At 42.3% G+C, this 144,179-nt stretch overlaps 3 protein-coding genes and 2 long non-coding RNA genes across 9 annotated transcripts; 3 read left to right on the top strand and 2 right to left on the bottom strand.

Annotated features, from left to right (window-relative positions):
* Positions 1-19,004: 19,004 nt before the first annotated feature.
* Positions 19,005-23,084, top strand: LOC121856820. Its single transcript, XM_042352546.1, has 9 exons — positions 19,005-19,078; positions 19,795-20,028; positions 20,189-20,288; positions 20,628-20,723; positions 21,064-21,127; positions 21,500-21,599; positions 22,165-22,328; positions 22,690-22,748; positions 22,859-23,084. Exons 2-9 carry the CDS (start codon positions 19,818-19,820, stop codon positions 23,082-23,084), a joined length of 1,020 nt encoding a protein of 339 aa, XP_042208480.1. The 5' UTR covers positions 19,005-19,078; positions 19,795-19,817.
* Positions 23,085-23,229: 145 nt separating this feature from the next.
* On the top strand, positions 23,230-27,001 carry LOC121856807 (complement factor H-related protein 4-like). The gene is made up of 8 exons (XM_042352525.1): positions 23,230-23,305; positions 23,519-23,637; positions 23,915-24,118; positions 24,492-24,674; positions 24,981-25,105; positions 25,305-25,395; positions 25,842-25,921; positions 26,132-27,001. Exons 1-8 carry the CDS (start codon positions 23,244-23,246, stop codon positions 26,264-26,266), a joined length of 999 nt encoding a protein of 332 aa, XP_042208459.1. The 5' UTR covers positions 23,230-23,243; the 3' UTR covers positions 26,267-27,001.
* An 80-nt stretch (positions 27,002-27,081) lies between these two features.
* LOC121856808 lies at positions 27,082-28,344 on the top strand. The gene is made up of 3 exons (XR_006087058.1): positions 27,082-27,578; positions 27,707-27,898; positions 28,032-28,344. It is a non-coding gene; the product is annotated as an uncharacterized LOC121856808 (long non-coding RNA).
* Positions 28,345-59,430: 31,086 nt separating this feature from the next.
* LOC121856790 lies at positions 59,431-60,564 on the bottom strand. Its single transcript, XR_006087054.1, has 2 exons — positions 59,757-60,564; positions 59,431-59,725 (listed from the first exon to the last, which is right to left on the bottom strand). It is a non-coding gene; the product is annotated as an uncharacterized LOC121856790 (long non-coding RNA).
* Positions 60,565-63,544: 2,980 nt separating this feature from the next.
* On the bottom strand, positions 63,545-122,128 carry LOC121856789 (dopamine receptor 4-like). 5 transcript variants are annotated; one of them, XM_042352489.1, is made up of 5 exons: positions 122,045-122,098; positions 121,524-121,682; positions 95,813-96,853; positions 67,073-67,311; positions 63,545-66,137 (listed from the first exon to the last, which is right to left on the bottom strand). In XM_042352489.1, the coding sequence occupies exons 3-5, from the start codon at positions 96,692-96,694 to the stop codon at positions 65,015-65,017; spliced, it is 2,244 nt and encodes a 747-aa protein (XP_042208423.1). In that variant the 5' UTR covers positions 96,695-96,853; positions 121,524-121,682; positions 122,045-122,098; the 3' UTR covers positions 63,545-65,014. The 5 variants fall into 5 exon arrangements, with proteins under 5 accessions (XP_042208423.1, XP_042208419.1, XP_042208420.1 ...); XM_042352485.1 differs by having other exon boundaries at positions 121,524-122,128; XM_042352486.1 differs by having other exon boundaries at positions 121,474-122,126.
* Between the last annotated feature and the right edge of the window lie 22,051 nt (positions 122,129-144,179).

The raw sequence follows: 144,179 nt of genomic DNA, 5'->3' as shown, positions 1-144,179 counted from the left end.
TCTTGCTGAAATTATTAGTTGTTTAAAACTTGGCAAATGTTGAACCAGAATGTTTAAAATACTTGCTTTTCTCTCAGGTGTTTGGAGAGTGTAACGGACGGAGGCCTTGAAGGAGCACTGACCTGACATATTGGTGACCTCCAGTAGTGACCTGAGCTCTAGACCATTATACAGTGGCCTGCAGCAGTGTCCTGACCTTCAGCAGAATGTTTACCTCTCCAGCTAACATATTTCATGTACTTGTTACTTGGTGTAATAATAATGTTAACCTGTCCACCAGTTTTCATTACTCCCTGGACACTTCGTCTCTGATAGAAACTGTCGGGTAACCCCTGGTTAGTTTGATCAGTTGTTCTGACCTTGCTAGAGGGAAGGTCACGGCTGATTTAGCTCCCGGGATTGTCAGTAGTGGCTAGTGTTAGTTGTGAGCAGATGTGTTCCCTTCTGAGGGCAGAGTTAGTGAAGGTAAAGGAAGAAAACTTGGAAATTAAGGCAAGTGATTGTGAGGCGGAAGACAGACAAGGTAAGCCCGTGTCTGACGAAGACACAGGCGAATGGTTGGCTGTGAGGAGAGGAACGCCCAAACTGATGGCAAGACACAAAGGAAACCACAACAGCTAAGTGCACTAACTGTCATTTTAGAGACTAATTGGACGGTAACAGTCAGGGACAGAGCTGACAAGGAAGGTAAAAAAAAACCCTTAACTGTTGATTCCCAGGTACGGGACCTGGATAGAGCTTTTTGTGCTGAAAATGGAAATAGGATGTGAAGTGTTTGCCAGGAGCTGAGGTGGGGCATATAGTTGACAGGATGGACTATATCTTGTCTGGTAATGGGACTAAATCCATTATCTGCCTCAGTGCAGGAGGCAATAATATTCAAGACCGTTATCGAACGTATTAGGATTGAAGGGAGAATAAACGGTGTAATTTTACTCCTTGAGATTATTATAAGGTATTGGCCAGTAGGATTAAGACCGAGAGACTCGTTTTTGGTGGACTCCGCCTCAGGTAAACACGTGTGTCTTGAAGATGAACACACACTTGAGCTTCCTTATGTGAGAGAATTACCTCGCTCTCTCTTCCTCCCCCGGCTGGTAGCGCGGTGACTCATTGTTTATATATCTCAAAACTGATGAAGAATTGAGGTGTTTCAGAGGTGAAATAGGGATATATATTTACCATATCCGCTGCCATGATGAGAAATGAAGTCATTAGCTGAGAAATATATCTTATCACGTGAGATATAGTGAAGTCTGGGTGTAGTGGCTTCATGTGTTGTTAAAGGTCAGGACACATGGTAATATAGGGTGTCTACAGGCTCTACAGGCATAATGAGTGTACCAAAAAGAACTTTCCAGGAACACATTTGGTACATTTGTTGCCTGAACATCACAAGGAACCTAATCTAACTCACTGACTCACTGCCTGACTCACTCACTGACCCCTCTCTCTCTCTCTCAAATCTCCAATAGTTTAAGAGGACCATTTGAAGTGATCGATAGTGTTGAGTAAAGCCCCTCAGATTTAAATCGGTCATAAACGCCAGATTTATCCCCGCCTTCACCACAGATAACCTCCCTCCTCGGGATATCAACAAGAAATAGTAACTGAATGGCTAATAAATGGCAAACAGACAGAGAGACTGAGTGAGTGAGTGAGTCAGACAGATCGAGAGAGAAAATGAGAAACAGAGAAAGGGGAGACAGACAAACAAACCGACAGACACTAAGACAGACAGATACACACACACACACGCACACACACACACACACACACACACACACACGCACACACAGGTAGGCCTTACTTCACTTTAAGGATTACCTGAAATGGGTTTTAAGGAAATCCCCAACAATATTTATAAGTTAATATCCCCAGAGTATCAATAACATCCACATTGGTACTTGTTTATTAGGATCGTGATGCTCTTTTGTTTTTTACGACTATTAGGGCGAAAGTATATATTATCTACCCCGTAAAGATGGTGTTTATTTGACTCAGTCCTTATCGTCTATGACCTAATCTTGCTAAACCCTTTTGAGTGTTGTTGTTACGTTATACGATACAGTCAATCGGCTCTATTGCTTAGGTGTTGTATACAGGGTGTAAGGAAGGTCATTTTAACTTTCTCCTTCTCCTCCTCCTCCTCCTGTTTCTCCTCTTCTTCCTGCTTCTCCTCTTTCTCCTCCTTCTCTACCTTTTCTCCCTTCTTCGCTTCCTCCTCCTCGTACGATACTTTAACATGAGTCTAATATCTCCTCCGTCCATCTTATTGTTATTGTTTATATGTCAAGTTGCAATATTAACAAGTTCTTGCAAAAAATGCTAGAAATGTTGCAATATTTTACAATCTTGGCAAAAATTGAGAGAGATGTTGCAAAGTTTGATTATTTTTGTAGATATGTAAAGAAAATAATACTCGTGTCTCTTGTGATTATAAGAAAAGCACATCATTTTAATTATTGTTGATGAGGAATTGAAAGTAATATTATTATGTGTTGAAGGATTTTAGTTGCTGAAGTGCAATAACGTTATAACAACAACAACAGTATACAAATGATATTGAATGGGAGTATTTATATAGCAATAGGATATAATACTAATAAATAGATAATTATTCTGTCATTGTCAGTAATTGCATCGTATTTCATATCTTGTCCTAACCAATAAATTACAATGATAATGTTAAATTTCACGTAAAAAACTTTCTATGTTAAATTCTGATCGTTAGCAACAGAGTCGATAGTGAACAGAAATCTTATCATTGTTTGCGTATTAATGTCGTGACCCGGAGTTAACGTCACGCCATATACCAATACCTTCACTCGTGCAGTTAATTCTCGTATTTTTATTTTTGGTGGAATGAACGAATAAAGCTTTACGATAACTTACCATTTTGTTTGAGAATATTAATAATACTTAGCTAATCATCTCCCGGTGTTTCGTCCACTGCTTAGCCAATCGTACCCTTGTCCCTCGTAGCACCGAAATATTGAATCATGTAATGCTTGGCCAATCTTCTCATATATTCCAGTGCTTGTGACGATCCCGTATAAAATAACGTTTGGCCAATCTTCTTTCATGTGGCCTCCAATCCCCGTAAGTCTCGTTGGCTGAACAAGATTCTCTATTGAAACACCTCCATAATTTTCACAAGTAGGATATTGGCTACTCAACCCACGAGTTATCAGATGGTGAAAACTACCTCCTGCTCTTTCATGCCTCGTCATCCTTTCATATGTTCCAGCAGTAAGTTGTAAAAGTTTGTTGAGACTAAAAATATAAAAATACATAGTGATTGAAAAAAACTTCCTCTGCAACATCAATAATTAGTACGTTAGTTATCCCTTGTTATATGTATAATATTATCTACTTTGTTCTGTTTATAGTATGTAAGAGAAATAATATTCACTTCCAATATTTACTGTGACCATTTCCAATACTTTTTGTTAGTAGAATAAGATCGATAATGTCTTAGGGTTAATATTTTATAGCCATTACAGGGACTTTTCGATCACTCTCTATGATGATTGTGTCATGAGTGTTGAATCAATTGTTTGTTTGGCAGACTAACTAACTAAATATAAAGTCCACACTAAAAATATCTTCATTATCCGTCCGTCCATCCGTCCGTCCGTCCATCCGTCCGTCCGTCCGTCCGTTAATCCGTCCGGCAAATACTGTCCACGCAATAACTGAAGTTTTATTCAGTGCACGACAATCTAACTTTTTTCCCTGGGTTTGTTATTCACAGTTGATGAAACCTATTGATTTTTGTTTTAGTCGAGGGAGAGGAAGGGAGGGGGGAGGGGAGGGGAGGGGGGTGGAGGGGAGGGGAGGGGGAGGTGGAGGGGGGAGTCGCCATTTTAATGATGCTTCCAGTGTCGTTAGTACTCGGGAACCCAGATTTCATATATTTGAGGACAAGATTCATGAACCAAACCTAGTTGAGTACAAGTCATGAACCTGATCTGAGTACAATATAGATGAACCAGACTTACGTTAACTGAGAACTAGTCATGCACCATACCTCATGACAGCTGAGTACAAATAGCACACAACGTTAATTAATGTAACGTTTTTAAACCACAACTTCTTAAATCATGGATCAAAATTATTGATCATGTCTCAGAATAGATCGTTCAAGATTGATCAATTATCGTATCATTATACACCACACATCACCACCACCACAAACATCACCACCACTGCAAACATCACACCACCACAAACATCACCACCACCACAAACATCACCACCACCACAAACATCACCACCACCACCAAAACATCACCACCACCACCACAAACATCACCACCACCACCACAAACATCACCACCACCACAAACATCACCACCACAAACATCAACAGAGTCAGGAGAGTAACAAAGACCTTCAGTAAGCAGGTTCTCGTCTGCCCACTAAGAGGTTCAACACAGAAGCTCCATCTCACAATATATGGCCCGCCCCAGTGATCCTCTTATTTACGGTCCACAGGCGTTGCTAGAAGACCCTGCTGTAGTGGTGGTGGCGGTGGTGGTGGTGGTGGTGGTGGTGGTGGTGGTGATGGTGGTGGTGGTGATGGTGGTGGTGGTGATGGTGGTGGTGACTAAGGTTAAGGATCTGTGGTCGAAATATTGAAATTTTGATAATTAATTTTGATTAAGTATCCTTATGTGAATTAGGATAACTAATTATCAATACTTCAAACTGTGTGGTTCTATTAACACAATTAATTCTTAAAATTCCAACATTTCGACCACAGATCCTTGATGTAGGTTGTGGCGGACGAGTGGATACGGCTCTCAACTCCCGTCCTTAGGGTCGCTTGTTCGATCCCGGGGCTCTTCCACTCCACTTTGCTCTAAATCCGCACCTAACGTTACATGTTGAGGAAGAGGAGATGGTTAGGTACAGTCCTGGCCACGCTGCCTTGATGTATACCGAATATTTATAATACAATGTGTGTGTCCACGCTAATGGCCGTCACTCTCAAGGACCCAACTCTCACAAGCACAATACACTGGATGATGAGATACAGACCCAGAGTTCGCCTCCTGAGGAAGATTTTGTTGAGACACATCCCCATAATATCTTACAGGTTTCCTGGGTGTCGCTTAAGAGAAGATATACACGAGATGGTTCTCCCCGTGTCTCAAACAAATTGGCATGATATATTTTTCTGGGGAGTTTAACTGAGAGACATTGGTTTGGGACCGTTCTCTGGGGAGTCTAACTGAGAGACATTAATACTGGAGTGTCAAACAATGGCAGGCACCTGAGTTAGATCTTCTCTGTCTCCAAACATTCTCAAGTATCCTCCGATGAATCACCAGCGCAAATTATACAAGGACAAAAAACCTCAATGAGTGCTTGAGTCAGTCAGAGAAGATTGGTATTTATGGAGCTGTCTGAAGCACTTTAAGACACCCAAGGACGTTCATGAAGACAGCAAAACATTGTCAGTCGTCCAGCAGAAGTTCCCCTGCCACATATATCAGGGTTGTCTCTCTGGGGAAAAATTCACCCAATATTTCAAGATTATGTCCCGGATCCGACGTCTTGCAAGATGCGACCCGCGTGGAGCTCAACCCAGGCCACCACAGTCATCAGTACAGGTCATCTGGCCACCACAGTCATCAGTACAGGTCATCTGGCCACCACAGTCATCAGTACAGGTCATCTGGCCACCACAGTCATCAGTACAGGTCATCTGGCCACAGTACAGGTCAGTCATCAGTACAGGTCATCGGCCACCACAGTCATCAGTACAGGTCATCTGGCCACCACAGTCATCAGTAGGTCAGGGCCACTCACAGGTCATCTGGCCACCACAGTCATCAGTACAGGTCATCTGGCCACCACAGTCATCAGTACAGGTCATCTGGCCACCACAGTCATCAGTACAGGTCATATAACCTTAATAATAAACGAGTAATTTATTTAAAGCTCTTGTTTAATTTGGTGAATAATGCAATAGATTATATTATTTATTAACCATATCAAGCTATTATTAGTGAGTCACAGTATAAGATTTAACTCATTCTGGAAAAGAAAAGAATTAGTCCAGTAATTCCTGGTCTTTGCTGACGTCATCACGGTCTCATGTTTTATTCAGGCGTTAATATATATTTTAATTAGTTTGAAAAAAGTGTTAATGAATTTAATAATTTATCTTGAGTGTTAATACATGAGTACTGTCAGTTGTTTAACCTCGGGGAATCACTTTGTAAATAAAGTTTACCTTTAGGTCTTGTTTATATACAGTAGAGTAACACATCACATAGCTCATATAATAGGGGTTTACTGTGCCTCTCGTGACGTCACCATCCACCTGGGTATGATAGATATATAATGCGGAAGTTATAAAAGGTTTTAATATAATTTTGAAAATCTCTTGTTAGTTTTACGATTCATTAAATCTTTTATTTATGAGTGAGATAATGTCATTAATATCAGGCCTGAGGGAAAATTAACGAGTTATATTAAAAACTAGTTTCCATGTGGCGCCGTTCCCTCATGGCGACCACATACAGCCCTCGCATGGTTATATCTCCTATATTTCACCACACTATCCACACTACCCTGACCTATGATTGCTGTAGTGGTGATGAACGGCGGCTAACAGAGGGTCTTTATGGCCATATTACCGCTATTATGAACCTGCCAAGTGCCTCACACCTGACCAAGTGCCAATGATTCTTCATGATAATATTACTACTATTAAGGAACTGACTTAAGTGCCTCTCACCCTAAGAATTTCCTGCCAGTACGTGTGTCAGGCTCCGAGGAATGAGACGTACACACGACCCAACGCGTTGAAGAAATCTAGTTGAAAGTGGCTGACATTTTCTAGGTTTTGGTAACACTGACAGGTGAACGATTTAGATTTTTTTCGACTTTTTTTATTCGTTTTCTGTCTTGAGAGTAGATGTTTGGTGTTCAGAGCACCCCTAGTCGACCCTGTTGGTGTTCAGAGCACCCCTAGTCGACCCTGTTGGTGTTCAGAGCACCCCTAGTCGACCCTGTTGGTGTTCAGAGCACCCCTAGTCGACCCTGTTGGTGTTCAGAGCACCCCTAGTCGACCCTGTTGGTGTTCAGAGCACCCCTAGTCGACCCTGTTGGTGTTCAAACACCCCTATCGACCCTGTTGGTGTTCAGAGCACCCCAGTCGACCCTCTTGGTGTTCAGAGCACCCCTAGTCGACCCTCTTGGTGTTCAGAGCACCCCTAGTCGACCCTCTTGGTGTTCAGAGCACCCCTAGTCGACCCTCTTGGTGTTCAGAGGTGTTCAGAGCACCCCTAGTCGACCCTGTTGGTGTTCAGAGCACCTCTAGTCGACCCTCTTGGTGTTCAGAGCACCCCTAGTCGACCCTGTTGGTGTTCAGAGCACCCCTAGTCGACCCTGTTGGTGTTCAGAGCACCCCTAGTCGACCCTGTTGGTGTTCAGAGCACCTCTAGTCGACCCTCTTGGTGTTCAGAGCACCCCTAGTCGACCCTGTTGGTGTTCAGAGCACCCCTAGTCGACCCTGTATGTAGCAAGAGTTTTGTTTTCCTGGCGTTAGGTTAGTGAGGTCACACACACACACCAAACACTGGAAAGGTTTGGCAGTGGACTACTGCACCACCCTCACCATCGCCACCTCCTGCCACCTGCAGCCCCCCACCCAACTCGCGCGGTCAGCCACTACAACAAAATTCAGCCCATAAGAGCCCGCACCGATAGATTTAAGAACAGCACCTTCCCATCTATTGTTAAAATAATAAACAACTCCTGATTTATGTACTGTACAGCCCTGTAAATGTATTCAATGCATATTATATCATTATGTCTAAATCAAATGTAAGTCTGTATATTTTCAGCCACCGGCTGCAACTCTATTAGTAAACCGTTTATTATTATTATTATTACACACAAAGTGTTTATCACAGCGATCAAGTTTTTTCCCGTAAGTAAAATAACACAACAAAATATTATTAATATTAACTGATATAACAACAGTTAAAATAAAATGTTTTCTAAATATATCATAGAGTTTTGTGAAGGTGAGAAACAAATATTAACTTTAGTGTTATTATCTTAAGTTGCAGTAGTAGTTAGGTTAATGTCGTGCTATTATTAGACGAATGTTGAGCATATATCTCCTGTTATTGTAATTAAAAGAGAAGGTGGACACATTTAATCAATTCGTTCCCACTTAATGCGTCATGAAAATAAAACAAAATCTTGTATATGATAAACTTACCAACGTTAACTGTATATAAATAACACGAGGCAAAAATATTACCACCAGGAAACCAAGACAAACAGTGAACAAATTTGGTTTCTTTGTGTGGGAGAATTTATACAATGCATAAAAATGTTTCCCGAATGAATAATCAAAAGTATAACTAGAAATAGGAAGCCATTTTCTATTGTTGTTTTTATGTTAATAAATTATATCATCCACAGCTAGTAAATGGTTGGGCTACAGGTGTTTCCACCCAATTGGCCTATTTTCCTTGGTGTAATTTTGTTTGGTATATGTTAACTATTTACGTGTGTTAATTGGTGTAAATACCTTTTTTATAAACACCGAAAGTCATAAAAAATGGTGAAAATATATAGAAAACGGCGAAAAGATAATAAAACCGAAGTGATATGAGCTATGGTTGCCAATACTCATAGTCATCAGCAAGAAACTCGATAAGGGGGGCACTTCTCTATACGGGCTGATGACACACACGACATCTGACAAACCACATAACCTAACCCACATTAACTTAGCCTTTACGTGTTCACCCAGAACGTTCATCAGTTATTTACAAGACTACGTGAATAAACTCTATCGGATGATGCCATTTGTTGATGCCCTCGGGTATAAAAAGATGTCATTTATCGTGTTATTGTTGTTGATGTGAGCGTTCAATCCCCACCTCTTCCTAACTGGTGATTATTTTTACTGTAGGTGTTTATGATATTGGAACTATCACTCTTGGTTGAGGTAGTATAGGGAACATTGTCTTGTTTACATTTGAGCTAATTAACGACGAGAGAATAACTTAGAAATAATCATAATAAAGATATTAAACTCCACGTGATATAACCTCTGATGTTTGTTTCATAATTCATACGTACTCAAAAAATTCCCTTGACTTTCCCCTTTGTGTGTAAATTCTCCCTAGAAAATGTATTGCTATTATCATAAATTACCACGAGCTATAATCATACCTACTGTCCTTCATAGCACAAGAAATATTACTGTTATTATCATGAAATATAGTGAGGGTTCTGTTATTTGGAGTTAATATATAGATATAAATAGGTTCTTACTGTATTCCTATGTATTCGTGTGAGTTAGTCGTTCCTTACTGTAACTAGCAGGTGGGTTGGAATACAAGAATTACTTTCCTGTATTTACGATAAGTTATGACTCTCAAATGACAAGCTCAACTTATTCATTTTACACTTAAGAGGTCAGTTAAATCAAGTTTGTTTAACAGTAAAAAATGGCAGTGTATGTGATTTGATTTAAAGGGTGGGTGTATAGTGTGTGTGACTTGTTATAGAGTGTGTATATAACAGGGTGTATGAGTGTTATAGAGTGTGTATATAACAGGGTGTATGAGTGTTATAGAGTGTGTATATAACAGGGTGTATGAGTGTTATAGAGTGTGTATATAACAGGGTGTATGAGTGTTATAGAGTGTGTATATAACAGCAAGTATAACTATTGTAAGAGGTCATACATAACACTCCAAACGATGACTCCAGGAATAACAGTCATGTATACCTATGTACCTGTGTCGATATTGCTGGATTCACACCTGTCCTGATCTTTACAACGCAATACATAACAATTCACTAACTGAAATCCCCATCTATTTACCTGAGATAAGTTACCTAACTCTTTCAATTTCCAGTAGTGAGTATTAGTTTTCAAGCGTTTAGGCAGTGCGATACACCTTGTTATTCTGACTACACCTGTGTTAATGAGTCCAGGTGAGACAGACTTATTCCTATGATTTTTTCCACCTATATAAACTTAATTTTTTTTAGTATTCTATGTTGAGTATATCACCTGATGATAGGCGGTCTAGTTTATATCACCAGAATGTTAAACTATCATAGGGTAGGTTAGGTTAGGGTCGGTTTAGCTTGGTTAGGTTAGGTTCAGTTTAGGTTAGGTAAAGTCTTAATAAAACCCCCCCCCACTGTATTAGCTTATGGCAGTTGTAGTAGGTGACATGCGTAGTGTGGGTGGTCTAGTACGTGGCAGGGGGTTGGGCCAGTACCATGAACCGATAGTTGCAGAGGTTTGCTGGCTGCCGTGACGGGATGATCTCACCACCTAACACGCTGCTCGCCCTGTGGTTCCTCCTTACCGGTATGTCAACTTCTCTCAATAACAAAGATTTTTTATTGAGTATTTAAAGGTTTCAAGAATTACTGTACGTTAATCTTTATCCTGAGAGTAAAGGTAGTAGTTTAAGGTGAGTGTTTTAAGATGACTTTCTGGCACGTAGATTTTGATGTACTCGTAGGTTCGTAGTAGGGAAGGTAGTTTATGTAGAGGTAATTGAAGAAACCTTTTATGTGTGTTAATAATAGTGATGAAAAGCACCTATACATGTAGGTATAATTAGTAAGGTATTAATTGAGTTACCTGAGTAGAGGCAAGGGGGATAGTGCATCACCCATAGGTTATAAGCTTCTCCCTATTATATTTTATATCTCACACACACACACACACACACACACACACACGCACACGCACACGCACACACACACGCACACACACACACGGTATTTAGGACATACGCTTCATAAATTTAGTGGGTCGAAATGTGGTATAAGCAGCAGAGTGTAAATGAACCTTCCGGCATTACAAGTACAATTTATCTACTGTACAATCATACGCAATTTTTGTATGAATTTTGTAGTAAATAATCAAAGTTATAACGAGGCTGTAGGAATATAGAAGGAATATTTTTTAAGAGCGATCGACGAACACAAAACTAAACTAAAATAACGATATGTGATTTATGTCTTTGTTGTTGTTGTCAGAAGATGGATTGTGAGTTTGATGGTGATTTATTGTTATTAATATTAACCTTTTACGAGTCATTTAATATTGATTTTACTTTATGGTCACTGAAGAAGTTTTCCCAATAGTCATCGTAATATAGAAGAGTAATTCTCTATGTCTATCACTGACGGCCAAGACCCGTTGTATATATATATAAACTAAAAAAAATAAATAAATAGAAGTAACATCCAGTGAAAGTTTATTCGAAGCAAAATTCATATAAAAAATATCTAACGTTTCATTTTCTTTATAATATTAGATCATAAAATCGTAAGTCTTTCTTGTTGTGTATGGTTGTCATGTCTCTGTAACAGGATATGACCACGTGACATGACAAATTTAACATTCATGTATAACCAGTAAAAAATTGTTCTCAGTAAAATATTATGTGTGGTCATGGTTATTATTGCATATGTATATTATGAAAAAAAATATTAATATATATAACAGATTGCAAACTCATATAATTGTTTATCCTAAATATTATACAATGGTTCAAAAATAAGCAATTATCTACAACAAACTGATGCATGAAATGAATAATTAATGTTTTAGAGCTTCATCAGAATACAACTATGTACTGTAGGGAGCACAATGTGATGACAACATTACTACTGTATGATACACTACGTGGGCAGGTGCTGAGAGCGGTGACTCCACTCTATACATCACACTAATATACCATTCACAACTGGGACAACTTTTACGGCAGAAGGGACCTTTATGCTAGGGATGGGGTGGCAACACTACTAGGTAAACATTGGCTTGGAAATAGAGTAGTGAATGAGTAGAATATGTAACAAAACATCATTAACTAATACGCATTTTCCTTCATTCTTTTGTTCTTAAGGCAACTGAAAACGCCTGTTGTTATTTGACCTTCATAGGAGGTAAGGGCCACGCTTTACCTGCATTCTGGTGATGATTATATTTAAATTTTAATATCTGTCAGGTCAACAAATGGTAGTGACTATTCCGGGAGGTTTTTAAGGCTATGATAAATTGATCTTTTTAATGATTAACTGCCATATATCATTCTTTATTATCGTACTTTCTTTCTTATTGTGTCCTTTTATTTCATTTTTTATATAGAAACACACACACACACACACACACAAACACACACACACACACACACACACACACACACACACACACACACACACAGTTTGTGATCAATGTCTCCAAGGTGTAAGGCAAACTATCGAGCCTCACAGTACACAAGACTTAGTAATATATAACGCACAATACACATGACTCAATACATCTGGCTCTGGTAGTGTTGGCTGGGTAAGGATAGTGGTGGTGGTAGTGTTGGCTGGAGTGGGATAGTGGTGTGGTTGCTGGGTGCTGGGTAAGTGGTATAGTGCTGGGTATAGATAGTAGTGTAGTGTTGGCTGGGTAAGGATAGTGCTGGCATTAGTGCAGGCTGGGTAGTAAGTGTTGGCTGGGTAAGGATAGTGGTGTGGTAGTGTTGGCTGGGTAAGGATAGTGGTGGTGGTTGTGTTGGCTGGGTAAGGATAGTGGCTGGGTGGATAGTGGCTGGGTAGGATAGAGTGTTGGCTGGGTGGGATAGTGGTGGTGGTAGTGTTGGCTGGTAGGGATAGTGGTGGTGGTTGTGTTGGCTGGGTAGGATAGTGGTGGTGGTAGTGTTGGCTGGGTAAGGATAGTGGTGGTGGTTGTTGGCTGGGTAAGGATGTGGTGGCTGGGTAAGGATAATTAGTGGGTGGTAGTGTTGGCTGGGTGATAGTGGTGGTGGTTTTGTTGGCTGGGTAAGGATAGTGGTGGTGGTTGTGTTGGCATAGTGGTGGTGGTTGTGTTGGCTGGGTAGTGATAGTGGTGGTGGTAGTGTTGGCTGGGTTGGTGGTGGTTGTGTGGCTGGGTAAGGATAGTGGTGGTGGTACTGGGTAAGGATAGTGGTGGTGGTTGTGTTGGCTGGGTAAGGATAGTGGTGGTGGTTGTGTTGGCTGGGTAAGGATAGTGGTGGTGGTAGTGTTGGCTGGGTAAAGGATAGTGGTGGTGGTTGTGTTGGCTGGGTATAGTGGTGGTGGTTGTGTTGGCTGGGTATGATAGTGGTGGTGGTAGTGTTGGCTGGAGTAAGGATGGTGGTGGTGGTAGTGTTGGCTGGGTAAGGATAGTGGTGGTGGTAGTGTTGGCTGGGTAAGGATAGTGGTGGTGGTAGTGTTGGCTGGGTAAGGATAGTGGTGGTGGTAGTGTTGGCTGGGTAAGGATAGTGGTGGCTGGGTAGTGTTGGTGGTTGTGGCTGGGGCTGGGTAAGGATAGTGGTGGTGGTAGTGTTGGCTGGGTAAGGATAGTGGTGGTGGTAGTGTTGGCTGGGTAAGGATAGTGGTGGTGGTGGTAGTGTTGGCTGGGCTGGGTAAGGATAGTGGTGGTGGTAGTAGTGGTGGTGGTTGTGTTGGCTGGGTAAGTAGTGGTGGTGGTAGTGTGTGTGGCTGGGGCTGCCTGAAGGTAATCACACATTACCAGCAGTCTGTCTACCAACTCATCTGTCAGGTGTCAAGAAATGTGGACAAAATTAACTTCCCTTGATGTGCCTCTCACCTGTGCCTCTCACCTATTAACTCTCACCTGTGCCTCTCACCTGTGCCTGTGCCTCTCACCTGTCTCACCTTTAACCTCACCCTCACCTCTCACCTGTGCCTCTCTCCCTACTCTCACCTGTGCCTCTCACCTGTGCCTCTCACCCATTAACCTCACCTGTGCCTCTCCCCTGCCTCTGTGCCTCTCACCTGTGCCTACCTCACCCCTCACCTACTCTCACCTGTGCCCACCTGTGCCTCTCACCTGTGCCTCTCACCTATTAACTCTCACCTGTGCCTCTCACCTGTGCCTCTCACCTGTGCCTCTCACCTACTAACTCTCACCTGTGCCTCTCACCTGTGCCTCTCACCTGTGCCTCTCACCTATTAACTCTCACCTGTGCCTTATAAATTAGTATTAAGTATAATTAAGGAGTTCTTGGTGCATATTTACCTTTGCTTATTATACTTCGCCTTAATTATACCTTTACGAGTTTAATATTAAACCTTTAACTAACGGTCTACGCCTCATTCGTCAAACCTCTTCGTGACACTATGAATATGTATATACGTATATATGTATATGTATATTTAGGTTAGGAATTCTGTTGCATTATAGTTAATATTTTCTATCAACCAACCAATCAAAATGTATCGCAAATTAACACAAAATTACCTGTCAACCGTATCTCACCTGCAAGGGGGGTAATGCCCTAGGGTGGTTGTATAGCATAGTCTTATGTCCGTTCTTACCCTGTTTGTGATAGATGCCTTCAATGCCCCGTTGTTCACTCAGTAGAAGACCCGTGTATGCCCTTAATCAGTGATGGTAAGAATAACCCTTTATCACCATACCACTTACCTTGATGTATGACCACCCAGTCCTAGTTAACTACAGTATGCTTTTAAATTAGGTTAGGTCACGTTAAGTTAATTTAACGTAGGTTAGATTAAGTTTGGTTAGCTCAGGTTTATATTAAGTTAGGTTAGATTAGGTTAGGTCAAATTATGTTAAGTTAAAGTTAGGTTAGGTAAGGTTACGTTAGGTTAGATTAGGTCAATTTAGGTTAAGTTAGTTTTAGTTAGATTAGGTTAGATTAAATTAAGCCGGGGATGTCGCTTCGATCCTTGGTACCTAAAAGTGTACACTACACTTAAGTTATCACGTCAGTAATCAAAGTGACAGATGTGTAAAGCAAAGTGAATATATCACTTAAATTACTAGGTGTTGACGGTGGCGCGTGTGGTGGGGCGGGGACGGGCGGGGCGGGGCGGGACGGGGCGGGGACGGGCGGGGCGGGTAGAAAAGTGACCTATAATAATAAAGGATTTCTCTTTACACGTCAAGGATTTTGTTCCAGATTTCATATTGAATTTAGAAAGTGGAAAATATACAGCATACTCGCTATGGTGACGGCTACAACAATATACACCATACACACTATACAATATACACCATACACACTACACAACATACACCATACACACTACACAACATACACCATACACACTACACAACATACACCATACACACTACACAACATACACCATACAGCCACCACAAAGGTGTAATATGGGACACCCCCCCCCCCCACACACACCTTCATTTTCTAATCAATGACTGGAAAAATGTCTCTCAGTCTTAATGTACATGAATCCTAAGGACGAAGGGTCATTTAACGTTCCTTGGACATGCTAACCTAACCTAACCTAACCTAACCTAACCTGTGTTAAGACTTTGGTTCCTCCACAGTGACGTCCAGTGATGCATTGTGTCCAGGACGTCACCCATCCTCAGAGGGGGTGACAGATCTACCTGGTGACATCAAAGGTCTCACGTGTAATGCCAGCCTGACGTCTACCTGGGACGGGGGTGAACGTGTCCTATTGGCTCGCTGTGAAGGTGACCAATGGCAACACTCCACCACCTCCTGCCAGCCAATCACAGGTGAAATAAGACTATAACACCTGTCCACATTTCTCTCTCTGTTGCTTCTTGATATCTTGTGTCGTCACGTCAACTCATAACCTAACTCTCACCTAACCTAACCTACAGGTAAATTTATTCCGTGGTAATTTAATTTGACTTGGTATTTAAACTCAACAAATGAATAACAAGTAAAAAGTTTGCTGTCAGTTGTACACGTTGTTCATTAACTCGACAAAGTGAGTGTGGAATGAATTAACATGCAGAGTTAAGAACGAGCCTACCTACTTTTATTGCCTTTGTTGTATATAAAAGTTATAGTTATTTTATGTGTTATTTTCACTAACCAGATATCATAGAGTTATCTTACATGTCTAGATAACCAAATTGTATGACATTGGAATTAAATATATCTGTTGTAATTTCTGTGTTGCAGCTAAGACAGAGGTGACGGTATGTGACCAAATGTCAATACCGGTGCCTCCAAATACCACCGTCTATCTCACCTTCAAAGACGTCAAGGATCAGGTCTTTGGGGTGTACTATGTGTGTGAGGAGGGGATGGCCTGGCTGTCTCGGGAGGAAGGAAGACTCACTCATTGTGTCGACGGCAGCTGGACGCCCATACTGGATATGTGTAGTGGAGGTAGGGAGTTAAGACTCATCAACTCCTCAAACTCCTTATCCTCCTTTTCTTCATCCTCATCCTCCTCATCCTCCCCCTCGTCCTCCTCCTCTTCAGCCTCCTTTCCTTCAAACATCTAGAATGTGTGTGTGTGTGTGTGTGTGTGTGTGTGTGCGTGTGTAGCTCTGTGGCTCAATTAACAGAGTGTCAGCTTTGTATACGAATGGTCGTGGGATCGATTCCAGACCGTTGTGAAGGGGTTTGGATCCCTCTTTGTGCCCTGAGAAGTAGACTAACCTAACCTAATTCTAGAGGCGAGTTAACACAATAGTTACTGTATGTATGTTGTTATGCCGTCTCTTAATTTACTTTAATATCCAGGTTCTCGGCGTAACCAAACAAAAAAAGTGAAGTAAATCAAAAGGGAATAAAAATAAATAAAGTAAACCTTTCAGAATTTAATTAAATTAAATATTAACACAATAAAGAGCCTCGTAGGCTGTCACAACAAATTGATTCACTATCGAAGCTTTTAAGACACAAATGATACTAAACATCGAAACATCAAAGGAACTGCTTAAATATAAAGAATATAAATAAAGCACTGGATTACGTTAACACTGCATAAACATATAAAAACTAACACTGAAATTAACTAACGTGAAGCAACACTGAATTACTTAAATGTAACTAAGCAAACACTGATGGACACAAAAGAGACATAAATAGGTACTCACATAGATATACCACATTGGTGGCGACAGGAACAACACAGAAATAAAATAAAGTATAAGTAACAGGTGACGGGTGTCACTCAAAAGAACGTGAACTGAATGACAAAGAGGACTGGACTGAACTTCGTCTGCTGGTGGGGTACTATATATAGGGTCGGCTGGCGCCAGTGCGACATGCCTGTGAAACATGGGTCGTTTAACGATGCAGATGGTCGTTAGAGAAACAAAGAATGCTTGTTACAATACTAAATAAAGATATAAGATGGGTTTGAACAAATAATAACAGTTAAAACCTTAACAGCACAGGGTGAGGTGACTAGATTATATAAAAGTAAATATAACACATCATTACAGGAATAATATGGAATAATATGGAACAACATGGAAGCATAATATAAAAAATAATAGAAAAATACGACACGGTCGTAACAATGTAATGTATGTAGTGCAGTGTTTAACTTAGTGGTGGTATTTCAGGGTGCGAGTCCCCGCGAGACTGCAGTGATATAGCCAAGATGGGTTTTAACCAGTCTGGCGTCTACATCGTCATCCCTTCCGGTTACCTGCACGACACTTCTCTACAGGTGTGTGTGTGTACATTAGATTTCATGCATTCTCTTATAAATTATTCAACTAACCTCAACTAACCTAAACCAAACTGTTAATACAGGTGTAATATTACCAGACACTTAATTAACAACAGATATTTGTATAGGTGTGGTGTGACCTGGAGGACAGTACTGTAGCGGGAGACACAGGGTGGACAACTGTTCTCAGGAATTACTATATGAAATATACCTTCAAGTCACTTACTTATGAGCAACACTTAACTCCATTAGGTGAAGTGAATCTTGGTGGACCGAACGACAAACCCAGTTATTTTGTAGGTAAGATGTGTGTGTGTGTGTGTGTAGGTTTGTGTATGTAGATGTGTGTATGAGTGTATTTTTGTTTGTGATGTATATGAGTTTATGAATGTATATATGTATAAGTAACCTTCATGACTACAATACTCCCACCCTGACACACCTGCCTCTTGGGTTAGTGTGCAAGTCATTAACACCTGTGTGACCCTTACCTTCACCTGCGCACACCTGGTTCACTGTATCTCCTTCCCTTACCTGCAGGACTGAAAGCTCTGTCTGCCTGGAACTGGGAGAGCAATGGTACTACTCGACCATTGATTGTAGAGGTATTGTATGGTCTAGGGGTCACTCTGTTGGAGTCATTGCTGGGTTCTTTGTTGGGGTCATTGCTGAGGTCACATCTGGGGTGGGGGTCATCTCTGGGGTCACATCTGGGGGTCATTACTGGGGTCACTATATTCACTAACACGTCACATTGGCTGGCAGAAGACAAATATATCCACTACTCGTCTCCACATATAAAACTACAAATAAAACTCAATAATTCTTCATTCACTTCCATACGAGTTCCCCCCCCCCCAGTACTCGTCAACCAGAATAAAACACGTACTGTCTCGCTTACAGGTCTTGATAGGGAAGCCAGATGGTCAACTACTACGAGCCAGTTACGACACCTTTCAGATCCAGCAAGATGACCTGTATACGCTCCTGATGCTTGGCAATTACTACGGTGATGCTGGTAAGATGATGATGATGATGATGATGATGATGATGATGATTGATGATTGATGATGATGATGATGATGGTGATGACACATTAAAAACTCTCTCTCAACAGGACAATTTCTGGAACTGAACGTAGGAAACAACTTCACTGAACAAGGCATGAAGTACTGGTGGTTGCCTTCTGACTCTAGCCTCTACAAAACTCTCTACACAGAGTATGGACTGGTACGTTCACTACCCTGAGGGAGGCCAGATCACTTAGCACTGGGGATGGTCTCCTTTGAAGTGTATTGAATGTCTTATTTTAATCATATATTTAACCCTATTCTTGCTCATATACATACACATACACCACACATACATGCACATACATATACACATACATACACATACACCACACATACATGCATATACATATACACAGACGAAACTCTCCCTCTTAACACAAGGTTTTAAGGTCCGGTGGTCAAGGATTAAATCATTCTCTCTCTCTCTCCTCAGCCGTTCCCCACAGCTCTTGGTATACAGTGGAACAGGACGCAGGTGGACAGTATAGTGATAAGAACACGCCCACTGGCCTATGACACAGGTAAGAACAGGTGATGGTGCTTGTTAATAGAAACAGGTACGCGTAGAAGAGAGAGAGAGAGAGAGAGATTGCAATAACAAAGGAAATTATTTCTTTTTTCTTAATTTTCTCTACATTTTCGTATTTTAATCGATTTTTCATTAGTTTTCTTCTTTAAACTTTTCTTATTTCCTCATTTTCATTTTCTCTTCTACAGTTTTCCATTACTCTCTCTCCAACACCCATACTCTCTCTCCAACACTCCTACTCTCTCTTCAGCACCCCTACCCTCTCTCTCCAACACCCATACTCTCTCCCCAACACTCCTACTCTCTCTCCAACGCTCATACTCTCTCTCCAACACTCCTACTCTCTCTCCAACACTCCTACTCTCTCTCCAACACTCCTACTCTCTCTCCAACACCCATATCTCTCTCTCTCAACACTCCTACTCTCTCTCCAACACCCTACTCTCTCTCCAACACTCCTACTCTCTCCCAACACCCATACTCTCTCTCCAACACTCCCTACTCTCTCTCCAGCACCCCTACCCTCTCTCTCCAACACCCATACTCCCTCTCCAACACTCCTACTCTCTCTCCAGCACCCCAACCCTCTTTCTCCAGCACCCCTACTCTCTTTCTCCAACACTCCTACTCTCTCTCCAGCACCCCTACTCACCAACACTCCTCTCTCCACTACCCTCTCTCACCTACACTCATCTCTCTCCCTATCAGAGGTCGCTTGTCCAATTATCCCCATGAAAGACTGGTGGAGTACTACCTACCTGGAGGTGGTAGCGGACCGTAGACCAGGCGCCCTTGTACACTATCGCTGTATTGGTGATAACATGCTGGAGGGGCAGCCTGACGGAGAACTGACCAAAAGTGGAGTGGTAGAATGCCTCGAGGGTGACCCCATTCAAGGAGGGTCACCAAGATGGAATTATACACTTACTCTGCCTTGTAAACGTGAGTGATGTTAATTCATTCGTTATCAGGTGTGTTAAATGTTATTTTCATTCAGGTGTGTTTAAAGTTATTCTCATCCACTCGTCAGCAGAACAAAGAACACAATTTATACCAGAACAATGAACAAATTTGTGCTTATAACACCTCCCCCCCCCTTCAGCTAACTGCCCACTTGGCTTTGTGCTGAATAATGACAGTACAACCTGCTTCAGTTTCTCTGACTCACCGACTGAATTCGGTCTTGCTGGAGCTGCCCAGAAGTAAGTGCCCTGCTGACTGAATTGACTGAGTTTTATGGCAAGAAGTAGGAATCCATTTGACCTTTTTGACTGAATATTGTGTCGTAATTTTGTGTTATAATTTCACATAAATATTATTGTTATTTGAGTTGTATATAGGTGTTACTGCAGTCAGATATTTAGATAGTAACATGTTCAGACAGTCAGATGTTCAGATAGTCATAACTTAGTGTTAAATAGGATTTTTTTATAGTACTGATTGTCTTTGTGTTGACGTGTGTGTGTATGTATGTTTGTATGTATCTATGTATCAATGTATGTATCTATGTATCAATGTATGTATCTATGTATGTGTGACAGGTGTGGTCAGGTAGGAGCGTCTCTGGCCGTGTTGAGAGAGCCATCTGACCTCGCCTTTGCCCTTCAAGGTAACTTCTACTATACAGCGCACACCAGGTATGTTAATTTCTCCTGTCTAAATACCCCCTTGTATCTCCTAGTAGAAACGTGGCTAGTAGGCAAGTATTATATAGCTCAGTTGCTAGTGTAAACCTTGCTTGTTATATATTATGATTCTATAGAAGTTAGTTGCTAGTATCAGGTTATCAAATATGTTAATCTTTTAATTTATCACATAGGGATCTTGCTAGCAAAAAAAATCTTCTATTAGAATTATATAATCTAGTAGCTGGTACATCTTACGTCTAGTTGCTCGTGCTAGGAAACGTCAAGTTAACCCACGATCTATTTGCTAGTGCCAGGCTCGTTCTAGTAACCACACACTGTTGTCACACAGGCGAGGTAACACCACTGTGATCCCTAAGCTGCCTGACACCATCACCTGCAACACTGACTGTGACGTAAGTACTATCTGACACCTTCCTGACACCCTCCTGACATCCTCCAGACACCCCCCCCCCTGACCCCCTCCTGACACACTGCAGATACCCTTCTGATAATTTTCTGACACCCTTCTGATACTCTCCTGACACCCTCCTGACATCCTTCTGACACTTTCTCTACGTCCTTTTGACACCCTCCTGACACCCTCCTGACACATTCCTGACATCCTCCTAACCGAACCTAACCTAACCTAACCTAATCCCACAGGTAGGATTAAGGCATTTTAATCATTAGGTGAAATAAACTATGGGATTGGAGATTAATCTACAGGTAAACCTTTCAAATTATTTACCTGTGAATTAGTATTGACCTGTATCTTATAATTACAGGTGAGGGACGAGGCTGAGTGTGTGACTGTGGGGAAAAATATCTTGTTCAGAGCTCAGGACTGTGAAGACCCGACCACCCATTACATGTGTATGGTGCCACGTAAGTTAATCTCCCCCTTGAGTACGATAAGTTAACCCTTTGAGTACATTGAGCTAACCCCCCCCTGAGTACGATAAACTAACCCCCTTGAGTATTATAAGTTAACCTCGTTGAGTACGATAAACTAACCCGCTGTATTTAGTGAGTAAATAATGACGAGAGACAAAGTACCCCTAATGAATCAGAGTTAAAACAGTATTTATTATCACACTAAGACATCAACACCCCCTTAAGACATCAACACCCCTTAAGACATCAACACCCCCTTAAGACATCAACACCCCTTTAAGACATCAACACCCCTTAAGACATCAACACCCTTAAGACATCAACACCCCTTAAGACATCAACATCCCTTTAAGACATCAACACCCCTTTAAGACATCAACACCCCTTTGAACATCAACATTTAAGACATCAACACCCCTTAAGACATCAACACCCCTTTAAGACATCAACACCCCTTTAAGACATCAACACTCCCTTAAGACATCAACACCCCTTTAAGACATCAACACCCCTTAAGACATCAACACCCCTTTAAGACATCAACATCCCCTAACAGAGTGGTGCCCCGAGGACTACAGACGCCACAAGGGCTTCTGCTACAGGTTGGTGAATCACGTCAATAACTTCACCGAGGCTCTGGCCCTGTGTGAGAACGATGGGGCAGCTCTGACTTATCCTGAGACCTTGGACGCCTTGATGTTCCTCACTAATATGATCATGGTGAGATGGAAGTCACTTTGAGGATTTTCTTTCATTTGTGTGATATTCCAGGTTTATAGTGCACCTGTCGCAGTGCTTACCTGTTAGTTATAAGTTTTCTGGGTTGTATGATTGTCTGTGTGTCATTTAACGTATTGGTTCTTGAATTTATGAGGAAAAATAGTTATTTTTTATAGTTTTAAGTATAGGACAATAGTTATTTTACGTTCAGGTTGACATAAGGGGATAATAGTGATATCTTATCTCATTTTTAGTTAAGTTTGGCTGTCATGTGAGTCTCAGTAATTCAGGCTGTCAGGAGAGTGTCTGGGAGAGGAGGAGGAGGTGTTATTGTCCCTCTCTTCTCTTTTATCTTCTACAGGAGGAAGTCATCGACGTCAACACCAATCAAAAGACGGCTATGATTGGTCTAAATGACGCGTGAGTGTAGTTACCTGTGTAGTTACCTGTCTCTTCTTCTGTGTTAATTAACTTAGGTGTTTGATTAGTGAGTCCTTAAAGCTCTCATACACACACTTTCATCACTACAGGACTGGTGAGTGGACACGCGGGGGCCTTTATGCTCCTGACGCAGAGGTGCTCCAGATAGCGGACACATCCCCTCCTGACACACACTGGAGGCTCCTCACCGTCGACGTCTCCACTAGCAGCTACAACCTCACCCCCGCTACTCTCGCTGGGGGAGGAGCCACCTGGGCCATCTGTCAGCTACATGGTCCTCTGGGTGAGTGTCTGTCTGTCAAACTCACTCCTTAAAAAATTATTCAAATAAACACAAAATTATCCTAACATCATCAACATAACAATAAAATATAAACACCATAAATTAATAAACCTCAGTCGTTTAGATATTACCAACCAGGTGTGGTGACTCAGGTGTGTCTTTCAGGGTGTACAGGTGACCCCCCGCAGGAGATGGATAACATGACTCGTATATGGGACAATAACACCGCCTTGGCCTCCGTCGTTAATTACAGGTGACTCATTACCTATATAACAACAATAAACATTACGAACCACGTATATGTAAACACTACTCTTAAAATGTTACAGAATATAAACTTTTTAACTACAAATAAATAAACAATATCCTCGCGTTATGTTACGTTATTGATACTTGTTACAGATGTTTACTCATTTACAAACGTTACTGTGGAAGTGTTACTGTGTTATTTACGTGTTGTTTACAGGTGTTATCCGGGTTACTTCATGGAGGGGAACGTGAGCCTAGGGGAGGAGAAGGTGGAGTGTATCGGGGTCCTGGGTGGATGGTATCCCAGCCAGGTGTCTAGCTGTCTACCTGTTGATGGTCAGTGTCTGTCTGTCTCTACTCTCCATAAATGTCTACAAAGACCTTGGGGCCCTTTTAAATCGAGCCTCAATATTAATGGCTCATTTAGAACAAGTTGGGGGCCATTGGGACTAACCTAACCTAACTTAACCTAACCTAACCTAACTTAACCTAACCTAACCTAACTTAACCTAACTTAACCTAACTTAACCTAACCTAACTTAACCTAACATAACCTAACCTAACCTAACATAAAGACTCATAAACAAAGCAACTTTCTGGCTTCCTCCAACAGTATGTGAGGGAGATGTACCTAAACCACCTTCCTCCCTCATCACCAACACCTCCGCCGTTCACCTCCATCACCTGAACGGCACCGTCAACTTCACCTGTCCGACCTTGATGACCACACTAGACGGGAACACCACTCAGATGATTACCTGTCAATATAATGGAACAGGTTATGGATTTTACCCCATGGAGATACTACCTTGTGATGGTAAGCTGAGGATGTTAATGTTTGTCTGTTTGTCTGTCTGTCTGTCTGTCTGTCTGTCTGTCTGTCTGTCTGTCTGTCTCTAGGCTATCTCTCCTAATATAGTGTGTATATGTGTGTGTGTGTGTGTGTGTGTGTGTGTGTGTGTGTGTGTATGTGTGTGTGTGTGTGTGTGTGTGTGTGTGTGTGTGTGTATGTATGTGTGTGTGTGTGTGTGTGTGTGTGTGTGTGTATGTGTGTGTATGTGTGTGTGTGTGTGTGTGTGTGTGTGTGTGTGTGTGTGAAGTGAGAATTATAAATGATATGAATATATTATATTATTATAATGACAACTGATATAGATACCTACCTGTCTACCTGTCTGTCTACCTGTCAGTGTGTGTCGGGCAGCCTGGAGTAAACAACAGCGTGACAGACTGGATCAACACCACCTCCTGGACGGTAAACATGACAGTGACTGCTACCTGTTTCGACCGTCACGTGTTTAACCTGTCTGCCACTAACTACACCCTCACCTGTACTAATCAAGGCTGGCAGACACCTGAACCGTGTTATCCAGGTGAGATGGTCATAATATTTGTCTTTGTTATGTACTTGTATAAATATTTCATACCTTTACGTATTGACTAATGAGACAAATTTGATCACCTGAAGTTTAGACACCTGGATGGGTTAGGTTAGGTTAGGTTACAGTACATTAATATTAGGGTTGTTAATAATCAGGTATAATAAACTAGGGTGCCTATTCTTCATGTGGTCCAATATAAATAGCGATTAAAAAAATCGACCAAATACCTCCATATTATCACTTAACAAACTATAACCCGGAAATATAATAGAGGAAATCAAGTCTCGTTTCTTCCAGGTTGTGTAGATGACCTTCTCCAACCCCCCGTTACTAACATGACCCGGGATGACCTGATCTGGAATGGTGTTGGGGTAGAGGTCAACTACACTTGCCTACCCGGGTTGTTTATACCGACATCTGAGGTGAGATAATATTGTACACTCTCTCACTAACTCACATTAGCTCTCATTATCTTATTTTATTAAATATTATACCTATATTATCCTCTTGACTGTAAACACTCAACAGAAACACTCAATAGAAACACTCAACAACAGAAACACTCAACAGGACAACAGAAACAGTAGATATAACTCACCTAATTATCTTATCTTCTAACAGGTGTACCCGGAGGTGATTAACCTGACGAAGGTGAGGTGTAGCGAGAACTCTACCTGGGAACTAATTGGCCCACCGCTAATGTGTGTCCAGTGTGAGTATTGTGTCTCAGGTGTATACGGAACATTACTACTGTTACTGCTTCTTCATCTCTGTCTCTCTCTCTAGTGGAACACGGAACACTGTGTTATTAGTATCGGGTTATTATATGTAGATTATAGGTCTAAAATACATATAGGAATTATAGTATTAGTAATTATATCCGTATAATTGGTTAAGAGGTATCAAGAGCATTGTTTTTGTGTCTAGTTATATAACCTTCAGCCTTATATACCTATAATATTAAGGATATATAATTATACTTCTATTACCTGTATTTATCAATAATCCTATAATAAAACGTTGTTATAACCCCCATCACTTTCTTCATCACAAGAGTTTAGTTATTTCTTGTAGTCAGGATACTACGATGAGGAGTGTAGGAACCACAGAAGTAGGAGTATCAGGAGTGTCTATGTGTGTGTGTGTCTGGGTCCTCAGTGTGTGTGGAGGATCCCATGATGGTAGAGGCGCCACTCAACTCCTCCTGGGACGGCTTCAACAGGACCCTCGGGACGCAGGTGAGTGATGGGGACTCACCTGTACCTTGGTATACTAATCTGTCTTGCTTCGTCTCATTGGCTGCTGTAAAGTAAATCAAATGGTATATTTTGCTATACACTTATATTTACGATACTTATAGACTTTTCATAAGGATATAGTCACTTAATATACCTCAGGTAGATATAAGGAAAGAAGGTGGATCCCTATAAGGTGAATCGCATTTACAGGTAGAGTTGGCGTGTCCAGCTGGCCAGGTGTTACCAGACCTCAACACCTCCACCACCATCACCTGTGTTAATGGCGGCGTCTGGACCACCGTCTCCCAAGACTATCTGTTATGTAGGACACGTGAGTCACTATGAGTCACTGTGAGTCACTGTATACCTTCTCGCACGCTTGATAATTGTGATGATAACTGCTTGTAATTGAGAAAGTGGCACCAAGGTGTTGTTATGTAAGACAAGTAGAGGAGTGAGCACTGTAGACTCCAAGTGTCACCATAATAATAATATACCACACGTGTAAACAAGCTTCTACCAATCACGTGCTTAATGGCGTAAATAAACTACAAAATCAGTCATCTTATCTTTATATATTATCGTATAGTCTCTCTCTATCTCTCTGTCTCTCCAAGCTGCACCTATGGACCCCCCAGCTGTCCCTGAGGGCGCCTTCATAGCTGGCCCTGAGCCTCCTTACTGGGTGGGGACGACCATCACCTACACGTGTACTCCGCCTCTCAACTCACCGACTGGCAACACCAGCACCTCTATCACCTGTCAGGAGGGCGGCTGGCCACCCCTCGACCCAGCCTACGCCTGTGTTAACGGTGAGTGTTGGCCAGTCAGTAATACTCGGAACGTAACTCATATAACTTACATGATCTTTTAACGTAACTAATTAACTTATCTAATATAACTTACTTTACCCTTTATTTAACTTACCCTTTCGTTAATGTACCTTTGAGTCCGATTACTGAACCTCTAAAGTTCGATGACTTAACCCCTCGAGTACGATGACTTAACCTCTCGATTACGATGACTTAACTCCTAAGATATTCTCAATTATTTAAGTTATTATGCTTCTAATCCTAACCATACAACGATACAATCAAGCTTTCTATATTTATTTGTCATTAATCATACTTAATATACACGTGGTCTTGTATTTTCATTTCTATACACTATATTATGTTACCAAGGCATCCTAATATATCAGCAACTTTACCATGGGACGCGATATGTGTTTGTTTCACAGGATGTCAGTCGGATCCCATGATAGTGCCAGCGCCACTCAACACCTCCTGGGACGGTGATAACAGGGCCTTCGGTACACAGGTCAGTGAGAGAAGTTGTTGTTGTCTCAGTGATTGGTGACCTGAGGGGTAATTATGGTAAGAATATGAAGAATTACGGCACCTTAGTGTATCGATGAGTAAGTGAAGGTGATCGAGTGTAGTGCCAGAGTTTATTGTCTTCACAGTTTTACTTCCTGGACAAACTGATCCCTTGTTATATTCAGGGATAATCTCCGAGGCATCACTCTCACTCTAGGTGGAGTTGTCGTGTCCAGCTGGCCAGGTGTTGCCGGACCTCAACGCCTCCGCCACCATCACCTGTGGGGAGGACGGCGCCTGGACCAACGTCTCCCAGGACTACCTATTATGTAGGACAGGTGAGTCACTCTACCTGAGGAAACAAGAAGGTACCTCATGAGTAAACAGCTGGGTTAGATAAACTCATGTCCAGGTTATGAGTGATAGTTTCTTATTCATCTGTTCACTCTCTTCTATTTTACTCTAGTTGCCCCGACTCCCTCACCACCTCCTGAGGGCGCCTTCATTGAGGGCCCCGACCCGCCCTACTGGGTGGGGACGACCCTTACCTATACATGTACGCCACCGAGGATGTCACCGACGGGCGCCACCAACATCTCCATCACCTGTCAGGAGGACGGCTGGCCATCCCTCGACCCAGCCTTCACCTGTCTCAAAGGTGACCATCTCTCAGTAGTGTCTCATCACCAGCACCGTTAGTTTAAGTTTTCTCACTCATAATTTGGTTTAATTTTTAGGTATGACCAATAGACTAACAGCTATGACGTTACACAACAACCCCCTCCTCACAGTGTGCAGCTCAGAGCCCCCCGCAGCACCGCCGAGTTCGAGCAGCAACTACAGCGGGCGCCTGGTGGAGTGGGGGCAGGTGGTCGAGTACACCTGTGACGGTAACGGCACCTTCCTCAGCTTCGGCCCCTCCATCACCACCACCTGTGTCTCTGGCAGCTGGTCATTAAAGTACCTTCCCATCTGTCAAGGTGAGACACACACACCTATGTATATATGAGATATTGAGAAATAAATAGATTAATGAGGAATGCATTAGTGAATATATGAAATTAATTGCATATAAATATATTATAATCAATACACAAGCTTCTCTTTTCAGATTATATTATATAGATGCTCTTTCTGTAATATTACACACACACACACACACACACACACACACACACACACACCACAACAACCTCTTTCTCCCTCACTGAGTCTCTCTCTTACCTTAAAGTTTACAAGATATTATAATGTGTTTACCTGTAATTAATAATTGGTCTTTTGTATGAAGTATCGAGCCATTTCTCTGTGTTGGTGCACTGTGTGTGTGTGTGTGTGTGTGTGTGTGTGTGTGTGTAATATGGTGCGTCAGTATTGCTCTGTGATATTCTTCCATTATCCCTATATGTGACGTCATCACCCGGGGTTAAAGGCCCCTTCTGATTGGGTTTAATCAGTTGGTGCCTCTGACGTCATTAGTAAATAGATTATGTTATCACAATTAATATTATGTTTTCATAAATATTTGTATATAAACATAACGTAACATCATAAACATCTGTAAATAAAGTTTATATTTGTATATTTCTTATCCCTGATTATTATTCACCATATATAAATAATTTATAGCTTAACATTTTAATAATTATGCTGTAGTTATCTTGTCTCAGCTTAATGTTAGTAACTATTTCTGTATGAATAAATGTTATCAATATTAAAATCATCTTTATTTTCCTGGGTTTATTCTTATTGTTAAAGACAGTAGACGGTGACCACCTGAAGGTTACGTTACTAAAGGAAAATATTCATTATATAGATATTATTACAAACGTTAAAACAAACATTAAAATTACAACACAAGTATAAAATAACGACTATTTTACCTTCATATCTTATAATAAAAAAGAATCATTGCACCAGCTTCAGTCTCAACATACTGTATGTCCTAAACAATACTCGCTTCACAGTGCTGAGACGACTGCCACTATACACCCGGCCTCTTCCTTCTGTCACTACCAAGGCCGCTGTCGTCACGTTCACAGGCTTCTTGGTGATTGATGACATGGCCACACACTTTGGTGATTGATGAATTCTCTAATGAAGCGTTACTGAGTTGTAAAAAACACTATTGGCAGCAAACTAACAGTCTCGACATTGTTTTCATTGTCGTGAAGTGTTACGAAGTGCCACAAAGTGATCCAGTAAGTAGAATAAAGACACCGTAATAAGGTTAAGTGAAGGATAACTACTCCTTGTGGGGGGGGGGGGGCAATAACACACCTAGGCCTCAGGTAACTCGATTTAGAAAGTATCTATACAAACTAGTGTGAGACAATATGAAACAACGGTCGAAAGATTTTGACAATACTACAGAGAGTAAAGGTGTTCAATTTGAAATTCATGGAACTCCTCAGTATTGGCTTTTTTTTGGAGCGAGTTGCGACATAGTTTTGGAGTCTTGTTTGTTTATGTTAGTCTTATAAGCGGATGTTAGTTACTCCTGACTTTGAGTACGCTTGGCGCCTTTATTATGTCACCGTTATTATCGATACAGGAACCTCTAAATATTCCTCTACCTGATCACACGGACGCTGTTGCCGCTAAATTGTGCATGAGTTAGAGCCCTCCTTTCTCCAACCGCTATATTCGGTGTGTTTATATTGATGCTCCCTCGACTTTGACGTCTTTTACGTAAACAATAGAATTCTCTTTCTCTTACCCTGGGTGAAAAGTTCCAATGAATTATTTTAACTAAAAATATTTATTAGATATTCGTATCGTGATTATTTATAATGATTTGGCTTGAAATAGTGTTGTTAATATTATTTTTGATCTGGAATATAAACAAGGTAGATCCTGAGATCACGCCTTGTGGTACTCCTCTCAAGAATTTTTTTTCAAGTCGAATGTTACATTATTTCGACCCGTTGTGTGGCTCTTCTTCCCCCGGCAGTGTTAGTATATTCGTGCTTATGTGGTTCTTGCTTGTGTGCCTTAGAACAATCCATTTACTCTCACAACACACGAACTGGACGACCCTGATTCATATAGTCATTAGTTGGTCACTGTTTCTAATACGATAACAAGTTACTCTGAATGTATGTTGTAAGGCCTCTTGATGAGTCTGTGATGTGATATAGGACACGTTCCATGGATTTCTCTCTCATGGCTATCTGATATGAGTGACACCACAGCTACAAAGACTGGGTGAGATTTTCTTAATTTCAAACCAAATACGAGTGTTTACCCATGATCCAGGGATTATATAGAACAATACCTTTAGTGGACTCTATATCTTCCTATCTCTTGAACCATTAGCTAACTCCCAGAGCAATGAATTTAAAGTTAGTTTTTACATTTTTCTTTTTGTCTTCTTTCATTCCACATTCCTACATCACCTCACTGCCAGGTTAACTTTCCAGTGCATTCGTAAAGTTAGTTAAATTTTTTGTTCATATTTATCAGCCAGTTTCCTCGAGGAATCTTGTTTTTCGCTAATGTAATTTACTGAGTGACCTGAGGGCCCGAGAGCTACCTTGTAAGCTTCCACCTTCAGGATAATCTTCAGTATTTTGGTACAGTTTCTCAGTGCTTATGTTACCTCTCTTCATGGACCACTTGCTTATGGTTTCTTTTAATGGACCACTTAACTAAATGAGTCATATACCATTTCATTCTGTGAAAGTGGGTTTGGTTCCCAAGTTTCTGGGGTGAGAACTCTAATGTGTGAATGTTACTTAGGATTTTTTTTTATCCTTTAGAGTTATTTTTTAACTGTTATCACGTCAGATGTTAATATGGTTTAGTAGTAGTAGTAGTAGTAGTAGTAGTAGTAGTAGTAGTAGTAGTAGTAGTAATAGCGGTGGTGGTAGTTATTATTATAAACTCATAAGAGCACCAAGTTAGTCTATACGATAGTGTAGCGACGAGAAGACAGAGAGCGCTGCAGCGAACGGCCGGGAAGGCGTAAAAGTCTACGGTGAATGCCACCCACGTTTCACTTACTCTTACATTATTATTATTATTATTATTATTATTATTATTATTATTACTATTATTATTACTATTATTATTATTATTATTATTATTATTATTATTATTATTATTATTATTATTATTATTATTATTATTATTATTATTATTATTATTATTATTATTATTATTATTATTACTATTATTATTATTATTATTTTTATTATTATTATTATTATTATTATTATTATTATTATTATTGTTATTATTATTATTATCATTATTATTATTATTATTATCATTATTATTCTCTCCCTTCTCTAAACGTTTACACTTCTACACAATATCAAAATTTCACTCAAGACTAAAACTGCCACTGCATCAAACTGTCCAGAAAACTGACTGCACTATAGACTCTGGCTCGGGGCGTCCCCTACATAATATACGGCCGTCGGATACCTTACTTACAACTACACTCTGTATGTAAATAAGAACAGTTCCCTCGCAGTTTCTTCCTCGTTGTGAGATGTGACCACAGACGCTACTTTGATGAGATAGGTGTAAAGTTGGTGGTGGTGATGGTGGTGATGGTGGTGATGGTGGTGATGGTGGTGATGGTAATGGGGAAGAGGCAGGAATAATACACAGTACCTCAGGACATTGACTAATAACCCAAGTCACTGAACCAATATTGTACAGACGTCAGTTTACACACGACCATATTGCCGTGTTGTGCTGGAGGAGAGAGAGAGAGAGAAAGAGAGAGAGAGAGAGCAAGGCATCCTATCTAGGTGGCCTTGGAAAGGGAGTGAAAGCGATGAGAGAGTGAGAGTAAGGGTGGTGATGATAAACGACAAGAACAAGGAAGAAAAATAAAGATAATATGTAAATCCTATCCATAATCCATATCAGTAACCCGTATCCTTAAACCCATATCATTAACCCTATATACATAAAGGGGGGTTAAAGCCAGGTCATCTACTGGGGTAATCACCATAGTTAAGGCCGCTGGATTGGACTACCAGATTACGGTCCCGTGTGTACTAATAATAACCTTCCTTCTCGCCTCAGTATTAATCATGGTGCCAATTATATTCGGTGATAATTGCCTTATGAGTCATTAATCATGGTGTGTGATTAGGTGTTACTGGGGTGTGAGGGAACAAGGGTGCAATGGTGTGGTGACAGTAATAGTAGGATGAGGAGGACAGATTGTAAGGTAGATGTTGAGGATGGTGTTGGAGGAACTAGACAGACAGAGAGACAGAGAGGACACACACACACACACACACACACACACACACACATACATACACACACACACATCTTGTTACCTAGGCGATACAGCAGAGAAAGAAACAAACAACCAGCCAGACACAAACAACCAGCCAGACACAAACAACCAACCAGACACAAACAACCAACCAGACAGACAGACAGGCAGCCATAAGGTGAAGGTTAGCAGCGCCCCCTAGTGGATCATTATCATATTAATGGTTGTTTATCGTCGAGGCATAATGTTAATGTGAATCAAACGACGCTCAGTAGTGGTCGAGGAGAGCAGGTGAGCACTTGAGTACCTCAGCTGCATCACCTCACCTGGCAAAGCATATTAAGGCGATTTATCCAACCCGGCAAAGTAAATATTCAACATCAGTACTGTCCTCACAAGGCTCCCAATGTTACGTCAAGAGACCAGACCAGACCAGAAAGTGTGAGGAGCATCACTACTGGTCTAGACTTTATTCATCGTGACCCAGAAACACCTCAAAGCCACGACCTAGTCTGGTGCAGGTAAAGGCAGGTAGGGAGGGTACCTTTCCTGTCCTCTGCCACGGGTCATGAAGCTGTCATGACCCGCCACCAGCACTACCACTACCACCACACACTCACACACTACCACTACTACTACCACCACTACCACACACCACCACCAGCCCACTCTACCTGTTCCTAAAACCACAATCTTTCCCACCACCACACACCATCACCACTCCCACCACCACACACCACTATCCCCACACGCCACCACCACTACCACCACCACCACACACACACACGTCAGGTCCAATAGCTGCCGTTATGCCCTTAAAGGTTTGTGACCTTCTCTTATGCCTCCCTGATCCCCTTAATACTTCTTCCTCCCCTTAGGGCTTTTCTACCCCTTCGTGTAATATAATTTTCCTATATATTTTGCTCCGTATGGCTCTATATGTCTCACACCTGTCCTTATATATGATCACACCTGGGCCTGGCCTATATATATATATATATATATATATATATATATATATATATATATATATATATATATATATATATATATATATATATATATATATATATATATATATATATATATATATATTGACGGCAGTGTGGTCAGGGGTTAAGGTGATGTGTGTGTGTGTATGTGTGTGTGTGTGTGTGTATGTGTGTGTGTGTGTGTGTGTGTGTGTGTGTGTGTGTGTGTGTGTGTGTGTGTGTGTGTGTGTGTGTGTGTGTGTGTGTGTGTGTGTAATGGAAGGTGTCATTGATGTTTGTGTAATGGAGGAATACCTACACTACCCCCTTCCCTCCTGACATGATGGAAATGTCTTGTTACAGGGGCTGTATCCCCTTACACTAGTGCTGTAATGCCAGGAGTTGCACTCTGTATTAATGCACTTTCCTCGTTGACCTGGGATAAGGAACCCCCTAAGATTTATTACGTAAGGGAGGTCCTCAGGTTATTATGGGGGTCTGTTAGGTTAGGTTAGGTTAGGTTAGGTAACTTTACCGCCCTTCTCCAACACCCCTCTTCCTCCCACAACACCCTCCAACATCCCCCCTTCCACATCATTTCTCCAACACCCTTCCTCCTACCACAACACCCCTCCAACACCTCTCTCCCACAACACTCCTCTCCCTCCAACAACATCCCTCACTCTCCCTCCAACAACATCCCTCACTCTCTCCTCCTACAACACTCCTCTCCCTCCAACAACATCCCTCACTCTCCCTCCAACAACATCCCTCACTCTCTCCTCCCACAACACTCCTCTCCCTCCAACAACATCCCTCACTCTCTCCTCCTACAACACGGTGTTAGTGACTCCCTCCTAACGGATAGATCGACCCTGCAGTAACTTTGTCCCGGTACTCTGAGGGACTTTTGGTAGGGTGTGTTGTTTACAGTGTGTTGTTTACAGTGTGTTGTTTACAGTGTGTTGTTTACGGTGTGTTGTTTACGGTGTGTTGTTTACAGTGTGTTTCAGTAGACTAATCCCTGAGATACTGAACCCTAGTGGTGTGATACTGTCAGTGTTATTTTGGGTCAGTGTGTTTGTGTGTGTGTGTGGAGAGAGAGAGAGAGAGTGTGTGTGTGTAGGTACTGGGGTGACGTGAGTTAGGTTTGTAGTAGTTGAATAAGGGTGCGCCAAGTCCGTAGACTTGCAAGTGATAGTTCGACTATAACTCAAATTCAGTTCTGATCTGTACATAGCATGACCTGAGCGTAGTGCGTTCCATGAGGCTGGCGTGGGGCCGGGTAGGCGTGGGTGATTCTTGGTCGCTGGCGTGGTAAGGGATGATGGAGGCGTGGGGTTAGGTCAATAAAGGGGTGAGTCATAGCTTCTTGATCTATAGTACTGTTCGCCACCGGGAGGAGCCCCACCTATCACTAACATGCCCCTTCAGGAGTGACGAGTAAATGAGTCACCAAGGACGTTGACCTCTCTGTGACTCTCCGGCGTGAGCAGTGAGAGAGGAACGTCCTGGCTACTAGCGGACAGAAGAAGGAATTCAGAATATAGAATATGTTCCTTCTCCGCCACCATCATCAGACAGACTGACCGGAGGGGAGGCGCCATTGCCAAGATCTTCCTTCTCTCGGGTCCGTCTACTGTGGTTGTGAGAGAGAGACGGGAGTGACGCCTGGCTCCTTCATCCGGCAAGACTGAGCTGTGTGTGTGGCTCTCACTGGCTTATGTACCGGCCAGTGTCACTTCACATGCGTACACCACCACCAGCAGTGCCACCACCTTCCTCCTACACCCATTCATGTCTCCCCATGGTCATGTTACACCGCCACTACCACAAACACCACTACCACCACCACCACCACCACCACCCTCCGCCCACACCTATCCACAACTCAGCAGACCAAGACAGACTTCAGTTCTGGTTTCCACGTCCCCGAGGCAGGGAGAGTAACCTACAGCAGCACCCTGACGTCTTCCCAACACACATCTTCCTCTCCTCCACGTCTATGGTAATGCTGGAATACTTGGCTTGGCTTCCTGCTCTCTGTTGTCGCTCGTCCCTACAGCTCGAGTGATGCCTTCTCTCTTACCTCTGTTATTATTATTTACAGGAAGGTTTTCTGCCATAAGCACCCTCAGTCCTGCTCTTAATTCGCAATATTACTGCCATGGTGCCAAGTCCCGCACGAATTATGGACCTGATTTTTCATTTGCTATTTTTCTCACACGAGCCAACTCTCCCTCTTCTGCTGCCTCTTCTGCTGCCTCTTCTGCTGCCTCTTCTGCTGCCTCGCCTTTCTTGAGTAACCTTGAGTAAGTTTCCAGTGTATAGGTTATTTTGGACGCTGATTTATACCTTCCTCTTCGTCTTGCAAAATAAGAAATTTGGTTAGGTTAGGTTAGGTTAGGTGAGATGTTATATTCAGGTATAAAGTTTGATCAACACCTATGGTTAAGTTTTGGAGTCAATGTAAACACACGAAAGGAAGGCGAAGGAGGAGGGTCAAGGTGGAGGGTCACACACACACACACACACTCACTTGCCATATCTCATGTCGTCCTCAGATGATAAACTCTGACCAGAATCTCGACCTTCTTGAGGCTAAACATTGATATTTTTTAATGAGTTCATAAAGAATCAGACATTCAACTCCTTCTTTTTCACTTGAGATTATACAGATGAACATTAAGTTATTAAAAATTCTTATTCTGATGACTGGAGTGCACTTGCTGGATACGAACGAGCAGTGCACTTGTTGGATACGAACGAGCAGTGCACTTGCTGGACTTGTTGGATACGAACGACCTCACTATAAATTGAATATAGGGGGAGAGATTGAATTGCTGTCAGGAACGCGAGTATCTGTTTCTGAAATTGGAAATTCCTATTTGATGGATGATGTAGCTCTGGGGGTCAGGGATGGAAGGAGGGAAGGTGAGATGGTTAAGAAGGATGGGAAGAAGGAGATGGGGGAGAAGGCTATCAAGATAATGAGGTAAGGAGGTGAAATGGGAGAGGAGGAGGAGGGATGGGAGGGGAAGGAGGAAGGGAAGAGGAGAGGACGAATAGAAGAAGAAAAGGAGGAGGGGGAGGCGATGGTGGACCAGGAGGAGTGAGAAGGAGGAAGAAGGGAAAGGAGGAGAAGGAAGAAGATGAGATACGAGTGGGACGATCAGATTAGGAACAAATTGACCTAAGTGGAGGAGACGTTTTATTCATCCGAAATTCTATCTCTGCCCACCTTATCGTTCAGGCTCTAATTCCTGCGAGCAAAAATATCCTTCACCTAGAGTCCTGGGGGATGGAGAGAGGGAGGGGGAGCTGAGAGGGGGAGTCTAGAAGGGAGGGGGAGGTGCTGAGGGGGCTGAAGGGGGATAGGGAGAGTACAAGGGGTAGAAGAGAGGGAAATGAGTTCGAGGAGCTGAGAGGAGGGAGAGGGAGTTGATGTGGGAAACAAGGGGGAATTGAAGGTGAAAGAGGGGCGTAGAAAACAATCAACTTCATCCTTTTCTATCAATTCTATCCATTTACACATATTTTGTTATTGTTTTGCTTCCACTTCCAAAACTCCTTCAGGTTTCCCATATTTGTTTACAAAATGAGATCACGTCTCTCATTGGTTAGCGAACGAACCAATCACATCCCGGAGTTACCCTTCGAGTACAAAACATTTATCGACTCAATTTCATCTTTGTGCGTCAAGGTAAACACGTCTATATTTTGTTGATATTTTTCTATGAATAATAAATACGAAAACAAAAAAATAACATAAAAAGATTAACTAAACTTTTTTTTTTAAGATTAACTTTGATCTGGTGTTAGCGTTTGATCCAAGAATTAAAAGTCGATTATTCACATTTATGCTTCACTCATTACCTAAGCTGGATGATGAGTTGAGGGATGAGGTGAGTTTTCGATTGATTACATCCAAGACCCATCAATACGTCGCTGTGGGTCCGGCTACTGGGTGTGGGTCCGGCTACTGGGTGTGGGTCCGGCTACTGGGTGTGGGTCCGGCGACTGGCTGTGGGTCCGGCGACTGGCTGTGGGGCCGGCTACTGGTTGTGGGGGCTTGGCTGTGGGGCCGGCTACTGGCTGTAGGTCCGGCTACTGGCTGTGGGTCCGGCGACTGGCTGTGGGTCCGGCTGGTTGTGGGTCAGCTACTGGCTGTGGGGCCGGCTACTGGGTGTGGGTCCGGCTACTGGGTGTGGGTCCGGCGACTGGCTGTGGGTCCGGCGACTGGCTGTGGGGCCGGCTGGGGGTGTAGGGGGGAGTTACTGCCTATTACTCGACACTAAAGTTATTCCATGACTTAACCCCTTGAGTACGATGACTTAACCCCTTGAGTACGATGGCTTAACCCCTTGAGTACGATGGCTTAACCCCTTGAGTACGATGACTTAACCCCTTGAGTACGATGACTTAACCCCTTGAGTACAATGCCAGCCCTCTGAGTATGGTGAATTAGTTCCATTGTTTAAAATCACTTAATCCCATGAGTACGAGACCCATAAGTCATGTGTGTGTGTGTGTGTGTGTGTGTGTGTGTGTGTGTGTGTGTTTAAGGATTATACATATATACTCCAACATTATTCTTCTTCACTATTTCCTAAAGCACGGGCAGTTCCCTCTGATATATATTCAGGCCGGTTTAGACGTGTACATATATATATATTGTTAGGTGAACTGATCGCTGAGGCAATTTGCAATCACCATTTTATTTTCACCAGCCTTTGCCCTAGAAGGTAATCTCACCTCACCTCACCTCACCTCACCTCACCTCACCCTACAGAGTAATAGAATTTTTGTTTATAATGTTAGAGAAAATTTAAGTGTGTCGAGGACTTGATGGGTTAGGTTAGGTTCGGTTTGGTTGGTAGACTAAATAGAAATAAGCATATCTCTCTCTCTCTCTCTCTCTCTCTCTCTCTCTCTCTCTCTCTCTCTCTCTCTTTCTCTCTCTCTCTCTCTCTCTCACCGCATTATAGGTAAAACATAAACTTTACCTCTCCCAAACACATAACTCCTACACCCCACCTCAAAAAAAATTACCTTTATACATACCTGTTAAATTATTATACCAATTATGCAGGTGACCCTATATCATCAGGTGTGTGCTTTACCTGTGATCATTTGGGGGGATATTTACACAGTATGTCTTGTTGAGTAAGTGTTGTAGACTACCAGGTGAGCTTGCTACTTGTAACGTGGATATTATTGTGGCTACTGAAATGGTTTACCTGGGTACTGTGTTGTATGTAGCGTTAGAGGTAGATGTTTGGTTTAAGTCCTTCCTTCCTTCCTTCCTTCCTTCATTCCTTCTTATTTCCTCCAGGTTTCTCTTCTTTATTCTTTCTTCTTTCCTCCAGGTTAGGCCTTTTAAACCTCACTTAACCTGCGTAGGATTTCTTTCTTTTTTCCCCTTCGCAAAGATAAGATGTTTTGGGTGGTTCTCCCTCTTGGTTATGAACATATTGTCACTGGGTAAACCTGTTGGAGTCATTATAGCACTGGGGGGAGAGGCCGGGGAGAGGGCTAGGGGGAGAGGCCGGGGAGAGGGCTGGGGGGAGAGGCCGGGGAGAGGGCTGGGGAGACAGGCCGGTGGGGACAGGGGGAGTTGACTATAGCGGAAGTGTTCGTGGTGATGGTTGGTGTTGTATTGAAGGAACCTTAGGTGTGTGTGTGTGTGTGTCTCTCTTAATGTGTTGTGTTGGTCTGTCTGGATAAATGTTTGTGTATGTATTTTCTCATAAACTGTGGATGGTAATATTTTTCTGCTCTCTCTCTCTCTCTCTCTCTCTCTCTCTCTCTCTCTCTCTCTCTCTCTCTCTCTGAGCATTTTATTTGTAATAGATAAAAGTGGTAAATGTTTGTGGTAGTTATTCGAATCAAATACTTTCTCTGGGGTAGATACTAACCACGTCTGAAATCAAGGGCCAAATTACCCTCCAGAATTTTTGGACTAACTTCCCCCACAGCTCACCATCGTACTTGGCCCCCATAAATCATTGGCTCGGGGAAGGGAAGGAATTTATGCGCATTTTTACGAGGACTTTTAATCAATCATATATTTTACCTCTAAAAAAAATCCAAATAGTGAGTTTTTGATTTTTTGCAGAAATACTGGAAATATTTTGTGGTTTCTGTGATTTTCTCTGTCTGTCCGTATGTCTGTCTGTCTGTCTCTTAATTACGGTTCAAATGACCAATGAGCCATAATTTATTATGCATTACCTGTGTTGCTTCATTATGGTGCAGGTGTTAACAGATGATCTCCTAAAGGTTAACAACACTATCTGAGAAGGTCTTTGATATCTCAGGCACCACTCTCATGCTGTCACTCTGGCACTTAACTCTGTCACTCTGGCACTTAACTCTGTCACTCTGGCACTTAACTCTGTCACTCTGGCACTTAACTCTGTCACTCTGGCACTTAACTCTGTCACTCTGGCACTTAACTCTGTCACTCTGGCACTTAACTCTGTCACTCTGGCACTTAACTCTGGCACTCTGGCACTTAACTCTGGCACTCTGGCACTTAACTCTGGCACTCTGGCACTGTGTAGAATAATAAGATTGTAACTATCTCGCTAAACTTTCTGTAATATTTCATCAATTCTCATTACTGTAGTGTTCCCAAGGGAGGAGTTTTGTACCTGCGGTGTGCAATAATTTAATTAAAAGGGTGTGAGAGAGTTTTTTATGAGTTGTTGGCAGCTTCAAACGTTATATTTTTCATAGCTAACCTAACCTAACCTTAAGAGGATAACGTAAGCCATCCCAGGGATATTCTCATCAAAATTGCATTGAGTCTTGTGTCGTAACTAGAAGAATTCCCTCGTCACTTTCCACACACACGCACACACACACACACACACACACACACACCTTCCCCCCACATCCACCCACACACCCACCCACACACCCACGCATCCACTCACACACCCACCCACACACCCACACACCCACCCACACACCCACCCACACACTTACAGAGAAATAAATGACCATGCCAAGCTTTTAGACTTAAGTTGTCGGTAAGATGTTGCGTCGCCCACTCCTCGTAAAAATGTCTTAGCTCTGGCATACACGAAAATATTTCCTGAAACTCTCTCGGTGCTCCAACCTTCAACGGCTTTGTTCCATTTGTAATTTTCTGACAGTTTGTTGAACACTTCCGGCGGCTTCTTTTCATTAACTTTAACGAAGAGAGAAGTGCTGTCTCTCTCTCTCTCTGTTATAACTCTGTCTCTATCTCTCTCTCTCTGTTATAACTCTGTCTCTATCTCTCTCTCTCACACACACACACACACACACACAATAGAAAGAGGATGATTACAGAGAGAAATGTGATTGGAAAAAGTTCAAAACGGGTGATATATGAGACAGAAGCAAGAACGGGGATGATTGAAAAACTAGAGATAAAAAGATAATTAGAGATAAATAGATGGATTAAATAAAAATATATATACGAGTATAAACTCTACAGTACAGTCATAGAGTCTGTGTGATTAGAGGCTTCCGAGCAATGTTACCCGACCTGTTTCTGAACGGTTGGTAGTTCTACATCCGCGACCTTTGAGCATGAATGAGTAAAAACGTTTCCGAGCGATACATTAATAGAAGGTTAATGGATGTCATGATATGCTTGAAGTATCTAGTATGCTGTACAGGGATGACTCCTTCCACCATGTCATAACATTTCGTCTCGAGTTTCAATTTGTGGCGACGTTAAGTGTGACGAGACTGTCTTCGGGGGCCAGTGCATCATACAAGATGGGCGTTTGGTTCACCTTACTCATCTTAAAAGGTGAGTTCCAAACAAAACTACACACAATAACTGCCACCACGAAGAGGATGAGACATATGATACAAAACCAAAATATTCTTGGGCGTCGTAGATAAATTTCTTTAAACCAATTTAGCATTTTTTTAAAGAACGACTTCCTGTCACTCTCCTCACAGGTACTTCTCTTCTCGTCCAGTTGTTTACTCTCGCCAGAGGAGTCGCGAGGAGACAGGAGGACTGTGGGGTGTTCCTGAGGATCGGTTTATTCATAAGTCTCATCATAACTACAGGTCATTGGCGTACAGGATGTTTCTTCCTTCATCGAAGGTTTTACTGTAGGCTGACCAGAGCTCTGAGGGTGTTCCTGAGGATCGGTTTATTCATAAGTCTCACCATAACTACAGGTCATTGGTGGACCGGATGTTTCTTCCTTCATCGAGGGTTTTACTGTAGGCTGACCAGAGCTCTGAGGGTGTTCCTGAGGATCGGTTTATTCATAAGTCTCACCATAACTACAGGTCATTGGTGGACCGGATGTTTCTTCCTTCATCGAGGGTTTTACTGTAGGCTGACCAGAGCTCTGGGGGTGTTCCTGAGGATCGGTCTCACTAAAACCACTGGTCACTTATGTCTCTGGTGCTTCTTCCGTTGTCGAGTGAGTTACTTTTACTATGACCTTGCCAGCGCCCTCAGGCAAGACACATTTATGAGTTCCTAAAGTGACCTTTGAGCGGTTAGTGATATATATTTCTACCACTTGAGGCTCAGGCTCCTGTGGGAGAGTGTCTATTTGTTATGCGATATCAATGGGAGGAACTGCGTCGAAACCCATGACGAGAGGAGGGGGGGACCTGAGACAACCATTCTCCATTAAACAGGAGAAGTAGAATTCTCTTTCTAAGGCATTCTCGCCTTGAAATTATATTTTGCTCTTAAGAATATATTTTTTATCGTAACATCTAAATTGACCAGTTCTAGTAAGTTAATAGAGGAAATCGTCCAGCTCAACACGCTGTTTATATAAAGTTCTTATATAACCGTACCATTTAAGTTGTACCCATTTATATGATGCCATCTCCTCCTTGGACGGGACGTTGGCAGCTCCAACTGGGTGGTATACTCCTTATACCATGCCATTACCGAGCGGAAAATAGTCTTTCTTTTTCAGGCAAGACCGAAACATGGTCAGACGTTTAGTGCCCAATCCGCAACTAGATGGTTTACAAAGCTCGATTACAAGAGTCTTAGGGCGCGGGTGGTCCTCGAATAGTGTGACTTTACCGCCACTCAACTCAAAATCATACTTTGACATATTGATCACATTTCTCCAATACAGCCGACTTGTAAGTAGGCCGCCAGAAAAGACACTGAGTTTTCGTACACAGGTAAGAACAATGGCAACACAAGTACTAGTGTTGTAGCGAACATGTAGTACTAGTGTTGTAGTGAACATGTAGTACTAGTGTTGTAGCGAACATGTAGTACTAGTGTTGTAGTGAACATGTAGTACTAGTGTTGTAGTGAACATGTAGTACTAGTGTTGTAGTGAACATGTAGTACTAGTGTTGTAGTGAACATGTAGTGTGTGTGTAGTGAACATGTAGTACTAGTACTAGTGTTGTAGTGAACATGTAGTACTAGTGTTGTAGTGAACATGTAGTACTAGTGTTGTAGGAACATGTAGTACTAGTGTTGTAGTGAACATGTAGTACTAGTGTTGTAGTGAACATGTAGTACTAGTGTTGTAGTGAACATGTGCTACTAGTGTTGTAGTGAACATGTAGTACTAGTGTTGTAGTGAACATGTAGTACTAGTGTTGTAGTGAACATGTAATTACTAGTGTTGTAGTGAACATGTAGTACTAGTGTTGTAGTGAACATGTAGTTCTAATGTTGTAGTGAACATGTATTACTAGTGTTGTAGTGAACATGTAGTACTAGTGTTGTAGTGAACATGTAGTAGTGTTGTAGTGTAGTACTAGTGTTGTAGTGAACATGTAGTACTAGTGTTGTAGTGAACATGTAGTACTAGTGTTGTAGTGAACATGTAGTACTAGTGTTGTAGTGAGCATGTGTACTAGTGTTGTAGTGAACATGTAGTACTAGTGTTGTAGTGAAACATGTAGTACTAGTGTTGTAGTGAACATGTGATTAGGTGTTGTAGTGAACATGTGTAGTGAACATGTAGTACTAGTGTTGTAGTGATTAGTGTAGTATTAGTGTTGTAGTGAACATGTAGTACTAGTGTTGTAGTGAACATGAAGTACTAGTGTTGTAGTGAACATGTAGTACTAGTGTTGTAGTGAACATGTAGTACTAGTGTTGTAGTGAACATGTAGTGTTACTTTTGTAGTGAACATGTAGTACTAGTGTTGTAGTGAACATGTAGTGTTACTGTTGTAGTGAACATGTAGTGTTACTGTTGTAGTGAACATGTAGTACTAGTGTTGTAGTGAACATGTAGTGTTACTGTTGTAGTGAACATGTAGTACTAGTGTGTAATATTAACCCACACCCTCCCCCACCTTTTCTCCCTCACCCTTTCTCCCCCACCCTCCCTCACCCTTTCTCCCCCACCCTCCCTCACCCTTTCTCCCCCACCCTCCCTCACTCTTTCTCCCTCACCCTAATTCACTTGCTATTCATGAAAGTCATTTTCAGCTCATGGTCAGATTCACCTTCAGTCGTAATTACATTTTCTATCTTTATAAGTCTGTGTAATTGAAAGAAGTTGGGAAAATTGAAAGAAGTTGGGAAAATTGAAAGAAGTTGGGAAATAAGTGCAAATAGGAATTGGAAGAAATTTTTTTTTTGGTCCTGTTCAGCTCCATGGTTTTTGGATCCTAACTGACTAACTGACTGACTGACTGACTGACTGACTCACTCACTCACTCAACAGAGAACCCCATTAAAGAACTAACTCACTGTAAAAATTCCTCATTAAAAACAGAGAACTAATTTATTTTAGCTCATCTGTTCTTGCTTTAAAAGATGAATTAAACACACAATTTCCTGAATATTTTTTTAAGTATTTTTCGTTTCATTGGTTCTTTTAGTTTCTTTTTTATCATTCTATTGTTGATTTTTTCCTGTTTTATCATTCATTTATTAAGTACAATAGAACAAACAGACAGACAGACAGACAGACAGACAGGTAAATGAAAATATGCCAAGTCTTAAAAAGATCAAATGACGAATTTTATTACACACATATAAAAATATTGTATGCAAACTGTATTTAGTTATAAAAATGACTTTAACACAAACTCTTAATAACACTTGCAAAAGCATTTCAAAATTTTTATATTCCTGGCAAAAATAAATGAGAAAATGATTATATATCCGGATTACAAAAATGAGAAAATACACATGTTACAAGGTTACAGAAATGAGAAAATACCAATGTTACCAGGTTGCAAAAATAAGAAAATAATTATAAAAACGAGTTATGAAAAAGAGAAAATATTTTCCCCAAAGTGAATGGATCATTAACATCATCCATTATGCTTTCCTAATACGAATATATCCAGATTAATTACATAAATTCAATGGGTTATAAAAACGTAAACATCAATCCACCGTAAAGTTAAAAAAAAAACAATAACAAACACTCAAGTACTTTTTCTTTAGACCAAAATGATGAAACAAAATCATTAAATTCCCCCAAAATAACGAAAAAGAGAAAAATAATTATGAGGAAAAAATCCGTGAATTGGTAACATTTTCCAGTTTGTGGAGTTGGTGGAGGAGCCAAGAGCGTAATTAGGGACATTCTCTCCCAGTAAGTGGCAAAGTTTATAACTTGGTAAATCCAGGAATTAGGAGGTTCACGGCTGGCGGGAAACAGCGTCCCTGCCTGGCCCACCACCACGAAATTAATACCAATAATTTCTATATAAAACATCATTGCTCTTGTAAATTAAACAGCTTAACTTATGGGTGTAAAAAATGTAATTCCTTTATTTCGTTTCATTCATACGTGGTTTTAAAAATTACGTATGTGTTAACTTGTAATAATAACCAGGACAGTAGCCTTAACTACACCTAAACTTTGGCTACTCGTGTCACAATAACAATATATTACTCCACTTTTCATTCATTATTAAGCTTTTAAGTTTATTTTAATAATAATCCGACCAGGAGGTAAAGTTCCCAAAGAAAATTATTTAAAAAAGCGCGCGAAGATATGAGTTTTTGTTTACATTCATTCATTCGCCAGTAGGTAAAAAAAACCCAAAAGATAGCTCTCTCTCTCTCTCTCTCTCTCTCTCTCTCTCTCTCTCTCTCTCTCTCAGACTTGCCCCCGTCCCGTCGTTTAACAAGGCTTTGAGTCCTCCTCAGTAAGCCTCGAGTTTAGGGATAAGCTTGTGGTTTTTGAGCGCCTGGGATCCTTTTGGGGGGAGGTGGTGATAATGGCGGATTATAGTACCTGGTTCTATTGAGTAAAAAAAAAAACAATCTTTAATTTATATTATGTTCTGAAAAGCTTGATGTGAATGACTATGATAATGACCCTAACTTACACCCAGTTATCACCTGTAACACCTTCCCATCTACACCCACTTCCCACCATTGACATCTCCCCACCTACAGATGTAAGAGAGACAATTTTATTACAGTCTCCCTAGTAGAGATTTACTCCTATACACTCAAGTGACTGGGAGAGAACACACACACACACACACACACACACACACACCTACAGTTGTATGTGTAAAGGTTGTTTCAGGTCTCGGGTTCCTCACTACACCTCCTGATGGTCACTTGAGAAACTACTGACGAGTGTTGAAGTATTGGTCAGCTCCGGCACCACAGGTCTCACGTTCACCCTGAAGGCCCAATACTCTATCAGGAACAACCAGAGAATAGCTACTGTAAGCCTGAGTTAGTTGTAGTGATGAAGTGTGTGTGTGTGTGTGTGTGTGTGTGTGTGTGTGTGTGTGTGTGTGTGTGTGTGTGTGTGTGTGTGTGTGTGTGTGTGTGTGTGTGTGTGTGTGTGTGTGTGTGTGTGTGTGTGCTGTGTGTGTGTGTGTGTGTGTGTGTGTGTGTGTGTGTGTGTCTGTGTGTGTGTGTGTGTGTGTGTGTGTCTGTGTGTGTGTGTGTGTGTATTCCTCCCCACCTACACCCACCAAATATGACAAAAGTTAATTGTTAAATATTATTATTATAAACTATTAATTAATTATGTAGAAGAAGAAATAATAAACAAAATATTAAAAAGACAGAAACACGTGGTAATTAACCCCTCAAATTGATGACGTCACAGGAAGGGCGTGGCAACAGGGTTAATAGATATGAATGACGACTTTCTCCTCATAACAGACAGACGGAAATTACTTTGTCTGTGTTGAATTATGGCGCCATATTGAGCCTTCCGTTGCTATGATTATCACAAAATATTCCTCTGGTCAAACTCCATTATAAACAAGGATTATCATTTGTTATTTATTAAGCCAAATGACCCGTTATTATTCTGAGTATTTGTGGAATGGTTTGATAAATGTATGTATGTATGTATGTATGTATGTATGTATGTATGTATGTATGTATGTATGTATGTATGTCCGTGTTAACAGATGACCCGGTTTATTGATGGTTAAAATTCTCATGTTGCTGGATCGTTCACAAGGTGGGAAAATTATCGTTTTATATATTCACGTAAGTCTACTTTGTGCTTAAAGGCTAAAGGTAGTGTGTTCTGCTCCCCCCACCCCTCTCCCGCCCCTCCCCCTACCCCTCCCCTAACCCTCCCCCACCCCTCCCCCGCCCCTCCCCCGACCTCCCCCCACCCCTCCCGCCCTTCTATTGTATGTACAGGCGATGTGGGAAGCCTGGTGACCTCAGGATATGTGAGGTCAATGAGGAGGGAGGGGGGAAGGGACTGGGGGACGGGGGAGGGGAAAGAGGGGGATGGGGGAGGGGAGGGAGGAGGGGGTGATATGATAGATAAATCCTCCGACCATGAGACAACTTAGATGGTGATATGACTCCTCCTCACCCCCACCCCCCCACCCACACGGGTGAGTGGAGGGAGGGGGTGGAAGGGGGAATGGGGGGAGGGGTGAAAGGCAATTCTTCAGGCAAAATTCCGACGAGCTTAAGTCATTAAAGCCATCGTCTCCTTAGTATGGATGACGTAGTTAGTTGACTTACACCACTTTCACCAGTTACACCACTTACACCAGTTACACCACTTACACCAGTCACACCACTTGCACCACTTATACTACCATCCCCCATGTCAGCCTGCCTCTGAAAATTTGTCAGGGTGAGGCGAAAGCATTTCTCTCCTGGGTCGTGAGATATTTTCCAGGTGTAGAAGGTCTTTAGGTCTTTTAGTTCAGCTGGAATATATCTCTCCCCCTCCCCCCCCTCCCCCTCACCTCCCCCTTCCCTATACCTCCTCCCAGCCACCCCTGAAAATGGTTGCCATCAATATTTCACCCAAGTTTTATTTTATTTTATTACTGAAGGGGTGAAGAGGTGAAGAGGTCAGGGGTGAAGAGGTCAGAGGTCAGAGGTGAAGAGGTCAGAAAAGCTAAAGTTTCCCTACATTATATGGTGTTTGAATGTCATGTTTATCAGCTCCATATAGGTAGTGTAACAACATAAATATATTTTGGCAAAGATAATCACCATGGCAACCTCTACAGCCCCTTCAACCCTTACATGCATATTATATTTCTTTAGGATGGAAAGGTCGAGACATAGATTTATAGGCTAAAGATCCATAAAAGTAAGATTAGTTCAGTCTACGGTCTATTAATTCCCGTTTTCTTTTTAATGGGAAACTGGTGGAGAAGGGTTAGTCCAGGAGCACAGTGTGATCCTTTATTGTGACCATTTAAGAGTTAACCCATGGTGAAAGTTTCTGTACGTGGGTCAGGCGTCTCTTCAGCTGTGTGGGCCCGGGTGAAGTTATGTGGGCTGGCATTCTATATCACACAGCACTTCCCCCAAGACACTTTACAGCACCTAGCACTTCCCTCAAGGCACTTTACAGCACCCAACACTTCTCCCAAGGCACTTTGCAGCACCTAGTACTTCCCTCAAGGTACTTTACAGCACCCAACACTTCTCCCAAGGCACTTTACAGCACCCAACACTTCTCCCAAGGCACTTTGCAGCACCCAACACTTCCCCCAAGGCACTTTGCAGCACCTAGCACTTCCCCCAAGGCACTTTACAGCACCTAGCACTTCCCCCAAGGCACTTTACAGCAAGCAGCCAACTCATGAGACCCTTAACAGGGCCTCACTAACTTCCGGGACATCATGGCGGCTATTTAATTAAGTCTCCCGACGCGAAGGGGGAAATTTTCCAGAGCGTTTTAATGACTTTCCAGTTCACTGGTTGTGTTCAAAAGCATTTGGAAGAACGCGCGAAAATCCTTGAGAGACGAAGGCACTCAGCGAGGTGCCTCAGGTTGTCAAGTGTTAGTGGGTGGGCGAGGGAAGTCAGGGATTTTTCGTCTGGGACTTTTATTTTATTTTCTTAAAGTTTCCAGAAGTGATTCTAAACTATTTTTGGAATTAATTCACCCACAGGAATATATTTTCTGGATGATTTTCAAATGAATAATAACCACAAAAAAATTATTTAAAAAGATATATTTTGACGTGAAAAGAATATAAATCACCCAAAGAAAATATTGGCACCTCAGAAATGTAAACAACTCTCCATTACAATTTCTGGACGGGTGATTCCTTTGTTTACATTACGAAAACTTGAGGCAGTAGAACTTTAGTGCCATTATCCCGACACACGCCGCTCCTGGGAGACATAAGCCGCGTCTGTTTCATGATCATGTAAGATTTTGCTCAGTGGATCGTGAGTGTTTAAGCTACCAAATGGTTGGATTTTTGAATAGGTAATGCGGGGGTAGATACTCTCTCTCTCTCTCTCTCTCTCTCTCTCTCTCTCTCTCTCTCTCTTAAGGTCCTTTTTGAGGTCTGTTTTGGTTTTTGTGTTTTCTTAAGGTTTCGTAAGGTCTCTTTAGGTCTCTTTTGGTCTCTTGAGGTCTCTTGAGATCTCTTTTGGTGTCTTATTATCTCGAGGTCTCTTGTGGTCTCTTTATGGTCCTTCTCACACACACACAGAGGTCACCAAGTTGCCTCAGTAAACCTTAAGTGGTGACGACAAACACTGCAGTACTTTCCAGCAATTGTTTTTCTTCCTCACCACAAAGATTTACAACTTGACCCTTTGAGGACGATGGTTTAACTCCTTGAGGACAATGGTTTAACTCCTTGAGGACGATGGTTTAATTTCTTGATGACGATGGTTTAATGTTTTGATGATGATGGTTTTATACCCCCATGTCTGTCTGTCTGTCTGTCTGGACGTGTAATCTTTTGTGTTTACAGCCGTGTGTGTATACGAGAGAGAGAGAGAGAGAGAGAGAGAGAGAGAGAGAGAGAGAGAGAGAGAGAGAGTTGCATGGAGGTATGTAGTTCAGTGAGGTGTGTACCTGAAGTGGTGCTCCTTAACATGCTGGCGGCCACGTACAGGTGATATAAATAACTCACCTTCTCTTTCATAACCCGGATGTTAGATGGCCGTGAGCACCTCGACAACGCCTGTGACATACGACTCATGTACCCTGACCTAATCCACTGTAGGTCACCAGTTCAATGAGTCACTTACGCGATACATTGACTCTTATAACTCATGACTCAAGATCGCATCAACGAGTCACTTCAGGTTTAACAATATCCTGACTCATAATTATCTCACACAATAATCATCATTTCAAAGACTGGATGACTGCAGGTGCCTGGGTCGAGGGAGGGACTGTTAATCTGACCAAAGTGTCGTAAAGTGTCAACAGAGAATAGATGTCTTGTGCCATAGACTCACACGACCCAGTACAGGTTACTATGTCTTGAACTTGCCACACCTTGTAGAAGTGTTGACACAGAGGCTGTATACACCTCTGACTGCCAGCGGCCGTGTGTGGGCTGCTTCCTGTTGCTGTGACCTCTGTTGTCCTCTTGACCTACTGCCACCTCGCCAGTGCTGCTTCACCTCACTCCCACAACACTATATTCCTAACACAACAAACTTCACAAAAATTCCTCCCAAATTGAATTCTTTTGTGTGATTTTGTGTTAGATAATCAGTGCGATCGCTTTTATCTGTATAATTTTAATTTACCTGATTACAATACGTATGACTTGAGCACTAGATCTGTAGGACTCACGTGTGTAAATAAACAAGGGGAGGAGAGACGGAGGCACCCCAGCAGCTAGGACAAGGGGAGGAGAGACGGAGGCGCCCCAGCAGCTAGGCAGAACAGCGGAGGAGAGACGGAGGCGCCCCAGCAGCTAGGCAGAACAGCGGAGGAAGGAACCGTCAACTTAAGGAAGGAGTTGATCACTATCAGAGGCCGGGATAAAACACCACTGTCTCCACCACTACAACCTGTGGACCATCCTGAGCTGAGGGTCTGCCTTATACCTCAGTCTGGGGTGATGATGAAGGTCTGCCTTATACCTCAGTCTGGGGTGATGATGAAGGTCTGCCTTATACCTCAGTCTGGGGTGATGATGAAGGTCTGCCTTATACCTCAGTCTGGGGTGATGAAGGTCTGCCTTATACCTCAGTCTGGGGTGATGATGAAGGTCTGCCTTGTACCTCAGTCTGGGGTGATGACTCGTCCAGTCCTTCCAAATGCGTAGCCTAGCGATGAAGAACACAGAAGGGAAAAGCAGATGGCAAGAGGAGAATGAGAAGGAGAAGGAGGAGGTGAAGAAGAAGAAGAAGGAGGAGGAGGAGAAGGAGGAGAAAAATGAGTCCTTGCAGTCGACGTAAAGCTGTACAGTTCTGGTGATAAGAGAATCATAAATACCGAGAGTCTGACCACAACCAACCACACAACTCGATCTGATAAGAAGCGAGAATTATTGAGGGGGCAGATGGCGTCTCTCACAGCTGGTGGTGGGCGAGAGTTTACCAGAGGCTAGGAGACTCACACAGATGGTGGCGACAGATGGTGTTTCAGGAAAGAATCGTGAAAATATTCATATATTTTTTTTTCTTTTTCGTTAAAGTTGAAAGGAAAAGTATCCCTCCTTACTGACTCTGCTGCTATTGCTACTTCCTACTATCCTGTTCTCCTTCTACCAACTGTGCCTGGTTAGATAAACTCAATATATTACATAAATAAATAACAATATTAAACCCCTCTCCTTCCTACTCTCCTAGACCAATAACACTAAACCATCACAATACATAAGGAAACAATATCAAGAAAACAGAGATAACAAATAACTACCACATTTTCCCGCCAGAGGCAATTTCATACACACACAAACACACAATCAACCTCCACCACACCCGGACAAGTGACAGAATCCGGATTTATCGCAACACTTACACGAACCATAACAGAGAGAGATCCTCCCTCGCTCTCCTGACCAGTCACCGTGTGTAATACAGCAGGACACATCAGAGCCTCTCCTCCTCCTCCTCATCCACAACATTTTACGAGGTGACGTTTCCTGCTTCTGTTTGGTGTAATAGTGGAGGTAGGAAAGTATCAGAAGTGTATGAGGCAATGAGTAATGTGTGTGTGAGAGAGATAGTGAGAGAAAGAGAATGAGAGAGAAGTACATCATTCTTCGTCTGGTGGCAAGGGAGAACGGGTAGAAGGGTAGAGTAAATAAGAGAGTTGGTTTTGTGTGGTGGGTGATAGATGAAGCTCCGCGGCTCACCATCCATGAATCAATTTCCCGAGTTGATGATTTATGAGAAGGTTGTGTTGGCCTGTTATGTGAACTCCCACTGTGAATAATGTTCGAACTTTTAATGCAATGCTGTATGTTCACCTTACGTTCACAGGGAAGCGTTATCTGTGGCGGAATACCTGATGACCTTTGGCGTTTTATCTTCATTAGCGACTAACATTACTGACAGCTGTTACCAGAATGCATTTCAGTTAAGTGTAAAAGTTTTCTCTCCGGAATGGGGCTGTATGATCCAGCATTAAGAAAAGTTGATTCTTTTTCTCCTTTATTGGGTTTATTTTCTCATCCTATTCAAGACTTAAATAATTGTGTCTCTAGAAAATAGAAGAAGAGGAATAATTGATAATTTCCTCATATTTGATGTTCTGGTCTCGTGATATTGATACAGTTATCATTAAATAATAAACCTTCAGATATTTCACCTATTGCCCCAAATCCCTGACTATAGAACCTCCACCCACACACCCAACCACCCATTCACCCACCCATTCACCCACCCACCCATTCACCCACCCACCCATTCACTCACTCACTCACTCACTCACCTTCGTCTACAATACTAATCATTATGACATGTAAGGACACCTGCCTGGGATCACTTGACACCAGTTTGAGGATGACTCTAGGTGAGCCACGAATCCATCTTCAATTGCAAAACTGTGAAGGTAATATTCTCTCTCTCTCTCTCTCTCTCTCTCTCTCTCTCTCTCTCTCTCTCTCTCTCTCTCTCTCTCTCTCTCTCTCTCTCTCTCTCTCTCTCTCTCTCTCTCTCTCTCTCCTACGATGCAATGGACCAATATTCCCTGCAGCGTTGTCGATAAATTCTGTCAATTTTACCCCGTGGATGAAGGATAGAGATTCCGAATGTATTGACAGGCAGTGACGAAGTGACCACCATCCTTCCCTCTCCCCTCTCTCCTCTTCTCCCCACTCCTCCTCCTCCCTCCCCACCACCAATGCACCAGAGGGTCAAGGAGGCCACCTGACCACTAGCGACATACATAACCAGGTAAAAGACGAGTAATCCTCCATAATGCATGACTCCAAGGCCCTCCGTCTCCATCACTCCGCCGTGACCTTCTGCAGCGTATGAATCACTCCTTCAGGGTGAAAAAAAAAAGACGACAGGATTTTTGTGAGTCATTTTATGGTGGAAAAGTTGACGCCATTCATTCACCTTATTCATAGTGGGTCGTAAGATTGAATTATTAATAAATCATGAAGCTTCCTGGTGTGTATGAATATAAGTGAAGGTTGAAGGTAATTTATCTTGGTAAGAATACACTCACGTTCATGTTTTACAAGACGAGGGAGTATATCAGACGGCTTTACAAATTAAACCAGGTCTTCTTACCAGAATCCCTTTCCCGGAGATACTGAGTAAATACTTCTCTTCGTGACATTTTAAACCACGGTTGAAATCACTCTAGCTTAAACATAAATCTTTGAAAGGCAAAAAATATAAATTATTCGTCTTAAGTTAATCACATCGTATTTATAACTCGTCCTGATTCACAACTATTCTGTCTCATTGTCTCGACGTATAAATAATCAGCTCGTGGTTCCTCCTTTGCCTATGCACCTGAGCTGCTCTTATCACATGGTCCAGGTAGATGCTAATTGAGTCTACCACAACAAAGAGCAGAGTAGACGTCCCTTTGATCTTCCCCACCTGAGTTACACCCATCAGACGCGACCTGAGTTACACCCATCAGACGCGACCTGAGTTACACCCATCAGACGCGACCTTAAGGGAATGGATTATGCTCTGGGAAATAATAGTTGCTTCTGGTACAGTATTACCTTATGTAGGTCACCCTAGAGTTGTTTAGTATAGGTGGGGGAGGTGGGGAGGTGGGGGAGGTGGGGGAGGTGAGGAGGTGGGGGAGGTGGGGGAGGTGTGGAGGTGGTGAGTTGGGGAGGTAGAGAGAGAGTTAAATGGGCGCAAGTAACGAATAATGTTAAAAATGGCACCAAAATTTTGTTTTCCTTTCTGTTCAATAATGACTTATAATACTTTTTCCTGTGTATTTTGTTTCTTTCTCTTTACAAATACTTCAATATATCACCTCTATGATAATACACCTTGGCTACGTATATTTCCCATCGGGTTTAGAACACAGGAAATGTACACTAACACCCAACTTGTTTCCCCAGATTCCAATATTTACTTTGATGAACTTAGACACCGATTGCCTTTACATAAGCCAGAGGGACTGTTAGTATGCTAATGTAAGAACTACGTCTCACTGCTGTTAATACCGGCCAAGCGTTAGGGCATATAACTGGATCCTTCACCCAGATGTTATTGTCGATATACTGTACACATATAAAGTCGAAGGTCTTGTTTACAGACCGCCTCACCCACGCTGCTGCTGTTGCCTAAAGAATGAACACTGATTGCCTGTCATTCTCTCTCATTCTTTGGTTTTGATGGGGTGTATTAGTGCATCGACACACACACACACACACACACACACGCACTTAAATACACATACTGGAAGGAAAATAAGAATTCGAGATTTTGGAGGAAATTTCAAAACAGGAAAACCAAGTTGCCTGATATAATGTGGCTGTTTGACGTCTATTACTCCAGTGTGTGTGTGTGTGTGTGTGTGTGTGTGTGTGTGCGCGTGTTCTATGATGTAAAATTGTTCATAGACATTTCTCTCAGTTTTACATAGGAATATTTAAAAAAAACTTTCTCAATATCGTTTTTAACCTTCAAATTACGTTTATTTTTTTATTTTTCTATTTCCATTTTTTACAGATGAAGGATTAATTACTGTACTCCTTAGATTTAAGCACAGTGACATAACTTAATAAAAAAAAGAGTGTTTGTTTAGTAATTCTAGATTATTAAGATAACCACAATATTCTTACAGTCTTGAGGCAATATATAACAACACGTGTACTCGATTGTAACAAACACACAACGAATGACAGAAACAAATAAAGAATTACAAACAAACTTAAAAAAGAGAAGGAGAAAAAAAATCCTTGAAAAGTGAAAAGGAAATTTTGGTTCAAAGATTCCAGTGATATTTTTTTCTTTTTCTTCGTCCCTTCACTGACCAACTGTGACACACACACAAAAAATCAGGACTCATTTTGTGCCGCCGTCAGCAACTAGAGTGGAAGTTGGTGCATTTACGTGTGTGTTTGATGGCGGAAAGTCCCCAGTCCCCAGTTCTCAGTTCTCAGTTCTCAGTTCTCAGTCCTCAGTCCTCAGTCCTCAGTCCCCAGTCCTCAGCTCTTAGTCGTCATTCCTCATTCCTTCATTCCTTCCTTCCTCACTCACTCACTCCCTTCCTTCATTCCTTCCTTCCTCCCTTCACTCACCACTGATCGGCATTTCATTGCATTGTGACTTCCGGGGAGGATGAGGAGAGACGACAGGTGAAGATTGGGGAACATCTGAAAGTGGGAGGAAGCTTCACTGGACGGTATAAAGTTAGGTGTGTGTGTGTGTGTGTGTGTGTGTGTGGAGAGGTGTGTGTGTGTGTGTGTGTGTGTGTGTGTGTGTGTGTGTGTGTGTGTGTGTGTGTGTGTGGAGGGTGTGTGTGTGTGTGTGTGTGTGTGTGTGTGTGTGTGTGTGTGTGTGTGTGTGGAGGTGTGTGTGTGTGTGTGTGTGTGTGTGTGTGTGTGTGTGTGTGTGTGTGTGTGTGTGTGTGTGTGTGTGTGTGTGTGTGTGTGTGTGTGTGTGTGTGTGTGTGTGTGTCTGTGTGTGTGTGTGTGTGTGTGTGTGTGTGTGTGTGTGTGTGTGTGTGTGTGTGTGTGTGTGTGTGTGTGTGTGTGTGTGTGTGTGTGTGTCTCCACCACCCTCCTAAACACTCAGGTAATCTAAGGTGAGGTGAATGTGGTAACCTGAACACAGCTGACCGTAAATACACTTCCTCCTCGGTATAACTATTCACAAACTTGTAGGTAAATGTACAGCCAAGTGTGTAAATGCCTCTGCGCCTGCCACCACAAATTGGCCAGAGGAAGACTATTGTTTCCCCGTATTGTCGCGTGTTAGAGGTGATTTTCGTGTTTGTTTTTTATTTTTATTATGTTTTATTATTTTGTATTGTGTTTTGTTTTGTTTTGTTTTACATTTATTGTGTTTTATTGTATTCTTTACATGTCTCTCTACCTATGTCTCTACCTATGTCTCTACCTATCTCTCTACCTATGTCTCTACCTATGTCTCAACCTATCTCTCTATCTATGTCTCTACCTCAGGAAACATAGGTAATTCTCCTTCCCCACACTTTCTACTCTCCTAGTGGTCACTCACCCCGTCACTCATTCCCAAAACTTTCCCCGCCAGAACTATTTCCTCCAGCTGACTAAATTTCCTCCGATACTCCTTGCCCCCCACAAGAAAGTCCTGCAGTTTCCCTAGCGAGCCTCTTATTGGTGCCTGAGAATGGTCTTTATATTACTCCTCCGGTATTACGACGCCTCGACCCCTTCTAGAGACGCCTTAAGAAAGTTTCTCTTAGTTTATGAGTTTTTTATGAGTTTCATAGTTAAGTGGAGCTTTTTCCTCGAGGCATTTCCCGGGTAAACGGAGGAGCAGGGATCTGGTTATGGCAAAAGTACCGTCCGAACTGTGTAGAGAAGCGTCACTGTTATGGTCAAATGTCGGAGGTAAGATATAACATCTCCTCAGGCTCCACTGAGTGACTTGCCACACGGTAATAACTGCTGCACGGTCTTCTCATAAAGTTAGTTCCTCGTTGGCCAAGAGTGCTCAATCTAGTGATGACGTCAATCAGTTGTGTGTGTACTGAATTTATGTTTTACAGCCCACATCATTTACACATACTCACTACAAGCTCATTGCACAAACTGTCAAAGGAATTTACCATAAAGGTCAAAGGTTAAAGAAATTTTATTATCATATTCACTTAACAATAACTGAAACATGGAGTGCAATTCCCGTAGACTTTGTACATATTATACCATAGAAAACCATAACCAGTTTTTGGAGGGTAAACTATTCTAATGTACTGCACCTCTCATATTACTCGTTTACACACATATACTGTTAATACAAGAGGAGACAAGAAGCTTTTAATGTTTGTATCGTATTATATTTGATTGATAAACTTACTGTTTACCATTGTTTGTATACCTACACTGTCTATGTACACAAGCATTTGATGGCATTGTTGTCTATCCTTATTAGAGTTGCCTCACTGTTTACCTACACAGTACTGCCTCACTGTTTACCTACACAGTACTGCCTCACTGTTTACCTACACAGTACTGCCTCACTGTTTACCTACACAGTACTGCCTCACTGTTTACCTACACAGTACTGCCTCACTGTTTACCCTACACAGTACTGCCTCACTGTTTACCTACACAGTACTGCCTCACTGTTTACCTACACAGCACTGCCTCACTGTTTACCTACACAGTACTGCCTCACTGTTTACCTACACAGTACTGCCTCACTGTTTACCTACACAGTACTGCTCCACTCCTACACAGTATTGCCTCACTGTTTACCTACACAGTACTGCCTCACTGTTTACCCTACACAGTACTGCCTCACTGTTTACCTACACAGTACTGCCTCACTGTTTACCCTACACAGTACTGCCTCACTGTTTCACCCTACACAGTACTGCCTCACTGTTTACCTACACAGTACTGCCTCACTGTTTACCCTACACAGTACTGCCTCACTGTTTACCTACACAGTACTGCCTCACTGTTTACCTACACAGTACTGCCTCACTGTTTACCTACACAGTACTGCCTCACTGTTTACCTACACAGTACTGCCTCACTGTTTACCCTACACAGTACTGCCTCACTGTTTACCTACACAGTACTGCCTCACTGTTTACCCTACACAGTACTGCCTCACTGTTTACCCTACACAGTACTGCCACTACTACTCTTTCTTTCTCTCTTCCTCCTTCCCTTCCTCTTCCATTTCCTCCTCCTACTCTTTCTTTTTTCCTCTCTTCTTCCTCGATCTACTGGAGGCCTGGAATCCAGTTCCCTTGAGGCCAAGTTATTACATTTTGGGTGTCAGGTGCGGGGAGACGAGGAGGAGGAGGAAGTGGATAACAAGGAAGGAGGAGGAGGAGGAAGAGGATAACAAGGAAGAAGAAGAGGAGGAGGAGGAAGAAAAAGAGGAGGGGGAGGAGGAAGAGGAGGAAGAGGAACTACAGCAATACCGTCTCTCTCTCTCTCTCTCTCTAGCTCTATGAAGTCCAAGATATTCTGAAGACCTGACAACAGAATTCGTGTAAATATTACTTCCCGCTATCATGCAAAATTTTCCGAGAGCTGCAAACTTTTGAGGTGATGTAACTAGACAGGCATGTTGGATGGCGAGACACACACACGGCAGGTTACACTAAAAGACATCGTTAATACTCAAGAATTTATTTCCAGTAACATGTTGACAGTAAAAGCTACATGTTGATAAGATTATTTGAGTTTTAGCAAAGTTGAGAACATGTTGTAGCGTGACATTTTTACAGAACCTTGACGTAACAACAACATACATCATCCTGTCGCTATATCCAGGTCACGTACACAATAAGGGGTATTGTATGTGACCCTACGAGACTTTACATAGCCATAGCATAACCCTGACAGTAGTTCCAGGTCACGTACGGAAGAGGGGGTGTTGTATGTGACCCTACGAGACCTCACATAACCATAGCATAACCCTAGATAACCCTGACACTAGTTTCAGGTCACGTACACAAGAAGGGGTGATATATGTGACCCCCACGAGACCTGAGACCAAGAGTAATGGCGATGGTGGTTGTGGTTGTGGTTGTGGTGGTGGTGGTGGTGGTCAGGAGTCTGTTATTGTCATCAGCTGATTTTTGTTATTGTAGTATCAGCTGTTTTTTTGTTCGTCTATAACTATGTGTATATTTTTGTTCGTTTCTCTTTATTCTTTTATGGCTTTCTCACCTATCTATTGTCTCTCTAAGGTCTCTCTCTCTCTCTCACTTCCCCCGTCTATAAGTTACGTTAGTCTATTTTATTCCGTCTTTCTCTCTTTCTTTACTTCCAATATCTCCATTTATCTTTATTACTCTCGTTCTCTGTCTCTTTTTGTCTATTTCTCTTACATTTCTTCAACTTTTCTCACCTCATGACCACTGGGTATATAAGACCAACTCAAGAGAGGAGAACAAAACAACACACTCCACACAACACTCCCACGCAACACACTCCACCACACACTCAGATCACTCCTTCCCATCTCCCACCCTATTCAATATTGCATTGTTAGAGAGAGAGAGAGAGAGAGAGAGAGAGAGGTGAGGAGGGCTTGGGGGGTCTTGTGGCTTAGATACAAAGACGTTACCCTCACTCTACATCACCAAGCGAGTATCACCCTTAGGTCTGGGGGTACATAAAGGCTATAGATATATATATTTATAAAGGTGATTATCTCCACGGTAAGAGGGTCTTTTTTTTATCACCAGTGGAGGCGTAGGTGGCGATCTCAGAGCCTCATCGACTGGAGGGAATTTTACGCTGGAGAGAATATCACCGCTTTTGTTGTCTCTCGTGGAGGTGACTGTCAAGGTGAGTGTCATGCTTTTACCGGTACAGTCAAGCCAGTCAATGGTCAGTGAGTGGTTGGTTACCGTGAGATTCTTCAGTGTATTGGGAAATGTGTGTCTTGGGGATGTTATCTTGTTGTTTGACTTATGTGAGTGTATGTTAGTTTGTAAGTGTGTTTTAGAGTGTATTTTACCTGTGATTGACCCACCCTATCTGTGACCTACCTGTGATTGACCCACCCTATCTGTGACCTACCTGTGATTGACCCACCCTATCTGTGACCTACCTGTGATTGACCCACCCTACCTGTGACCTACCTGTGACTGACCCACCCTACCTGTGCCCCACCTATCATTGCTCCATCAGTGCCCCACCTACCTGTGCCCCACCTGTCATTGACCCATCAGTGCCCCACCTACCTGTGCCCCACCTGTCATTGACCCATCAGTGCCCCACCTACCTGTGACTCCACCATACCTGTGCCCTACCTATGACTGCTCCTGAAGACTAGCCACTGAACCATCCCCAAAACACACATACACAAATTGTCCCCTAAACAGCAATGCCAAAAAGCACCATTTAACCAAACACACAAACATGTATATTGATGAGCATATTGAAGGAGAAAAGATGGTTAGAGTTACATAGTTTGTTTATCTCATATTATAGAAAAAAGTTGTAAATGACGTGTAAAGCAAAACATCCTTGGCAAGAGTAATGGATGGTTGAAGGGAGTTATATCATAGAGGTAAATTGAGAAGAACATTATATTAATTAACTCACTATGGTGTTGGTGATGGTGACAAGGATTAACTCAGTCTATAGTGAAGACAATCTCATAACCTGATCATAATTATCACCATTTTTATTTTCCCCATCATCATCAGCACTATATATTTTATACCTGTTAAGGCGTTCATGCACACCTGTCTCTCTCTACATGCGTTCATACACACCTGTCTCTCTCTACATGCGTTCATACACACCTGTCTCTCTCTACATGTATAAAACTTAGCTCTCTAAATGACCTTCATGGGGTCTTGACCAAACTTGTAAAAAAGAAAAAATAACAACGGAGATTTACGAAGCAGTGTATGTAGGTGTTTGGTCAAACGGGCCCCACTTCAAATAGACCCGGACCTGACCTGACCTAACCTTATCTAACTTAACTAAACCTAACGTCAAGTATTGGAAATGGGGTCCAGTTCTATTGGGCCCTAGTTACTATAGTTAGGTTAGGTTAGACGTCAAGCTAGGTTAGGGTAGGTTGGGGCCCGTTTGGACAAGGACCCGTTTGACCTACACCCTTATTGTACATATTGCTAAGGCACTTCCCCAGACACTGGCCCGAGAAAGTTACTTTCCCATCATTCCTATCTAGAAATACCTACTCCTCCTCCTCTTTTTCGTCCTCTTCTCCTTCCTCTTCTTCTTTTTCTTCCTCCTCTTCTCTTACTTGTTTGTTTTCTTCCTCTTCTTCTTTCTGTTCACCTTCCTCTTCTTTTTCTTCATCCTCCTCTTCTTTCTCTTCTTCCTCCTCTTCTTTCTCTTCTTCCTCCTCTTCTTTTTCTTCTTCCTCCTCTTCTTTCTCTTCTTCCTCCTCTTCTTTCTCTTCTTCCTCCCCTTCTTTCTCTTCTTCCTCCTCTTCTTTCTCTTCCTCTCTAATCTTCCTCCTCACACCCACACTCACTGCGTTAAGGCTTTGTCCTGGAGACTTTCGTGTAAGATACCTTATTGAAACACAAACCAAATCCTCGACTAAAATACATTTGTGGGTCTTTGTCTCAGAGGTAAAATAATGACAGTTTATTATTAATTTTATCATCTAATGTGGAAAAAGACCTTCAAGTCTGAGATAGTTTTATATGTACTGTGTAAACCTAATTCCATAGTATATTTGTTTATACAAGTTATAGTATATAAATTTTGGCTATTATAAAAGTTTTTGAGTAAATGATATAATGGATATTTAATTTTGAATGTTTATAGGTGGTATAATTGTTTTCTGATTTTGATTATACTAACTGGTATAATTAACTTGTCCAGAGATTATAGTAATTTGTATAACTACCTGTCATGTAACTATTAATTTGTATAATATTCGAGGTAAAATATATGATTTATTTATAGACTCAAAAACGTTACTTAGAAATTATACATAAATCCTCTAATGATAAAACAAATATGATTTCCTTTCATTAATTCTTCACAAAACACAAAACATCTATAACAGTTTCTCCTCCATGACTCAGCATCGCCAGAAAAAACAATTTATAAACATTTCTCTAAACACAGATTCTAAACAAACATCACATAATGACATAGTAGCCAAAACTGCGATTAAACTTCTCATTTTAAGGAGTTAAACATAGCACCTAACATCAGCAAAAGTGTTTATATAATAAGAGATCGGAAATAAACATAGATTGATGCGATTTAAACACCAGTAAATTTAATGGACACAGACATAGAGAAAATAGTAAACATTCGTCTCTAAACACTGTTAATATCAAGTGTTTTAGGGATAATTGTCACAAGGCGATAATTTCAATGTTTTCGTTATTTTCGTCATTTAGGAATAGTCTGTTTATAGATGAAATAACATAGAAATATTACACAAAACTATAAATGATTGGTGTCAGTACGTAGCCTAACCTAACATAACCTAACCTAACCTGAGTTAATATAGATAAAGTTTGTTTACGTCAAGATAGTGAAGAAAGTCTAAAGAGAAATGAAAAAAAAAATATTGGATGATTTATTTCGTTAACAAAACAGTAATTAATGATTTCGTTCGTTACATAATACAATGGACAATTATCCTCCCTAAAACGCATGACGTCAGTGTGTATTAATGTATTATGGATACAAAAATAATGACAAATACATCTTATCTTTGGTTTGTATACATAGGCATTATTTTATTCATATCAAAAGAATACAAATCAAATTTCCAGAAACGAGATAATTTTTTATGTATAATAATTCTCAAGTTAAAATTATCATGAGACATTTCCTTTGTGTATATTATCAACACATATTTAAAGTCTTATTATACACAATATTTCTAGAGTCAGTAAATGTTCTCAGGAGAAACATTTCTCATTATCTCCAACTGAGAAATATTTCCCATGGTCATCTCTCAAGTGACATCATATCAAAACTTCCAAGATCCTTCCCATAGTAGATTATCTCTGTATCTCCCACCATTACTCTATCTCTCACCACACTATCTCTCACCACACTATCTCTCACCACACTATCTCTCACCACACTATCTTTATACATCATCAGCACCGGTAATATAAACACCAATTGTTTACTCAGAGACGTAAACAACCACGTTTTATTTGTTTACTCAGAGACGTAAACAACCACGTTTTATTTGTTTACTCAGAGACGTAAACACTGTACATAAACACCAATGAGAACAAAATACCATTGGAATAAAACATAAAAAAACAGTCTATTGTGATTTAACTGTGGTTTAACTGTGGTTTAATTCTGGTTTAACTAACACGAAAACACCAGCAAGACGTTACCCTGTGATGGACAGTTCGGTTTATACATCTTCCTCTACAATTACTTCTCCTTTACGTATCTATGTATCATGAGTTCGTGTTAATGTGTCTGTTATATGTATTTTCATTATTGTGTTATGTTTCTTCAGTCCCTTAACATGTGTCTTTTCACGTATCCTTCATTAATTCCTATTCAGTCTTGTATTATAACTATGTATCATTATTTATCATTCATTTTGCATTTCTTTTTCTCATGTGTTCTTTACTAACTCTTATTCATCTCTATGTATCAGTTATCCTCTTCGTATGTGTCCTTTACTAGATGATAATGAGAGGAGGGAGGATGGTAGAGAGAAGAAGAGGAGGAGGAAGGGAAGGAGGAGAAGAGGAGGGGAGAGAGGAGGAGGGAGGGAGGGGAGGGAGTAAAAATAGTAGGAATAAGAGAGGAAAGGGGTATGGGAAATGGGGGAGTGGGGGAAGGTGAGGTGAGAGGGAGAGGGGGAATGTGAGGTGAGAGGGAGAGGGGGAGGGAGAAAGAGGGAGAGGGAGAGGGAGAGGGAGAAGAGCATCACCCTAGATATTACACATAAACATTACCAACATTATTTCTTATCAGTAAACCAAAACAATATTTCTCAACATGACTTAATTACAGGTGAGTCATGACATAGAGAACCCCCTTACCTGTGCCTTACCTGTCCTAATTAACAGGATAAACTCTTGATAGGTGTGAGGGGAAGGTCAATTAACATTTGTCACATGTCATTATTATTTTTTCCAAGTTATAAAAAAGTGGACAGGATGAGACGTCTTGTTTAGCATTGCTGGACGTTTGGTGTGTGTGTGTGTGTGTGTGTGTGTGTGTGTGTGTGTGTGTGTGTGTGTGTGTGTGTGTGTGTGTGTGTGTGTATGTGTGTGTGTGTGTGAAGTTAAGAAGAGTTGGCCAGATGAGCTCAGGATCTCTGGCCATCAATATACTCCACAAAGTCATCGGAATAATCATATTTTTTTTAGTAGTTGTTCATCTCATCTCTGACTGTTAACTGGTAACATTATACCGATTGCTAGTTAATAAACTCTCAGGATAACTTAAAATATTCACCTACGTACTTTTAAGGCAGTGAATAATCAATTGCCATCTTGTAAAACTTAAAGGAAAGTGAGTATAATGCTACCAGGTACAGGGAGGATGTGTGTGTATATATATTAGAAAGATAAACACCTGTTACTTCGTTAACAAGAGTCCAGCGGAAGACCTGTTAATACCTGTCACACTACTGGCACTGATGAGGGCACTGTGTCTTCACGGCTGGCATCATGCAGTACTTGTGTGTCGTGAATACCTGTATACACAAACGCTCATAGTAAAGTGATGATTTAAGAACAATATATAATAATGTAGGAGGAAATATTGCAGTATACGGTAATAATGTTAATGAGTATTATTAATCAACAGGTGATCAGTACACCTCACAGGTAGAGACAATACAAAGAGACGGAGTTGATCGCCACAGAGAAACTTCCGGTGGAGTTGTAACTACACGGAGTAAGTCAACTAAGACTCCATAACAGTAGTGAGCAGCGTCAGCCCTGTGAAGACGAGCTGACGTAACGTGTAAAACTGTACAGAAGGCAGGAGAGCTGGTTTGTTACACGAATATTCTTGTTGGACCCTCTGGCGGTGTAACATCGGCTTTAACACACACACACACACACACACGTATGGAATAACACGAAATATTGAAAAGTTTCGTAAAAAATCACCGTAAAGTAAGATTAATGTGTTTGTTATTTACATCACTTAGGATGATGTTTTGTGGATTGTATACAAGTCAACATTTGTTCCACTAAGCGTCACTGTTGTCACGGGTGGACAAGGAAGGCTACTCGGCTGGCGAGACTTGTATAACACACTTCGATGTCTTGTTCGGCGGTGGGAACAAGGGAGGTTTCGCCCGCTTTCAGGAAATCTTAGTAATAGAGCGATTGGTGGGATCAAAGTCACGCTTACAGGTGAGGAGGCTGACGTAGGCCTGCCGGTACTCTGAGGACATGACCACGTAGATGATGGGGTTGATGCAGGTGGTCATGTAGATGAGGAGGAGGCCGAAGATGTTGAGGATGGGGTTGTCGTCCTTACTGAAGGTCTTCACGAGTGTGATGGGCAGATAACACGCCACGAACGACATGAAGATCACCAAGATCATCTTCAGCAGACGGCGGTCCTTGGCACTGAGGGTAGGCTGGCGAGCGATGAAAGAACCCGCCCGAGTCCTACGGAAGGTGCCACGGAGCTGGGAGAAGGTGCCCCCCTTGCCCGAGATGGTTGACGGCCGTCGCTCGATAGCTCTGGTTATTTTTGTCTCTGACTTCTCCGAGGCGGGAGAGTCAGGGGCGCTGGGAGGACATATTCTGATGGGGGAACAAGCTGCCGCCGACACCCCAACACCCTCGTCGGAGTTGTGGCCGGAGAAGCCGTTCGCCTCCGTCTTGAGAAGCGAACTGGCGTCTGTAGTGACGTCACCAGGCGTGGTGTCTGGAGATGGTGTCCTCGTCCCGTCCTTCTTGTCTCGCTCTCCTCCCTCGCCGTTAGCATCTACTTCTCTTTCCTTTTGCTGTTTCTGAGTTTCTTCTCCTGGTTCTACTATCTCCACCTTCACGGAGTTACTACTCGTGGAGAGCTTGACGAGGGTCTCCAGCTGGAGTCTGTCGTGTAGGGGAGTGGCGTGTAGGGTCTGTAGTGTTGGGGGGTCGGCGCAGGGCGAGGCCACGGGCTTCTGTCTCTTACCGTTCACTTTAAGAAAACGTTGACCGTGACTGTGACTCTTCTTGTCGGCTCTGTGGACGATGGAGAAGATGCGCGCGTAACACACACAGATGGCCACACACGGCAGCACGAAGGCGAACACGAAGAGGAACTCCTTGGGGGAGTTGCCGTCGCTGTCAGGCAAGATGGTACAGGACCCGATGGCTGGGTCAAGCCCGAAGGTGCCCCAGAACTCCAGCAGCGTCGGCACCAGGGCACCAAATGCACCAATCCACGTCGACACCACCATGATGGCCAACCACGTCCGCGTGTACAACCTGCAACGGTAACTACGTGTTAACAACTTTTCTCCCAACAACAAATTATAAGCCATCGGCTCAACCAACAAACACATGAAGTAATTAAACATATTTAAAACGCCACGAGCCTAAAAAATTTCATAGTTAAACCATAAACACAGGCTGGCAACACTTACTGTATAACAAGCAAAACACATCAGCTAGAATTGACCTAACCTAATTACCCTTATTTATCTATAGACTATTTTCGAAACTCGTTATGTTAGGTCAGGTCAGGTCAGGTCGCGCTTGGTTACTTCTTTCTACACGTTATAAAAGATTGTGTTGACGATTTCTATCTAAAATATACTCAGGAAAATCCCAACTTTGAAAATATTTACTCTGATAAAACAAATGAGGTAAAAACATTTCTTTAACAATATTTACAAAAAAGACCCTAAACAACATACGAAAATCACCTTCAACCATCACCTAACCCAAACGACCAATATTGAAAAAAAAATGTAAACAAAATAGTGACAAAAATGGTCCACTCTCGTGTTTCCAGGTCATTGTTGTTGTGAATTAAAGCCTTTGTGTATTCCTAGCTCTCCTTTAGCTCAGGTATTGGTTATTTATATTCTGTTTTTACTTAACCTGTTCACCGCTATACAGCTGAACGACGCGAGATTAAATTACACTGTGAAATGATGTTATATTTTCGTGGTAGGAAGTTTACATTGTTCTATGCATTTTCACGAGTGGAGAATGGTATATATATATATATATATATGTAGTGCTTTTGATATGTATGTATGTATGTATGTATGTATGTATGTATGTATGTATGTATGTATGTATGTATGTATGTATGTATGTATGTATGTATGAGACAAAAAATATAAACAGATACATGCAAAACAATCGGACAGACAGACAGACAGACAGACAGACAGACAGACAGAAGGCCGCACCTGTGATAGAGCCGAGGATGGGCGATCATGACGTAGCGATTGATGGTGATGGCGAGGACAGTGAAGACAGAGACAGCCACCAGCCCGTACCTCAAGATAGGGAACAGTAGGCACAGGAACCACGTATGTACCCACGCCCGGTGAACGAACAACGAGGCTGCCAGGGGTAAGTTGAACACCCCGAACATCAGGTCAGAGAGTGTCAGGTTGATGATGAACACTGCCGTTGCGTTGTGAACCTATAGGATGAACAAGAGGGTAGAGTTGGTTAGTGAACATTAAACCTGTGGAATGAGCGTTAATTAATAGAGTTAAAAATTATTGAACGAAAGACAGAAACCCTGTAAAATTAAGTTAGTTACCCATTTACAATTGAATACCTTGGGATCGAACCACAGACCCGTAGGACACGAATTGAGACCCTATATCCACTCGGCCACCTCACCTTTATAAACAGCTTAATATATATCAACTTACAAAATATATTGACATACAGTGAGACTCGTTAGCTAAGTGACCTATTTCACTGGTCTGTAAAGAAGCAATTAATTAGACTAGTTGACGGGAAGGCGCGTCATCAAAGGGGCCAAAGACTTACTGCTTAGTGGTAGAGTTTTGTGGTGAGAAAAGCTGATTCATTTTAACACGAGTCACAGACCTCTTATGGCTCTCTTTACATATCAGTCATTACTAGTTATTATCAGTCACTAGCACCAGTCACTAGCACCAGACACTAGCACCACTTCCACACACACACACATCCACATACCCCCACATACACACACAGACAGGCACAAACACGTCATCATCCCCCCACTAGACAAACACAGCCGATTGAAACCCATTATCGGCAAATCCTTCTGTATGCGACACCGATTTAATGCTTTCATATTCTCACCTGTTAAAATAGATATATATAATAATTTCTTTACATTCGCGTTATAAATCCTCTTAGTGAAGGATTTATTAGTAAGTCTCTCAGAATGAATTTAAATCTGAATAGTTGACCTTCATTCTACCGTAATAATATTCCATTTATCCGAATATTTTCTTTAAATGTTCATACGTATATAGTTGTATTTATCTCTCTGTCTGTTTGCCTGTCTGTTTGCCTGTCTGTCTGTCTGTCTGTCTGTCTGTCTCACGCACACAGGTAAGACGGGACGGTATATCTCTGTCTCCATCACAGCCAATCAGGACTGTCCGGTCGTCCTGACAACTGGTGCAGGGATACCGTGATTGGCTGATGCTTAATCCTGCTGGCCAATAGGAGTTATTTGCTGCGTGTATTCTTGTCTGGGGCGTCAGAGGAGGATATTAATAATGTGTTGACGATTTAATATTCTTTTGATGTTTTGTGGTTTGTAATGATACGATTTAGTGAACTGTTATTTAAAGTGTAATTTTTGTGGAGGTTAGGTCAGCTGCCGCCACTACACCGTACCTACACCCTACTACACCAACTACCACCACGACCTACACTTAATGCCTACCACAACCACTTACCCACACCCCACTCCACCTACCACAACCACTTACCCACACCCCACTCCACCCATCACCACCACTTACCCACACCCCACTCCACCTACCACAACCACTTACCCATACCCCACTCCACCTACCACAACCACTTACCCATACCCCATTCCACCTATACACCACCACCCCTCCACCCATCACCACACACCCCCCTTACCACACCACCCTCACCTACACCCCACCCCACCCCTCACCACCACCCACCCCTCCACCCATCACCACCACTTACCCACACCCCACTCCACCCATCACCACCACTTACCCACACCCCACTCCACCCATCACCACCACTTACCCACACCCCACTCCACCCATCACCACCACTTACCCACACCCCACTCCACCCATCACCACCACTTACCCACACCCCACTCCACCCATCACCACCACTTACCCACACCCCGGGACTGTTGTATATTGCTGGCACTTTTACTGGCTGTTTAATCCCTTAGTGTGGAATTTATTTTGTGTTGCTGTGAGAACTTGATGTTGGGAAGGTGTGGAGGTGTGGTGTGGAGGTGAGGTGTGGAGGTGTGGAGGTGGTGTTGGTGAAGTGTGGAGGTGATGTTGGTGAGAGAGCCCATATCCACACAGGAACTAATCAAAATCCTGACACAAACCAAGAGGCTATTGTTAGTGGCACTCTTTGGATATTTCCAGGGTACAACTTTCTCAATATATCATCGTCGCCACTACTCATAACAACAACAACAAGGCGAACAAGGCTGTTAGTCGATGATGATTTACGAGAGTTTGGTAATAATGGTTCGAGTCTTACCTATGTTTACGCCTTACTTGACCCATAACTCCTGTGCTAATTCTTTACCAATTGGAGCGGAAGATAGAAGTAATAAAACAAAGGATAAGTGGGGTAATAGATGATAAATGATGGAAATAATATAGATAATGAGTAATAGTTTGATAAATGAGAAGAATAAGTGATAGGAAAATGAGGAAAAGGTTTTTGTAAATGAAGAAAAGATTATTGAAATGTTTCTTGTTTTCAGTGGGATTAATTATGGCTCCATAGTGTCTGGTATGTGAACGAGTGATTGGAGGAATAATTAAAGAGAGGTTGACGGATGTGAACGAATGAATGGGACAAATTAACGAGGGGGGCGTAAGACACACACACAGACACAGACACACACACACACACACCGACACAGTCACTTTATGTAGGACTCTAGTCACAGGATCTCTTTGTATCGCTAGGATGAATCTCTCCCTCATCTTCCACCTCACCATGTCCTCGAGAAGTCTCTGTTTCCAGCCCAATCACAACTCAGCTTTAGGCTATATTGCATATTCCTTGCAGGGACACATTGAGTGTATCAGCCCCTCCCTTCTTCCTTCCTTCCTTCCTTCCTTCCTTCCGTTCCTCTTGCCCTCTTTCCTTCCTTTCCTTCTTGTATCCTTCCCTCCGTTCCCTTCCTTCCTGCATTGTTTACATTGAATGAGATTAATATTTATGATGTTTATAAGTGACGCTGACTTCCATAGGCGTGACTACCCACGAGGGACAGTGTTGGTGTATCGCTGTACTTCATCACTTCCTCAAAATATAAGGTTAGGTTAGGGACTCATTTACTGCTTGGTAGACTGTAAGTGCCCCGGGGATCGAACCGGTGACCTTTAGGACAGGAGGGGAGCGCTGTATCCACTCAGCCACGCCCCCCCCCCCACACATATATAAATATAAATAATGAATCTATAATTATTATTCCCCCTTAAAAATAAATTACTCTCAAGGAAGGGAAGGTAAGGAGAGAGGGAAGGAAGTAGTGAGAGGAGTGAAGGAGAGAGAGTAAAGGAAGGAAGGAAGGAAGGGAAGGAGGAAAGGAAGGAGTGATAAAAACATACTGAATTACATAACAATCTCCTTTACGTTTCAAAAAGCTTTTCCTGAAACTTGGCATCGGAGTTAACAGTGGTTATAGCCTTCACCGCCTGCCTAAGTGTACCACAAAAATAGCTCCTGTAAATTGGGTTCAGTTTGTGGATATTGTTGTGTGATGATCAAGCGAATCTCAGTATGGTGTTAGACCGTACCACCATCAGTTGAGAGTGGTGATAGTGAAGATGGTGATAGTGAATGTGGGAGATGGTGTTGGTGATAGTGTGGGAGATCGTGTGTGGGTGTTGGTGATGGTGTGATAGTGAGTGGTTGTTGGTGTTAGTGTGTATGGGTGATGGTGTTGATGAGAGCTTTCATCACACTCACCACACCCTCACCACACCCTCACCACACCCTCACCACACCCTCACCACACCCTCACCACACCCTCACCACACCCTCACCACACCCTCACCACACCCTCACCACACCCACACTAACAATATTGACTGTTATGAATCTTCGAAAAAATTCCCACTAACTTAATGACATCGTTGGACAGTCATGTGTATGTTGCGTTAAGAGACAGATTCTTTGAACCATTACTGTGATGTTGGAAGCAGATTAGACCCTTAGGTAAAGTTGCCTCAGCTTAGGGGTTCAGAAAAAACATTCATCTCCTTCGAATTTTTTCCTTATGATTTATGATTCAATTCGGGATTCAGAAAGGGATTTTTTGTTTTGCTTTGATTTATTTCAACACTTCATTAATCCCCTCACACTTCATTAATCCCCTCACACCTAACTAATCCCCTCACACTTCATCTCTACCTCAAACTTCACCACTAATTCTCCCTCTTATATCTTTATTATCAACCAAAAGACACTATATAGAGCATTAACCAGAATCAACCCAACATTAACCTAAATCAACCCAACATTAACCTAAATCAACCCAACATTAACCCAAATCAACCCAACATCAACCCAAATCAACCCAACATCAACCAGAAAGACCATCCAATAACCAAAACATCAACCAGAGGCATCCACAGCCACCCAAAACCACGTAAGATAGATGATGGTACAATATAATCAAATTCTCAAACCTTCCTATGCTAATGACTCTCTCCTCCCCCCAGTAACTAACAGATAAGAGACGGTAGCCACTTACGATAAGGTCTCAAGTGTATTTTAGATGTCATTCTGAGTCGGTATTTTCACGAAGCTGTTCAATAGACGCAGTGAAATATGATTATATTTAGGGGGCGAAAAAAGTGTGTGTGTGTGTGTGTGTGTGTGAGAGAGAGAGAGAGAGAGAGAGAGAGAGAGACAGACAGACAGACAGATACACAGACAGACAGACGAGACAGACGCCCTGGCAAAAACAGAGACAGAAAAACAACCAGACAGAAAACGAGATAGAAAATGAGAGAGAAAAGAGAAAGGGAGAGAGAGTGCATTGGCTTCATGAAGTTATTTTCACCAACAAATTCCATCACACAGAGAAAGTTCGATACCCAATAAGGTTATATTAGCGTTAAAGTCAAGGAAGGAAGGAAGGAAGGAAGGAAGGAAGGAAGGAAGGAAGGAAGGAAGGAAGGAAGGAAGGAAGGAAGGAATGAGAGAGAGAGAGAGAGAGAAGAGAAAAAGTACCCCCTCCTCTACAGTGAAGTATTTTGACAGCAGGGAGTTTCTTTACGTGGCAGGGAAGCTGAAACCTAATAATGCTAAATTTGTATTAGGGTTCTAAACTGGGGGAAAAGTGCACTAAACTAGGGAAAAAACTCAGGGAAAATACCGAGTTTAAAGTCTCTTAGGGAAACATAGGATCACCTTCTGGGGAAATTTGGTAAGTAAATGAAATTGTTATAGAAGCGAGAATTGGAATTTTTTGGTGCGAGCTGTTTATTTACGGATGTTGGCTGTAGGTTCCACGTCGACGCAGCATTAACTAGGAGACCGTCGACGCAGCTTTAACTAGGAGAATGTCGATACAGCATTAACTAGAAGACCGTCGACAGAGCATTAACTAGGAGACACCCTCGAACACTCATGCAAATTCTCAAATAATTTTAACTTAATTTTAACCTTAATTGAAGATATTAACACATCTTACTTACGACAGAACTTCAGTATTTCTTAAGTAAACAAATCAACTGAGTTTTATAATCGACTTACGAGAAGAAAAACAAAATGTTACGTGTGGGACTTAGAGAATTGTACATTAAACTTTTGATAACTGGAAAGAAAGAAGTAGGAAGAGAGAGAGAGAGAGAGAGAGAGAGAGAGAGAGAGAGATTAAATGAAAGGAGAAAGGGAAAGAGGAACAAGATGAAGGAGAAATTAATAGGTTGAAAAGAGAGGAAGAGGGGGAGGGCAGTGAGAGGTAGATGTTAGGAGAGGGTAGACGAGGGGAGAATAAGTGAGAGGAAACGAGGAGTAAGTATAGAAACCATTTAATAAAGGAGGGAGGAAGGGGAGAGGACCAACGAACAGAGAAACTAAACAAAGAAAAATTATTAAATATTTTTTATGATAATTAATAAAAAAAAAATAAACACTTCAATATCCCCAAATAATTACAAAAAAAATTACACGCAATATAATTATCTCGTAAATTAAATAACCAGGTGTAGAGGGATAATTAATTTGAGGCGAGAGAACCCAGGTAACAAGATCTCACCTGTCTCACAAGATAACAGGATAACACACAAACTTCAAAGACTCGTTACATCAGAAGGATTAATTAAGATATCTCGAGGGTTTTTGTGGGATTTGACTCCATTTTGATTCTCTTGTAGTTTCAGGAATGTGTGTTTTGATTCTAAGTGATAATGATGATGTTAGAGTTATTTATTTATTTTATTGTATTGGATATTATAGATATAAATTGGTATTGTTTGGTGATTATTGAAGTTTCTGTTGTATTAATGACGTTTCTGTTGTATTTATTGAAGTTTCTGTTGTATTTAATGAAGTTTCTGTTGTATTTATTAGAGATAAGGTGAGAACGTCAGGTAGAGCCACACCGGAGCTCATTAGTGAACACACCTGTCACCTGTTCCCCCTCCTCCTCCTCCTCCTCCTCCTCTTCCTCCCTCTTCATCATTACACAGGAGAGCCACACTTCCTCCTCCTACTCCTCCTCCTCTTCCACCAACCAGCCCTTCCTACCTACGCCTTCAGGCTACCACTTCAGGTGTAAAAGACGCCCTTCGTTATTAACCTCTCCTCCAGACGATTATATTTTAAAGGTACCGACAAACACCTGCCTTAATGAAGACTTACCTGTGCTGTTGAAGGGTTAAAACCTTTATTTTCAACCAGTCTAATTAACACAGACCATGGAAAGGTGGGGGGGGTGGGGGGTGGGGGGTTATGGTGCTGGGGGATACCTGTCTGCCCGTGGAAGCTGACGAAGGTGCTGACGAAGGTGCTGACGAAGGTGCTGACGAAGGTGATGACGAAGGTGATGATAACAAGTAGTTCAAAAGGGTGGTAGAATAATTGAATAAACGGAGGATATATAGATAATTGAATAAATGGATAGATAACGGAAGGATTGTATGATAAATAGATAATTGGATAATTGTAGGGTATAGTGATAAGCTGATTGACCAGACAGACAAGATAAACAAATAAATAACATCTCAACCAACTAAAACAACAACAACAAATAAACAAAAAATCATAAAAACAAAAGAACTCCCCCAAAATAATGACTTTTATTCACAGGTTAAAAACACAGGTATACAAAGAGAGTTTTATATCACCTGTAATTACCACCACAGAGGTTAATTATGAACTTGGGAGAAATAAGCCTTGTTTGGTCCTGTCTACAGTCATTACCTGTGTGTGTGTGTGTGTGTGTGTGTGTGTGTGTACATGACCCTCGTTTCACCACAGTTCACCTTTAACAGCCTAGATCTAAACGTGTACACGACGACCTCTATAAATCATTAACTTCCACTCTTAATTAACCTTTTATTGACCTCTAACCCGACAACACCATTTTCATTACTACCATCACCACCACTACTACCACTACCGTCACCACCACTACTACTACTACCATCACCACCACTACTACTACCATCACCACTATCCTACCTCACACCATCATCTCTCTCTCTCTCTCTCTCTCTCATCATATTACGTCATTATCCACCCAAGAACCAACTATAAACAGAATAACAACAAAAAAAACTCCTCTCACTCGTACACTTAACATCCATTAGCCAGATCAGTAAAGGCAGTAAAAAAAAAACACTTAAAAAATAATCACCTTTTACATTTACGAATAATATAACAAGTGTGAGGGACAGGCTTAGGTTAGGTTAGGTCAGGTTAGGTTAGGTTAGGTTAGGTTAGGGAACGTGTAGGGACGTGTTGGTTGGTTGGTTAGGTTAGGTTAGGGAATGTGTTAGGTCATGTTACTGAACGATGGATATTTTCACAGGTAAAGCGGAAAGAACTAATTACAGGTGAGTGTTTAAATGTTTTTTGGGGGGGTTTATGAAGGTTTAATATATTGTTTGTTTTTTGGCTCTGTTTTGCTTTTATTTTTATGTTTTTGTTTCGTTTTTTCTTTGTATGTCTGTCTGTCTGTCTATCTGTCTGTCTATCTGTCTGTCACACACAGACATAAAAAACATTCTCTTTACCTCACCCACACACCCACCCACACACACACACACACACACACACACACACACACACACCCACCCACCCACACACCCACACACACACACACACACACACAATTCATGATAGTGGACGGGTCATTACTTAATAGAACTCACTTATTACTGACAGACACTCAGACGACGACGTAGTAAGAGTTTAGTGGCTTATGGCTACTTAACTGAGTGGTACTGTCTGTCTGTGTGTGCGTCTCTCTCTCTCTCTCTCTCTCTCTCTCTCTCTCCCACACAAGGACTTTACAAAACAGAAAATAAATCCTCGGTGTTGTTCGGTCTGGTTAATGGTGACATATGAGCTGTAATAAGAGTCATATATTATACGACTTATGTGGTATAATTCCTATAATCAACATCTGTCTTTAGAGCGTCTCTATAATTTACCCTTAAAAAAATTATGAGATCATCAGTGAGGAGGAGGAGGAGAGGAGGAGGAGGAGAGGAGGAGGGGGGGAGGAGGAGGAGGAGGAGGAGGAGGGAAGGAGGAGGAGGAGGAGGAGGAGGAGGAGGAGGAGGAGGAGGAGGAGGAGGAGGAGGAGGAGGAGGTGGAGGAGGGAAGGAGAAGAAGGAGGAATAGCAGGAGAAGAATGAGGAAGAGGGATGTAAAGAAAAAACACACCTCTCTTCTGTCTTCTTCTTCCTCCTCTCTCCACATTCGTTTGCGTCCTTAGAACCTTCATATTTCACTTCTTCTTCTTTATCATGTTCTCTTCCCCCCCCCCCCTCCCGTCATTCTCTGTCACCCAAAACTCGAGTATTATTCTCTGTCCCTGTCAACGCTGTCTCGTCTCTCTCTCTCTCCCTCTTCTTCCTCTCTCTCTCTCTCTCTCTCTCACTCTCACATGTCACGTATTCTCGGGGTCTATTTTTCACTTCCTTCACACACCATCTTTATCATGTCGCTCCTCACTCCCACCTCCTCCATCATTCTGGGTCCAATATTTAATTTCTTCTTTACCTTTTCCTCATTTCCTCTCTCTCTTTGTCTCTGTCTCTCTCTCTCTTCCCCCTGTCTCTCTCTCTATCTCTGTCTCTCTCTCCTTTCTCTTCCCTACCATCCCTCTCTTCTCCTTGTACTTTCTTCAATATCTTTAATCGTTACGTCACCTAATTCATCATTCACTGAGGAAAGTCTACCCTGTGAGATAAACCTGGTGGGGGAGAGGCATAGCGAGGCATGAAGATCAGGCAGCAGAATCATGGGCATATTTTACGTTCTTTCGAAGGTTTCCAGCGGGGAGGCATTTGGGTGAGAGGAATATGGGAAATATGTGGGATTATACACCCGCACACACATACACACACACACACACACACACACACACACACACACACACACCGGGTATTGGCTCTCGTTTCAGCGGACACACACACACAAAAAAGAAGGTTTTCTGTAAATCGTTATTCAGGGTCGTGGCAGTGAACAGTGTGGTCAGCTCAGTCCCGGTGCACCATTCAGGGCTCGGATCCACATTTTATGGCATATTCATGGTCCGACGTAAAGACCATGGTTAAAATGGCTTCTACATTGCGCTAGGACTGCACTGAAACCTCATATATTCTCTCACTCCAAAGAACACAAGATTAGCGAATCAGTATTTGAGAATCTGAACCTAATCTAATGAATAGGAATGAATATTAACCAATCATTCTAATATCTTCAGTATGATTGGGGAAAAAACATGATTAAATATACTTAAGAATGATTTTTTTCTAAAGGGATATTTTTACAGATTTATGCGAGAATATTTACAGTAAATATCATGTGAGTTTCAACCTGAGGACGTGTCTGTAGAAGGCCGGGAAGGGGAACTAGCATAGGTCTTCACAGTCGACAATTTTCCTCGATTTTATTTTTACAGCATAAGATAAGAACATAACCTAACTAAATTGTTAAATAATCCCTTAACTGAAATCCCACTGCAGAAAATAAAACACATTGGGATTTCAATGTTATGGTTTATTAGGGATTTTGGGATTTTCGTTATTCCTTCAGTTATCTCTGAAGAACGTGAGGGTTGAAGAGACCCTCGAGATGGAACGGAGAGTGACCAGCATTCTAAAAGGGTTAACCTCGATATCTGAATGCCTTGTCCCTTGTAGACTGACTATTGAGATAAATACAGACTCAAGGGAAAGACTCAGGGAAAAGACTCAAGAGGAAGACTCAAGGGAAAGACTCAAGTAAAAGACTCAGGGAGAAACTCAAGGAGAAGAAGAGAACTTGTTGTAGGAGAATGATATGTCTGTGTCTCTTTCTTTGTGGCAGAGAGAATTATTGTGACCCGGCAAAACAATTTATCTCTTACTGACAATGTGTGTGTGTGTGTATGTGTGTGTGTGTGTGTGTGTGTGTGTGTGTGTGTTCTCAAAATATTACGAAACCTCCCTTTCACTGTCTAAAAACTATATATATATATATATATATATATATATATATATATATATATATATATATATATATATATATATATATATATATATATATATATATATTGTGAATGACTCTCTCCCCTCCTCACTCTACCGTCATAACCACTTGCACCAACTTGACACCAGGAGAAGAAACTGCTTCACGAAGCTACTCGACCCCAGTGAGCACCGATTAGAAACAGTTTCCCAACCGACTATTAGACCGGCTCAGCTAAGGACCGAGGTATCAAGGTAAGCGTGTCTGCCTGGTAACCTCAGTCTCTTTTCTGGGGCCTACAGTGTTTCTCTTCTCCCAGGGTGTGGACGAAGGATTGAATTATGGACCACTGCTGGTGTTGTGTTGTGGTGGTAGGGGACTACAGCGGTAATCCCTGGTTCCTTGTGGTTGGCCCTCGCTGCCTTGACTTGCTACCAGTGATTCGTGTGTGAGTGTTCCTTACTTGCTGCATCCACGTACTTCAACCCCTAGATTATTCACTCATTATTTTAACTTGCCACTTTGCCTTTCCTCACTGTTATGGGGAGTAAGGAGGGACGTCACAAGACAGATACAATTAACAATAACAAATGATAACTTTCTAAACCTTACGAGCTTCGGTTTGCTGTCTGTCTAGTGATGAAAGAATATGTTACTTTCGACACAATTTTTCCATTAAGAGAATTGATCTGGTGACGAACAGTGAGAGATGTCCGGGTGGAAGAGGAAGGTTGGTGGTGTGGTGTGTAGGGTGGTGTGAGGTAATGGTGATAGTGGTGGTGTGAGGTAATGGTGATAGTGATGGTGATAGTGGTGGTGTGAGGTAATGGTGATAGTGGTGGTGTGAGGTAATGGTGATAGTGGTGGTGATAAACAATTACCCTTACAACAACATTCTCTCCGGTTCTTTATCATGGCTTCAATGTCTTTTTCTTCATGACGTCAAAAGTCTCGTTTAATTCATTTATGTAATTATTCTCTGACGTCATTCAACCAAGAGTAAACAACAAAGGCTCTCAGTAGGCTCTAATGCTGTAGGCTCTAATGCTGTAGGCTGTAATGCTATAGACTGTAATGTTGTAGGCTGTGATACTTAGTGTTATGTACAGCATCAAAAGGAGAGAGGTTATACTGAAGGCTGTTAATGCTGTAACAGACGTAAATTACAATGAAAAAATAAGTCAAGTTTTAGCAGTAATTCTTATTCGAGTATGAGGTCAAATTGTGTTCAGTGATTCCTTAAGTTACAGGTGCTGAGGTTCACTACATGGAGGGTGAGGTGAGGTGAGGTGAGGTGAGGTGAGGTGAGGGGAAGGTGAGGTGAGGTGAGGTGAGGTGAGGAGGTGAGGTGAGGGAGGTGAGGTGAGGTGAGGTGAGGGGAGGAGGGAGGTGTGAGACTTTCTCCTCCTTCAGGATAATAAAAAAACACAGGATATTGTTTTCTCCTATTTTCTTCTCTATCGTGTGTGTGTGTGTGTGGGTGTGTGTGTGTGTGTGTGTGTGTGTGTGTGTGTGTGTGTGTACATTCAGTGTAAGTGGTTTTAACAAGTATTATAAGTAAATAACATAAACTTAACCCTAACCTAATAAGTCTCAATATGTCTCTCCCCCGTGAGACTAATTATCTCACCTCCTGCTTCGTATCTACTACTGAGAGCCTCATTGTTCACCTCCTTCTCTCACAACTTTCCGCCGTTGTCTCCGTGTTAGGCTGTGCTAAGTTTCACCCAATGAGACTTAATTCAGTGCTGCAGAAAGGCGATGGAGATGTTAGCTGGCCAGTTATGTCCTTCTTGTTCTCACTTATCCTTGTTGTTGGTGTGTGTGTATGTGTGTGTTATGATGTAAGTTTTCCTTTATTTCTTTCATTTTTTCCTTCCTTCCTTCCTTCCTTCCTTCCTTCCTTCCTTCCTTCCTTCCTTCCTTCCTACCATCCGTGCTTCCTCCCTTCCTTCCTTCCTTCCTTCCATCAGCTTCACACAAAACCCTCTTATAGTTCAAGTTTATAATCGCATTTATTTAATTAATAACCACGAAATAAAAAAAATGAATAAAATTCGTATTTCAATATTAACATTAAAATCCACTGGAAAAAATAATCACCATTGAAAAATTTCTATTACTTGGGATTACGTCATCAGAAGCCCTCGTTAATTATGCACCTGGAGGACCACACTAATTAACAACTCAGTAAAATTGCCTTAGTATTTTAAGAAGTTAATTATTTGTTTTAGTAACATTACACGGAGTAAATATTATTTTTTAATATATGTTATAAATTATAATAATACAAAAGTGAGTGGGAAGCAATGTGTGTGTGTGTGAGTGTGTGTGTGTGTGTGTGTGTGTGTGTGTGTGTGTGTGTGTGTGTGTGTGTGTGTGTGTGTGTGTGTGTGTGTGTGTGACCAATAGTACGGCTTCCTATGCTTTTAAAGACTCCAGAAGGATCATTTTCCCAACAAACTTTCAACAAATGAGTTAGATCGAACGAAACGACATTATAATCACCCAATCCAACCCTAACTTAGCTCTCTCTCTCTCTCTCTCTCTCTCTCTCTCTCTCTCTCTCTCTCTCTCTGTTACCTGTACGCGCCTGTATCTTTACGGGGTAATATTGTCTCCTTGTGGAATGTATCTCAGTAGGAGAACAAAAACAAACGTTGAGAAACACCGATGAGAGATAATTAGCCAAATATTTTGAGATTAAACAGAAAGCAGAGGAGAGATAACTGAAGAGTCTCGTCTTTCTAATGAGAGACAAAAGAGAGACAGAGTATTGGCTTTATTTCCCGAGTCTGGCCACGATATTTAGAGAAACAACACACTGGGTCAGCTTATTTCTGTCCAATATCTCTGTTTTCGTCGTCGTGTCTCTCTCTCTCTCTCTCTCTCTCTCTACCTTGTGAGACGGTATCCAGGCCTTATCATCAATCTGTACGTCCATCAACACGACAGGTTTTCTCTTTGTAATATTTTCTAGGACCTTCTACAGCGCCTTCTACAGCATGGTCTCCTTATGCCAGTCGTCAACGCCTTCTATAAGTAGGTTAGGTTAGGTTAGTGTTACTTGATGTTAGCATTCCTGTCCCTTCGCTGTCACTGAGAGGAACTGTTTCCTCTTACAGGCAACAGTATCGGTCATTGGCACAGACTGAAGGACCGTGACAAGTGACTTAGCTCTGTTATCCACGCCTCCTAAACCCCTCTGGACACACACACACACACACACACACACACACACACACACACCTCACTCTAATGTTGCAGAGAGGTGACGTCACGACTCATTCACATCTAATAAAACCCACAGACACGCTGGTGACTCACTCGTTCACATCTACTCAATGACCCGGATGGTTTGGGCTCCTCCTGTCTAGCACTGTCTGTATGTGTGTGTGTGTGTGTGTGTGTGTGTGTGTGTGTGTGTGTGTGTATGGCTGGACTGTGAATGGTTCTCTTGTTCCACCGATGATAAAGAGAAAACACTGACTCCCAATTATTTGTAAAGCTAACGAGAGATTGTCACGGGTTTAAAATATCCAACAATTGTTCCATTCCTCTATATAACCAAAGGAAACAAAACACCTATAGTGGATGTGTTGAAAACGAGCAATAGCTATATATAGAGATTTAGGGTGAGATAAATGTTGTGTTTTTTGTGAGTTACTGAAACCAAAAAATTCTAAACCGATCATTATAGAAAAAATAATAATCCCTACATAACTAGAATTTGTTTTGGTGACTTACACAACTCCAGTCATAACACTCTTCTGCTTCTTTCCTCCCTCACTTGCCTCTCATTTCTCCCTTATCGTTCTCCTCTCCCTCAGTCTCTCAGCTTTTACTCTCTCATTCCTCTCTTCCTTATTCAACTCTCTCTCTCTCCCCTTTCTGTCGCTCACACATAGAAACACCAAGTATTTCCCTCTCTTTATCCCCCTTCCCTCCATCCCCCCTTCCCTTCCTCCCTCCCTACCCTCCCTCCCTCCCTACCCTCCATCCCCTCCCCCTCCCCTCTCTCTCCTACCCAACAAAGGGAAAAAAACTCCATAGTAAAAACGTATTATGAATCAATTAAGCTTATTAAATGACCTTATTAACCTTATTACAAACCATTACCCTTACTAATGACGTCCTAATTACCTGTTCTTTACAAGGAGTTAACTTAGTCGTTACTGATCATCAATATATAATGGGGGAATTTTTCTGCTATTTATTTCCCACCAAAACTAGGAAAAATGACGCACCTGGGGCGATTACAGGTGTTTTGTGGTTGATTTTACACACATACATGCACACATACAGGCACGTACACACACACACACACACACACACACACACACACACACACACACACACACACATATACAGGCACGTACACACACACACACACACACACACACACACCTATTTCAGGGTTAATTACCAATCAAGTCACCTGGAACACTTTCACAATAAGTCTTTAATCTAAGGAGACTCAGGGGGACGGTGATCACTTGAGAGTCTGTGAGCGGGAGGATGTGGTACCGTGAAGATGTGGTGGTGGTGGTGTGAGGATGTGGTGGTAGAGGTGGTGATGGCGTGAAGATGTGGTGGTGGTGGTGGCGTGAGGATGTGGTGGTGGTGGTGTGAGAGGATGTGGTGGTAGTGGTGATGGCGTGAAGATGTGTGGTGGTGGTAGCGGAGGATGTGGTGGTGGTGGTGTGAGGATGTGGTGGTAGAGGTGGTGATGGCGTGAAGATGTGGTGGTGGAGGTGGCGTGAGGATGTGGTGGTGGTGGTGGTGGCGTGAGGATGTGGTGGTGGTGGTGGCGTGACGAAATGGTGGTGGTGGTGGTGGCGTGAGGATGTGGTGGTGGAGGTGGTGATGGCGTGAAGATGTAGGGGAGGCGGTGGTGATGGTGATGATGATGATGATGATGATGAGAGAGATTAGAATACGTAAATTAGGAGAGGGAGATAAACGGAAGGAGAAAAATAGAGGAGAGAAAGAGAGAAGAAGAGAAAGAAAGGAGAAGAGAAAGAGAGAAGAAGAGAAAGAGAGGAGAATAGAAAGAGAGGAGAAGAGAAAGAGAGGAGAATAGAAAGAGAGGATAAATTATATTACAGGTATTTTAACAGCTCCTAATATACGTCTATTTACCTGGTGATCCCTGATAGTGTGAGAGGCAGGTAGGAGTGAGAGGCAGGTAGGAGTGAGAGGGGCGTTAGGTGGGGAGACCAGGTAAGTTGAGGGCGGGTGGGGTGGGGGCGGGTGGGATGGGAGTGAGGGGCGGAGGCGGGCCAGGGGTGGGAGGCGGGTGGGGTGGGGGCGGGTGCAGAGTGGGAGGCCAGAGTGGGGATTGAGGCGGGTGGGTGGGGAGGCGGGTGGGGTGGGGAGGCGGGTGGGGTGGGGGAGGGCGGGTGGGGTGGGGAGGCGGGTGGGGTGGGGGCGGAGTGGGGTGGGGCGGGCCAGGTGGGGGCGGGTGGGGTGGGGTGGGGTTATGGCTGAGTTTATGATAAGACTGAATCAGCCATCATAATAATGTCTCATCTAGTAACCTATAAATGAATCGGATTTTCTCACTGATTCGAACATTAAAAATTCCCTCAAAGTGGCTCGATAAAAAGTAGCTATCTAGTATTAATAAAAAAATATTATTGAAAAAGTATCAATAGTATATATATACTTTGAGGTTATTATTAGTAGTTATGTGTTTTATTATCCAGGAGTAAGGTAGGTTTATTTATCCAGAGATTACGAACTGGAGTATGGGGCATTAACTCCCTTACTCCATACTCCGGGGGTGGGCATTGAGTTTGATATATGGTCTACCAATAAGGTCTGGCATAGAGAGTAAACAAAGGGACGCCATATTTCACCGCTAGAGTTCAATTTTTTTGTTTTTGTTTTTTTTAACTCAGGTCTGTTTCTCCTCTGAGTTATGTTGTTCTTATGTGAGTTTGTTTCCTATGGATTTTTCCCCATTTACTTGAGACACTTATAGTTCCCTTGGCCCTCCTCTCCCTGTTAGTAACTCATGCAACCCCCTTGGCCCTCCTTCCCCTGGCAGTAACTCATTCAGCTCCCTCGGCACTTCTCCCCCTGGTAGTAACTCATTCAGCCCCCTTGGTATTTCTTCCCCCTGGCAGTAACTCCTACAGCCCCCTTGGCACTCCTCCTCCTGGCAGTAACTCCTACAGCCCCCTTGGCACTCCTCCCCCTGGTAGTAACTTACTCAGCCCCCTTGGCACTCCTCTTAGCAGCCTCGACAAAGAAGCCCTCTGGCAACCTCACACCCAACTCTCGTCACCTAACCTAACCTGAAACACGGCTTTATTGTCTTACCTGTGCAATATAACTCAATATATCAACGACTAAGAATCAAACTTCTAATATAGCTTCTAGTAACATAAAGCTATGTTATATATCATACAGTATCACACAGCTATACTTCTAATATAGCTTCTAGTAACATAAAGCTATATTATATATCATACAGTATCACACAGCTATACCTCTAATATAGCTTCTAGTAACATAAAGCTATATTATATATCATACAGTATCACACAGCTATATTTCTAAGTGGTAAGGCAGACTGAAAGACAACCAATGACATAGCCAGTTAGTTAAACAATATATACAAAGAAAATTATAGATAACAATTACAAATCAAATTATATTTAATTATCTGTCACTAGGAAATACAATTGTTAATTACATATTCAATTATACCTGAGGGGAAGCTGGGTGTAGGTGGAGCATGGAGGTGGAGCATGGTGTGGGAGCATGGAGGTGGAGCATGGTGTGGGTGGAACATGGTGTGGGTGGAGCATTTTGGTGTATGTGGAGCATTTTGGTGTAGGTGGAGCATTATGTAGATGGAGCATGGATGTGGAGCATTTTGGTGATAAATTTAAACCATTGTGTTGATGTATATAGATTATGAGTGATAGTGTTTACTGTTGTTGTTTATTTATATTATTATCATTAATGGTGTATATATATAAACTTTTATAAACGTATATAAACGTCTGGATGTTTATGTGAACTGAGAATATAACTCATACAGATGAATATATCATTTTTAACTAGATATACTGGAACAAACACAGCTAACCTAACCTAACCTAACCTAACCTAACCTAACCTAACCAACAACTATCAGGGAAAAATGCCAGATTCATCTCACCTCACTTCAAGAGATTAACGAGAGAGGAATTTAATTTCGTGACTGTGTGATAAAGGCCTTTGAATCTACCTCATAAGACGCCCGAGAGACATCGACCCCGAGGTGGACTCTGACCTGGTCTTGAATTTCCTCAGTGGAGAGATTGTATATATGTTCTGCCTGACACCCATACCTAGTGTTGGAGGGAGGGAGAGAGGGAGAGAGGGAGAGAGGGAGAGAGGGAGACGGAAAGACAGAGAGAGTGAGAAAAGGGAAGAGAGGAGGAGAGGAAAGGGTCAAAACAGGGAAAGAAAGGAAAGAGCAGAGGGAGGAGGAATGAAGATAGGGGACAGGGAGAGGAGGACGATGGGAGAGAGAGGGATGAAAGAGGGGAAGAAGCAAATGGTGGGAGGCGTTGTCATGGTGAGATGAAACACAGCTGGAAAAATATTTACATAATAATGGACAATAAAGGAGAGGATGATTGAGAGAGAGGGAGAGAGGGATAAGAGGTGAGAGGGGAAGGAGAGGAAGGAGGTGAGAGAACATGAGGTAGGGGGTGAGAGGGGAGGAGGTCAGAGTGGAAGATTGAAAGGAATAAGAACAGGAAATGAACTTCAGCGAAACATACGGAGATAAATGAGATAAATGAGGAGAAAGACGAGAAGGGAGAAGAGAGGGCGAGGAGGAGGAGGAGGAGGAGGAGGTAAAATCCGTAGTGTTTAACCATTTAAACCATCAGCCTGTCAAACACACACACACACACACACACACACACACACACACACACACACTTAGAGAAGAAAAGTCTAACCAAAAGGTCTTTCACGCGCCTTATAAAAAGCTTAAATGAAAATCACGAGCCAATTTCTCTGGGCTGGTTAATCCATCTCGATACATCACTCTACCATATTGACAAGGGAAGATTGTGAGGCAACGTCTAATTAATCTATACAGTGAGGAACTTCCCGACGGAGAGGACGTTACTATTTTTTCGTGCTAGGAAAATGAAACATGTTATTACGGGCGATGTGCAGCCTATCATATTTGTGTTCAGTGCTGAGTGTTTACGTTTGGCGTTACTGTCTGGGTGATGGAAGAGAGAGAGAGAGAGAGAGAGAGAGATCCTCTTCTCAGGGTCAAGTGTTCCACCTCCTTCATTCTTTCCTTCGTCTTCTCTCATCTACATATCTCTTATATTTTCCTTCTTCATCTTCTCTTTCTCTTCCCCTCTCATCTCTCTATCATTTTCTCATTCTGCACCAGTTCTCCTTCGTTACTACCTTTCTGTCCTTCCCTCCTAACATCACCTTTCCTTTTACACACTTTTCTACATCTCCCCTTCCCTCCCACTCCCACTCTTTTCCTTCCCTCTCTCTCACCTTCCCACTCCTTTCCTCCCCTCTCCCTCCCACTCCCACACTACTCCTCCTCTTCCCACTCTTTTCCTCCCCTCTCCCCCCCCTCCGCTTTGTCGGCACACTCGTCAATTTTTCACGTGAACCAGTTTGATCTTTTACCTATTTCCGGGTCTTGTTTGTGACTATCTGCTGTTACCTCCACTCTACGAAGGGGAAACATGGTTGGTGAGAGAAGAGGGGAGGAAGCAAGGGGAATGAGGGAACAGTAAGGGAGAGAGGGAGGGAGGAATGAGGGGGGGGGTGAGGGTGAGGTGGGGGGAGAGATAGAAGGAGGGGGTGATAAGGGTGAAGGGAGAAAGAGAGGAGGAATGAGAGTGAGGGGAATGAAGGAGCAATAGGGTAGAGAGGAAGGAGGAAGAGTAATATGGAAGGGGAAGGAACGGCAAAAATCAAGGATTATATGGGGAAAGGGGAAGGAAGAAGAGGGGATATAGGAGAGGAACTGGAGGAGGAAGAGGGATGGAAGAGTGGGAGAAGAGTGTAGAATAAAGAAAGGAATGAAGGAAGAGAGAGATTGTAGAAATATTTTATACCAGTCAAGTTGACCAATATATTACCTGAACAAAGACAAAATAAACACGCCAGGTTGGTAATGTTCCATCGTGACCTTTGACCTTACTGTAATTAAGACGAACTAAGATCATGCCTATTAAGGTTCATTACCAAACAAGAAAGTTACTTGGGGGTATTATATTATATCATTTAACTCCGCCAGTGAGGCAACGAGGAAGTCTTATAATTTATAGAAGTGACAAAGGTTATTGGGTCTCAGCGAGTCAACAGTAATGTGAGGGAGACGTGTGTTGACTCAGAACAAACCAGAGGTGTATAGGGATCAGTGAGGTCCAGGGTAGAGGTGGCTGAGACCCACCTGGCAACAGTTCATTTGTTCTGGTTGAGTTTATATCTACATAAAATATATCATGGAGGGAGTATTATCACTGGCTGGGTAAGTGTAGGAGAGAAACCTTTAGTCTCAGGGAAGTAAATATTGTTCACGGAAAATAGAGGATCATTCTTGTTGGTCTGGGAGTCAATATTTTGTTTATTTTGTTCACAATACATATTTACTTTTTATGTTGAGTGTATATGTAAACTGTATATACAACCAAGAAGCACTCCAGCTGGGAGAGACTCATCATTGAAACTTTGGCCGAGGTAATACTCGTGGAAGGTCCATCACAACAGGGGACTGCTCCACTCCTGGCTGTAAGTGACCCACGCTGGGGCCTCTAAATTCTCCCAATAAAAACTCGCCTCGACTCGTCAGCTCAGAGGATCGACCTCGTTCCCCCCCTCGCCCCTCATAGCCCCTCCTCGCCTCTCCTCGCCTCTCCTCGCCCCCCTCGCCTCCCCTAGCCTCTCCTCTCCTTCACAGTCCACACCTAGCACAAGTGTATCCGCGGGAAGGAGATAGTAGACCTGTATTGTTTCCACCTAAGGTAACCCACAGCCCAGGACAACGAGTGCAGTGTCACCACCCCTCAATGACCAACAGAAACAGAATCTCGCCTCTTCAACTCCGACGAGTCCCGACGGGGTAGCCTCTTGAACCCTGACAACCAGAGTGAGACGGTGGTTTCTACCCTCACCCTCACCCTCACCCTAGCGATCCAAGGTGGTCTGGTTGACGACAGGGCAACCACTTCTGGGTATAAAACCTCCATTCTCTTTACCATTTTGTCTCATCTGGTTATGATGGCCTCTGGAGTTGAAAAAAAATAACTAGAATATAAGGGAACGAGGCTAATTGAAACACCTGAGGATGTTACCTGCAGCTCTTCACACCTCTCCGGCTTCCCAGGACCTAACGACACCCACGGGTCTCAATATAAGTGAGGTGAACTAGAAGAGGTTTGGCGGAAGAGGAATAACACACACACACACACACACACACACACACACACACACACACACACACACACTTCATCCTTGACCACCGAAGGGTCAAGACGTGCCTGGCGCTCCTCTCGGAGCTGCCAGGTCAACTGTTAAGTTGACCCATACCAGCTCCCTCCCCTGAACCCTCCTCCCCACCGGAATATCAACAAGTTCACGCTAGAAGTTGCTATTTCATTTAGGAAAGGAATGGAACCAGTCTTAAACAGAGGTGAACGGTGGTGAACAGTGCTTGAGTCAGTGAGAACAACTCAGCAGTGGCAGTGGTACCCAAGTTGACCTTCACACAGTGAGGTCCCAGGTACTCAGTGATAACGGCCCGACCCAACAACAGCGATGTGTCAATCCGTCTACGATAGGAAGGCCTGGGACCACACCTCACTCATAGAACACCGTCTGTGAGGGAACTACTACACCACGTGAGGCCCCTCATAACATCATCTGTGAGGGAATTACTACACCACGTAAGGCCCCTCATAACACCATCTGTGAGGGAATTACTACACCACGTGAGGCCCCTCATAACATCATCTGTGAGGGAATTACTACACCACGTGAGGCCCCTCATAACACCATCTGTGAGGGAATTACTACACCACGTGAGGCCCCTCATAACACCATCTGTGAGGGAATTACCACACCACGTGAGGCCCCTCACAACACCATCTGTGAGGGAATTACTACACCACGTGAGGCCCCTCATAACACCATCTGTGAGGGAACTACTACACCACGTGGGGTCCCTCCTAACACCATCTGGGAGGGAGTTACTACACTACGTTTTTGCTGTTCAACACCTACATTAATCTGTATGTTCACTGTATGTTCCTTTACCTTTCTCCTAATGAGAGAGCTTTTGTTAAACCACCAATGTATGTAATAAGTCATTTATGTCAATGTATATTTTCAGCCTTCGGGCTGCAAGAACTTTCAATAAACCGTTAATTATTGTGTTTATTATTATTATTATTATTACATAAACAACCAGTAGGTAACATTTCTCTCCAACATGTACAGTACACCAGCGTTTAGGATCCTGCTATCTCGAAGGATTTGTCCCGCTCCTATAGGACTATTTCAGGATACTGGTCTTTATCTCACTATCACAATGGAATCACTGTACGCAATAGGATGTTCACTTCAATAGCCACAAGCGATATAAGTCTCTAACAGCCAAGAGGTATACGGAGGGGAACTTCTGAACCCCGAGTTTGGTAGTTTGAGCATAGTGTTGTGGAGGCGGCGTGAGGGTGTTCTTCTGAGGCAAATATACGTAGATGTTTTCTCCTAATGCTTTCACGTATATTGTCGGGGATACAAAAGCAGTGTTGTTTGTGTTGTCAGTGTTGCGTCTGTGTTGTGTGTTTTCTCTGTGTTACCCTTTACCAGGAAGAAATCTGTGTGTATTTTTATGGCAGAACACACTTGCCATATTGCCATAACCATCATGGCAGGCAAACACAATTCAGGATATGGTTCTGGGCGTCTTCATATTCTTCTCAGATCTCCAGCAGCTGTTAGATTCGTGAACACTTCCGCCTCTCCTCTTCACCCAGTTCTTGTTAGTCATAATAATGCGTGGCAGAAATGGCTGGCTTTGTGCACTGAGTCGGCAAACTTTTGGACTAACACACAGGAATAATCTTCTTTTATGTACAACAGAAAGTTTTAGATGTGACTCTTTTTTTTTTAAGCTCTCTTGATAATTTATATTTAACAAGAGAGAATGTTTGTTAATGTTCACCACAACACAGCTGATCGACCCTCATCACCACAACACAGCTGATCGACCCTCATCACCACAACACAGCTGATCGACCCTCATCACCACAACACAGCTGATCGACCCTCGTCACCACAACACAGCTGATCGACCCTCATCACCACAACACAGCTGATCGACCCACTCCTCCTCCACTCAGCTGATCAAAGGTCCTCCTGTTAACTCAAGGCAGATTCTCACCATCATTTGAATAAGACGTCTTGATAATCCTTTTCCCCAGACCATAAGATTACGTCTGTCTGTCTCTCTGTCTGTCTGTCTGTCTCAGGAACTTTGCCTCACGTTCTACACATGCGCAGTAGAGCTCTCCAATACGTGTGTGTGTGTGTGTGTGTGTGTGTGTGTGTGTGTGTGTGTGTGGAGAGAGAGGCGAAGGGTTCATCTCTTTGAGTTAATTATCTCTGTTCAAATACCGTCACAGAGGCTTAGTTGAGATCAGTGTAAGGAACTGGTTGTGTCCTCACTGCTCGCCTCAACCCAGGACAAAGGATTATGGTACACCATAAAATATCAAGGGGTTTTAGGCATCCCAGTAATGACATGTCACATTTATTTATTTATTTATTTACTTATTTATTTTTAATTTTTTATTTATTTACACACACACACACACGCACACACACACACACACACACACTCCCTCTCTCTTTCTTTCACACACACACACACACACACGCACTTCCTCTCTCTCTCTTTCACACACACACACACACACTCTAAGCGACCACACAATCATTACCACAAGTCAGCATTATAAAACTCCAATAATACTCAGCAGTTTTCTATAGTATTGAATCTACGTTAAGTGGAGTTTTTCGCCTCATAGATTTACAGATTACGAAAGCATAATAATAAGTCTCTAACCTTGGGAGCACAGAGCCACATTAAATGGCCTCAGAGCCTCATTAAATGGCCTCAGAGCCTCATTAAATGGCCTCAGAGACTCATTAAATGGCCTCATAGCTTCCCAAGACTCCACGACCCTCAGGAACGCTCACAGCCACACGCTACAGAAGCACAATAAGTGGCCTCGTAGTCTCCTACAATCTCTGGTCACAAAATAACTGCATGTGGCCACAGCTGGTAGTTGTGGCCACAGCTGGTCGTCGTGGCTGCAGGAGGACCTCACATTCTCTCCTACAGTTTATGTCGTCCTTCGTTGCTGAGTCACCCACCTTCTGCTGTGTGTTGCTCCTTCGTCGGGAAAAAACAACAGAAATATTGCTATGTTGTCCTTACCAAATTTACCCTCACGTTGAAGTAGAGTCTTGGAGGCTCACTTAGACTCATACATTAAGGTTATCCTCCAAGGGTAATCCTCCAAGACACCTATGTGAGAACTCAAAGTAAACTCCTAAGTGGTTAGACATGATTCTCAAGACTCAATCACGTGTGTATAGTGAGTGAGCGAGGGGAAGGCAACGTAGGATAAATGCATTAGAAACCCGAGTGGAATATCCATATCCGATATCCCGATCTGCCACAAATATCGGAAAGTCATGATAACAAATGTCTACGCTGTTATGATGTGGCTTTATTGTCTGACCGATCTGACAACTCAATATCTTTCTCCAGCACTACGACCCTCTCCAACCTTACTACGACCCTCTCCAACCTTACTACGACCCTCTCCAACCTTACTACGACCCTCTCCAACCTTACTACGACCCTCTCTAACCTTACTACGACCCTCTCCAACCTTACTACGACCCTCTCCAACCTTACTACGACCCTCTCTCACGACCCTCTCCAACCTTACTACAGCCCTCTCCACCTTACTCTCCCAACCTTACTACGACCCTCTCAACCTTACCGACCCTCTCACACGACCTCCCCTTACGACCCTCTCCACCTTACTACGACCTACTCCCCCTCACTACGACCCACACCCCTTCACCACAACCAGCCTCACACAACGGGTTTAACTCTCACATCATCTATAGAAAGTCAACCTAATTCTCCTTAATATAATTTAATACTGTTTTAAGGGGAACTGCCGTCTCTCAACCACCAAAACAAAAGACGATCGGGAGACGGCAGACGAGCGTAAAAGATTGATGATGGTGGGAAGTAATGGCTAGCTGATAAAGAGAGAGAGACTAGGCTGGTTTTTGGACGGATGGATGGGTCGATGGATTACAGTAGATTAAGTAAGATACGTTAGGTTAGGTTACATTAGATTACCGAGAGCTTAAATTAGGTTAGATTAGGTTAGCAAACGGTTAGACTAGTCATCAGGTGAAACTAATTAGCGTGTGTAATCTTCGGGTAATCGAAAATTATCCCAGGTAAATTCTCCCGGTCACTGCAGGAGAGTATTACTGTAATAACACTTTAATACAGATGACATTACCGATCACCAGTTTAGTGGTCTCGTTATTATCACCTAATGACTGGTAATTAAGGTGTGTGGTCCGCTGAACACCTGGCTGGAGTAATTACACTAAAGATATTGATATTAATCTAATCTTTATTATTCTGTAACGTGAGACCTTCCACGCTGGAGTCTTGGAGAGAATAGCTTTTGTGTGTCTGTCTGTCTGTCTGTCTGTCTGTCTGCCTGTCTGTCTGTCTCTTTCTCTCTGTCTCTGTCTGTTTCTGTCTCTCTGTCTGTCTGTCTCTCTTTCTCTTTATTGTCCCATAAGGTGAGGCCACTGTAATCGGTAATTTAGTGAGTGAGTAAAGATAGGGCCTAGTGTGCAGTGTACTGTATCCACACTTCCCCTCACTGGCTGTCACTACTGGGGGAGTCATCTTTCACTGTTCTCCTGTTGTGTAACTTGACTACCTGTGCTGACATTGGCTGAAGGATTAACCTGTCTGTCAGTCTGTGTAACTTACCTCCTTGCTGACTTAAAAAAATAAAAGTGAATTTCTTCTTCCCTCTTCTGCCTCTCCCTCCTTCCCCCTCCTTCCCCCTCCCTGCCCTCTTCTAACCCTTCCCCCTTCCCCTCCCCCCCCCCTGTCCTAATATACAGGGACGTCTCGTGAGGTCATAAAACCTTTGATAAACTTTGAGGAAAAATAAGATTCAGTGCTTTAGCTGCCGAAGCTGTTTCCTCACTCACCATGGTTCATCCACGCCACTCCCTCGTCACTCATTGTCACTCCTACACTCCCTCGTCACTCATTGTCACTCCTACACTCCCTCGTCACTCATTGTCACTCCTACACTCCCTCGTCACTCATTGTCACTCCTACACTCCCTCGTCACTCATTGTCACTCCTACACTCCCTCGTCACTCATTGTCACTCCTACACTCCCTCGTCACTCATTGTCACTCCTACACTCCCTCGTCACTCATTGTCACTCTTACACTCCCTCGTCACTCATTGTCACTCCTACACTCCCTCGTCACTCATTGTCACTCCTACACTCCCTCGTCACTCATTGTCACTCCTACACTCTCTCGTCACTCATTGTCACTCCTACACTCTCTCGTCACTCATTGTCACTCCTACACTCCCATGTCACTCACCACACCTCAATCTCACACTCCCACAATACATACCCTAACCCAACCTAACCTCTCAAAAACTCAAATCGAGAGAGGATAAAACAGACAGACAGACAGACAGACAGACAGTCAGACCGACAGACAGACAGACAGACACGTATTAAGGTAATCTATTAAGACTTGAAGCATTCAGGACACGTCTGGCAGGGCTGTCGTTGTCTGGTACCTCACAACATAACGCCACAACCTGATTAGGGAGAGTGTCGTACAGCAGTGTGGGTAGTGTGGAGTGTGTGGGTAGTCTGTGGGGTAGTGTGGGGGTAGTGTGTGGGTAGTGTGGAGTGTGTGGGTTATGTGGAGTGTGTGGGTAGTGTGGGTAGTGTGAGAGTGTGTGAGTGTGTGGGGAGAGGAACGAGTTTATTTTGCTTAAGTTGATAATTTTGTTTGGTTGAAATTTGTGTCTTAATTTTGTTGGTTTATTCTTGTGGCTTTTGTTTCTGTTGTCATATTTAATTACTTTGGGGGGTATTGGAGAGAGGTGATGATGATGATGATGATGATGATGGTAGAGGAACAATGGAACAGAAAAGAGAATAAAAATAAAGAGATTGTTAGTAGTTATTTATGCAGGAATAAAACATGAAGGAAGAGTATATGATTTACGCCCGAGAGAAGAAGGAAGGGAGAGGAGCTAAAGGGAGAGTTTAACAGAGAGGGTGAAAAGGTCGAGAAAGTAAGGGAGGGAAGGGAGAGAAGGGAGGAAGAAAGTTAAGGGAGAGATTATTATTATTATCATTATCGTTGTTGTTATTATTATCATCATCAATTTCTCTCTGTCTGTTTATTTATCTGTTTGTCTGTCTAATGGAAACAGCTTTTACCTGATGACCATTGAGCTGTCGGTAAAAAGGTTTAATTATATGGATTTTTTTTCTCTGTTAGTTTACCAGAGTTGAGGTTACTTGACTTAGTGTACCTGTTATTGTGTGTTCGGTGGGGGGTGGGAGGGTGGGGTAGGGAGGGGGGGGAGGCGGTGAGAATGGAAGTTTGGCTTTGGAATTAAAACAAAATATATTGTTTATTTTTATCCATGTTGTCAGACTCGCGTGGTTAGGTAACATGACCCCTTTTGTCACCTAAATCGAAGCCCATAAATCGAGTGATGAGGCTCGTTACTATGATAACTAAGCTGTTAGGTAGTGAAAAACAGGCAATTGTGTCCTATACGCATTACTGCCTGGTAGGGAAAGTGTGGGTACAATACATTAGAGTCTAACCTAACCTAGCACTAACTTAACACTAACCTAACACTAACACTAATACTAACACTAACTTAACACTAACTTAACACTAACTTAACACTAACACTAACACTAACCTAACCTTGTCCATAGTCTTATTTTCATCCGGTATATAAACAATGGGACAAAGTTAGACGTCTCCTGGAAACTGAACTTAATGCGTGAAATGTAATGTACCGGTGCATCAAGGGGAGGTGTGTGTGTTTTGTGTGTGTGTGTGTGTGTGTGTGTGTGTGTGTGTGTGTGTGTGTGTGTGTGTGTGTGTGTGTGTGTGTGTGTGTGTGTGTGTATATACCAGTATGTACACATGTGAGTATTCATGTATGTACAAAACTACACAACACGTATTTCTAACTTTCAATCAAACTTTCCCTCCAGAAACAAACAACGAAACAACAGTTATTGTGGTTATAAATGGTGGGGTCAGAAGTTGGGGTCAGAAGTTGGGGTCAGATGTTGGGGTCAGATGTTGGGGTCAGATGTTGGGGTCAGATGTTGGGGTCAGATGTTGGGGTCAGATTGGGTCAGATGTTGGGGTCAGATGTTGGTCAGATGTTGGGGAAAAACGTCATAGATGTTTTATGTGGTCCAGATGTTGGGGTCAGATGTTGGGGTCAGATGTTGGGTTCATAGATGTTGGGGTCATGTTGGGGTCATAGATGTTGGGGTCAGATGTTGGGTTCATAGATGTTGGGGGTCAGATGTTGGGGTCATAGATGTTGGGGTCATAGATGTTGGGGTCATGTTGGGCTCAAAAGTATATCAATTATCATAAAATATCGTTTCTTTTCACATTTTATCGTCATATAAACTAAAGTATTTAACTAAGTAATTTCCTCATAAGTTAAACGATAAAATAATTAATTAACAAATATTACCGACAAAATTAGTTCATTCTGTGTTAATTCGAGTTAACACGTATATTTAATCCACCTTATATAGCGAGGTTTACTCTTGGCAAATATATGAAAAAAAAAGTTTAATCCGAGTTCTTTTCTTAAAGTTGTCTTTCAGAAACACCTGTGAAACTATTAATGACTATCGTTAATTAATATCAAGGTAATGTATGCCATTTAGGAACCTTTAACGAGGAAGGTGATATTATAATTCGTTTATGGTAATTTGATAGTTAATTATATCTTGTCTTTAATGGATGAGAAATATGTAAAAAAAAAAAAATTGAGGGGACAAGAAATTGGTAATAAACATGTGCAGGAAGGTTGGAAGACTTACCTTTTTACACTTGACGAGGGCGATGATGGTGATGAGGTTACCGGGTACACCCAGGACGATGAAGAGGACGCAGCAGAAGACGGCGAAGTCAAGCAGGTGAGGCGGGTAGTCGGCGAACAGTTCCCCTCTCCCGTGGGTGACGTTGGCGAAGGTGGAGGTGACGCTGGGGTGGTGGTAGGTGAGGTTGTGTGTGAGGGCTGAGAGGTAAGGCTCATCGGGTCCTCCTAAGAGCCTCTGCAGCCCTCCATCCTCAGGGGAGCCTAACGTGTCCTCACCTGCCTCCAGCGTGAACGATAGAGCCTCCTTGATTATAGACGAGGAGTTTTGGGAGGCTTCATTGTCCACGGAGGGTGAGGCTGACCCCATCAACACACCCATAAAACTGTGGCCTCTTGTTCCCTCGTTCACGGAACTCGTCATATTTTCCACCTCATCTTCTCTAAACAATCCACTGAGGTCTTGGCCCACAGTGTAGTTGTAGGCACTGGCACTAACGGAGTGGACGCTTGGCCCTTCCCTCCCGTCATTCTTTCTCACTTCCTCCACATCACTGCCACCTGTACCGCGCCGGTCACTCAAGTAGCCACTGGTCGTCGCTCTATATATCGACCCTAATATGGTATGCACATTATTTTCCGTCATATTGTGGCCTCCTTTTCCTTGGCCTTCACCAGTAAAGAATGAGGAGTAAGAATCATTGGCGGCCACAGCTGCTCCTCCTGTCACACCCCCATCAGAAAGGTCACGGGACTCACTATAGGTTAAGGGTGACTGTGACCCCTGTGGGACCTGGCGTGACCCTCCTAAGACACTGGGCCAGACAGGAGTATCAGTATGCCACACCTGTAGTGTGGCAGGTGAGCCAGACTCTCCAGACATCATCAGTGAGCCACACCTTCACCAGGAGCCACAAGGGGTGTCTGGCAACAGGTTCTGATCCTCACTCGTCCTCCTCTCTCCCATTTCTCTCAGTTTTCCTCAACTTTCCTTGAATTATTCATCCCCTTAGTCTTGAGGCGTCAACACTAGCGTACACATGACCTGAGGAAGAGAGAGAAAACACTTGTCAGAAATAAACACGACAGAGTAACAATATTGTGTTCAGTTACACAAAGACAAACATTCTGGCTCTGTCTAAGGTTTGTCAAAGGAATATACAGCTGCAGGATAAGTTTTTGCTCTAGAATTTTGCAGTTGTTGAGTGACCTATAAAATAGCTCTACATGACACGCAACCATTTTTTACTCGTTGTGTTCAGCGAGAGGATTATAGATTTGCTGCTGAACCGGAAATTGTAAAACTGTCGCGGGGAATCGACATCGTAAAACTGTAAGCGAAACTGCGATCGTAAAATACGTTTTTGAAATAGGAATCATATCACAATCCTGGCCATATAGTGAGGGCCTGAGGGAGCTACTACAGGAACACCCAGCACCAGGTTCCTATTAGACTAGGACTCATGGTAACAGGATGTCTTATTATTTGATGAGATCCTGTGAGAAGATTTAGTAGAGTGACATCAAAGACGACCCGCAGGTGTCATAAACTTACACGGAGTAAACACTGCCCACGGGAGTCATATGGTTAACAGGTGAGGCATAAGTCATTACCTCACACCTGTCTCTTCCCTCACCTGTCCCTCCCTTCCCCCTCACCCTCCACCCTTTCACACCCGCCTCCACCTTCCCTCACAGACCCCAAGTCTAAAAAATCCTGACTCTCTCTCACTCTCTCTCTCTCTCTCTTTCTCTTCTGCCCCCTCGGTTTACCTGTAAGGAATATCCAGGTGTATCCACGAGGCAGGATATCACTCACTCCTATTCCGATGAAAATAACACACACACACACACACACACACACACACACACACACACACACAGTAATCTCTGGGTTTACACCACTACTATTTCGCTTAACCTACCATAAAATAACCCAGGAAATTGCTTCAAAGTTTTTTCGTGGATTCGCCCGAAGTTCAATGTAACTTAAGGTTAATTACATCCCTAAACATGAGGTAGGTTAGTTTAGGTTACGTTAGGTTAGCTTAGGGCAGGATTGGTTAGGCTAGGTTTGGTTAGGTAAGATTAGATTAGGTTTATTTTCTCATTATAACCAAATCCTAAGACTCAAAACCTGATCCAACTAAACCAAGACTTAATGAACCTCAATTCTAAGACTCAGGTACAATAAGACTCAAGGCGAAATAAGACTCATAAATTATACCCAGCCGTCACAGGTAAAAGTAGTGATCATATATAACTTCGTCTTCGTGTGAATTACCCTAGCAATTATAGGTCATTCGTCATGGGCTATAATGATGATAGTGACTTATATAACAGTGTCTTAGCTGGACGAGTGTTATAGCGAGTACTGTGAATAACATTGATCTTCTCTAACAGGATGAACGTGAAGAACAATGAATAGTGTTTTAAATATCTTGATACTTGAGGAAAAATACAAACACCAAAACACAAATATAGAGAGAAAATAAGCAAACAAACACAAACAGAGGAAAACAAACAAACACAAACAGAGTGAAACAAACAAACACAAACAGAGTGAAACAAACAAACACGACGCAAACAAGAGGAAAAAAACATTCAACGTTTGTTTATTTATTCAGATCATACAACAAGAGATTGATGATAAGTGTGAAGGATTCTGGTGGGCGTGATGGGCCTGATGAGTGTGGTGGGCGTGATGGGCGTGATATACAACCCAGATTTATGACCTAAATTAGAGGAATTTGGAGGTGGCCGCCTGCTGGGCCTCCTCTCAGTGCTCGTGATGAGGAGTGGATGATGATTGTGGTGGGGCGGGCTGGTGGGGGTGAGGTGGGGGAGGGGGGTGGTATGTGTGTGGGGGTGTGGGGGATGTAGGTGTGTGAGAGGGGGGTGGTGCAGGTGTTTCTGTGTGTGTGGGGGGGGGGTAGGAGGGGTTGGTATATGCTTGTATGTGTGTGTGTGTGTTTGAATATCCACATCTGTATCCACACATAAACACTTAACTCACGACATATTAATCGTTATATCCACTCTCCTGAACACCTGAGTCCACCAGCCATCACCAACACAGGTAAAGTGACACACACACACACACCTGGGGCTAGCATCCCCCTTAATTACTCTCTGTCTCAGCCTCAACACATCACGCCCTCACGGGATAGACTGGAACATGATATATACCTGAAGGCTCCTTATAATTACAGGGGTTGATCGTGTTAATGATGCTTATAACAGGATCTGACCTTACCTGTGACAGGTGTACGTCAGACATAATTAATATTTTGGTTTTAATGTTTTAGGTTTAATGATGTTTATATACTTCAGTCCTTCACTAACTTCCTTCTCTCTTCCTTCCTTCCTCCTTCTTTCTCTCTTTCCTATCACCACATACCTTCCTGTAACACCTCTCTCTCTCTCTCTCTCTCTCTCTCTCTCTCTCTCCACTTGACACCAGATTAAAATAGTAATGGTATAGCATCCTCTTGCCCCTAAGTACCTCTCGCTGCCCTCCTCCACTACCTACTTGACACTTATGACAGCCGATGTGATATGACACCATGTTCCTTGACATGTGTCCCTCTCCCTCTGCCCTCTCTCTCTCTCCTTCTCCCTGCCTCCCTCTCTTCCGTCCTTTGATCTCCCCCTTCCTTGTCTCATTTTTTCTTTCTCCTTCTCTCTCTCTCCCTTATGTTCTTCCTTTCTTGTCCTCCCTTCCTCCCTCCCTCCCTTCCTCCTTCCCTCCCTTCCTCTATTGCCCGGTACTTGACACTAGAGTAAAATTTAGCACCTTCTTGCCCCCCTGAAGCTGTAAATATCTAGCCTTGCCCCAGCCTGTGGTCGGGGTAGTACGGGAAGACGAAAGACCTCCTCCCGCCCTCTCTCTCTCCTCCCGTCCTGCCTTATATAACAGCAGGCTCTTCACGGCTAATATACTGACCTACTTAACCTACCTCTTGAGTATATCAGTGAGGGTATAACGTTTGTGTGTGCCAGTCAGCTGTACCACACTGTCAGTCAGCTGTACCACACTGTCAGTCAGCTGTACCACACTGTCAGTCAGCTGTATCACACTATCAGTCAGCTGTACCACACTGTCAGTCAGCTGTACCACACTGTCAGTCAGCTGTACCACACTGTCAGTCAGCTGTACCACACTGTCAGTCAGCTGTACCACACTGTCAGTCAGCTGTACCACACTGTCAGTCAGCTGTACCACACTATCAGTCAGCTGTACCACACTGTCAGTCAGCGTCTCTACAGGGTCATACAAAAGCTCATATCAGTAAGTTTCTTTATGACCAGACTGTATTGTGGGTTCCTTGCTTTATAGATAGAGGGGGCTGGAGGGTTGGGGGGGAGGGGTAGGGAAGGGAGTAAGGTTGGGTAGGAAGAGGAAGGAAAAGGAGGAATAGAGGGGGAAAGGGGGAAAGGGGAAAGGGGGGAAAGGTACCTAATATAACAGACGGAATGGAGCGGCTTATATTATCTTGGGCTTTACGATATGGGAAGACCAATTATATCAGGGGGAGGAGGTACTGGGTCCAGCTTCATATATCAGGGAGAGGTTCTGCCTCTAATATCTGGGGAATATAGAGCCTGAACAGAGCTCTCTCACACACACACACACACACACACACACACACACACACACACACACACACACACACACACACACACACACACACACATAAATCTCTACACCTTTCTTTGTGTCCGTCTCTCTCTCTCTCTCTCTCACAACACCCTCCCTCTCTCCCTCTATGGTATCTGGGGGGGTACACATATAACAGACACCCACTCCTAATATCTGGGGAACATCACCCCTGAGTACAATGTCCCTTCATCCCTGTCTAAACCACAACTACAGAGAACGTGGGAGATAGGAGGACGGGGGAGATAGGAGGACGGGGAGATAGGAGGACGGGGAGATAGGAGGACGGGGAGATAGGAGGACGGGGAGATAGATAGGAGTCACTAAGCTGGTCCTTCTCTCTGTGTTTTTTTATTGTTCTCCAGTATCTGTCTGTCTGTCTGTCTGTCTGTCTGTCTGTCTGTCTGTCTCTCTGTCTGTCTGTCTGTCTGTCTGTCTCTCTCTTACCTGTCATTTATATTTTCCTTGTTCTTGCTTTTCCCTGTATGCCACCATTCATTCCATTTGTTATAGTTCTGTCCTTGTCTCTCTCTCTCTCCTTTCTTTACCAATTTCCTTATGTTTGTCTGTCTGTTTGTCTAGCTATCTATGTTTTCTGTCTGTCTAGTTCTCTACGTGTTGCCTCACTCCCCTTTCATCATATATTCGTCTGGTCTTGTCACTCTTATTGCCTGATTCCCACAAAGGATTTTTCCGGTTGCCATTTAAGAGCGTTTGTTTGTCCTTCCATCCCGCAACCTTCAGAATCAGTGATGTTTTTATCCCCCCCTCAGCCTCCTGCAGCTTCGGTGATTTATTATTCAACATTTCTGATCGTGTGATGTTTAGCGTCAAGCTCAGGCAGATTGGTGCTATCAAGGATTTGCATATATTGAGGGAACTTTCCACGTTGATGTGAGGTAAAGATAATATATGTTTTTAAGATATACATAAACTGTGGAAAATGGCGGAAAATACGATACCTTGATGGGGAAATTAGGTCCCAGAGAAAAATTGACTCAGCCTTCCTGTACACGGAGACAATGTAGTTAATAGTACTGTTCCTTGTCCCCCAACTGGGTCGACTTAGGGCGCCTCACCTAGTGTTTAATCGTGACGGATCGAACCGGCAACCATTGGGTCGGGTGGTGAGTGTTATATCTGCCACACACACAGGCACCCCTTACTGGTCCACAACTCTCCTGACAAGATGTACACAGCGTTACTTCCCGGATATATAAGACGAGACGCGCTCTTGTCTCATGTACAAAGGATGAGTTATGTCCCTCTTGCTGTGAGCTTCGGTTCCCCTATCACCACCACCACCTCTCTCTCTCTCTCTCTCTCTCTGAATAAATAAAACCGGTTCAAGAAGATATATCACATACTATGGGTTTGTGTGTGTGTGTGTGTGTGTGTGTGTGTGTGTGTCCATATGTCATGACAACGGGAGAGGAATGAAGGGGAGGTGATTTAGGTGGTCGTGTGGGAGCCTGAGGTAATCTGTTTGCTGGCTGTGTTCCGTGTAGTGACCCCGTACTATAGTTTATGATGATGGTACTACTACTACTACTACTATCACTATTACTACTACTGCTTATAATACTACTACTATTACTACTATTTTTTTTTATTTGGCCTCCACCTTCCCCCAATAGTTATACCTTCGCCGCTACTACAACTACTACTACTACTACAACTACTACTTCTACTGCCACTACTACTTTTATTTACGTACATAAAATGACAATATTAATCCTCTCAGGTAACAGAAGAACAAACCAATGCCATAGTTAACATCCTCGTCAATAATTACTCGGTAAGGCTCGAAAAGTGCATCTGTCCGCCATCTGTTGATGTGTATATGAACTAATCGTTGACGCAGCCAAAGGGAATTATTTCAACCAATCATAGAGCAACTTAAGACAACGAGTCACAGGAGAGGCTAGTTGTGGTGGTTCTAGAAAATGACGGCATAAGTGGGAGGAGTTTATGAACGAGGAAATGGGTTGTTATGCTTGCGAAATTCCTCCCATAGTAAATCCCTCTCATTCCAAGGTGTTTTCTAATTGGCTGAGCATTTTGAACCAACGAGTAGGATTTGTGTTAAAAGAAGACGTCATCCGTGGGCTGGTCTAAAGAACAAGCGTGCAGTTGTTGCGATGCTTGTTTGACCTCCCTCCCTCCCTCCCTCCCACTGTTCCGATCTTATTATTATTAGAAGTAGAGAGAGAGAGAGAGACAGAGAGAGAGAGAGCTGGAACTTGTAAACTCTTGAGAATATTAACAAGAAGTTTCCATCGTGTTGAGTCTCACAAAGTTGCTTATGAGACAAAACTTCTTCTCTCGATAAACAGAAAATTGATCTTCTCTTGGAGGTTATTTTTACGACCTGACAATTTTATTTTTAGTAGAAGAAAACAAATGATGGAGGGGGAGGGGAGGGGGGGGAGAGGGGGAGAGGGTGAAGGGGTGAGAGGGAGCTGGGGAGGAGGTGGTGAGGGGGAGAGGGAAGGAGAGGGTGAAGGGGTGAGAGGGAGCTGGGGAGGAGGTGGTGAGGGGGTATCTTAGTACTATTCCATACTTTATAAAAATTCACTTGTGTTGGATCATCTTATACCTCCCCGCCTCTCCTGCCCTAAGACAATGACTGTAACTTCCTCCTAAGAAACACTTCCTCCGTTCTTAACCCCGTGGAAGCAGCTAGTCGGATGTGTTCTCTCATTATTCCCCCCAAGCACACTAATCCAGCACAGGAAGGCCTCGCCACGAAGCACTCCACAAACATGTTATTGTGTTACTCGCTTGATATGTGCGTGTGTGTGTGCGTGTGTGTAGGATTTATTTTCCCTGACCAATGACCATCACAAGGAGAGACCAGAGAGGATGTGTCAGTGTCACTTGTGAATTTTTATTTGTAGGAATCTGTAACATTTTATTTTCCTTGATCAATGACCATGATAGGGAGAGACAAAAAAGAGGCGCCGTGCCACATCTCTTCACCGAGTCACTCTCCCTTCATCCAAGACTAACATCCATAGCAAGATGATATAAACAACTCTAACCTATATATTATGCACGAACTCTCTGTCGAAGGAATTCCATAGTATGCGAGTACGAGGCATAAAATATATATACGATTTTGATACAAGAGAAACACTGTATGGCAGAGAGGATTCGACCACGAGTCAGTTTGGTGGACATAAATGAAGTATATTTTATATTATATAGAAAAACAATATAACAGCAACTTCCTCAGCATAGATGTAGCGGGCTATACATAAACTATAAATTACATAACATAACAAGACATTCTATAACACAGGTCGCCCTGGGTGATTATTGGAGGTAAATAATGAATTTTGGCAAGTGGGGGTTCAGCAATTAGGGCTCACAATGACACCAGTTGTTTGGGCTGACTGACGGTGTGTGGTGGGGTGATGGTGATGGTGGTGTTTTGTGATAGTGTGGTGTGGTGACGTGTGGTGGTGTGATGGTGACGGTGGTGTTTTGTGATAGTGTGGTGTGGTGACGTGTGGTGGTGACGTGTGGTGGTGTGATGGTGATGGTGGTGTTTTGTGATAGTGTGGTGTGGTGACGTGTGGTGGTGACGTGTGGTGATACTAAGTGTAAACTTCCTTAGAACGCTGGAAAGACATCGAGATCAAGACGTCTACTAATATGTGTAACTGCAGACTCTCAGGTAAGATTAGTGTTGATTATATGTTAATTATAATCACCTGAAGAATCACCACCCTATCACTGTTTTGGGGGTTAGGTTAGGTTAGGTTAGCGTTAGGTTAGGTTAGGTCAGCGTTAGGTTAGGTTAGGTTAGCGTTAGGTTAGGTCAAACAAGTCGGGGTAGAGATGTTATTTATGAGTGTATGTATACAGTATTTGTGTTTGTGTATAAGACAGTGTGTATTTATGTATATGTCTCCGTATGTGTGTTGTGTACAGCATTAGACACCAACACGTGTGTACAATTCTTACATATCCACGAAATATTTGAAATCGGTAAACTTAACATCGTGAATTCCTTTTCTTTTTAGGGTAGTGGATCTTTAAACTTCAGGAAGTGGATCTTTAAATTTTAGGAAGTGCGTGCTAAAGCGAATACCCAAGGTATATTTTACCTGGTTGAAACATATTTAATAAGTAGTGAAAGTTGTACTAACAAGGAGGAGAATTTAATTCAGAAAACTTGCTCAGTGGAATCCAATATCATTATAGCTGGTCTCTGTAGTGAAGATAAGAAGGAAAAAATATTTTTCTTTATTTATTGTTATTGTTATTTTTTTTATTATTTGTATTATTATTATAAAGAAAGAAATAAAGAAAGAAAGAGGGATAGTAAAAGATAGTTAAGGAAAGGTAGAGAGAGAGAGAGAGAGAGAGAGAGAGAGAGAGAGATCATTAAACACACGCTAACGCAGGTAAACAAACTCACCACCATACCTGCCATAATGCCACTGGTGTTAAAATTCTCAATTGAAATAATAATAATAGACGCCAGACTCCGCTAGACTTTATAAACACCGTGTGGTAGCCGATGCTCCTTTGTTTTTACGGTTAGTAGTGTACTTAAGCCCACCCTGCTAGTCTATACGCTCTTATTGCCCACCTCCTCAACCCATCAGCTTAACCCACCACCTAAACTTACCCATTCAAACCACTACCTCCTCAACCCACCCCCTCAACCCACCCCAATGTTTTTATAGGACAAAAAATGGAGGTTTTTTTATTGACTTGGTAATGGACACACACATACACACACACACACACACACACACACACACACACACACACACACACACACACACACACACACACACACACACACACACACACACACTACCTGCATCTCCTGAATCAACAGACATATGAGACATGATTCTTTTATACAGTAATAAACAAAGCCATTAAACATGTCTGTTATATGTCTGAAGGAGAGACAAATGGCCTAGTTAACTTACGCCTATATTATTATTATTATGTTCTTTTATAAACCGTTTTATTGTTTTTTCTTTAACTCTCTTTTATTTGTTGTTGTTTTTGTTTTGTTTTGTTGTTTATGTCGTTGTTGTTGTTGTTGTTGTTGTTATTATTGTTCCACACCATTACCCCGAAGAGCTTTGCCTGAGCGTCCCTCCCGTAGCGGCTCCTGAAGAAGGGATCTTAGTTTAATGATGCAGAAGGTGTCGTGGAGGAGGCGAGGTTTGAGAGAGAAGGTTACTCAATAGTTGGTGGGTCTTGGTAGGAAGCGATTTGCATGTTAAAAATAAATTGCTGCCACCACTAACACCACTGACATCACCACTAACACCACTAACACCACTAATACCACTGACATCACCACTAACACCACTGACATCACCACTAGTACCTCCCGTCATTGACATCATCATTCGTTATTAGCATTGGTTTTTACCCCTGCTATCATTAACACCACCACCACCACCAATCACCAACACCACACCACCACAATCACTACCACACCACATCATACCATCACCACACCACCACGACGATCACCATCACTGCACCACCACATCAACACCACACTACACCATCACTATCATCACCACTATCATCACCTTTGACAACACCAGCAGGAGCCAGAACACAGGTCACCGTCTCAACAGGTGCGGGTGATCAGGCAGTGCTTGGTGATGTCACGTTCTTGGTGTTGAACGTGTGACATATTGCCATCTGGGGACACGGGAGGAGGAGGAGGAGGAGGCGGAAGAGGATGGGGAGGAGGAGGATGGGGAGGAGGAGGAGGATGGGGAGGAGGAGGAAAGAGGTGAGGTGGGAGAGGCCGGGGAGGAGCAAGTGTGGTAGAGGAGAGAACCAGTAGGCGAAGGAAGAAGAGGAGGAGGATGAAGAGGAGAGGAGAGGAGAAGGAAGAGATGGCGGAGGAGATGGAGGGGGGAAAAGGCGAAGGGGGAAGTCGAGTAGGAAGAGACGGAAGAGGATGTGGTGGAAGGGAAGGAAGAGTAAGATGAGGAAGAGGAGAGGAGGAGGAGGAGGAAGAAGAGGACTGAGTGAGAGGGACGTGTGAGAGTAAAAAATAACGAGAAATAAACGAAAGAGAAGAAGGAGATGGAAAGAGAGACAATAATAATCACAATATAACTTGAAAACGAAAGTGAAATAGAGAAATAAGATGAACTACAACGTAATAATGGCCTTTGTCTTGTTCCCTCCTCATGGCATTACTGTGTGTGTGTGTGTGTGTGTGTGTGTGTGTGTGTGTGTGTGTGTGTGTGAACTGAGTATCAATCATGTGTCTGATGAGTCACCTGTCACCAGCTAGATGGAGACAGCTGATACCCAGGTGATGTGTGTGTGTGATATGAGAGAGAGAGAGAGAGAGAGAGAGAGAGAGAGAGAGAGCTTATCCACCAGTAAAACAATCACAAACAATCACAAACACACACACACAAACACACATAAATCCCCCACATCCAAACTTTGTTGATCCATACCATTGTTTGTTTTCAGTTTGTTTTTCCTTTTTTGTTGTTGTTTTTATACATTAATTTCCCTAAAACCCAAACACAACCTTTTATAACAGTTAAAGCTAAACAAACAAACCAAACACGTCCGATACATGTTTGTGTTTCCTGTAGACTGAGTTTACCTTTGAGTCATGCTAAAAGGCGAACCGCTGAATACATTTAGTTAAACGTCATTGGTACAATTTTTTAGTATTTTTTTTTTAGTGTGGAGAAGAGTCACCTGAAGATTAGACACCCTAGTTAACTATCTTTATCGTCACTTTGGGGATTAATATTTTGGTTAGATTAGGTTAGATTAGGTTAGTTTTAGGGTGGTTAATCTTTAGATGATAGGAATTTGCTTTATAACTATATTTAGTGTTCCTGATTGACCACACAACACTTCAAATAATTCGTCAAAACATTTCCCCAATTGAATATCCCCAAAAAATGGCAACAGAACATACGAGGCATACATATTAAAAAATTCCTTTATTAAATTACTACCGTCCTCGTGTCTGTGACCCGCTAGTGCATAGGAAAAAGTAAATATCACAGTAACACGAGAAAAAAAATGTCGAATCCGATATCGCTACGTGAAAAAAAAAAATTAACACTGGCCATTGAAAAACGTTACTTCAAAGACAACCTGATTAGAGTGAAAACAAAAATGTAAGTTAAATTGGATTCTATGAGTACCTGTGAGTGAGAGCTTGGTTAAAGTACATGTATTCGAAGGCTTTAGTAGTGTTCAGTAGCGTTTAGGAACGTGTAGGAGCGTTCAATAGCCTTCAGGAGCCTTCAGAAGCATTTAGTAGCCTTCAGTACCCTTCAGTAGCCTTCAGTAGCCTTCAGTAGCCTTTAGGAGCCTTCAATACTAAAGGAGGCAGTGTGTAGGGCGGCATTTCACTCAACATCCACCACTTCCCCACCCGAGTGATCTGAGAGTGCCATGAGATCGAACGAGATAATCTCTTTGGTAGTAAACCCTTCAGAACATGTCTATACACCCGCCATGCTCACATCCATCATAATGTGGAGTCGATAAACACTTGTACATCAAGCGTTGAGAGACTTAGAGGCTCTGTAATATATCTGGTTGTGATCACTGAATAATTTTACCTACTCTTGTGTGTGAGTCTATGTCCCTCTTCTGCCCCTCTTCCTCCCCTATCACCTCCTCTCCTCTCTCTTCCTCCCCTATCACCTCCTCTCCTCTCTCTTCCTTCCCTACCTCCTCCTCCTCTTCCTCCCTCTACCCCCTCCCCTTAGCCCCTCTCCCTCAGAACAAAATCTTGTAAATTCTCTCTGGAATTGTTCACAGATCCTGACAAATACCCGGAGCACCAGCATTAAATTCTCCCCCCTCCTCTCCCCCTCCTCTCCCCCTCCTCTTCCCTCCTCAGCAAACTATACTACATCACCAGTGTCTCAAATTCCCGCCAAATCCTTCCCCGTTAGGTGTAGGATAAGCGAGGGTCTCACAACTTCTCCTAAGGACCTCTCCTCAATCCTATCCTGGTCTTACTTAAAAGTTGGTAAGATTCTCCCGGGCGTGTGAGCTAATCTCTCCTCGTTCATCACAACACGTTAACAGAAACACGCAACAGGTGAACGGGTGGGAGGTTGTAGTGGGTGTGTTGGTTCCTTGCAACAGGTGAACGGGAGGAGGTTGTAGTGGGTGTGTTGGTTCCTTGCAACAGGTGAACGGGAGGAGGTTGTAGTGGGTGTGTTGGTTCCTTGCAACAGGTGAACGGGAGGAGGTTGTAGTGGGTGTGTAGGTTCCTTGCAACAGGTGAACGGGAGGAGGTTGTAGTGGGTGTGTTGGTTCCTTGCAACAGGTAAAAGGGAGGGAGGCTGCAGTAGTTCACAACTCAGCTTCAACTTTCAACTTCACCTTAACAAAGTGTCTAAGTGTAAAAGTTTTATCCATTAAGAACGTGAGTGTGTGTGTGTGTGTATGTGTCTGTGTGTGTGTGTGTGTGTGTGTGTGTGTAAAATAATAATAATAATAATAATAATTAACGGTTTATTGAAAGAGCATGGCAGCCGGAAGGCTGGAATTATACAGTTACATAATTGGGGAATGGGTCTCTTGATTTACAAATAATATACAAGTAACATAAGTGATACCAATATGATATATAAAAATTAGGTGGGGAGAAGGTTATACTACAGGGCATTTCAACACAGTGATGGTGTAAAAAGGAAGATTTACTAGGAGTGAATACACTGGTTGATTACAAGTTATTGATAATTTTTACAATGGTTGGGACTGGGCTGTTCTTGTAGCGATCAGTTCGTGCTCGTATGGGCTGGATGCGGTTGTGGTGTCGAACAGTGTGTGTGTGTGTGTGTGTGTGTGTGTGTGTGTGTGTGTGTGTGTGTGTGTGTGTGTGTGTGTGTGTGTGTGTGTGTGTGTGTGTGTGTGTGTGTGTGTGTGTGTGTGTGTGTGTGTGTGTGTGTGTGTGTGTGTGTGTGTGTGTGTGTGTGTGTGTGTGTGTAATTGAGGACATTAGTTTTTAATTCAGAAAAAAATGTCCGAAACTACAATAATAGCATCACTTCTTTCCCGTCTTCACCACCCCTCCCATATCCTCCACAACCCTTCCCACCCCCATCACCACCCTCCCATACTGCCCACCACCCCTTACATACCCCCATCGCCCCTTACATACCCTCATCGCCCCTTACATACCCCCATCGCCCCTCCCATACCCTCCACCACTCCTCCGACTTCACCCCCACCCCTCCACCCCTTACACCCCCACCCCACACCCCACCCCTACACCCCCACCCCTCACACCCCCACAACACACCCAGGTAACACTAATTAACTTTCCTCGCCTTTAATTAAAATTCTGGCAAGAGGAACACCACAACATTCACTGACATTCTACAGCCATTACCTGAGTGCTGACTTAACCCTTCAGAACGGATGACTTAACCCTTCAGAACGATGACTTAACCCCTTCCAGAACCATGACTTAACCCCTTCAGAACCATGACTTAACCTTCAGAACGATGATTTAACCCCTCAGAACGATATCAACCTCTCAGAACCATGACTTAACCCCTTCAGAACGATGATTTAACCCCTTCAGGAACCATGCGACGCAACTCCTTCCAGAACCATGACTTAATTCTTCAGAACCACTTAACCCTTCAGAACTAAGGACTCCTTAACCCCTTCAGAACGATGACTTAACCCCTTCAGAACGATGACTTAACCCCTTCAGAACGGTGACTTAACCCCTTCAGAACGGTGACTTAACCCCTTGAGGATGATGACTTAACCCCTTCAGAACGATGACTTAACCCCTTCAGAACGGTGACTTAACCCCTTCAGAACGGTGACTTAACCCCTTCAGAACGATGACTTAACCCCTTCAGAACGATGAATTATCCCTTCAGAACCATGACTTAACCCCTTCAGAACCATGACTTAACCCCTTCAGAACCATGACTTAACCCCTTCAGAACGATGACTTAACCCCTTTAATACGACGACCTCTGATATAATCCATCTATCAAGAAGAGACAAAGTACACAACCTCTCTCTCTGGTGTCTGGGCGGTAACTGACATGCTGCCAAGTGTTCGCTGCCAACTTCTCCTCCTACTGGTGAACTCAGGCCTTTATTTATGTCCTCCAGTTGCCAGAGAGGGATTATCTTCATTCTTACCCACGTATAAAATTTCTCAAGTGTATTTAGGTCCTTTAACGAGACAGCTTGTGGACGTTCACAGCTTTGTATCGCACACAAATACACACTCACGCACATATAATGTACACATCAGGCCAATTGAGACGTAGCACAAAATTGAGATGTGTGTGTGTGTGTGTATGTGTGTGTGTGTGTTATAATAATTATGGCTCACCTGAAGACATAGTACCCTAACTAACTCTACCTGGAGGACTAGTTTAGGTTAGGTTAGGGTGTTTAATAATCAGGTGATCTAAGATACTACTACTACTACTACTACTACTACTACTACTACTACTACTACTACTAAATCTGAAAATACTCAAACGACAGTGAACGAGGGAGGGGAGGGTCAGCGACCATGTAATCTTATACAGTAAATTATATACATCACAGAGGGGTCAGGGTAGAAGCTTATTATGCCTCTATAAGATTAAGCTGATATAAAAGCTTCTCAAATTAAGCTGGGGTTCTGGATATTGGTCTTGATGGGGGGGGGGGGGGGAGAGGTCCCATCCCGTCACCTCCAGGCCTCCTCACCAGCCAATAGGCCCCACCTAAACATACAACTGATGAGAGACTGTTATCAACACTGTCAGGGAGGAGGCAAGAAAAAATAGGGTCAAGAATGTAACAAACCACGACAATCAATAATGTTTAAATTCCTACTCTAAATTAAACATTCTAGATCATCTCTATATGGTATTGAAAGGAGCTTTTAGAGTGATATATATACCCGAGGAAAACATAACCACTGATGTTACCCCGAGGATGAGGACTCAGTGTGTTTACTTTTGGTCTCTTATACAGCGGCTCCTTCAATGGCTGAGACGGGACACAATTTCGGAAGATAGAATTATATTTATATTTTTTTTAACCAGGATGAGGACTCAGTGTGTTTACTTTTGGTCTCTTATACAGCGGCTCCTTCAATGGCTGAGACGGGACACAATTTCGGAAGATAGAATTATATTTATATTTTTTTTAACCAATTTTGTAGTTTTTTATTTATTTTATTTATTTATTTAGTACAGTACACATTTAGTTTATAGATAGTGGATTAAATTTCTCGTTAAGTATTGATGATATATAAAAAACAGTCTTATGAATTTGTTTTGTGTAAGATGGCTATAAAGGAGAGAGAGAGAGAGCCTCTACACACTCCTCCTGTGTTTATAATTTACTCTACTTTACTACATTCATCTACATAATTTCTCATATACCTGTCAGCCTAAATAATCCTTCTGAATATATCTCACCTGAGTATTGTGTGCACCTGTGTACTGTGTGTGTGTGTGTGTGTGTGTGTGTGTGTGTGTGTGTGTGTGTGTGTGTGTGTGTGTGTGTGTGTGTGTGTGTGTCTGCTAACTCACAACCCCCGCCACTACTTCATCATGTGGTAAAGCAGCGTCGCCTCACACTCACACCTCGTGATAATTCTTATTTGATGAGTGGTGAACATTTGAGGGAGGGGGGAGGGGGGAGGACCAGGAAATGCCCACATGCAATCAAAGTTCTAATTTGTATGTTTTACTTCGCGAGGACTCCCCCAGGTGTGATCATACACTAATTTTGTGGTTGCACCTGTTTGTGTGTATGTCTGTCGTCTTATTGCTACTTAGTGAGGGTCTTACAGGTATTTTTATTACATCATCAAAGGTCTATGAAAGCCGCTCTGATTGACTGTCTCATGAAAGTATTTTGGTTAATCTGGCGCTGAAACTATAATATTAATTCTTATTTTAGGCTTAAAGTGTCATGATACAGTGAAATATGTCGTTGTTTATGTTATACCAAAAGGTAAACATTACAGATACTTGTACTTGGTGTTGAGACTTTCTAAACTGGTGATCCAACTCTGAGATCAATAGATGTTTACAGATCATCGACAGGTGAGGAGATTGGTGGAAAAACAAATGACTATCGACGTGTGTGTGTGGCTGAGTGTACATGATTGTATGTATGAGTGTGTATATGAGCAGATGAGTGTTTATATGAGTTTTTGAGTGTGTATGTGTCCATATGAATATGTGTTTCTGTATAAGTGTGAGTGTATGGATGTGTATGAGTATAAATAATAATAATAATAATAATAATAATAAACGGTTTATTAATAGAGTTGCAGCCGGTGGCTGAAATTATACAGACTTACATTTGATTTAGACATAATGATATACTGTGCGTTGAATACATTTACAGGGCTGTACAGTACATAAATCAGGAGTTGTTTATTATTTTAACAATAGATGGGATGGTGCTATTCTTATATCTATCGGGCTCTTATGGGCTGAATATTGTTGTAGTGGCGGACTGCGCGAGGTGGGTGGGGGGGCGGCCGGTGGCAAGAGGTGGCGATGACGAGGGTGGTGCATTAGTTGGCTCCCAAACCTTTCCGGTGCTTGGTGGTGGAGGTCACTGAGGGATGGCATTTCCAGGGTGGAGAGAGCGTTGATGTAGCCGGAGTATTCTGCGCCGAGCATGATTCTGCAGTCCCTTTTCTGTACCTTCTCTAGCCGACTTTGTTGGGTGGAGTTGAGAGAAGACGACCAGGCTGGTGACGCATACGTTAGTTTGGGGAGAATAAAGGCGTTGTAGATGGTCCTCAGCTCTGGCGTGGGTGCCCCAAGTGACCAAAGTCGTCGTAGCATGTAGAGACGGTACGAGGCTGCCTTGACTGTGTCATTTACATGGGCCTTCCAGTCCAGTTTGTTGTCCATAGTTACACCCAGGAGTTTGGCAGACTGCACCAGCTGGAGAGGATGGGCACCCACTGTGACTGCTGGGGCTTGCACTGGAGTGGTGGTGGTATTGATGTGCATGACTACGGTTTTGGTGTGGTTCATGGTGACCTTGTTCTCTATAGTCCATGCCTGTAGCCTGTCCAGGGTGCCTTGTAGCGATGAGTAGTCTGGTGCGGTGTTGTCCACTGAAACCCCCACAGTGCAGTCATCCACGTACTTCCCCCTGTGAGGAGTGTCCGATGGAGCGTCGTTGATCAGGATGAGGAAGCACAGTGGTTCCATCTTGGTCCCCTGGGGAACACCGCAGGTGAGGTGTTGGAATGAGGAGACCGAGCTCTGATACCTCACTGCCTGACGACGTCCACTCAAGAAATCAGTGAGCCATGAGACCAGGTTGGTGGGCAGCCCTAGTGCAATGGCGTTGTTGATAACAGTGCAGTGATCAACAAGGTCAAAGGCCAGTGATGTCTTACGTTTCTGCAGGTTTTTGTGCAGAAAATCCAGAAAGCTTACTAAGCAGTGTGATGTAGAGGAGTATCTGTATGTATATATGTGTGTGTGTTCGTGAAAGGAATTACAGTCTGGGGTAAGTGGTCAGACGGCGCCGGTATAAATTCGACTGATTGTGTCAACTTCTCTGGCGTGAGTAACAACCTTTCCTCCTCTGGTCATAACTATACCAGGTACTGAGATAAGGGGTTATATTTATTGCTACATACATACATAGGTTAGGTTAAGTTAGTCCTTGTTATGCTTTGCTATGTTCAATTATGTTAAATTAGGTTAAGTTAGGATAAGTTTTGTTAGGCTAGGTTATTTTTTGAGAGGTTAGGTTAGGTTGTGAAAGAAAACGTGTATTGAGGTCTTGATGTCACCAGCTGAGCCACTAAGACGGCCAGGGTGGTGCTAAGGAGGAGGGGAACAGCCTGAGACTTGCCTGTTATGGTTGTAAGTGAAACGAGGATCTCCCATAAAAAAATTTGGCCTCAATTCCCAAAACCGTTAAAGTGAAAATGTTGCTTGGCAGTAACTGTTATTTATGCCTGAATAGTTACCAATAAATAACAATAACCAGCAGAAGGAGGCGGAATTTTGAATTAGTATCCGTAAAATACCGCCGCAGCTGTGAGAAATGGACCCTGATATCATAGCGTTAAGAGATATGAATGCAAAAGTTTGAGAGATAACCGCAGCACACACACAGAGAGAGAGAGAGAGAGAGAGAGAGAGAGAGAGAGAGAGAGAGAGAGGTGAGGAGGAGGCAAAAAGCAGTGAGAAAGAATGATGGGAGAACTTTGAAGAGAGTTTGTTGAGTTCTGAGTAAGAGAGAGAGAAAGAAAATGAAACAAAAAAATATAGTACTCGTAGAAAATGGGAGGGAGGAAGACTACAAGAGGGAGGAAGATAATGGGAGGGAGGAAGGTGATGGGAGGGAGGAAGATAATGGGAGGGAGGAAGACAGAGGAGAGAGGAAGATCATGGGAGGGAGGACAGAGAGACAGGCAGACAGAAAGCCATACAGCCAGACAGACAGACAGGTAAACAAACAGACAGACAGACAGACAGACAGATAAACGAACAGACAGACAGACAGACAGACAGACGAGAGTAGAGTAAACAAGACTTAAGGACACAACAGGTGAACAGGAATAAAGTTAAGGCAGGTAAAACAGCTGGTGGTTAAACTCTCACCTTAATTAATTTCCTAGAGATTAAAATAAAATGAATAATTTATTTAAAGTTTAAATGTTCAATACAAAAACATCTACCTACCTACCTACCTACCTACCTACCTACCTACCTACCTACCTACCTACCTACCTACCTAACCTACCTACCTACCTACCTACCTACCTACCACCCACCACCTACCCACCTACCACCTACCTACCTACCTACCTACCTACCTACCTACCTACCTACCTACCTACCTACCTACCTACCTATTCATTTATTGTTCGCTAAATTAATCTTTTTTATTTTACTTTCTTTCCTCAGGGTTCACAAGGTGTAATCCTCGCCTCGTTTTGTGAAGAAGTGTGACTCTGTCTGCAACTCCCGGCGAATACCTGGCCACTTAGTCAGACCAGGTGACCAGGTATGTGTCATGGGTTTTATTAATTAATTTTTTGGTGTAAGATATATAGGGATAGTGTGTGTGTGTGTGTGTGTGTGTGTGTGTGTGTGTGTGTGTGTGTGTGTGTGTGTGTGTGTGTGTGTGTGTGTGTGTGATCCAATATTTCACTCATTAATAAACTGATCGTATTAGCATTTACCTGATGGATTGGATACCAGTCGCTAATTATTTAATGGTGGAGGATGATTGTCAGAGGTACAGACTGTCATGGGATCAGACTGTCATGGGATCAGACTGTCATGGAATCAGACTGTCAGAGGATCAGACTGTCAGGGGATCAGACTGTCATGGAATCAGACTGTCATGGAATCAGACTGTCATGGGATCAGACTGTCATGGAATCAGACTGTCATGGGATCAGACTGTCATGGAATCAGACTGTCATGGGATCAGACTGTCATGGAATCAGACTGTCAGAGGATCAGACTGTCATGGGATCAGACTGTCATGGGATCAGACTGTCAGGGGATCAGACTGTCATGGAATCAGACTGTCATGGAATCAGACTGTCAGAGATAAAGACAGTAATGATAATAGGGTCAGTATAAGTAATAGGTCCAGTATGCATTAGACAGATACTTCAGTAATGGACAGAAACACAACATTGACAGACCAAATTATATACACTATGACAGGTGGTGGGGTGAAGGAGGTGAGACGCGATAGATTGATTCTTTTCCATTATTTTAATAGTTTGTCATCGTGGTTGCATATATTACAATACATCTTTGAGGGAAAATATAATTAAAGTTTGATGAAAGTTGCAGGGTTTTTTTTTCCATTATATCATGCAACAGAGGGTAATTAGTCGGTGCAACTTAGCGATATTGCAAACATTCCTCGTGTGCATGACATTAATGTAATTGGTATAAACGATTAATCTATAAATGATATGACTCCCGTGGCCATTACCTGAATTACGTAATTATGGTATTAATTACTTTTTTTTTACGTGTTTATATCCGTTATGTGGTTCAATAGTTATCAGTAAAGAAAAAGATAATGTTTTAAGTTAGTCAGGAGATTTACATGAGGTCACTGCTGCTGCCATCATCGTCTCTCCACCCATGTTAAAAAAAAATTCATTGGACTTCTGGCAGAGATGCATTGTTTACATACAAAAGGCTCCGACAGCCAACATATTACCGGCTATTTCCTGGTGGGCGTGTGGATGGTACGGCCAGACTGGATATTACCGTGATGTGTGTGGTCGTCTTGTAGAACCTAGAGCCCTGTCAGGTGACCCATGAATCTTGACGTTAATACACACGTACACACACAAACTTATACACACACACACACACACACACACACACACACACACACACACACACACACACCACCACCACCGATAAATACTATCATTGATTTTTCTTAAGTCTGATTTAACATTTCAACACTAAGCTAAAAAAAGCTAATAAAATCCCTTTCCCAAACTTTGCTGACAAGATTATAACAACAGTGTGATTTCCGTTCATATTATCTGTCCTTAAAACAACAATATGGGAAACTCACTCTCATGAGGTTATATTAAGAAACTAACGCCTCTGAACACTACTAGAGGTTTGGCTAAATTGATGGAGACTTTTATCTGAAGTTTGTTATCATTCTCGTGTAGAAATGGTAGAGAGGGCTGACTAGTGTGGACATGTTGTTATATCTCCTGTGTTGTGTTGTGTTGAGGGGTGACAGGACAGCAGTCGTATTTATGTTGATTTAGTAATTTTAGTGGACTCTTTGGCTAGTCACACACACACACACACGACCGTTCATAACATTCCGCTGGTAATTAATCACAACATGAGACATCTTTCCATCCACCTGATCCTTCCTACACCTGTCAAGATCTTCCTCTTCCACCTCCTCCTCCTCCTTTCTTTCTTCTTTCATTTTCTCCTCCTTACTTCTTCCTCCTCCGTTGTCTATCTTCCTGCCACTTTTCTCCTCCCCCTTTCTTCATTTGGCTTCCTTTCTTCCTTTCTTTCTTCACCTCCTTTTACCACCTTCCTTTTTCCCTCCTTCTTTACCCTCATCCTGTTTATTCTGTTTTCTTCCTGATTCCTTTGCTTTCTTCCCTCCTTCTTCCTTCAATCTTCCTTCCTCCTCCTCCTCAACGTTCTCTTTCTTCCTATATCCTCTTCCTACTTCCTCTATCTTCCTTTCTCCTCCTCTCACCTCTTACTAACCACCTCAACAGAATAACATGGTAACGTGGACTCCCAACAGGTGTAAACTCCACGACATTCTCTCACGAAAACGAAAAAATGAAAAAAAACACCCAAACACGTCTGGCTCTTCGGTGTATGATGAATTAGGGCAAAGTCTCACTCGTGTCTCTAATACATAGCGGGAAGCTGCCTCGGTGTTGAGATGTTTGTGATAAAGTCAAATATTTAGAGGGAGTTTCTTCTTAGTCTCGAGAGGTGTTGGAGGTGTTGAGATGTTTGTGATAAAGTCAAATATTTAGAGGGAGTTTCTTCTTAGTCTCGAGAGGTGTTGGAGGCAAGGCATGTGTTCTATCGTGTTTATCTACGGTCTTAAAATTTATCCTCTTATCGATATAAAAGTGAAAGTAGGTCCATAGGCACGATTACCCCATAGGAACAGTGTCTATAGAGATTATTGTGTCTCAGAAAAATGTAGACATATTCTCATAAAGTCTATAAGAAAGTTTGTATACTTTTTTCTGAGATTCCCAGTTTGGTATGTCCGAACCACAGAACAGCTCAGGTAAATTTTCTGATATTAATTAATTTCTCAGACCATGGCGCTGCGACCTGCTATTGGTACCTGTTAAAACCGATTGGAAGCTATTGAATTCTATTAAAACCTATTGAGAGAGAGAGAGAGAGAGAGAGAGAGAGAGAGAGAGAGAGAGAGAGAGGTGGAGAACGGAAGGGAGAGCGGAAAGAACGGGTGATAAGGACAAGAGGGAGGGAGAGAGGTAAGGGAAGTGGAACAGACATGAGGGAGGGAGGAAAGTGATATACAGGTAGAGTGATAATGTCTTGCTAATTACAGGTGTTAGTGAATGACTCTTCTCTGAGGCAGTGGGTTTATTATATAGCTTAGGATCGTCATTCATTCATTCATAGTAAATTTGTTTTTATTCAGAAGCTAAAGTTATATGTCATCCACCACCTCCCTTACCTCCTCTCCCTTACCTCTCCCTCACCTCACCCCCCTTACCCCTCCCTCACCCTCCCTAATCCTCCTTCCTCACTCCATCCTCCTTCATCCTCCCCTCCTCCCCCCCTCCCCCTCCCCCTAACAGTGGTGGCAACTCCCTCTTATATTTGCATCTCATCAGTCTCAGTCTTCATAAACTCCCATCAACCAACACACACACACACACACACACACACACACACACACACACACACACACACACACACACACACACACACACACACACACACACACACACACACACACACACACACACACACACACACACATACACACACACACACACATACACACACGAGACCTGCAGTAAGAAATAATAGAATTTATCCATTATATTAAGGTTATATTACGTTACGTGAAGTTAGAGGTTACATTAGGTTATGTCATGTTAGGTTAAATTAGGTTAAGATATGTTGCGTTAACTTATATTAGATTACGTTAAGTTAGGTTAAATTCGGTTAATTCAGGTTAGGTTAGGTTATATTAGGATAAGTCAATATATAAATTCAACAACATAGTCGTAATGTTTCTCTCACAGGTGGAGGTGAGTTGAGGAGAGTATCTCAAGCAGGATACACCAGTGAAGGACAGTAATTATGCTGCCATTTGTTTTAACTAGAGAGTGATACAGCGTGAAGCTAGCCTGTAATCTCCTGTAGTATAACAAAGCACTACGTGGTATTATACTCTGTTAAATATACTCAGTAATTATATGTTAGTATAATGTGAAACAAAACCCGGGAATAAATGTTGAGGAAGAGAAGTTATAGACCAGGGAATATTTTGTACTGTTTATAGACACTGTGTTGTGAGAGCCAGTGGGGGGCCTTCCTCACTATGGTCACAACTATAGCTTAACCTAACCTAACCTAACCTAACCTAACCTAATCTAACCTAATCTAACCTAATCTAACCTAACCTAATCTAACCTAATCTAACCTAATCTAACCTAATCTAACCTAATCTAACCTAATCTAACCTAACCTAACTATTAAAATGTATTGATATTATCGTTATGTTGATTGTATTCCTCTAACAACATGGCAGTGATTAAGGAAGGTGGAACAGCCTGGTTGCCCTCTGATCTAAGACTGTAACACGAATTTCTGACCTTCTAATATACATATAATTATTCTATCTAAATTATATATGCATTACGATGACTCCTAACACGGCGTATAATTAATTTCACACATAAATAGGTTTGTATGAATAACTGTACATTAACTGAACATACATGCTAGTGGTGATTTGCTCTTTGATATGTATACTAGACATTTTTTTAATAGTTTGGATTCATCAATTATTTTCCCGTATTTATTGTATATTTTTAGTCCATTAAGTAATATTATAATTGGGTTGTAATATATAATAACTAATATTTTTTGTATATATTTTTTTACGTAAAGAAGAAAACAATTATTTAATATTTTGTTTGGTAATGTTTTCCGCCGGCAACACACACAACACTTATCTCCTGATGTGTGTTTCCTCATATGATTTAATCCCATAACGTGAATATGTTTCCTAATGTGGTGTTCAGTACCTCGCCCGTCATCAGGTACGGGCAACAGGTGGGAGAGTTGTACCTTAATGGTGTGTGTGTGTGTGTGTGTGTGTGTGTGTGTGTGTGTGTGTGTGTGTGTGTGTGTTTTTTCTAGTCATTTATTGTCGTTTTTTTCACGCTTTTCCTTCATTAGTTATTCCTGATTTTTTAAGTTAATTTTCCTTTACTCCGTCCTACGTAAATAACGGAATATATCAATAACGTATAATACAACTGGGTTAAATATGATGATAATGAAGAGGAATATTTACCCTAAATTAACGAATTATACCTTTTTTAGATATATTAAAATTATACCAAAGTCAAAATCTAACATTATAGCGAGTTTCTATAATCGTAATTCACTCATTGGCCATATTATAGAACTATCACTAACCAGAACGTAATATATAAACTATAATATTAGTCTTAAGTTTTATAGTAATTCATTAAGCATTTTTGCCGTAATATTAATTGTGTTTGGTGATAGAAATATTGAAATCTATAGCGAACTTATTTTTTTTTTTACTAAAGTAGATTAATATAGTGAGTTATGAGTGAGGATACAGTCACCTTAGAGTGATCATGTTGATATTTTCTCACTATTTGGTGACTGTAAATCCTGAGTTCGGTTTCGTGAGCCAGAGATATGTTGAGCCGAGGTTAAATATCCCTGATATATATACAACAATATATACCTGGAATATACCCCATTAATAACAGGTATATACACGTATATACCTGAATAAATCATCTCAATTATGCCTGAATGATGTAGTTTGAGTTAAATATCTTCAGTAGTTTAAGCCAAAGAAAAATTACTACCATAACACATTTAAGATATGATAAGCCAACCGGGTTAACACACCTGGACGTACTAACTCCAGGTAAACAGTGTGTGTGTGTGAGGTGAAATGAAAGATAATTAGTAAATTGAACCATGCGTGACCAATTACGAAATATTTGACACAGAAACAAGACCAGGGCTTGTATCCAAATATCATAGTGCTTGTAATTGGTACTAGTGAAATTCGTACCCTTGGTGAATTTGACCTCTGCTTGTAGGGTTATCTGACACGAGGGATGATTAGGACAATATTTATATACATGTCGAAAAAATGTAAAAGATTGAATGATATATATGGAAAACAGAAAGATTGTGAATGTAAATAATTAGTACTGCTGGTCAGGGATCAGTACTCACCTACATAACTCCCTCACCAGGACGTGGGTCGGGGGGGGATCAGTACTCACCTACATAACTCCCTCACCAGGACGTGTTGGGTCAATTGCTTACGTCACTTGGTAAACAACACAGTACAGTAGAGTTTGTATGTTATTTTCTTTTCCTAAGTGTGTCAGTATTTTGTTTATGATTTCACTTCACCGTAAACACCTTTTGTTTATCGTATGCTTAATAATATTTAACAAGAGACATCAACAATGGGAGTTTAAATATATATGGATATTTTTTTATTTTCAAATCCATAGGTTAAGTTTAGCCTCACACAAGCATGATGAGTCTGTGGCCAGCTGAGTTAAGTGGTCAACACCCAGCTCAGTACTGGCAGGTCTTGTTGTTGTTTAGTTTAGAGGCATTAGCTACCCTTCAGTGTATATAGTAACTAAATTCTATCACTGTTTTAATGTTTTAAACAACAACACTTTCAATATATCCTAAAAGAAGCAAAAGTATAGTAGGTAGTAATTCCTGTGTAGCAGTAGAGCCGTAGGAGGAAGTAACGTAAAGGTCTTCCCCCGACGGCACCTCCTACGGTAGTGTGGGAGTGAGGGAGAGGCAGGAGAGGGGAGCGACGCCTGGCACCTCCGTGGATGCTCCGGCAAGACTGAGCTGTGTGTGTGGCTCTCACTGGCTTATGTACCGGCCAGTGTCATACTCCACACGCGCACACCACCACCAGCAGTGCCACCACCTTCCTCCCACACCCATTCATGTCTCCCCATGGTCATGTTACACCACAACCAACACCACCTTCCTCCCCCACACACCCATTCACCTATTCATACCATAATCTTGCCTCCCCATAAAAAAACCCTACACACACATCCATCTTCCCACAACATTAGACCACTCCTATTAAAACTCTCCAAGACTTTTCATATCGAGGTGAAACTAAGTCTCCCCAAGGGTATAACCAACACCTCACAACCTAACCTAACCTAACCTAACCTAACCTAACCTAACCTAACCTAAACTAAACTAATCTCTACCAAAACACCATCATCCTAATACAGTTTTTTGGGTGGCATTCAGTTATGTGTCGGATGCCTCTGTCAGTGTCATTTTTGTCAGCTGGAGTTGTAACTTTTAATCAGCTCGTGAGATTATCTGCAGAAGTTTGGGAATGAATGCCTCAAGGGAGTCGGTGTACGTTCATTGTTTTCTGTCCAGGTTCAGTCAGTTGTGAGTGAGGGAAACAGTTCTATGTCTTAGGTAATGATAATAATAATAAGACTACTACTACTACTACTACTACTACTACTACTAAAATAATAATACTTGGCTCTGTCGTTTTATATAATTTGGGTCAATATTTTATGACTATTTTTATGAGTAGTTTTCTGTTCTTTTATCAAATTATTCTACCTTTATAGTTCTTATGGTCAGATAACAACACACTTTAGTAGTTCTCTCATAAATATAACTTTCCACGATAATTATTTTAAGATTCAATATTTAAATTATAGTTTGATGTTAATATAATTATACAGGGATATTTTACACGATTTTTTGAGTCTAGCAAATCTGAAGCTTCAGCTATAATTCTTATATGTATTTATATTCTATTTTAGCATATAATTTGGCACACATGTATCAAAAAAATTATATATACAGGGTGTCTCAAAAATTATACACTCTGCGTTATAGATTACCGTGGAAATCGCGTGAATGTTCGAAGTATAACAACAACATTGTCCTAACGTGTTGATGTGCTTGGTCTCCATAACTGAGGACAATGTTGATGTTTTAGTACAAGTATTCATGCGATCTCCACGGTAATCAATAGGTCAGTGTGAGCAATTTTTTTGGAGACACCCTGTATAATTTTTTTTGGAGACACCCTGTATAATTTTTTGAGACACCTTGTATAAACCTAACCTAACCTCCTTAAACCTAACCTACCTAAACCAACTTCCCATCCATATAATTAAGACACCTCTATATAATTCACGAGTTATATAACCAGTTTTACCACATATGTAATCATTCCTCCTCCCCCAAAAAAAAAAGTTATATAACACGAAAAAAAAAGTTATCCCCATTTGGCTACAGTTGGCTGCGGTTTATTGGTCGTCTGGTCTGTGAACTTTAAAACACATGATCTGTAAATGGTTTCCTCTATACTACCCCGTGTGACAGAGTTTGGTGACAGTGATAACATATGATAACTGATGACCGGAAGAGTAACAACAACAACAGCAGCACCACCATCACCACCACTAACAACAACAACAACAACAACAACAACAACAACCACTAAAGAACGAAATACACTTGACACATATGTATCCAAATTTACTGTGTCATGTACCTTTATGAATATGTAGCGGGGGCAAAATAGTGTTATGTTAATGTACCTGACACAAACGGGAGTGACAGTGTTATTTGTTGGCTGTTAAAAGGTAAGGGTGTTTGTGTTGTGTTTGTTTTGTGTTTGTGGTGTAGTTGTGGGGGTGTTAAAGGGTAATGGTGTTTGTGCATATAAGACACACACACACACACACACACACACACACACACACACACACACGTCACCTTTTCACTGTACATTACTCTGAGCACAATATGGCATAAGCCCCTCCCCTTTCCAAGTCCTTATATGACCTTGACCTTTGACCTCTGCTGTGTCAGGTATGGAATGTGAGAACAAGGTTGAGGCATCTTCTTGAAGAGTGAGATTAAAGATGAGGGTGTCGAGGGAGGGGTTAGGAGGCTGTGGGAGGAGGGGGAGGAGGGGTAGGAGGTGGTGTGTGGTGAGGAGGAGGAACAGGAGGAGGAGGAGGAGGGGTAGGAGGTGGTGTGTGGTGAGGAAGAGGAACAGGAGGAGGAGCAGGAGGAGGAGCAGGAGGGGGGGAGGTAGGAGGCAGTGAGAGGTGTGGTAGGAGGCGCGAGGAGGAGGTAGTGTGTGGTGAGGAGGAGGAGGAGGAAGAGGCAGAATGTGGCGTACAAAGACAAGAAGAGGAAAAAGAGAAAGAAGAATACGTGGTGTAGGAGAATGAAGAAGAAGAGGTGGAAGAGGGAGAGAAGAGGAAGACAATTTACACAACAGGAGTTATGACAGAGGAAGAAACAAGAAACACCGCAAGAATAAATGAATAAGAGAAACAACAAAGAACATTTAATAAGAATAAAATATTATACAAGAATCAGAGCGTAACACGGAGATTGGTGCGTGCCTGAGGGAGGAGGAGGAGGAGAGGGGAAGGAGGAGTGGTAGGAAGAGGAGGCGAAGAAATGACGATGGAACAGAGAAAATTGAATGTCAGAGAGAAGATTGAAACACGAAAGACAAAGACGAAAAAATATGATCAGAAACTAAGAGATAAAAAAATTACGTCTAAACTTCATAAAACTCAAAGATTTTTTAAAACAACGAATATAATAAATAAGATAATAAGTTTTAAAATAAGAGGAAATAAGGTTACGTTTCATAAAGGATAGAATTATAAGAGGCTGGATGATGCCCTTATTGACGTCAGTAAGGGCTTAGGGGATATTGGAATTTTTTTAAGGTGTTACGAGCCAGGCGATGTTATAACACTGAGTACGAGACGAGATAAACTAGGGAGGTGAGAGAGAGACCCCGAGGGAGGAGGAAGAAGGAACAGGAGGGAGAAAGACTAAGACTAAGTTAAAAATATAATGTTTTCTGACAACTGCATCAAAGGTTATCTATCAAGGTTTCGATTATGTTAGGTTACGCTAGGGTGATTAATCTTCAGGTGGTCCTTGATTTATGTAAACGTGAGTGGGAGTGTATTGGTCCCAAGTCATACTCAACCTCTCTCTGTGCCACAAGTCCTTCCGTACCACACGACCTACATGTCTGCCTTACTCAAGAGTTAAATTGTTGATTTCGACCGAACGAGAGTAGCGTGAGTTGTAAGTCGTTTGTGTCTGTGTGATGTTGGTAACTTTGAGGAATGAATCGGTGTAACCCCACAATCGAACCTTTGAGTGCCAGGACCCAACAATACCTCCCAGGAAACCCAGCGAGCATTATACCAGATATTCTCAATGTCAGAAACTCGAAACGTGAAGAGAAATTTTCCATCTGGTTGAATTCGTCTCCAGGTTTACTAAATGTATCTTAAGGTGAATGTTGTTGAGGTAGGAGCCGTTTTTGACCATGATAGAGGCAGGAAGCTATGTCTGTTAGGTTATATAGTAGTTATCCCTGAAACTCTGTCATTAATACCTGGACCAAAGTCATTATTGCCAGGCAAAACGATCCTCACTACTACTACTACTAACTAAATCACCATAATGATTTAGGTTAGTTGAAGTTTAAGATGAATTAGGTTAGGTTAGGTTAGGTTAGGTTAGGTTAGGTTAGGTTAGGTTAGTTTAAATTTAAGTTGGATTAGGTTAAGTTGGTGACTAACGCTAAGAAGTTGTTACAGGTAGTGAGTAATACTGACTGATTGTGACTGAAACAAACTTATGGTAACTCAAACTGACCGGCGGTTACTGACAGCAAGTGGAGGTAAGTGGTCAGTGGCCAAACACGTGCTGGGGGAGGGGGGGGGTGGAGAAGGATGGAAGGGTAGGGGGATGTGGGGGAGGGGAATGGGGGTTGGGGGAAGGAAGGGAGGCTGTTTATTCAGCCATTAAGGGAAGCTGACTTAACTGATAATTTCTCACAAGTCTCTACAGTACATGAGCCTTGACTTGTGCTTCCGGTGAACGAGGATGTCATAACTTTAGCCTTGTTTGTACGTGGTGTGTGTGTGTGTGTGTGTGTGTGTGTGTGTGTGTGTGTGTGTGTGTGTGTGTGTGTGTGTGTGTGTGTGTGTTATCTCCCCTTCCTAAGTTCCATCCACTGTATAATCTCTTCCCACTCACCAACATATAAATTAAAACATACAAAACACAACAACTGTAGCAAACAAACACAAACAAACACAGAAACAAACAAACACTCCAAAACATTACCTAAACGTCTTAATTTGGTCATCACTTCAAAGGACTCCGGCGACCTGAAGGATCTAAGAGAAGGAGTCAAGTTAGGAGCAGTTTACGAATCCTGCGACTAATTGGATGAGGGTTAGATTTTTGCCAGTCTTCAGGGGCTTAATTCGTAAATAAGATTACTGCTATTGTCTTTAAGTTACTAAAGAGCCGAGAGAAAGAAACGTCATTGGCTGTTAAGTGAATTAGTAGCTTGTTAAGTCAACTGTTGAGGGGTTCAAGATGAGGGTGTCTAAGTTAACACACTCACTCACACACACACACGCACACACACACACACACACACACACACACGGCTCCACATGTACACTAACAACTATCATGTATCCTCTTTACCATGCACGCCCATGAGTATCATTCATTATACTTATCATGTACACCAACTCTCATATTTCATCATACTTACCATGTATACTAAAGTTCTGTATCATTCATCATACTTTATCATGCTCACTCATACCTGTCATTCATTCATACACAACCACGTCAATCATTCATCATACTTAACATTCACACTCACACTTATTACACTCCTCATTCTTCACTGTTACTCACCCCCTCTTTCATTCACCCTCACTGTCACTCATCATCACTTAAATTCACATCACCATCACTGAAGCTGAACCTTAAGAACGTTTCACCACCCACACCACCCACCACCCACATCAACCACCACCCACACCAACCTCCATCCACACCACCCTCACCTCCCCGCAGCCCACCACCCGCCGCCCACCCATCCATCATTCAATATACACTGTGGGTGGTAATATACTGTAGGACTGCACTTTATACTGTCAGCTGGGATACATCATATAGGGGTGGCCTGCCTATATCATGTTACTGATCTGAAAATATTAACTTGAAACTTTGTGTGTGTGTGTGTGTGGGATGGTGGGTGTGTGTGTGTGTGTGTGTGTGTGTGTGTGTGTGTGTGTGTGTGTGTGTGTGTGTGTGTGTGTGTGTGTGTGTGTGTGTGTGTGTGTGTGTGTGTGTGTGAAGGTGGGTGTCTGTGTGTGTGTTGGTCTCACCCTCTAAACAGTGGGCTCACATCCCACCTTGTAGTCGAGTCTCGTGCAGGAAATTCTATTGAGATCATCTGGGTCAGTTTCCACCGTCACTCAAGTGTTCTGACGACGTGGGTTTATGAGGACCGGCCTTATATTACACGACACTTCATTCAAACAGACAGACATGATTTTCCCAACAACCTAACCTAACCTAACCTAACCTAACCTAACCTAACCTAACCTTTCGACTTTTTTGACGCTGTTGGCAATAATGCTTGTCGCTATGCATCAGTCACTTGGTCTGAAAATTATGAAATTGGTTTATTTTTCAATGGAATTTTTTTGTTTTGTTTTACTGTTGTGAGTTAACTGAATCAGCTGACAACATCATCCTTCTCTTCTGCTGATTGATGACAAGTGGGCGTTCATGTTCTTTTACTGAGAGATAATAATGATTTTAGTTCCTACGTGAAGAATTTGATGGCATTTGATGTTTGTGCAGTTACTGAAGAACTACTGAAGGGTTACTGAAGGGGTTCTGAAGGACTACTAAAAGACTACTGAAGAACTACTGGAGAACTACTGACAACTACTGACAACTACTGACGACTTATGAGGTGGACAGTGTATATATAGCACAGAATAAGCTCAGTCATATTCAGTACGTAAAGAGACAGTGTGGCGGCTGGACGCAACCTCTCCACTCCCCCGGGCCACCCTAAGACGACCCTCTGTGAATGGGTACCGAACTTGGTGACTGGGGAGGTGATGGAGTGGTCAAGGGGTCTCCTCCTGGGATGTGTGTTTTCTTAAGGGGTAGTGAGGAGGAGGAGGAGGGAACGTGAGGAATCGATACTGAGAGAGAGAGAGAGAGAGAGAGAGAGAGAGAAAGTAAAGCAATGAAGGGAGGGAAGCCGAGAGAGCAAGCTGACGAAAGCAGGAAACAAGAAAAGAGAGAAGAGGAAAAGGGAAAAAAAGTGAGATAAGAACCTGAATAATGAGACAAGGAACTGAATAAATGAGGGACGATAAAAGCAGTAGGAGATGAAGGAGGAAGAGAAAGAAGGAAGAGACGGAAGAAGGAAGAGGAGGAAGAGTAGTAAAATAGAGAGATAGGAGAGCGTAAATGGCTAAGGTCCATCTCGGTAAGGTTAAAAAAAAGAGGAAAACCTTGGTACTATCACCTGATTGGCTCTCACTGTGGTGGTCGACGGTGATTGGTCAATGATACGTAAACTGGTATAGGGTAAATAGTACCTGTGTGTGTGTGTGTGTGTGTGTGTGTGTGTGTGTGTGTGTGTGTGTGTGTGTGTGTGTGTGTGTGTGTGTGTCCGAACCTCAACAACACGTATCTAAAACACAATACGAAGCCTCACGCACCGAATCGAACACTGCAACTCATAAATCCATTAATAACACATCTTATATTTCCTGTGTTCGGATGATGACACTGGCTAGGTTTAACTAATAGAGACATTTACGTGTATCTTATAATCTCATCAAGTAGAGGAGAGACAGAGACGAGATGACAGACAGACACAAAGTAACGAGGCAGGATGTGTGTTATATATGAGCCACGAGTACTGAGAGGGGGATAATAATGATGATATATATACAACCATTCATCATCGTCTGAGTAGAGGAGAAATGTGATGAATCGGAGGAATAAAATAAAGTAGGAGAGGTATTATTATTATTATTATTATTATTATTATTATTATTATTATTATTATTATTATTATTATTATTTAAAACGTTAAACAAAATATATGAATAAATTATTAATATGTTTAATTTATCTCTATGTATCACATGAAGATAAGACACTTAACCTAAGCTAAGTAACATAACAATTGTATTAAATAAACTAGTGTACCAAATGTTCACGTGATCCACTTACCCGTAGTAAATCCCTTGCCGGCGTCTCATCCACAAGTTGCCGGTTATTAATCTTGTTACTTCCGGCTGATAAATGACTGGATCTCTTTTTAATACCATCATGGGTGTTATCTGAGGCAGTGTCATGTTTCCAGTGATATCCTGTCTTAGTCCTGGGGGTATGAGGGTGTGGGTGTGGGGGGGTGTGGGGTGGGGAGGAGGGGGGGTGGTGGCTGGGGGGAGCTTGAGGGGTTGGGGGAGGTGAGTATGTAGTGGGGTTGTGTGTGTGTGTGTGTGTGTGTGTGTGTGTGTGTGTGTGTGTGTTTTGTGTGTGTGTGTGTTGTGTGTGTGTGTGTGTGTGTGTGTCGTGTGTGTGTGTGTGTGTGTGTGTGTGTGTGAGTGTGTGTGTATGTGTGTGTGTGTGTGTGTGGATTTGAACTTGAAAAGATAAAACCAACTAGTACTCATGGCTAAGGTTAAATCCTAACACAACAACAACAAACACATTAACAACCTATAACTAAATCACAACAATATTAAACAAATTATATCAACTAAACCAATCAACACACACACACACCTATTACACCACTTAATGAGCACCTGAGTACACCTTTACCTGGTATTAATTAATGAATTCTTTACCTTCATTACCTGATGAACTTACCTGATACTCGCGTTCCTCTTCATTAATTAACCTGTGTATTTTATTTACTCTTCTCATTGTTCACATTCACCGGGTAGTGATATCTCCCCTGTGTGTGTGTGTGTGTGTGTGTGTGTGTGTGTGTGTGTGTGTGTGTGTGTTCGTGTTAAAGTCTTGAATCCTTTACAAGTAGAACTAAAATACACATTATTACAGACAGACAGACACTAAGCATTCCATCGCCAGCTAACACTCGGCCAACAGACGAGGATGGAAGCAACAGCCTCTGCTTTATACGCAATTTTGGTACGAAAAATTACGCAGGGGAAAAATGCGTTAGTTAAGCTCCAAGAGGCGGCCCCCAGCAATGAGTTCTCTGGGAGCATAATAATGAGGGGATATAAGGCTAGAGGGAGCATAATTATAAGGAGATATAAGGCTTCAGGGAGCATAATTATGAGGATATATTTATAAGGCTAGAGGGAGCATAATTATGAGGATATATTTATAAGGCTAGAGGAGCCTAATTATAGAGGGAGCATAATTATAGAGGGAGCATAATTATAAGAAGATATAAGGCTTCAAAACCATAAGATCATGACTATATTACTTCAAGAACTTTATAATCCCATAATCCTTTAGTCTAAAACTCCTTTTAAATATATTAGACAAATATAAGACTCCAGACGATACAATATATAAACCTCCAGAAGCATAATGAAAAAAAACATTATTACATAATATAAAAAAAAACTTTCTAGGAACTTCTTCGCGAAAAAAAAGTTCCTTAGGATGAAACTTGCGAGATTCCAAGAGGACTTCAAGATTCTAATTACAGTCTAGGGAAAAATCTGACTCCAAGATACCGGAGTCAAGATGAAGGGAAAAAAGCCTGGGGCAAAAATCGGAGGGATATCAGATGCGAATGAGTAAAGGAAAGGGAGGATATTAATATGGCGTATCAAGATAACACGATAAGAGAGATGATAACAAGGGAATGAGTCAATGGGGGAAAATAACAACAATAACTTGACAATAACAAAAGTAATAACAAGACAACGACAAAACAATAACACAGAACGAGAAAGAAAGAAAGAAGAAAAATAAAAAAATGTAAATATGAATAAAAAAGAATGAAAAGAGAGAGAAAGAGAGAGAAAGAGAGAGAAAGAGAGAAAGAGAGAAAGAGAGAGAAAGAGAGAAAGAGAGAGAAAGAGAGAAAGAGAGAGAAGAGAGAAATAAATAAAGAGCTAAGTGGTTGGTGCGGGCGAGGTATGTATCTGTAACAGGGATTCACTGATGATATAATGACAACTAAATGACTGACTCCCTCACAGCTGCCGGGGACAACACCACCTGCCAACACCAGCTGTATATGTTCTGGACAACACCACCTGCCAACACAACACCACCTGCCAACACTACACCACCTGCCAACACAACACCACCCATCCCTCTCTCTCCCTTTCCTTCTTCCCACCCATCCCTTTCTCTATCCCCTTCCCCCTCTCTTTCCCTCTCCTTCACCCCATCTTCTCCCATTCCCCCCCTTCACCTCCCCCTCCACCCTTACCCCATCCTACCTCTCTCTCCCTCACCCCTTTCTCCTCCTAGACTCCTACCCACCCCTGCCCCACCCCCACCCCACCCCTGCCCCACTCCACCCCACCCCACTCCCCCCCACGCCACCCCACACCACCCACAATCTCTTGATTAGTTTATCCGGGTAAAGTATTCATGGCATGGACAGGTGTACCCACAATCTCTTGATTAGTTTATCCGGGTAAAGTATTCATGGCATGGACAGGTGTAGCTAATATCACAAGATGTTATTAGTGTCAGGTAACTACTAAAAAAATACTAACCTAAAATAATTAAATAAATACTAAGAAAATAGATATTACTATTGTGTTTAGTTTACATAATACAAATTAAATAATTATATTCCCACAGAGACAAAGCTATAGGTTGCCATTCACACAGCCAATTACACCCCTCCCTTTAATTAGATTACTGTAAATTAAAGATAAAAGAAATTTCTCACAAAGGACCATATAATTACTCCCAACATATGTAAATCATATTAATTGCCTCGTTCACTGTAGTCATTTAAACTACAGGAGGATATATGGTGGAGAGTTCACTATTAGACAATGTAATACTAACTTCTCCAGACGTGGTGGAGGATTAATGATCATTTTGTCTTGTAATTACCATCTTTTGTGTGTGTGTGTGTGTGTGTGTGTGTGTGTGTGTGTGTGTGTGTGTGTGTGTGTGTGTGTGTGTGTGTGTGTGTGTATGTACGTGTATGTATTTGTATGTATATGTATGAATCCATGTGTGTGTTTGTGTGTGTATGTGTTTTATATATCTGTCAGAGAAAAAAATCCTTCCTTCCTTCCTTCCTTCCTTCCTTCCTTCCAAGATACTCAACCAAATTACACAAACATTTCTGAACACATATGACGAACATTCCTTCCCTATATTCGCCTTTCCGTCAATCAGGGAGGTGCCGGGGCGCCCGTAGTCGACACGCTGGTGGTCATAGAACCTCTCTGAGTACCTGATATTACATCTTAGTACCTGATATTTACACCACCTGCACCGCCGATACCTCCAGCCTCGACTCTAGGTGATCTGGAGGTACTGAGGAAGGAAATGAAAGGAGGTAGGAGAAGAGGGTGAAGGAGAAGAGGGAAAGAGGTGGAGAAATAGAGTGGAAGGGGTAACGGAGGGGAGGAGGTGGAGAAGGAGAAGGAAGGAGAGGGAAGGAGGTTGAGAAGGAGGTGAAGGAGAGGGAAAGAGGTGGAGAAGGAGAAGGAAGGAGAGGGAAAGAGGTGAAGGAGGTGGAGAAGGAGAGAGAAGGAGAGGAAAGGAGGTGGAGGAGGAGAGGGACTTTATTTCTGTGACTTTTTTTTATGACTTTTTGCCAATGATTTTTTTTCCCTACAAACGATTAAGGTTTTACTCAGGGAAGTAACTGCTCAATTACCTTTCATAATTATACAAACAGGACCGTAATTATACAAACAGGGCCATAATTATACAAACAGGACCATAATTATACAAACAGGGCCATAATTATACAAACAGGGCCATAATTATACAAACAGGGCCATAATTATACAAACAGGGCCATAATTATACAAACAGGGCCATAATTATACAAGCAGGGCCATAATTATACAAACAGGACCATAATTATACAAACAGGACCATAATTATACAAACTCCTCACTATCATCAGTATTCTATATATATATATGAACATTATCATAGGAAGACCCTGGTTATGTAAGCTCCCTGCAGTAAGCCCCCAGCAGTAAGCCCCCAGCAGTAAGAACCCCAGCAGTAAGCCCCCCAACAGGAGATAAATACCTGCAGTGTTGAGGTGAGTGGGAGGGCCTTGGGTCTTCTTGGTGAGAGCCTCGTGCCAGTTCTCTCGTGACTACTAGAGTGACGCTCACAAACACGCCCGCACATTTTCCTTCTCATTTTCGGTGTTTTAATCACATTCCCTGCTTGACATTCTTCTCTCCATGACATTCTTCCCTCCATGACATTCTTCCCTGCATGACATTCTTCCCTCCATGACATTCTTCTCTCCATGACATTCTTCTCTCCATGACATTCTTCCCTGCATGACATTCTTCCCTCCATGACATTCTTCCCTCCATGGCATTCTTCTCCCCATGACATTCTTCCCTGCATGACATTCTTCCCTTAATGACATTCTTCCCTCCATCAAGCACGTCATTCACAAGAGACAAAATAATTCTCTAGATTTCTTATAATATGAAAGGTCTGTATCTGGTCCCTGGCGCCATCTTAGGTCAAGGGATGATTGACTTAGTTCAAATATATAGTGAAGATTTATAACCCCACTATGTACCTGTCTTATTACCTGTCATTACCTGTCTTATTACCTGTCATTACCTGTCTTATTATCTGTCACTATCTGTCTTATTGCCTGTCACTATCTGTCTTATACCTGTCACTACCTGTGTTATACCTGTCACTACCTGTGTTATACCTGTCACTACCTGTCTTATACCTGTAATTACCTGTCTCACACCTGCCAATACCTGTCTCACACCTGTCATTAACAGTTACTAATGTCTTGTAGTTGTTCCGTCGATTCTGATATAGTATAACTGGTCACGACACACACACACACACACACACGCACACACACGCGCACACACACACACACACGCACACACACACACACACACACACACACACACGCACACACACACACACACACACACACACACACACACACACACAGCAATCAACACACCGACATTCCTTTACGTTGCTCCACCATCAGTTACCAAAGATAATAAGATTTTCTCCACTTCCTTAATTTTGTTCCTCCACAAAACGTTAACTGTTTCCCAATGTTCAGTATTAACAGTCCCTTAACAACCACCTTAACAACCCCCTGCACCTGATTGGAGGATAGAGATAATTATATTGATTATTTGATAATTACGTAAAGGTGAAAATGTTGCCCCTGGTGGAGAATATAACCATTTGGGATATTATTTCCACCGTGTTTTGTGTACCTGGATTAATATTATTTTTTATACGTATATGGTTATGTGACGAAGGAGATTGATAAGAAAGGAAGTGAATAGGAAGAAAAAGATGATAAAAAGGGAGGAGGAAGGAGGTGGAGGAGGAGGAGAAGGCGAAGGAGAAAGGAGGAGGCGAAGGAGGAAGAGGACCTACAAACATTACATTACCCTGAGGAGTAATTTTTTTTCCTCTGGGCAACACACACGCACACACACACACACATACATACACACACACACACACACACACACACACACACACACACACACACACACAGCTGGGGAAGTGTGGATATATGTATGTAGACGGAGCCGCTGTTCCACTCTTCCTAGTGCTGCCGCTGCTTGAGGCACACCAATAACAGTACACTGTGACTTGTCCTGGGACCAAATGTTCACTCAACATCTCAAAGGTGGTGATGGTGGTGATGGTGGTGATGATGGTGATGATGGTGGTGATGGTGGTGGTGGTGGTACTGGTAGGTTAAGTTAGATTAGGTTAGGTTAGGTTAGGTTAGGTTAGGTTAGGGAGGATAATCTTAAGGCGAAATAAACTGGGGGGGCTAATCTTCAGGTGATCTTTGTTTACATACAATAACTTTACTAGAGCGACTTGTTACGTTAATTAGGACTTGTTATTGTAATAGTTATAATGTATCGTATTACTGTAAGATGTATCGTAATGTATTGGAGTTGTATGTGTGTTTGGAGGAGCAGAATAAATGCAAATCGTTAATTCTCCTTAAATCTATCATAGTTACCCACACTAATGGACCATCAGTTTTCTATCATCTATTTGGTATCACTTATTGACAGTTCATCACAAGTTAGAATAAAATAGAAATTGATTAATATAAACACCTTCCCATTTCTTGTGCACTATGGATGTATTCATTAATTTAAGCGGTAATATCCATCGTTTAACGTAAAATAATATTACTTAATGCCAGGTAAGGTGAAACAGGTATTGGGGTCGAGGTTTACTTCAGTGAGTTAGTTGGGGTCGTGGTTTAATTCAGTGAGTCAGTTGGGGTCGTGGTTTAATTCAGTGAGTTAGTTGGGGTCGAGGTTTACTTCAGTGAGTTAGTTGGGGTCGTGGTTTACTTCAGTGAGTTAGTTGGGGTCGTGGTTTAATTCAGTGAGTTAGTTGGGGTCGTGGTTTACTTCAGTGAGTTAGTTGGGGTCGTGGTTTAATTCAGTGAGTTTAGTTGGGGTCGTGGTTTACTTCAGTGAGTTAGTTGGGGTCGTGGTTTAATTCAGTGAGTTAGTTGGGGACGTGGTTTAATTCAGTGAGTTAGTTGGGGTCGAGGTTTAATCTAACACCTCCAGTAGATCGTGTCACTGAGCCTCCGTAGTCATAAGATATTCCAGCCACGTACCCACCAGTGTGTGTGTGTGTGTGTGTGTGTGTGTGTGTGTGTGTGTGTGTCAGTGAGAGAGTAAAGAAGTGTTGATATACTGTACATGTATATTAGGATACATATGTGTAGTGTGTGTGTGTGTGAGGAGCCAACCTACGGGTCCTCATGGGGTAGTCGTCCTCTAGTGTTCAGTGTCTAAATTACCGTTCATGTTAACACCTTCTTTCTCTCCACTCACTAAGCTTATAATTTTCTATATTTTTCTCTCCCCCTGTTTGTCTACACTGAGAGGGGGAGTAGGTGTGCGGGAGGAAGGGAGGGGGGACGGGAGGAAGAGAGGGGAGGGAGAGGAGGCGGGGAGAAAGAGGGGAGACACTATCATTATGTTATCTTATGTTATGGCTAAAAAATAATGCATAACTCACTCGTTTTTTAAGCTAGTATAAACCGCCTGTGTTGAGCTGGTTAACCTGGCGATATTGCATTCACAATTAATGAAAGAGGTATATGTTTGTAAGGCAAGCCGAGCGAAATTTAACATTGCTTCGTAATTTTTCGTTTCTTTACGTTTAAAATACAATGAATTATGGATATGTAATTTTATCCTCTGGCTGCCAATTAGAAGGATTCTTGTTCTGAACTCTGGGTAATGATTGGAACAAAATATGGTGCTTTATTATACACTTTGTCTCCCATATACACCAAAGTACCTACACATACACAGTCTCACACACATAAAATACACAGTGGCACACACACACACACACACACACACAGACACACAGACACACACACACACAGACACACACACACACACACACAGACACACACACACGGAGCCAATACAATAAGTCTCTCAAGCTTATGCATAAATCTACTTTTGTCATTTTTCATTCTCAACTTTTCTCATTCAAATCTTTCTTTCTTTCTCAACGCTGTCATTTATAATTTACTTCATTTCGTATGTTTTTTCATTTTCTGAAGTTCAAAAAATTTATTTAATTAACAACGTTCTTTCGTGATTACACTTTTTGTAAAATTAAAATTCCAGGAAATAATGTTAATCAAGAAGAAAAATACGAGAGTAAAGCGTAATGAAGCTGCCGTCAATGATATAGCAACAACAACAAAAATACGAACAATAACAACAACAACAACAACAACAACAACAAAGACAACGACAACAACAAAATAATCATAATAATAATAATAATAATAATAATAATAATAATAATAATAATAATGAGTTAGATAGGCAAGGAAAGAACACACAAGTTATCTACAAGTTGTTGATGATTTTGTACAATGGTTGTTACGGTGGTGGTGAGGATGGTGGTAGTAAAGATGGTGGTGGTAGTGAGGATGGTGGTGGTAGTGAAGATGGTGGTAGTGAGGATGGTGGTATTGAAGATGGTGGTGGTAGTGAGGATGGTGGTGGTAGTGAAGATGGTGGTAGGAGGATGGTGGTAGTGAAGATGGTGGTGGTAGTGAGGACGGTGGTGGTAGTGAGGACGGTGGTGGTAGTGAAGATGGTGGTGGTGAGGATGGTGGTGGTAGTGAGGACGGTGGTGGTAGTGAAGATGGTGGTGGTGAGGATGGTGGTGGTAGTGAGGATGGTGGTGGTAGTGAGGATGGTGGTGGTAGTGAGGACGGTGGTGGTGAGGATGGTGGTAGTGAGGATGGTGGTGGTAGTGAGGATGGTGGTAGTGAGGACTGTGTAGTAACTTCGTCCCAGACTGATAGATGAGGTCAGGGCGATGATCAGAGAAGAGAGAAGATGAATACTCTTTCCTCTTACTCTTTGATATCATAATCCTAACTTAATCATAATGACAAAACCGAACTACAAATAAACGACATTTTAAGCTATAGGAAGGAATATTTGTAATAGCTAACTAGTAAACGGATCTCCAATAACTTTTATATAGGACTCCTGCTAGTGGTGTCATTGACGTGAAGGTCGCTAGGTGTCGTTGACCGAGTTACTGATCAGTTCCTCACACCCACCTAACACTTGAGGCGGTGATGAGGCCACAATATAAGCTCTCATTCATCTGTTACCACCAGCGTAATATTATGATTCCTACAAATTTGTTTTCATTAGCGTCTTACACAAGCAGGATGCGTAGCTGTTGGCCGGTGGGGGATTTTTATAAAGCGTTCTCTTATGTGCAGGATCTTTCTTGACGTCCATCAGCTGCTTCGTCAAGAGGCTGTGGAGGCTCACTCGACCAGTACTACAAGGCTCTCCTCCTCCCCTTCCTCCCTACCAGGCTTTATATTCCCGCTTTATCTTCCTGCTAAAAAGCTTACCTCCCCGTTAATAGGCTTTACCTTCCCTCTAATAAGCTTACCTTCCCGCTAATGAGCTTACCTTCCCTCTAATAAGCTTACCTTCCCGCTAATAAGCTTACCTTCCCTCTACTAAGCTTACCTTCCCGCTAATAAGTTCACCTTCCCTCTAATAAGCTTACCTTCCCACTAATAAGCTTTATCTTCCCGCTAATAAGGCAGCTAAGAAAGTAAACATTTGGCTCGGATATCATGAAGAATTAAACACCTCCTCAACACGATAGCCAATGATAAACAAACACTATGATGATCCCTCCCTTAGCTACGAGATAAGACACATCAAGTAAATAAATACCCCTGACCAGTTAAACACAAGACTACTTCACGTTACAGTAATTCAGAATAATAATGATTTTTATTAGTAAGGTTTATTGGCTTAGTGTGTAAATATAACTCCATTAAGAGCTTCAGTTTCAGGAAGATGTTAATACGCTTCAGTAAGACACTATATGATACAACTCCTGAAGTTTTGAAGTGTTTATATGTATATCGTACAGTGATGGATATATTGTCGTACATATTATAGTTCTGGGATGATAGTACTCGTATAACCACACACACACACGCACTAATAACACCTGGCCTTCATCATACACAACTCTAGGATGAAAACACAATAAATTAACTTGTTAGTCATCGTTGCTGTAATCACGTAAATATTATTATTATTATAGAAACTTTTTATCATAATGTTGTGATGGTGATGGTGGAGGGCCTGTCTACGAGAGGGAGAGAGGGAGGGACGGAGGAGAAAATCTTATATGTTGGAGAACCTGTCACTGCCTGAAGACAATGTATAGGACCGTGACAATAGTTTTAGAGTGTATCCTAGAGCTTAGACCTAACCTAACCTAACCTAATCTAACCTAACCTAACCTAACCTAACCTAACCTAATCTAATCTAACCTAACCTAACCTAACCTAATCTAACCTAGAGGCATCTCCCCATAATACTAATCCAGGGTTTATCAGTCACACAAGATGGTAATATTACCTTGGCTTCGTGCCTGAGTCAACCTACTAATAATTTTATTTTATATTAACCTCAGTATGTTCATGTGTTCCTGTGTAGTGCTTCTTCAGGTCTGTATAGTGCTTCTTCAGGTTTGTAAAAGAGGTCCATCTTGTGTGATATATTAAACTTACAGGACTCTATATTTTTGCTATTTTACAATGAGGATTTATATATAGAAGCTCTGTTATCGGGTATAAGACTCTATAAGGCTTTGTGTTTATAATTATTGATGTATACAGCTCTATATATCTCTAGTAGCATTCATACAGACACTATACTCTATATCCTACATCATCACACCTACAGGGACACCATCACACCTACAGGGACACCATCACACCTACAGGGACACCATCACACCTACAGGGACACCATCACACCTACAGGGACACTATCACACCTACAGGGACACCATCACACCTACAGGGACACCATCACACCTACAGGGACACCATCACACCTACAGGGACACCATCACACCTACAGGGACACCATCACACCTACAGGGACACCATCACACCTACAGGGACACCATCACACCTACAGGAACTCTACAGTGTATCTCAAATTATTACACTCCTAACACCACCTTACCACACACAACACTCCTAGCAGCACATGTCCACGATCAGCTGATGTTGTTTATATTCAGTAACTCCACATCCCGCTACCTTGAAGGTTTAATTAGGGAGTTTCACCTGTATGTTTGACTCAGGTGTTTGAAGAGGAGTATTTATAAAAGGTGTGGACGTGTGATGGAGTATTTCACTTTGGAAGAGGACATTGTACATATACTTTCTTGTTTAGGGTTTGTGAGTTCATGGTAACGGGGGTCGTGTGTGTGTGTGTGTGTGTGTGTGTTATGAAGACATGTTCATTATCATCTACATCCATAATGAGTATTTTTCATCATCTAACAATATCTTCATTATCACTAACACACCGTAAACATTATCATTAATGCCGACGTGTTGACCATAATATAACGCCTACATCGCCTTCTTCATCGTCACCGTCAGCCTCGTAACGTATTTATGGGTCTCGCTTGATCTCTGGTAATCATCAAAGACAAGCCCGCCCCGCCACTGCGCACCCCTTACTGCGCATCTCCACCGAGCGTAAACAAACCCTCAACCTCCACTTGGCAAGTAGGTCACTGACTGTTGGTAGGAATGTCTTCTACCTGCATTACACCTTCAATTAACGATACAGATGAAGGCATTAATTATAACTAAAAGTCTCTTGGAAATTTAGACATAATCTATCCTGTCTATGTCATGTCTTATGTAATTACTATATTCTCCCTTGATTAATTAGTTATTTATACATTAAGGAAGGCAGTCCATCCACCCATTTAATTTCGAATAAGTGACGTGACAATTAAGTGTTCTGATTTTCAACCTAATCGACCGAGAGTTAAATCTGTCGACTAAACTTGACCAAAACTAATCCACTTTTACCCAACTTTCTGCTGTATGAAGCGTTATACTAGATGATATAATTTATAATAATGATAAAGTTGATAATATTATACGACTATTGTCTATTAATTACTGATGGTTGTAATTAATTCAGGAAACCTCTAATTATTTGTCTTAGTGTCGGAATAATTTGATAAACTGTGAGGCAGGTTGGGGTGTGAGGGGTGAGGCAGGTGGGGTGAGGCAGGTGGGGTGAGGCAGGGGTGAGGCAGGTGGGGTGAGGCAGGTGGGGAGGCAGGTGGGGGTGAGGCAGGTGGGGTGAGGCAGGTGGGGAGGCAATTGATGGGAGTGTTACGCCACAATTGGGTAATAACACAACGCCTCCTCCCCAGACGCCCACTGGTCTGCCCTCTTATAAAGCTTGTTGTGGAGGTGATGATGGAGGGCCTGTGAGGGAGGGAGGGAGGAGGGAGGATGGGAGGGAGGGAGGAGGCAGGGAGTCTTATATGATGGAGGGCCTGTCTCTACGTGAGTGAGGAGGAAAGGAGAGAGGGAGGGAGGGAGGAGGCAGGGAGTCTTATATGATGGAGGGCCTGTCTCTACGTGAGGGAGGAGGGAAAGGAGAGAGGGAGAGAGGGAGGGAGGGAGGGAGGGAGGGAGAGAGGGAGGGAGTATTACATGATGAAGAGCCTGTCTTTACCTAACACAATAGCTGAGGGTCACGGAGAGTGTGTATAAGGACTCGATAGTTAAGCCGCTGTAACACCTGAATACTAAAGAGTGAATCACTTAATAAGGTCACAATCTCTTCACATTATACCTGACATATTTACGTGATGCTAAATTTAGATACATTCTCAAGGTTAAAATTGTATTACCATTTTAAGCACACTAATACGATAGTTCACACAGTAAGCCGAGACATGTTTCAATAGGGGATAAATTACTCCTGATTCAACCTAAGTATAAATCAATCGTTAATTTTCTTAGTGTTGTAATGTATGGCTGTATGTCTTACACGGCACAGATACTTTCTAAGGTGGGGGTGTGAGGCAGGTGTGAGTGGTGAGGTAGGTGTGAGTGGTGAGGCAGGTGTGAGTGGTGAGGTAGGTGTGAGTGGTGAGGCAGGTGTGAGTGGTGAGGTAGGTGGGGGTGTGAGGCAGGTGTGAGTGGTGAGGTAGGTGGGGGTGGTGAGGCAGGTGTGAGTGGTGAGGTAGGTGAGGTGTGAGGGCCTACCACAGACAGTATTGAGAGAACTGTCAGCATAGATAGTGTCTTTGTGTGATGTAGTTCCCTTTTGATCTTTCGTTTATCACACCTCCTTCACCAGATACCAACGGGGACATGATGAATCGCCCATACCAGCTGAGGGCCCGCACCAGCTGAGGGTCCACACCAGCTGAGGACACCCCCCCACCCCATCCCACCCCATTCCTCCCCACACCACCCCACCCCACCCCACCCCACCCCCCCAAGCTTTGATCCAACCTTGTTTATGTGGTTGGTAAGTCCTGGAGGCCAGCCAGCCGGTCGGGTCTCCTCCTTCAGCGCCTCCCACAATAGTCCTCTCTGTTGTCCTCAATTGCTCTCAATCTTACCACTTGGCATAACTTAAATTTGCTAAAGTACTGTAAGTCGAGGGGCAGGTGGTGGTGGTGGTGGTGGTGGTGGTGGTGGTGGTGGTGGTGTTAGTACTCGTGGGTGTTGTTGTTGTTGTTGTTATGGTGTTACTGGTGGTGTTACTGGTGGTGTTGGTGGTGGTGGTGGTGTTACTGGTGGTGTTGGTGGTGGTGGTGGTGTTACTGGTGGTGTTGGTGGTGGTGGTGGTGGTGTTACTGGTGGTGTTGGTACTGGAAATAATTGTAGTGATGGTGATAGTGGATGTTCCGGAGGGGATAAAAAAAGGACTGGTAGTAATAGTAGTAGTAGTAGTTGTAGTAGTAGTCGTAATAGTAATAATAGTAATAATAATAATAATAATAATTTACACATACACTAACTCATAACTTATAAAAAACACTACAAATCACACGAACTATTAAATAACGTTGTATAGAAAGGTGTTATTTACGAAGCCTTTCAATAACCATTTAGTGTAGTATGATTCTGTGTAATGAAGATTAATTACCTCGATTTATCTTCATTGGTTAATTGATTCATTTGATGGATGGTAAACGTTCACCTCTTTGATTTAATTTCTGATAGTTGGTAATTAATTGGATGTGTGTAATTAATTTTGTAGAACAGATGTAGATGGTTGTTGTTGTTGATGTATTATTTAATTGTTGTTGTTGTTTCTTGTTGTTATTGTTGTTGTTGGGGGTGATGTTGTTGTTGTTGTTGGGGGTGATGTTGTTGTTGTTGTTATTGTTTGTTTGTTATTGTTTGTTGTTGTTGGCGATGTTGTTGGAGTTGTTGTTGTTCTTACTGTATTTATTATTATTATTATTATTATTATTATTATTACCCCACCAAAAAAACCTCTTCCTTGGTGAGAGATAAAGTAGTTTCTCTTCCCTAGGTGGTGAGAGAAGACGGCTGGTTGTACCAAGATGGAGAGTGGCAACTGGCAGACGTAAAAACCTGAGGCGAAAATAGTAAGTGGCAACTGGTGTATGTAAACATTGGCTAGCTTCCGGCACGTGTTTGAGAAGTTTGTGTTTACGTTGACTACTGTGTGTGTGTGTGTGTGTGTGTGTGTGTGTGTGTGTGTGTGGGTGTGTGTGTGTGTGTATGTGTGTGTGTGAGAACGTACTTACATTATCGTGTCCATTGATCTATACCAGTAATCTTATAGTATAGTATTTCTGTATGTAATTGTGGGTATACGTGCAGGTATGAATATGTGTATCATCTTAGAGAGAGTAAATACTATTATTCCAGTGTATACAAGTTTAAGTAATACATTATCCAGTATACTGTATTATTCTGAAGTATTTACTGTATATTTGTGTATCTCTGGGTTTAAGTTCTGTTAGGTGATATACAGTGGGTGTATTAGAGCATACCTTACCACCTTTAGTATGGGAACAATAGTCATGACCCCTCAGAGTGACCCCTGGACCAGGCAGGTCATGACCCCTCAGAGTGACCCCTGGACCAGGCAGGTCATGACCCCTCAGAGTGACCCCTGGACCAGGCAGGTCATGACCCCTCAGAGTGACCCCTGGACCAGGCAGGTCATGACCCCGGGGCGGGACAGGGATCAGTCAGCCTCAGGTTTCCTCGGTAAAGACTCACTCACTCTCACCTGACAACCTTAATGACTAAGTCAACACCTGAACAACAAATTAATCATAAGACGATGATGGTGAGGCAGATGTTGCTCTCTCTCTCTCTCTCTCTCTCTCTCTCTCTCTCTCTCTCTCTCTCTCTCTCTCTCTCTCTCTCTCTCTCTCGGGTACAGTGATCAATACATACAGAGTCATAT

Source organism: Homarus americanus, unplaced genomic scaffold (assembly GCF_018991925.1).
Source record: "Homarus americanus isolate GMGI-L3 unplaced genomic scaffold, GMGI_Hamer_2.0 scaffold43075, whole genome shotgun sequence".
Lineage (NCBI taxonomy): Eukaryota > Metazoa > Arthropoda > Malacostraca > Decapoda > Nephropidae > Homarus > Homarus americanus.
This window is presented reverse-complemented; position numbering and strand designations above follow the sequence as displayed.

What these genes read in the sequence shown, in the direction of transcription:
- LOC121856820 (XM_042352546.1), top strand. Translation starts at nt 19,818, where the DNA reads ATGAAAGACTGGTGGAGTACTACCTACCTGGAGGTGGTAGCGGACCGT. An exon ending in CTTGCTGGAGCTGCCCAGAA is followed by an intron (nt 20,289 to 20,627) that starts GTAAGTGCCCTG and finishes TATGTGTGACAG; the next exon opens with GTGTGGTCAGGTAGGAGCGT. An exon ending in ATGATTGGTCTAAATGACGC is followed by an intron (nt 22,749 to 22,858) that starts GTGAGTGTAGTT and finishes TCATCACTACAG; the next exon opens with GACTGGTGAGTGGACACGCG.
- LOC121856807 (XM_042352525.1), top strand. Translation starts at nt 23,244, where the DNA reads ATGGATAACATGACTCGTATATGGGACAATAACACCGCCTTGGCCTCC. An exon ending in TAGCTGTCTACCTGTTGATG is followed by an intron (nt 23,638 to 23,914) that starts GTCAGTGTCTGT and finishes TTCCTCCAACAG; the next exon opens with TATGTGAGGGAGATGTACCT. An exon ending in ACCTGAACCGTGTTATCCAG is followed by an intron (nt 24,675 to 24,980) that starts GTGAGATGGTCA and finishes CGTTTCTTCCAG; the next exon opens with GTTGTGTAGATGACCTTCTC.
- LOC121856789 (XM_042352485.1), bottom strand. Translation starts at nt 96,694, where the DNA reads ATGATGTCTGGAGAGTCTGGCTCACCTGCCACACTACAGGTGTGGCAT. An exon ending in CCCTCGTCAAGTGTAAAAAG is followed by an intron (nt 67,312 to 95,812) that starts GTAAGTCTTCCA and finishes TTCATCCTATAG; the next exon opens with GTTCACAACGCAACGGCAGT. An exon ending in CATCCTCGGCTCTATCACAG is followed by an intron (nt 66,138 to 67,072) that starts GTGCGGCCTTCT and finishes TTACCGTTGCAG; the next exon opens with GTTGTACACGCGGACGTGGT.